The 136,103-nt window shown below is 46.2% G+C and overlaps 1 protein-coding gene and 1 pseudogene across 1 annotated transcript; both read left to right on the forward strand.

Moving 5' to 3' along the window:
- Positions 1-5,060: 5,060 nt before the first annotated feature.
- Positions 5,061-121,637, forward strand: WLS (Wnt ligand secretion mediator). Its single transcript, XM_003767256.2, has 12 exons — positions 5,061-5,166; positions 60,020-60,292; positions 85,100-85,224; positions 90,859-91,020; positions 91,841-91,977; positions 92,725-92,893; positions 94,238-94,335; positions 95,303-95,366; positions 97,418-97,561; positions 99,418-99,501; positions 112,372-112,525; positions 120,814-121,637. The coding sequence occupies exons 1-12, from the start codon at positions 5,061-5,063 to the stop codon at positions 120,921-120,923; spliced, it is 1,626 nt and encodes a 541-aa protein (XP_003767304.1). The 3' UTR covers positions 120,924-121,637.
- On the forward strand, positions 113,657-117,299 carry LOC116423389 (annotated as a pseudogene).
- Positions 121,638-136,103: the final 14,466 nt, after the last annotated feature.

The following is a 136,103-nucleotide window of genomic DNA, read 5'->3' on the forward strand; positions in this document are numbered from 1 at the left end:
CTCATTTTCTACTTGAGGAAACTGAAGCAAACAGGCTTAAGTGATCTTCCCAGGGTCACGTAGCTAAAGGAAAGAGTCTTCCCTGACTCCTTACCTAGCACTCTGTGCTCTCTGGGCCCCCACCCCAGCTGCTTAGAAAGAATGACATATAAAACAAGCTATAGACAGGATACAATGGAGATGTGGAGCATTAAAGTACTAGCAGAGGCTTCAAGTGGCTGTAAGTCCTTCCTACAAGTGACCTGACCGCCAAGACAGGAAAATCAATAGCAAATCTGAGTCCCAGTTTGTCTTAGATCCTGTGGGCTAATGTTTTGGAGTTCTAGTGTCCTAATTACAACTAGTATGTCTATTGCCCTTTAGAGTTTGTCTTGGGTTTATGGTCTTCTTCAATCCTCACAACAACCTGGGGGAAGGGGGAAGGTTTACAGATGGGGATATTGGGGAAGACCCAGGTAAAATGACTGGCTCTAGGTCAACTCCAAATCTAACACTCCATTTATTGAACTCTTTAGTGAACTTCATTCCTAGAAGCAGGTGTTGAGCTTAAGGCTGACAGCTAAAAAAGACAAGAATGCTGAGCTTGAATTCAGAAGAACCAGGTTCAAATTCTGCTGCTGACACTTTAATCAATCAACCAAAAGTATTTATTAAGTACTTGCTGTGTACCTGGGGCATACTACTACTACTACTACCACCACTACTGCTCTTACCATCACCACTATTACTACAACTACCAGCAGCAGCACCACTGTTGTTATCACCACTACTACTTCAACCTGGATAATTATCACCATCACCACTATCATTACACAGCTAGTAGATAGAATATTTTTCATAGCAAGTGTCAGACAATTGTTAGCTGTGTGATCCTGGTCAAGTCATTCAATCTCTCATTGTCTCAAATTCCTTATCTGGAAAATTAGGATAATAATAGCCCCTGCCTCTCTGGGCTGTCATGAGGCTCAACTGAGATAAAGATAAAACTTGGAAACACTTAGCACAGTACCTGGTGGTACTAGGTACAATATAAATGCTATTATTATAATTAGTCACAAAGTTTTACCTGTTTCATAATCCAAATACAAAAATAAGCGCTCCCTCAAGAGTCTATATTCTAAAGGAAGAAACAGCACATCTAAAATATATATATACAAGATACATATAAAGTATATATACATATATACATGAATATGTATGCACATATCTATATACAGATACACTGAAATAAACATATACATATAATATATAGATATTTGTAAATGTATTTGAATACATTTAATGATAAATATTTTTCAAATATTTAAATTCAAATACTTAATCATTAAAATTTTAAACACCAAATCAAATACAAATATTTAAATTTTAAAATTAAGGTGTAAAATAGCAAAATATTTAAAATAAATATAGAATATCTTGCATGTCTATATAAGTATTATGTTACAAGGTAACAATGGCAAAGGCCTCTGGCAGAAGATGTCACTTGATCTGAATCTTGAAGGAAGGGAGGAGGGGATTCCAAGGCACCAGAGCAATCTAGGTGTGAGGGACAGCCAGAATGAAGGAATACAGACAGAATAACTGAACCCTAAAGTATACAGAAGGCTGCAAAGGTAGGAAGGGCTGAAGGGGGGAAGAATACTAAATGTCCAAAGTATTTGATGTTAGAGGAAGCCTGTGATCATGAGCATTTGCTAATCTCTTCAGTAAGAGGGCTTGACTAGAGTCATCCAGACAATGTGAGCTATGAGGACTTGGAGAAAGAAAAAGATGCCACCAACCCAGTAACAGTTGGTGTTTGAATCATTTTTCTACAGCCTAGCAGAGCAGAAATAATGACTGGAGCACACTACTACTACTATTACTACCACTACTACCGCTACTACTACTACTACTACTACTACTACTACTACTATTACTACTACTACTACTACTACTACTACTACTACTACTACTACCACCACCACCACCACTACAGCTCCTTCTATCACCACTATTACTATCACTACTGGAGTTCAAATCCTGCCTTAGCTATTTAGCACCTTCCCTCAGGGCAAGTGAAGTTACTGTCACTCTCTGATCCTCCGGCCTCTCCTCTCTAAAATTAGGAGTTGACCTAAATGATCTGGAAGGCCCATTAGACACAACTGTGTTGTCTCAGGGAATATTTTGCAAGGGTAACTGCTGGTCTCTCCACCCCTCCCCCACTTCTCTATCATGAAGAATACCCCTCTTATTTTACAGATGGGAAAACTGAGGTCCAGCTAATCCAAAGCCATGTTTCCGGTTTGAGGGCATGTCTGGCAGCAAAGACACGTTGTGGAATGGGAAAGGTGAAATGTGATGGAGTCTGGGAGGAAGTGGAATAAAATATTTATGAAGAAACGACTACAACCAGATAAGGATCCCAGGTTATTTCTCTTCATCTGAAAAGTTCATGAGGATCCCTCTCTTCTCTCGGAGTTAAAGCAAAGGGTCAAAAGGAGGGCACTTTTTACAACTCAAACCTGTCTGCCTGGATTTGCAAAATCGCTCGGTCTTAAAACCAAACTCTAACTCAAAGGCATCATTATTATTCAAAATTCCTTGAATGCCAACAGCTTGCTGGGCTGCTCTAAGAAACGAAGAATTGGGAGGCAGACAGCTGCAGAGCACAGAAAGAGTGAGCTGCTCCTCTTTGTGTCTATGAATGCCAGGAAAGTGGAAGGGAGGCACCCTGGTATTGAGGAAAGACGGAGCCAGGTTCCAATCTCAGCTTTCTGACGTGGCCTTGGACAACTCGGACAACTTCCCCGGGCCTCAGTTTCCCGCTCTGTAAAATGGGAGAAGGGTCTTTGAATGTTGGCCTTTGAAATTGCTTCCAGCTCTAGATCTCTCATTATGATCTCCACCAGAATTGCATTAAATAGGCCTCTGGAGTCCTCAGTACTGAGAAGTTGAAAGTAATAATTAGTAATAAGTAGTAATAAATATAAGTCCAATATACTTTCCGGATGAGATCTGAGAGGCTGCCTGCTCTGGTAGATAAAGTACTGATTGGTATTCAAGTCCTCCTTTGGACTTGTTGGGTAAGTAAAAGCTTCTATAGCTGGAAAGAGAAATCACCTAGTCCAGCTCCTTTCTTTTACAGATGAGGAAACTGAGGAAGAGAACTCCAGAATGGATTCCCATAAGATAAGGAGGGAGCTAAAGAGTGCATGAAGCCAGGCAAGAAGAGGGTGAGCTCTTCATCCACCGGCCGGCAAAGTTTTTAGGAAGTATCTACAGGCCTGGGTGAGATTCAGAACATAGACCACAAATGAGGCAGTCTTTGTCCCCCAGGGATTCATATGTGCCCGGGTTTCTCTTACGACAGGTTTTGGTGCAACTATTATGTTGACAGTCCCAGAATGTTGTTTAACTCTGGCTTTTAAATAATTTCCTGGCAACCCTTCTAAGACTTCTGCTGGGCTAGAGGCAGAAAGGGAGTAAGGGCCAGAGAAGTCCCCAGTCTCTGATTGACTATCTCGGAGGCCAGATGGGTGACCAGCTCAACGCAGCACTTCTAAGTGCAGTGGAAGGAGCACCGCAGATCTGGAGGAAATCTCAGCTTTGCCACTCACTACTAGTGATCTGCTTCCCCACTCCAGACCTCATTTGTACAACAAGAGCAGAGAACTAAAAGACATTGAAGGTCATGGCAGCTCAAAGTCTCCGATTCATCAACAAGTATTTATGAATCGATTACTGGGTGCCTCGCACAATGCCAGGCAATATCATCCAGCTGCAGAGAAAAAGAAAAGGCAGTCAGTCAGTGCCCTAAAGGTGTTGCATTTTCTCAGGGTAGACAGCAGGGACATATTTAAGTATGTACAAAGTGATTTGGCCTGAGTTAAGGCCATTGTAGTGGGAGAATCCAGAGACTTTCTCAGTGGGGAAGGTTGAGCTTGAGCTGAGTCTGAAAAGGAAGTGAGGAGGGAATATGTCCTTTAGAGGTGGGAATTTCTGGGAATTTTGAGGAATATGGATGGGTAGGGAGAGGGAAAGAAAAGAGGGGAAAGCATGTCCCTGACATAAGGCTGCTTAAGTGGATTGCAGCATCCTGAGTGCCCCCTAAGCGGAAGGCAGGAGTAGCAGAAGGAACACTACCATACAAGGGTGATGCTGAATGGCTGCACGAATCTCGAACAGGGAGAAGACAAGAGAGGAAGAGGGAGGGAGACAAGAGAGGATGGAAGGAGAGGGTAGTGAGAGGAGAGGAAGACAGAATGAAGGGAGGGGGAAAGAGGAAAAACTGGAGGAGGAAGAGAGAGAAGAGAGTTGAGGGAAAAGGAAGAAAAGAAGAGGTAGGGAGAATACAGAGGGAGAGAGGAGGGAAAGAAAAAGGAAAGGGCGGAAGAGGAAAGAGAGATGGAAGGAGAGACATTGAGAAAGGAGAGAGGTTGTAAAGAAGGAAGGAGAGAAAAGAGGGGGAGTGGAAAGGAGAAGGAGAAAGGAAGGAAAAGAAGCAGAAATAGACAAGAAGGTACTCTGGAAGAGGGAGAAGAAAAGGCACAGTGCGAGAGAGGTAAAGAGAGAGGGGGAGAGAGCAGGAGAAAAGAGGGAGAGGGAAGAGAAAGTGAAGGCAGGAGAGAAAGGACAGAGGAGAAAGGAAAACAGAATTGAGGGAAGACAGGTATGGAGGAAGGAAAGAGATAAGAGGGGAAGAGGAGAGAGAGAGAGAGAGAGAGAGAGAGAGAGAGAGAGAGAGAGAGAGGAGTCATGTGATCCACTTGCCTGCTCCTTTAAAGCGTCCACAGCCCGTGGCAGAGCGAGCTAGCGAGCACAATCACGGCTCTCGGCACAGGGGGAGCCCGACCTCGAGCCGGCTCGTGTGCTTAATCAGTGCAGCCTTCCCCCGGCCCATGCCAGCATTAGTCCCCTGAAGTTTGGCGGCCGCCGAGGAGCCCGGAGGTGCCCGGAGCGTCAAAAGAAGAGGGGCCCGAGGGGAGGGGGCCGCGGAGAAGCCCACCCCTCCCGCACGCGCGGAGCCATCAAGCCCGGGGAGAGAAAGGAGCCGGGGTGGGGGGAAAGGCGGAAATATGGCTGGGGCAATTATAGAGAACATGAGCACCAAGAAGCTCTGCATTGTCGGGGGGATTCTGCTCATTTTCCAAGTCATCGCTTTCCTGGTGGGAGGCTTGATCGGTGAGTACGAGGGGCAAACTTTCCCGGCCCCGCCGCGCTCCGGGGGCGCCCCCGCGCCGGCTCCCCGGGGGCCCGGTCTCCCCGCGTCGCTCCGTCAGTGGCGGGGCTCGCCTCCTCCTCGCTCTCTCCTCCGCTCTTGTTTGGCTGCTAGTTACAGTATCACTGGCTCGCTTCTATGATCTAATTAGTCTGCCCATTGTCGCTAAGAAAGCCCGGCTCCATGGGGCTCCGTGGGGCACATTTCAGTCTAGTGCCTAAGAGAAAGGCAGGGGAAGAAAAGTTTTGGCCTAGTTTCAGTATCTACTTGAAAGAAAGAAGAGGGAAGGGGGGGCGCCCGGAATCCTAAGCATGGCGACGGGGATCGGCCGGGGAAGCGCTCGCCTCCAAACTTGATTTCTTTTTCTTTCCGCTCTCCCTCCTTCGCCCTCCGCTCCCCCCGCCCCCGCCGCCCCCTCCTCCCCTCCGGCTCCGGGAGGGCGACGTGATCCACTTTGGGGAGCGCCCCCGAGCCTGGGAGCTCGGGGGCAGGCAAGAGCCTCCCGGATCCAAAGGGAGGGAGGGGACCGATTGCGGACAGGGGTGCAGCCCGAGGGTCAGGGTGTGCCGCGGGGACCGGGGGGGCTGCGGGTCGGCGCCGGCTGCGCCCCCGCCCCCTAGGCCTGGGACGGGCCCCTGACAGACAACTCGGAGAGGTCACAGCTGGGGGCAGCTTAAGGGGGAGGGGGGAGGGCGGAGGGGGGAATGTGTCCGAGAGGGGGTCCACTTGCTCCCCTCCACTTTCCAGCAAGTCTTCCCCCGTCCGCGATCCCCCAAAGTCCGCTCGGCCCCTCTTCCCGAGCTGGGATCGGGGCTCTGCCCCAACTGGGGGCCCTGACAGCGCCCCCCCGCGGCATTCGCCTCCGGCCCGGCCGGGGGGCCGGCGGGCAGATCCGCGCCGGGAGATCCTCTCCTCCCTCCGGCCCCAGCGCGGGGACTCCTGGAAGCGAAACCAGGCTCGCCGTCCCGGCTTCCTTCCGGGTGCGGGCTGGGCCGGGCCCGGCCGCCCCCTCCCGGCCGGGGTGGGCGTCCCGCCTCGCACGCCCCCCGCGGCCGCCGGGCATCCCCGGGACCCCATCCTCCCCGAACTTCGCAGCGGGCGGGGGCCGGGCGGGGCGCTGCTTCCCGCTCGTTTGCTGAAAGTTTGGCCAGCCGCGGGGCTCCCGGCGCCTCCTCGGACGGGAAGCGCTGGGGGAGGGGAGGGGAGCGCGATTGGAAACTCTGGGTCCCTGGGCCGCGGCCCCGGGGCTCCCCGGAGCCTAGCTCCGAAGCTGTCAGGCGCTCCGGAGGTGCCGGCGCCTCCTGCTCCGTTCGTTTTACAGGCGTAGAAACTGAGGCATAGGCCGAGGATCTCCTCGCCCGAGGGACACACGCAGCGACTAAAGGGGCAGGCTGGGATTCGAACTCGGGGCCCCCCGACTCCGGAGCGGCGATTTTGCCCGACATCCCGCCGCTCCCCGGACTCGGGAGGTCTTCGAGTGTCTCGGTGCCCGGCGGAGCCGGGTTTGGTGCAGACTAATTAGGAGTCTGTCTGGTCCTGCAAACCGCCGCTACATCCGGGCAAATTGTTTGAACAAAGGAGGGGAGGAGGGGGTGGGGGGCGGACGCGCCTCGGCCCGGACGAGGCTGGGGAGCCCTGGGGCCGCGCTGTCCGAAGCCCTGCTCCGGGCCCGGCCCCACGCCCCGGCTTTCGGCCCCGCGGCTGCCGCAGCCCGGCTTCCCAGCGGGCGAGGCTCCCCGCCTTCCCAGCCGCGCCTGGGTTCGGCTTCTCCCCGGCGGGACCCGGGCCGCCGCCGCCGCCGCCGCCGCCGCCGGCGGCTCCCCTGTCTCCCTCCCTGCCTCCCTCCTGGAGGCCGCTGGCCGGGATTCTGCGCCGGTTACAATTACAAGCCTCTCGTCTCCCTTGATGAGCAGTTGCAGCGAGATGCCATCCGATCTTTGTGTGATTTCAGCGGCAGACCGTAATTAAAATTGCTTACACCTTGTGAGCTCGGAATTAAATTGGCCTATTATCCCCGTCTGACCTTCATCCTCTCGGAGGTTTCTGCACAAGCGGAGGCACGGATTAGACGGAGTTTCTCGGGTTCTGTCTCTCTTTCTGTCTCTCTGTTTCTGTCTCTGTCACTGTCTCTCTGTCTCTGTCTCTCCCTCTCCTTCTCCCTCTCCCTGTCTTTCTCACTTTCCCTCCCTTCCTCTTTCTCTCCCTCCCTCCCTTTTTCCCTCCCCTCTTCTCTCCCTCCTTTCTCTCCTCCCCCCCCCCTTTTTCCCTCTCCCTATCTCCCTCTTCCCTCTCCCCCCCTCTCTCTGTATGTGTGTGTGTGTTGAAAACTGATCTCCTCGCCTCTAGGAGTCCATTATCAACTGTTGCAGGTTTGCCGCGGGGTGGTGGAGTAGGGTGAGTACTGCCCCCCTTGCCACATACCAGGATGAAGGTCAGAGCGAGAGCCGGGCCGGAGAGCGGGCCGCTCGCTGGAAAAGGCATTTGGGAGCGAGAATGGCGTGCTTGGCAACAGGAGGGGCCCGGCCCCGTGGGCCTTCCTCTCCCCAGCGAGCTGCTTCACCTTCCCCAGACTGGTTTTTCGTCTGTAGCAATTCCCAGAGTGTGCGAAGGGGAACTGTGTGCAAAGGAACTGTGCCGAGCAGCCCATGAGATCAGACATGGCAAACACGTTCTAAACCTGTCAACTCTTTTTTTTAATATCTAATATATAGTGTGAGTTTATATAGTATACTATATATACTAATATATAGTATCGTTTGTAGTAATATATAGGTTTTTTCAGGTTTGCAAAGCACTTTAAAGCCATATCTCATTTGAACCTCATGACATCCTATAGTTCTTACCGCCATTTTACAGAGGAAGGAAACTGAGGCAGAGATGTTAAGTGACTTGCTTAGAGTCACACAACTACTAAGTGTCTAAGGCTTTAACTCGCGTCAAAAGCCTGGTTCCAAGTCCAGTGAAATAGCCTTCCTGGTCAGCACTTAGCATTAATGCAGGGGGGAACTTCTTTTCTTAGTGGCTTTCCATTTCGGAGCTAGAAAGGGGCTTCGGAGATTGTGTAGCCCAGCCCTTTCATTTTCTAGAAAAGGAAACTGGCCAGTACCTTAGGCTTCCTCCTCCTAGAGGACTTTCCCATCTTGTTTCCTCCTTCTCTTTGCCTCTCTCTCCCTCTCCAATGGTTCTTTTGGAATAGAGGCAGAATAATGTGCAGAGTGCTGGTGGCAGCATGATTTCTGAAAGTCTGGCTGTGGGACCCTGGGTAAGTCCCTTAACCTCACATTGCCCTTAGGCAGCCCCGAAGAATAAAGATTGCAAAGGAAGTGCTGCCCTGCCTTAGAAAATGGGGAGATCTCTGAGGAAATGAAATCCCAAGTCCAGACTTCTTTCTAACCATTTTAAAGAGAAAGCAAATGTGGTAGAAGTTCAGGAGATGCCTTGGACCCAGGAAGACCTTGGGTCAGGTCCTCCATGGCCCATCCTAGACCAGAGCTCTGGGCAACTGTCTTCACTCCGCTGCTTCGGAGGAGCCACCCACCTGCACCGGTGGAGGCCTTTCCATCGTGCTAATGGAGCCCTAAAACTTGGCCCTCTCCTGGAAGATCTTGCATTTATTTTCTATTTCCTTTCTTGTACATCCGCCATTCCCCCTCTTCCCTTAGACTATCAGCCCGCTGAGGGCAGGGATTGCCCCATTCTTTCGTTTTCCCCATCCCCCCGGCCCCTAAGAGGCGGAAGGAGTGGCCAGTTTGTAGACAAAGCAGCTGGGGTGCAGTTTGAGCCTGCTCTTTATCCCATGAGTAAACCTGGGAGGTCCCTTCGTGCCTCTGGGGCTCAGTTTCCTGTAGGGTGAGGTTAGGGGGCTGGGCTAGTGGCTTCTCTTATCTCTGCCTCTGGAATGGCTCAGATCCCCTCTGGGAAGAAGCGGCACATTCACACCCAGATCTTCCTCCACAGCCGAGATTGTTTCCTGCAGGATTCTGCTCTAGAGGGGCCCACCGGGTGGTTCCCTCCCAAGTGGTTCCTGCCCATTGGGCTGAACCAAAGCCCAGAGTGGCGGGCCCTAGCGGTCCGTCCCTTTGGGGGGAGCACGTTGGTGCCTCCCGTTGCCCCCTGGGGGTGGCTGCTATACCCTAAGTGCTTTCCAGCTCCCCGGGAGCCTAAGGAGGTGGGTGAGGGGCGCTTCCACCTTGGGAACCAAAGACATCATTATTAACTTGCCTAAAGCCCGGCTTAGCCTGTGCTTGCAGACATTTTCAGGAAAGAAACAAAGTCAAGTCAGCAGCCTCCCCTCCCCCACGACGATCTAGAATTCCCTTTGAAGTCAGCGGGACTCCTGTCTGGGAGAAGGAAGAGACACGCACTCACGACAGGGGTTTGTAATTAGACAGGACTGGGGGGTGGGGAATATAATTGCACCCCCATACAGAGGGGCTGCAGGTGCCACGGGGCCCAGGCAGGCTCTGGGAATAGCAGGAAGGTTTTAATACTCACCTGCCTTGCGACCCGGCCACTCGGCCCCTGCCCTCGGAAGGCAGGACACGGGGCTGGACTTGGGGAGCAGGAGGCCTTTCGTCAGCTGGGGTCCGGCCTCTGACTGCAGCTGTGGCACCCTGGTCGGATCCTTTTACTTCTCTGAAACCCAGTAAGCGAGCTGCAAGATGGACCTGGTAATAATAATAGCTACGGTGCCCGCCTGTTTCATTTTTTAATAACAATGTCACTTAAAATACTTTACAATCTATCAGTGTCAATGACTAAATGAAGGGGAAACGGAAAGACAAAGCAGGAAGGATTAGATGATAAAGACGAGGAAATGCGCCGGCCTAGAAATTAGGAGACGTAGTTGCGAGTTGGGCAAGTTATTTCTCTGAATCTCAGGTTGTACATATAGAGTGATGAGACCAGAACAGATCCGGAGGTCCTAGCTTGGCTCCCAAATCCATAATTCTAACTTCAGGGCCCTTCTACCACCTTGGGAGTAAGTGGTTACTTGTATAATTTTGCTTTGTGTTGATTTGTATTAGATTGTAAATAATCTCTGTCTCTGTCTCTGTCTCTCTGTCTCTCTCTCTCTCTGTCTCTCTCTCTGTCTCTCTCTGTCTCTCTCTCTCTCTCTCTCTCTCTCTCTCTCTCTCTCTCTCTCTCCTTCTAGTTCTAATGTGAAAGAGCTTGTGTTTCCCTTATCCATATCCATCTTTTTTGGAAAATAATTTAGTCATATCCTTTTGTCTTTGCCCATTGGAGCCTTTTTTCCCCCCTCTGCAGTTGTTAACTGGTATTGATATATGAATTTTTTGGCTCATGGGTTCCTCACAGGTGAGCTTTCAGTTCATTTTAATCAACATTATTTAAGTGCCTATTGTGTGGAAGGTCACTGTGCAAAAGGAACCAAAAGACAGTCCCTCCCTCAAGGAGATTGCAATCAAGGGAGGAAATTACACGCCAGCAAATATAGACAAAATGAACTGTGGACAGGATTAAAAGATCCGGAAGTATTAGGGCTCTAGGGTACTTCCAGTTCATCTCCATACCATGTCACTAGAATAGGATTTCTCTTGCCTTTCCAGCTCTGTTTACTTTGTTGTTTTCCCCATTAGTGGAAAGGTTCTTGAGGACAAGGTCCATTTCCTTTGTCCTCATATTCTCAGGACCTACCATAAGAAACTTTTTTGCTGAGGCAATTGGAGTTAAGTAGCTTGCGCATGGTCACACAGCTAGGAAGTATTAAGTGTCTGAGACCAGATTTGAACTCAGGTTCTCCTGACTTCAGGGCTGGCGCCACCTAGTTGTCCCAGAAACTTTTTAAAATAATATTTTATCCCTTCCTCCCTCCCCCCCCCCCCCCCCATTACATGTCCAGACATTTTTAACATTCATTTTTACAAGATTGAGTTCCAGATTTTTATAATAGACATTTAATAATTGCTTGTCATTTTGTCCCTAAAAACTACTACAAAAAACCTACCTTTCCTTCCAAGAGCCAATGAGGCGATTGACTAGATGGCTTTCGAAGGACTCTTCTTACTCAAACCCCCTTTGTTTTACATGGAATTCTGTGCTTTACAAAGGGTTTTCACTTTAGTCCATCCAATCCTAAAAGCAGTTGGGTGATATAGGCTGATCCCCAATCATTGTGGAGCTTTATTTTAGTTGGTGAGATTTGGGCAAATGAAGGTCACTAAGCTCTAAGAGATGGAAAGTTAGGATTGGAAATTTTGACTCCTCTTCATTGTAGTCTAGCATCCATAGTGTTCCACATCCATGAAGATGACTCAGAGAAATTGTATCAAATACAGAAAAAAATTTTGTGGGAAAAGAGATATCTCTCTTGATTTTTGAGCCTGTTTCCTCTGCTCCAACAAACCAAAGCCTAAAAAAACTACAAGATGCCAGCCAGATGGAACACCACCCAACTTTGACTATTAAAGGGAGGCCTTGACAAATGGAAAAGTCCCATTGATAATGGTCAAACCCATCCTGCATTTCTTAGGCACCTGCTCAATTTGCACTTAATTGAGTTTAAAACTGCACTAAGATTTTTGAGGCCTCCTGTGTGAGATTGTTTGAGGAAGGGAAATTATGACAAACTAGGGAAATCAGGACTTCCTAGAGGAGGTGGCATTTAAACTTCATGGTAAAGACTGCCAGGGGATTCTTTGGTCTGTTACCATATTAAAGGGAAAGCCAAGCAGTTGGGATGGAGTTAGGAAATTACCTTCAATCCCTCCACAAATGAAAACAAAATCCACCTTGATGTTTTTTTTTATTCATTCTGTATACATTTTACAAAGCCGTGCTCTCCCAAATTTATCATTTATCATATTTATATATAAAAATTTATATATATATATATATATACACACACATATATATATATATATATATATAAGTTAATATCAAATTTATCATATCCAAGTGGGAAAGTTGAATTTCTCTTTTTAATCAAATTGCAAAATGTCAATTAGTTTATTCTTGCTAGTGGTGGGATGAAAGGGCAGGCATTATAAATCAGAAGATCTGCGTTCAAATCCTAGCTCTCCGTGATTGCCTGTGGGATGATATTTATCAGTTCCTTTTCTAGGCCTCAGTTTCCCCTTCTGTAAAATAAGAAAGTTCAACTAGACAGGGTCCATTGGTCTATGGTCCATGAATCCTCAAAGACTTTTGGATAGATTTCAGGGAATCTGTGAAATTGATTGGGGATAAAAAAAAAAAAAAAATCCCTCCTTACTTTCACTAACCCTAACTAAATTTGGCACCTTCTTCATTTATGAGAGTAGGCATGGACCTTTATATTCTAAGTGACTCTAGGCTTCACTAGGCTGGCAAAGGAATCCATGACCCACAAGGAGGTTAAGGACTGTTGCATCAAAAGACCATTAATGTCTCTTACTGGTATTTAAATACTATGAGTCCTTCTCTGGGTCACTCACTAGCTTTGCTACCTTAATCAAGGTCACCTAAGCTCTCACAGCCTGACTTTGCTCATCTATAAAATGGGACTAATATTTTTCCTACTTACCCTCAGGGGGATAGTGGTGAAGATCAAATGAGAGCCTGTATGTGAAAATGCTTTGTAAAGCGCAATTAAAAGTCAACTATTTAATTAATGATGTTTGCAGCAGCTGGGTCAGAGGAAGAGTTAATAGGAAGAATCTGGGGCTGTCACTGACAAGAGTAACTTTCTCCCAAAGACATACAGCCAAAGTGCTCTTATTAATAAATTTCTGGGCCTCGGTAGGAATAAATGGGACCACTGGTTTCCAGAACTCATAGAATTATTGACTTTTCAAGCTTAAAGAGAAGTTAAGGGATATCTAGCCTAAAAACTCAAATTTTTATAAAGTCTTGATGACTTTTGTATTTATATCACCTTTGATTTCTAACTATATTCCATCTTCCTCTCTTCTTCATTCCTTGGTACCCTAGAAATAGAGGGAAAGGAAGGAAAGAAACAAACATTTATTAAGTGCCAGCTATGTTCCAGATACCGTCTCCATAACCCTGGGAGATGGATGCTGTTTTGATCCTTATTTTACAATGGAGGAAACTGAGACAGACAGGGCTCAAGGTCACACAACTAAGAAGTGTCTGGGGCTGGATTTGAAATCAGGTGTTTCTGACTCCAAGCTTGGGAGTTCTATCCATCCAGCCATGTTGGCTGCTAGTTGGATCCAATATGCATATCCGTGGACATCTGACGGTGCATTTAATATTCCACACTGGCCAAAAGGGAAAGGAGCTTCATAAGATCCTAGGTCTAGAGCTAATAGGAGCCCCAAGGTAACTAATCCAGTGCCTTCATTTAAAAATTCCTAGGGAAGTTAAGTGGGAAAGATCTCTAACATAGTGAGGACCAGGATTTGAGTCTGGGTCTTTGACTGAGTTGGGAATAATGCTTTTTCCTGGCTCCCACAGTGCCCCATCTGAATTTTGCCTGGGCCAAGATTAGTTGTTATCACTACATTTATTAGATGGGGCCATAATGCCTTTTGAAATTCAGAGAAGTTTGACAGTAACAAACATTTGTTAAGTTCCTACTGTGTGTAGAGGGAAGGAGAAGGGAATAAACATTTATTAAGTGTCTGCTGTGTGTCAGGCATTATGTTAAGTGTTCTACAAATATGATTTCATTTAATTGTATAGAGCGCCTAATGTATTCCCAAGTGCTCTTAGACTACCCCAAGCCCAATGGGTAGAGCCCAAGTTGTTTATTGGGGCCAGCCTGAGTTTAAACCCTGCCTCAGACACTTACTGGTAAACTGGTCACTCATCTCTCAGAGCCTCCATTTTCTTATCTGTAAAACCAGGATTACAAGATGATCATGAACATCAAAAAACACACACATTGAGTGTGTGTGTTTTGCATATGTGTAAACATATACATGTGTGTGCAAATATGTGCCTGAAAGTTTTGATGAAAGTAATTCCTTCTAAAGAGCAGAGGGATTTGAACTCAGGTCTCCAAATTTCTACTTTGTCTAGAATTCTGAGTCTTTTGGAATAAGTTCTGGCCCTCCAAAATAGTCAGAAAGCAGAATCCTATATGGCTGAATGGTTCTTTATGGGTCCTAGACAAGGCATCCCTGTCCTGTCCCAACCAGAATGTTTTGGGAGAGAAGGGGAGGAAGGTAGAACAGCTTTATTTTTCAGCTTAGTACACTAGGCTCTTCAGAGTGGTTATGAATTATAATTTTACCAATGTTAGGTCTCTTTTGCATGAAATTTTCCCAGTTAATTTTGGTAAAAGCATCCAGGGAAAGTAGCCACACAGTCACTGTGTTTCAAAGGCCATTGTAGGGACATTGAGGGACAAAGTAGATAGTTCACCGGGCCTGGAGTCAGGTAGACTCATCTTTCTGAGTTCAAATCTAGCCTCAGACACTTCTTAGCTGTATGACCCTAGACAACTCATTTCATCCTGTTTGCCTCAGACTCAACTGACCTCTGGGGCCCCTTTTGATTCTTATTATGTATTCCTATGGCCTCCCAGAGATTCTATAAATAAAGGGGCTGGGCTAGATGGCCTGAAGTCCTTTACAATCCTAAATAAAGGGATCAGATGTGATATTGTCTGGGGAAGGAGCCCCTCTTCCCTGACCATGCTCACTGAGGAAGGCTAAGTTGTAAAGCAACTTTAAAATAGCTTTCCTATACTTGGCATCTATTCATATGCTCAGGGCCTTTCCCTTGTTTAAGGGGAAGCCCCAGATGTGACCGGATCCAACCTTTGTTGTCCAGGTTTTCATTGAGCCTCTGAGGTGGAGTCTGGAAGGAAGTAAAAAGTGCCAGAACACCTCTCTTTGGAATTGGGCTTTGCCAAGACTAAACCTGGTCTACATCAGCTCAAAGCAGAAGCATCCTGTGTCCTTCTCCCCTTAGTAACATCTTGGGTATCATCTTCTTTTTACAGATAAGGAAACTGAGACCCTGAAAGATAACTCAGTTGACCCAGATTACATAAAGAAAAGTAGTTGAGCTGGACTGTGAACTAAGAACCCCTGACTCCAAATTCAGTTTGTTCTCCATTGTACATATCTATCTGTTAAATTGAGAACAAAGGAGCTATCAGTTCTCCTCTGCACCTGATTGGTGCCTACCTGTCAGTACAATCAGTTCTGACTTAATATCAGCTAGCTACCCTTAACTGACTCCCCTAAGTCTCTGTTATACTTTGGGGGAGGGCGAATTTGAAGGAATTTTAAGAAGGAAAAAGAACCTAGCAGATCTCTGTGTGTGGATGCACACGTGTGTGGATGTATGTGTGTATATGTATGTGTGTGTAGGTGCGAAGGCCCCCCAGCAGCCTGTTATTCATGCCTTATCCTCTGTGCTTTTTAGTCAGACAAGTTTTCCTCTGTCAACTCTACCCAGTTTGGGAATCCAAGGGGATTCCCGAATGCCATCAATTAATTTGTTTTCTTTGGACACTGTGCTGGGGAGAGCTCCCCATCCCTCTGCATTGGGGAACTCACTCTACCTATAAAGGAAGGAGCATTCCTTGGCTACCTTAAAGCTTGTCATTTTCTCTTATGTGGTATTTTTTTAAAAAATGGAGAGGGCCTGTGATTTCATTTGTCGAAGAAGTTCGGGAGAAGGTCTTGCTCTGTAACCTCTTAGTCTTAGAAAGTTTCCTGGCATGGCAGAGACAAAGCAGTTGGTCCAGGTCATCCAGCCAGCCTGTCAGAGGTAGGGTTTGAATCCAAGCCTGTCCTTCACCCATAATGCTAGACTGTTTCACTTGTCTCCTCTCTGAGGAATCCCTAAGGTGGTTTTCAGAAAAGTCCCTTAGTTCTTCTCACACATCTATGAGGAAGGAAAATGAACTTTTAAAAACTGTTTGGATTTTCTTAGTAAAAAAAAAAACTATTAGGAATGATAACATTGATTTGGGCAGGGCAGGAAACCTAGCTTGCCCTCAGCCATGCTGATTTACATGCCGGGCTTCAGGGAAGACTGGCCATCCTTACATTTGGGGTTAGATTTCCATTTTTTAAAGGGAGCTCTCTTTATATTTCTTTTGTTCCTATTAGAGGCAAAGCCAGTTTCCCAGAAATGAATGGAGGGTACATTTGACTTTGAAGTTTTCAAAAGTCTGCCTGAAATGGAGTTCTGGAGCCAACTCCCCCTCCCCCTTTCCTGCTCCATAGATATCGTGTCCAAGCCCAGGCTTTCCATTAACTGTTTCTAGAGATCTCCTGGGTGGAGAAAATCACAATTGGAATGATAATCAGCATCCCAATAGACCTTTTATGTTACCTTTTAATGTTTGCAAAGCATTTTACACAAGTCGTCTTGGATCCTCAGGACCAAGCTGTGAGTTAGAGGTCTCCATTTTCCCCATTTTACAGATGAAGAAACTTTGAGAGGTTCACAGAGCCAGGGAGTAGCTGAGGAATGACTGGCAGCCAGGATTTCCCAGAGCCCCCTCCAAGGGCAGGCTCTCTGGCCACTGTGCCATGCTGCCTCTCCTAGCTACATAGAGCCTAGCTGTGATTTCCTCAAATCCTAGTATTTGAGACCAGAAAAGGACTTTGGGGATCATTTTGTCCAACCTTTCTTTTTACCTGGGAAAAAATGGAGGGAGGCCCAGGTGCCTGAGGATTTATAGGCGGGCTCTCTGGTCCCACCTACTTACTTTACAGATGAGGAAAATAGGGCTCCTCAAAAATTATCAATCTATCAGTATTTATTAAGTCACTACTATGTGACAGGTACTGTGCTGAGCTTTAGGGATTAAAAAAAAAATAATAACATAATCAAGCCCTTCTCTCAAGAGCACACTCATGGCAACATGCCAACAAATAAAAACAAAATGAGTTCTAGCCAAGATAAATCAAAAATAAAGAGGGAAGGCACTGGAATTAAAAGGAAGGCTCCCCATCTTTCTATGTAGGATTTTAATTGGAAAGCAACAAGTGTGGTAGGAAACATATAGGAGTTTCTATGTATATATGTCTGTAGATCCGTGTCCACACAGATATACACCCATATGTAAACATACATAACATTATATAGAATTATATTTCAAGGACTACTAGCAGGTGTGTGATTAGATGGGGCTCCATGTTAGAGGTGATGTGATGCTTAAAATGAGGGAAACTGGGGATTTCAGAGGCAGAAGTGAGGAGGACAGGTGGGCCTTTTGCAGACATGGATGACAGCCAGGACAGGTGAAACTGGAGCCAGGGGGTGAGGTGGGGAGGGGGGGGAACGGAACTGTGTAAGGAGGGAAATGATGTGTAAAAAGACTGGACAGATAGGAAAGAGCCTGGATGTCGAAGAGATTTACAGGTAGACTTTTCCATTTGGCCCAAAAGGCAGGAGCAGGAGCCCCTGAGAGAAGGGGCCAAAAAAGCCAAGTTAAGCTTTATGTCTGGAAATGCTTCCTCGTTAGACATGCCCCAAAGTGGAATGGGCAGTTCCTCCTCCCAGGAGATTTTCCAGCAGTGGTTAATTATAATGGGGGCCCTTTTAGGGCCAACAATGGCTCTTCTAACCCCAAAACTCTGTGATTCCAGAAAAGGGAGGCTAAATATCTTAAAATTAAATTTTATACACCTTCCCTCTGAGACGACTTCCTGTGGGTGTTTGTACTTGGCCATTCGCAGATTGTGTCCCCCATTGCAACGTGAGCTCCTTGGGGCAGGGGCCGTGGCTACCTTCCTTTGTATCTGGCCTTAGCCAGTCCTGATATGGAATGAAGGCCCAATAAATGCTTGGCGCCTGATTGACTTTATCAGCACAAACACAACTCCCCGTCTTCCTCCCCCAATTATCCCAAGAGACATGGTAGTCATTCCAACCCAATCATCTTCCTAGATAGAAAACTTCCAAGTGCTCTGTGTCTGCTGAGAGTAAGGGCCCAGTCGGGATTTCAAAGGAGGGAGCGGCAGCCAGCCGGAGGTCCGGAGTAAACACAAGTGACACTGAATTATTGGGCATTTAGGAAGAGCAGGTGGCAGGGGCACAGATGGGCACCCTGCCTACTCCCCTCCTTGGCTCTGAGGGCCAGCTGGAGACACTGAATGCACCAAGAGAGAAAGGGGAGGACTGCAAACTCAGTTTTTTCTCCCTTAACAGCTTAAGGGAAAAAAGGAACCAAAACACGTGTGGAGGTTCTGATACGTGACAATGACTATGGCAGGTGCCGGGGATGCATCCACATAATTCCACAGTCCCTGCCTTCAAAGAGCTTCCTTCCTTTAAAAAGAAACCGACATTTGGTTGATGTCTTTTATTTTCACAGCAGCAGGGAGGTGGGAATAGCAGAGGGAACAACACGAGATTTGAAGCCAGGGAACCTGAGTGCGAATTCTAAAACTGAGGGAGCTGAACTTGAGATCCTTCCCCAGGATCTAGAGACTCCCCCAGCTAGAATTTTTCCAGTTCTATTAAAAGTACCATTATAGCAGTCACAGAAGGGACTGGGTTCAGTGGAAGTAAAGGTTGTAGTCATTTCACTCTCTCTTGGTCTTGATTAACTCTCACTGTGGCGAGCATGTATCTATGTACTCTGACACAAGCTTTTCACAGATGAGGAAGCGGCTTTACATCCTCATCCTCAGGTCTGAGTAAGGAATCAGTAAATGTTTGATTGATAAACTGAGGCAGACGGAGGTGAAGTGGCTCGTCCAGGATCACACAGCTGGTAAGGCAGGATGGGGACTTTCTGCCAGACTCTAGCTGCCTTCTGAGTAATTCCATCTTTTCCCGACTTCCTCTTTCATCATTTCTTACTGAATCCTATGGTGCCCCTGCACCCCACTTTGTTTGGCTCTCCCCCAGTTGGGGGCACCCACTTTGTTTCCAGTCCTTCTGTACTTCAAAGGAAGGCCTTCATGTCTTTCAGTGACAGCTGACATCGAGGTGGGAGGATGGAATACGCTTCTCTAAAATGAATGTGACTGAGCTCTTGGGCTATTTTGTCCCTGAGTCCCAGTGGATTTGGCTTTAGGAGCATCTCCACGCACCGAGTAGCCGTTCCCCCCAAGTCTCCAGCCAGCGTGGTTAACAGCAGCTTTTCAGCGAGCACGCAGTTGGTAGCAATCTGGCTATTTGGCCAGCAGTGTGGGTTCACCCCACCCAGGGTTTACAGTTTGGGAATCTTGTCTCTGAAGGGCAGCCTCCCATCCTCTGTGGGTGAGGGGCAAAGACAGGTGAGTTGGGGTTCTGTGGGTGGCCAGGACCTAGTGTGGGGAGATGCTTTGTGGGGGTTTTCTGATTGATCCTTTCAGAGCTGGCAGTCACCTGAAAGGGCAGCTTGTTCAAAGGGGACCAAGCCAGAGGGAAGGAATGGCTTGGCTAGAGCATCACAGTTGGCCGAGGAGGGCAGAAGGTCGATTTCTGGTGGCTTTGGCTCCAGAAGTGACACCTCACATTAGGGAGGTGACAGCAAGAGATGGTGAGGGAAAACTAGTAGAGTGGGCATTGTTGGGCAGTGCAAAGACATGGCATGGCACCGGACTTGGGGGCAGATCCCATCTCAAGGGCATGCAGTGATCCCACCCACCCACCCCGCAAGTCACTTGGGTCCTTTGCACCTCAGTTTCCTCATTTGCAAAATGGGGCAGGTTGATGTCAAAGATTCCTTCCCAGCTTTCAGTGCAGGAATTGAGAGGCAAGGGGAGAGAAAAGAAGGCTAAAGTATTTATTAAGTGCTGGTATTGCCAGGCCAAGCCCTTTATAAATATCTCATTTGATCCTGCAAGGGTTCTGAAGCATATGGGGCAGAGAACAGGACAAGCAAAGCTGAAAGCCTGTGTGTTCCACTTTTGCACCCACGGACGCACACCCAGGCACACCCACGCGGAGCTGTTCATGTTCCCAACTGGCAGCCCTCACACTCACATTTCTGTCATCTTGAGAAGTTCACTCTGGTGCAGAAGGCCAATAGGCCTCCCCCTCTGGTGGGAAGGATTCCTGCGGCCCTCAGTCTTGGCAGAGGCCCTGGGAGCTGGTGGAAAAAACCCAAGACATGAAAAGGTTGTGTCGGTTTAGCTCAAGGCCCCCTTGCTTCTTCTCCGAATGGTGGCCTACCTGGGGCCAGTGCCAGAAATCTGAAGTTCCCAGACAGACTTTCCTGCTAGGGGGGTGAGGGGAGGAGAAGGAATTGAAGTCTCCGAGTGGCCAAAGGCAATCATTTTTCTAACTTCCCTTTGATGGGAGGGTTAATGTGAAAGGACCACTATCTAGGTCATGGCAGAGGGGAGCCTGGTGTATTGTTCAACTGGAAATCACATAAACCTTTCTTCTATTCCCTCCTCTTTCCAGTAAACCTTCCAGGGAACTTGGAGGAGACTGAGGTGATTAGATACCCCCCCCCTCCATGTTTTACCTGTTTGTGCCCAAATTTAAGGGCACAATATCCTGGGCCTGTGATTTTTTGGTATAAACATCTGTTAGTGAGGCGCCCTCCCAATGCCAGCCAAGTCACAATGTGCAGAATTGAGGACTTTGAAATGTTAAAAGCCAGAATGTGGCAGGGAAGAGACTTGAACCCAGGACCTTACGGCGCCACAGCATTACACGCTTCTGCCCACTGGGAAATGCCGAAGTACTTTTCAGATAGGCTTCCAAATCGCCATAGTTCTTGTAAAGCTCATGGGAACTAAACAAACTAAAATCTGTTTTTATTTACCGGGGTAAGGCAATTTCGTACTGCTAGTTCCTGAAAAGAACCAATAATAAATGAATCCTCTGATTGATCTCATGGATTTGAATCTTGCTCTGTGAGGTAATGATCATGGAAAAGGCAGTGATTGTTCTAGGCCCATGGAAATAGGCCAGAGGATTCATTATTCGGCCCATCAGGATCTACCAAACTGCTCTTTTCTACAGGGAAGGGTCCGCTTCATGAGGGAGATCCTGACAAGGGGACACAAGTTATCTGTGAGGCTCCAATTCCCTGGGTCTCAGTTTCCTCATCTGTAAAATGAGATAGTGAGTGTGGCAGAAGTGTTAGCTATGGCAAAACTCCACCTCTGACATTCTGTGAAATGTAAACTCTCTCTCTCGAACATCAGAAAAAAATATCGTGAGGGGATTTCTTTAACAAGGATGCACACGCTTGTTCAGCTTGTTCAACTTGGTAAAAGATGTTTCCCTCCAAAGCCAAGAGGAGCCAGCAGAGAGGGACCATCTTTGCTTTACTGAGGAGGAAAGATCTTCAGAGGGGTCGGGGACCCCGCTAAGATGTTCTGCAGCTGGACGGTGGAACAGTTGGGATCAAACCCATGGCTTCTGATTCCTGGTCCCAGGGGCTTTTCTCAGCCTCAGTTGCCTTTCAAATGCTGTTTCCCTTTGCACATGGAGAGAAGCGGTGACTGTGTTAGCCAGCAAAGCTCACCGCCTGCTGCTAATCCTTGGTAATCTAAGGCTCTCACCAGAAGGCAGAGTTAGAGTATTATTTTTTTCTTAAGTTTAGGGCAGGGCAGGGATTTCTTTGGTGTGGGTACCTCCTCTGATGGGACAGTTGGGCACCTGCTTTGTGGTAAAGAGTTGCCCAAGAGGTGTCAGGGCAGAGTAGTGATAATAATAACTGATACTTGCTGGTTACAATATTTTAAGGGGCAGACCCCGGAAAGAAAGATTTTACATTAAAAGGTAAGTCGCTTTGACTTCCTTCTGCCTCAGTTTCCTTATTTGTGAAATGAGGAAACTGAGGCACAGGGGCAATAGTGATCCTTTCCTAATCAGTATCTTTGGATCCTGATACATATTTACCCACAGGATGCTCTGCATGACCTCCATTTTGGGGACAGACCTAGGCCTTCCTTTATCTTCCTCCTGATAGTCAGGATCTTGCCCCTGCTCCTCAGCTGCCATCTCACCTTGGAACTTCCCTCACCCTTGAGGTTATTTTCATCCTGGAATGTCCCCTCCAGCCTCCAATTCTCCCCTCCCTCATCTGGAGGGAACTTCCATGGAATTCTATTGGAGGAAGGATCCAAGCTCCCATTTTTCATCCCCTTAACAGATCTATATCTGAATTTTCAGACCTTGACGCCAATTCTTGTCTCCTACCCCTGCTTCTCCACTTGCCTCTCTCCCCCTTTTCAGCTTCTTTTTGTAGGCTATCTTCCCCTTTGAGGACAAGGTCTCTTTCTTCCTGCTCATATTTCTATTCTTAGGGCTTAGCATACAAAATATGTGGCTCATGGTAAGTGTTTAATAAAGGTTTATGGACTTGCCCTATTTAACAAATGGGGAAACTGAGGCTCAGCTTTCAAATCATTTGGTGAGGCTTATGAAACAAAGCTAGACTTACTTTGGGTTCTCCCAGGAAATTCCCTTCTTTCAAAGGCTAAAACTAGAGGCCTGGTACATTCCAAAAAAAGAAAAAGCAGCCATCCCCCTGGCCTCTGAGCTGGGACTAGAGAAAGGACCCCGACTCCAGAGGCAAAGGACTGCTGCTTATTGAGGATCAGCAAATGCAGGACCTTAAGGAAGTCAGCTCCTTGTGCCTCAGTTTCCTTTTCTGTAAAATAGGAGTCACTGTTGTCGTTGTTAACAACAATCCTTTGAGGAAATAGGAGTATTAGACTATCCCTTTATAAATGAAGAGACTGAGGTTCTGAGAAGTTGTTACTTGCCTGGGACTTGTCTTTGGGTGACAGACCTAGAAAGTGCTCAAAGGCCGGATCACATGGGCTTGGCAAGGAGACAGAGTCTGGACAGCTCAGCTCAGGAGAGCTCGGCCTTTGCAGGGGGAGAGGGAAGCCGGGGGTCACCTGGGGGGAAACGCAGCTCAGGGTCATGGGAATGGGACCCGCCTCGTCAAGCAGCCGCCAACTTGCCCCATGACAAGAAGGCACCGGGAAGAAAGTCATTGTATTCATTATGACATTCTTGAAGTTCTTACAGCTCTATTAACTTTTCTCTATCTTTTTTTAAGCTAATAATAACTCGGATCCCCGCCCCCCCTTCTTTTGTGGGCCTAATTCCTCCGTGAATTCTGTAAAGGGATACACCTAGCTAATCTCTGGTGGGGTGACATAATTATACACATTCAGGCTATTCGGGTGTAGCTTTCAAAATGCACCATGGAATAAGAAACAGGATTCCTTCCTGGCTCTTAGGGTGTGGTGCCTTCCCTTCCTCAGGCTGCAGGGAATATTATAATTTCAAATGGATTTCTTTCTTTCTTTCATTCTTCCTTCCTTCCTTTCTTCCTTCCTTCCTTTCTTCCTTTCTTCCTTTCTTCCTTCCTTCCTTTCTTCCTTTCTTCCTTTCTTCCTTTCTTTCTTTCTTTCCTTCTTTCTTTCCTTCTTTCTTTCCTTCTTTCTTTCCTTCTTTCTTTCCTTCCTTCTTTCCTTCTTTCTTTCCTTCTTTCCTTCTTTCTCTTTTTTTCTTTCTCTCTTTTTCTCTCTGTCCCTTCCTTCCTTCCTTCCTTCCTTCCTTCCTTCCTTCCTTCCTTTCTTTGTTCCTTCCTTCCTTCCTTCCTTTCTTCTTTCCTTCCTTCCTTCCTCCCTTCTTTCTCTCTTTCTCCCTCTTTTCACCTTTCTCCCTTTCTCTCTTCTTCTCTCCTTTTTTCTTTCCTTCTTTTTTCTTTCTTTTCTTCCTTCCTTCCTTCTCTTTCTCTGTCTCTGACTCTCTTTGTCTCTTCTTTCCTTTCTTTTTTTCTTCCTTTCCTTCTTTTTTTCCTTCTCCTCCCCTTCCTCTTTTCCTTTTTTTCTCTACTTCTCTCTTTTTCTCTCCCCACCCCTCCCAAATGCCTTGTTTATCTGGTGTTTTTCCAGGGAATAAGAAGCAGGAGCAGTTGAGTAAGGAAGCTTGGGGGCTGGGGGATGGGTGATGTTCATTCTCAGTTTGGGTGCCATCGTTGCTGTTGGAGGACTCCTGCTTTCCGAGCCCTTCCCAGCTTTCTCTAGGGCTGGCCGGCCCCAGCGAGTCCAGGAATGCCTCAGGAGAGGCAGGTTCACGTCCTCACATTCCAGCCTCGCCAGACTCCGCTCAGCTAGTTGTGGCATGTGGGAAACGGGGCCTGGGTTTGCATGCCTGGGCGGAGGAAGGGGCGTGGGGGCCCTCCGATGGGCGATGTCTGACTTTCGTGTGCAGAAACTTGGAAATACCTTCCCGTCATATTTCAAACCACCTGTGGCTACTTCCAGACAAGGGCTTCGTGGATGGGGAGCTGGGAATCCAGGCAGCCCGGCCGTGTGTGGTTGAGTGGAGAACATTGAACGTTCCAAGCCCTGAACAAATCCTGTGGCTTCTATGGATCTCTGTGTTCTGTCTGTTGAAGGCAAGAGCTGGACTCATTGATGGCCAAGGGGCCTGGCTGCTTTAAATCTCTGTAGTTAATGTGGCTTGCAGAACATCATCCTAAGAAAGAGATCCCACTCCAGTTACCTGGTTAGTGTTTCGTGCCATCCCTGGGAAGGAATGAGTAAAGAGGCAGGCCCTTTATGGTGGGAAGCTGACCCAAGAGAGGGTATGACTGGTAGCACCACAAACCCAGACTGCAAGAGGGCGTCCTCCCCAATGGATATCCAGGCCAAAGTTCTGGTTACTCTGCCCTTGTTGTAGCTCTGCAAGTTGCTCATTTACAACTCCTTGTGCGTTTACAGGTTCCACACCAGGAACACAGTTCTTGACATAAAGGGGCAGCATGTTGTAGGGGAAAGAAACTTGACTGTGCTGTGTGATCTTGGACAAAGTGCTTGTCCCTTCTGGGTTCACAGAGACTCAAACAAGAATGAAACAATGGGACAAGACCATAGTTTATCTGTGCCGTTGTTTGCACTAGATTGTGAGCTTCTGCACAGAATGTTTTTGCCCAGCCCTGGGCCTGGTGCAGAGGACTTGCTTAATCCATATCTACTGATCATCTCCCACTGACCACGTGCCGCTCCCTCCATTTGTATGTCATTAATCAGGTAGAATATAAGTTTTCTGAGGACAAAGGCTGATTGTTTTTGTCTTAAAATCCCAGATAAAGAAACTGAGAATAGCCCATCCTCTTCCCCTTCCCCTCCACTCTGCTACCTTCTCTGTATCAGCCTGTACTTTCTGTTGGACATCCAGGACATTTCTTACCTCCATCCTTGGTTCACCCTTTGCCTTCCTCCTCATCTGTACTCACTTCAGCTTTCATTTTGGGAGCTTCCTCCCATAGGTCAGATCTTTTTTTACAGCAGGTCAACTGAAGAAAATGGGAAGTAGAAAAAAAAAAAAAAAAGATATATAGATATATAAATATATAATTTATTTTAATCTGCTCTCCTCCCAAATCAGTTTCTGTAGGTCACATCACATCCATATGATTTGTTAGAATAGACATTCTCTCAGGACAACAGCAAAGACCCTTCACTAGAAGTATCTGAGTCCAATTCTCACATTTTACAAATGAGTAAACCATGGCCAAGGAAATGGGCTCACATAGGATTTAAGGCATTTTAGGTGGGACTTGAACTCAGCTCTCTATACTCCAAAGGGTCTTTGGAGAAGGGTCTTTCTCCTAAACCAGGGGTCCTCAAACTACGGCCCGCAGGCCAGATGCAGCAGCTGAGGACGATTATCCCCCTCCCCCAGGGCTAAGAAGTTTCTTTATTTAAAGGCCCACAAAACAAAGTTTTTGTTTTTACTATAGTCCGGCCTCCAACAGTCTGAGGGACAGGGAACTGGCCCCCTGTTTAAAAAGTTTGAGGACTCCTGTTAAACCTTACTGTCTCCTACAAAGATTATTTTTTCTTGTATCTAGAAAAGAGTCGTCCTTAGTAAGTATTTGTTGATTAGAATGAACACTGAAAGCACTAAAATTTAAGAGCATCATCCCCTCTCCCCCAAGAGTCCAAGCTTATATGGTAACATATTTGTACATACTAGAGATAATAAATAAAAAAGGTTTATTCCAAACTAAAATGTTACTATTTGCTTATACTTAGTTGTATTTTGCCCACATAGGAAAAACTATAGTAAAATTATAAAACGAAATCTCAAATGTTTTGTCTCAGTTGCTGCAAGTGACCCTCTTTCTTAGTTGTGAGACCGAGTGATTTCAGGTAAGTTATTGACTCTCAGTGAGCCACAAGAGCTTTTCTTCCTCTCCCCATTGCCCTTTTTCTGGCAGGAGGAGGACTTTTGCTTTTGCTTACCTCCCAGGACTATTGCATCAGTTAATCCAATCCTTCTGAGGGTGTGCTTGGAGCTTTTAGAAAACTGGCACTTTGTAAATCAGTGTGGTGGGATTTCAGGGCTGCAGATAAAATTCCTGGCCTGCAACAAATTTACTGACTCAGAGAGATTGGATTTTTAAGCAATGGCTTGGGGTGATTTTTTTTTTCTTCCCTTAACAAAATCAAGATGGATATGATTCAGTTCTTTAGCTGGCCTGGCTAATCAAAATGCTCTGTTCCACTTGGATGTTGCCTTAATTTTTTTAGAGGTTAGTTGGAGGTTGAAGGACACGAGAAGTGTGTGGGCAGCATCCCCCTGCCTTTTGTATATCCCCTGATTTGTAAATTTCTCTAAGGAGATCCTCCTTATACTGACTAGTGGGAGTCAGAATGGAGCCTTGCTTTCTCATCCAATGAGGTGCTTTCTGGTTTGCAGAAAACCATCAGCCCTTCATTGAGCATCTACCTGAGCCATGTCCTGGAGGTAATGTCCAGTGTTCAACCTTCTAACGTTGCACGGGCAGCCACTGTCAGGTGCCAGGTCATGCTGCGGGGCTAGCCCCCACATGGTCTGGCCATCCGTCAGTCTATGAGGCTTTGGCTTTTGCTGCTTCGTGTTTATAGAACTTCAGTGTATGGTACCTTAGACTCATCATCTTTAGGCCACTCTTAGTATTGTAGATCTAGAATTAGAAACAGGTGTGGGCTGAAACCAGCTGATGCTTAAATTTTTCAGTATAAATATTTACACATTAGTAATCCACAAAGGCTGCAGATCAGGACTTCACATATTGTTTGCTTGGTTGTCTAGGCTTAAGAATATGCTGGAGAAAATGGTGCCCATTAAACTTAACTATGGCCTGCTTAGAATTTTTCTTCAGAGAGCTGATTGTTAAATATTTACTAGTGTACCACTAGTTGGAAGTAGATCCTTCGAGTATCTTTCTTTGTAGACATGAAGGAACCAAGGCCCTGAAAAATGAGGTAAATTGTCAGAGTTTATTCAGATATGAAATAGCTCAGCTGGATCAAGCACTTTCTACTATGTAATGTTGCCTTGGCAAAGTATTTCTAAAGATCCTTAGTGTCATCTCCACCTTGGGATGCCCCACACTGTCATTAGAAGACTATTGGTCCCCACTAAGTTCTGGCAGTGTTAACAGAATGGAAGCTTGCTGGGTCTATAACTCAGAGATCAATGGATCAAACGCACCTTCTCCTAGAAGAAAGCAGTGTTTTATGCTGTAAGGAATAGTGTCTATGATCACAGAGGACCTCTGACACAAACCTATGACCTTGAGAAAATCTTTTAGTGCCCCTTCAGTTTCTACATCTGGACTAAATAGTCTGTCAGCTATGAGTCACATGGTTCCCTAACACCTTACTACCTCTGTGATCTTAGACAAATGACTTTACTAGGCCCCCTGAACCCTTGGTTTCCTCCCCTGCAGAATGATGAGGTTAGAGAGGTTCTGGAGAAGATGAGGTTCTGAGATGTCTTCTAGCTCCCAGAATCTGCTCTGATGAACCAGACTAGAGATGGGCAAGCTGCCATGTCTTAACCAATGGTCTTTATGAGTTACTGTAGCCCACTCTGAGCCAGCCTTCCCTTATCAATTCCAAGATAAATCTAACCATGTCACTCCCCCACCCCCACCCCACTGCCACTCTCCAGTGACTTCCTATCAGCTCCAGCATGAAAAAGAAAATCCAGTTTGGTCTTCAAAGCTTTTGGAAGACCTGCCTCCCTCTGCTAAACCTCCTCCCCGCCCCACTGACCACCTGGCTGTTTCTCAGCTGCATTACCCCCCAACTCTGGACATTTTCCCTGGCTGTTCCCTATGCCTGGAGCTCTCTCCATCCTCATTTTGGTTTCCTGGCTTAACTCTGGTGTTTTTTTTTTTTCCAAGTTGTAGCTGAAACCCCACCTTTTCGAAGAAGTCTTTCCCAATTCCTGCCAACACTAGCCAGACCCTTTCCTCTGCTGCTAATCTCCCATTTATCCTGGAGATAGCTCGTTGGACAGAGTTGTTTACATGGGGTTTTCTCCTTAAGACTGGGAGTTCCTTGAGGTCAGAGACTGCCTTGTGTCATTTTTTTTTTTTTTTTTTTTTTTTTTTTTTTGGCACACACAGCCCTCAGCACAGTGCCTGGCACTTAATAAATGTTTATTGACTGACAAAAGGCCTAGGACTTTTGGGCCAGTCTTCCCGAAGCTGCCATCTTCCAGCTTCAGTTCTCAACCTGGGATCTGGGAATTTATAATTGTTAAAAACATTTTGATAATTATATCCCCGAATAGTTGGTTTCTTTGATAATCCTATTTTGTTTTATACATTTAAAAACTATATTGTGAAGAGGGAATGATGAGCTTCCCCTGAGTGCCAAAGGAGGTCACGATCCCCCAAAAGTCAAGGGCCCTGGTACTGGCCAGTGAGGAACATCCATGAAAACCGAGGAGAGATTTTCTCTCAGCTTGAAGCTTTCCTACCAGTGGGATGAGGCCTGTCAGAGCCTGAGGTTTGCTTGACTGCTAGGAGAACCCTAGGGCCATTTTTATCCTCTGATAATGAATGAAGAGGTATTTTAATTTGTATCCAAGGTAGTTTTTTTAAATCTTTTTTTTTTTTTTTGGAATATTTCTAATCATATTTAATTTGACCGAGTGCTTTCCATTTGTGATAAAAAAAAAGACCTGAGTCTGAATTCTCTCTGAGTCATTTATTAGCTGTGTGATACTGGGTAAGTCATCTAAGCTCTCTGGAGCTGGTTTCCTTGTCTGTAAAGGAATAGCCTTAAAGATCTGGGAGGTTTTTTCTCTTCTTCCATGTGGTTCTCTGTTGGTTTCCACTTGGGTTCTTAGCACCAGAGCTCTCTAGGCCTTGTCTGGCTCCCCCCACTCCCCACCCCCATAGTGAGGCTGCCTAAGGACCAAGGATAGAGTCTTGTCCTCATTGTCCTTGACCCCTCCTGCACCTTTGATATGGGTCACTTCCTGTTTCTTGACCCCAATCTTCCCTCACATCTTTTTGAGGATCTCAGCCTTATTCTCACATTGCCTTTTCATATTTTTGCCAGCTTTTTGTTGTCTTATCATTGCCTGACACGTCCCCTCATGTCTGGATTGTGGCAGTAGTTGCTGGGGAAGGAGGAATCTACAGCCTCAGTTTCTCCCTATTCCAGTCCTTCTTCCATTCAGCCTCCAAAGGGATTTTCCTAAAGTGCAATTCTGATCACATCCCTCCCTCCTCAGTAAACTCCAATGGCTCCCTATTGCCTTCAAGATTAGAAAAGGGATTTTCCTAAAGTGTAATTCTGATCACGTCCCTCCCTCCTCAGTAAACTCTAATGTCTCCCTATTGCCTTCCAAATCAGAAAAGGGATTTCCCCAAAGTAGGATTCTGATCTTGTTCTTCTCTCCTCATAAATCCTAGTGGCTCACTATCAAGATCAGATAGCAAAGGCTGTGTCTGACATTCCAAGCCCTTCATAATCCAGCCCTTTCTCTCTTTCCCATCTCTTCAGTCCTTACTCCCCAGCACTTACTCTGATCCAGGGACAAACAGCCCCTCCTTCTCTCAGCTTGGGGATTTTCTCTGGTCATCTCCTGCCTGAAATGTCCTTCCTCCTCTGCTCCAACTCCCCCCTCCCCGGCTTCCTTTCCCTTCCAAATAAAAATTCCACCGAAGATCCCACAGGAAGTCTTCTCGAAATTCCAGCGCCTTCCCCCTGTTAATGACTTCCTATTTATTCTCGTGCCTTGTATATATTTGGTCGATGCTGGGCCCCCCATTAGCTTGCAGGCCTGCCTTTTGCATCACTTGCACTCCAGAGTTTAGCACGATGCTTGGTGCAAAGTCGACAATGACTAAATGTTTATTTTCTACAAAGCTTAAAGTAAGATTTCTTTAGCTGGTATCTAGGAACTTTTAAAATGATCTCTAAATGGCTGGATGGATAGATAGATACAGATAATTACATTTCCACAGAAATGGTACCTTTGTAATCTTGTGGATTTTGATTTCATGAATTTAAAAACATGATTCTGAGAAAGGGTCCAGAGACATCCCCAGATCACTAACGGGGTGCATGGCACGGGAGAGTTTAAGACCCTCTGCTTCAGAGCTCAGCTGTCCCTGTACCCAGACTCTTCTCCCTGGCCTTTCCTTCCCCTCGTTCTTTCCCCTTGGCACCTCCTTTTATCCTCACTCTCTGAACTTTCACTCTGTAGCTCCCTCCCAAACGCCTCCAGATTTGTTGTTGTTGTTGTTGTTGTTGTGCCCGTAGTCATTTTCAGGTCTTTTAACCTCTTGGAAACCTCAGTTTCCTTATCAGTTAAATGGGGATCACAATGTCTGTAGCACCCACTTCTCAGCATGGGGATCAAAAGAGCGAGTGCCTGCCAAACGCTCTGGAAACTTGGACCTGCTCTAGAAATGTCAGCTGCAGTTAGGATTATTATGACTTGTGAGATGCTGTCGCCAAAAATTAATACCTGCAGCCCAAACCTCCGTTGGCAGCCTCCCAACCTGTAGCTCCCAAGCCTACAGGACGAGCACTCTTGGCACCTCAAACTCAGCACTTTGAGGGACCCCGGGGCTTCCTTATTCTGAGTTCTTACTCTTCCTCTCCTCCACAGACTCTTCTGTTTTGATCTCTGAGGCTCTCTCAGCCTCTCCTGAAGTTCTCTTCTCTGTTTTAGAATGGAAGTAGCCTGCGGGCCCAGCCTCCTTTGTAATCCGGCTCAGCCAGGTCTGCCTGCTTCCTAACGGATGATTGATGAAATGCGCCACACCCCATGGCTATGGGTCGACCTCTTTCCTGGAACACTGGCTCTGTTCATCTCTAGCTCTCTAGGAAGCCTTCCCTTGGCCCCTCGGGTGGATGATGCTCTCTCTGGTCACCCCAGCCCAGGAAGCGGGCATTTAGATGCGAACTGGGACTCTTGGGCTTTTCCTTTGTTTGCTGGTTTTTAGTATAGAATGCATTCGATTCACTTTTCCTGAAATCCGCCAGGGAAGGTGCTTCCCTAGACCAGCAAATTAAAGTCACTTTCTCTTTTTCCCCTTAGTTTTCTCTGCTTGTAAAATGACCATCTAATGGTCCCTGACAGAACTATGACCTGTAAGATGAGTCTGGATAGCATCTGAATAGGGTCAGAGGTTCAGAGTTAGAAGGAGGTTAAAGGAGAGGGGATTAGAAATAACGGCAGGTGGTCTCATCTCCAAAAGCACCTAAAACATGGAGACGGTTAGCTGGCAGAGGTCTTTGAGTCTTCTGCACCTAGAACAATGCCTAACACATAGTAGGTGCTTTGTAAATGCATGTTAGATGTGTTAGTTGATTGTTGATTCCAAAGCTGGCTCTCTACCCACTAGTCCCAATTGTCCTTTATCCTCAACACCTACCCTCTTGCCAGCATTTAAAAAAAAATATAAGAAAGGAATGGAACCCTTATTAAGCACCCACTATGTGCCAGGCATTGTGCTGAGTGCCTGACAGGTATTCCATTTGATCTTCAAACAGCCCTGGGAGATTGGCGCTATTTCCTAGAAACTGTAGCTTCCCGGAGCTACTGACGGTCTGAAGCAGGATTTGAATTCTATTCTTTCTGACCCTAAGCCCAAGGTTCTATCTCGTGTCACCTCATTGTCCCTTATGAGAAAAGACAGTAGGATACAGAGATGAGCTTGGTGGGGGCAGGTCTAGTTAAAACTGTTTTTTGATCATTGCATCCATAGTGGCTGGCACAGTCAGGCACAGAATCCAGAAACTGGGATTTCAGTGATTATTCAAGGAATCACATCATCCCCAATATTAGCACCAGGCCAGACAAAGGCGGTGTAGAGAGGGGCTGTCACCGTCCGGTTCCAGAGAGCCAAGATCACATTGGCATTTGGGGGCTGCCACCCCACACTGCTGACTTCTGGGGAGCTTGTGATCCCTGGAGGCCCCTGGATATTTTTCATAACATCGATAAGCATTTAATAAATGATCACTGAACTCAAGTTGGTAGTGACCTTGGTCATTCCGCTCCTTCTACACTTCCCTCTTTAGCTGAAAACAAGAATGGGCTAGAGACAACTCAGAATAGAGCTGATGGTTAACTTTTCAGGGAGACCTCTTAGATCTTGGAAATGGGCAAATGCCAGAAAGATCAGGGCTTGATTTGTTGTTTTGTCTAAACTTCAGAAAATGATGAAGAAAATATTAATGATTTAGACTGATCTTTAAAATGTATATGAGCACATTTTTTAAGAGAGCTGGTTATTAAATTTTGACTACCTTACCCATGGCTGGAAAACCTACTAAGTGTATCACAAAGATCACTGAATTTAGAGGCAATAGATGTGGATTCTAGTCCCAATCAATCCTCTCAATACCTCAGGTTTCTTCATCTCTAAAAGGAGAGACTCGGGCCAAAAATGGCAGCCTCTTGCTTCCTTACAGGGTAATGCTCCCTCTCTGTCTCGGTGCCTTTGAGCTGGCTGCTTTTTGGGTCTAGAATCACCCTCTCTTTACTGGGAAGCTCAAGTCATCTTGTATTATACTATTGAATACATCGATATTTGGTCACACTCTAGATGCTGTGAGTTTGTCCTGGTGTGTTTTGTGTGTCCCCTGTAAGAAAGAAGCTGTTTGGGAGTAGGAATTGACTTCATTCTCAGGCCTAAGCTTTTAATCAACGCTGTGGATTGGCTGACTGAAGACAGATACTTAATGCTTATCCCAATTTTCCTCCCATCCTAGATCATTCCTGAAATTCACCCAACTTTTGTTCTTCTTTCCCTCCCTTCTTTCTTCCCAAGCTTTCTCTGCCATGACTCGTTTAAACATCAGACTATTCGTTTTAGAAATCTCCTTAATTGCTATGAGACTTAATTTGTTCAGGATAATGGTGCGAATGTCTGAGAGCTGGGAATTAAGCCCTCCAAGGTTGTTAATTTAATCAGCGGGCCAAGGTATCCCTGTCCCGACTAATGAAGGAAAGGCAGCCAAATCCTTTGCACAAAGGGCTGGGGTCATTACTGACCACCTAGTCTGAGATGAATGACCCGGCCCTGTTTTATAATGAGTTAATAAAATGTCAGAGCTGGAAGGGACTTTGGGAATCATCTTAGAAGACCCATTTAATTCTGTAGCTTGCAGTAAGCTACCGAATGCATCCCCAAGGCTGTCCAGAGTAAATAGGACAGATCCAGAAATACTTTACGGGGTGGGATGGGGCCCTACTGTGTGCCAGCAGAATCTGGAGAGCCCCTCCAGGGCGTTGTGAACCAGCGTGTGGAACGGACCAGTAAGCTCATAAACGTAGCGGGATAGCTAAGACTACTTCATTTAAGCAAGCACTCCAGCTTTCCTGGGCGAGCCCTTTGAAAGAAAGAAGGACCTCTGTCCCCATGATAAATTAGCTTGTTTATTCCTCTCCTGCTTATTTCTATCCTGCTGTTGGTTAGTGTAATGAAGTAGAAATCCATTGTGCGTGCTCGTTGGGTGGTGATGGCCTGGCACCAAAGGGGGTAATTGAATAGAAAGGCGGAATGCTGTTGGTGCATGGGAGAAGTTAACACCACATGAGGTCACTGGGCTTCAAGCTTCAATCAATGTGGGCACAATGCGGCCCACTCCTTCAAAAGGGTTTGTTTATGGTGCAAGAGGAAGGGTCAGTAGTTAATTTGAAATGCTCTAGGTATGTTTTCCTTCCCCTGAGAAGGTACTGAGGCTGTGTCATGGACGATTGTAAATATCCTCCAGGGAGGGACGGAATGGGGAGAGTGTGCGAGCCCACAGAGACCGGGGGTGTTCTGGCGGGGCTCCCCAAGCCTTCTTTTAAAAAAGGCACATTTGGTACTGAAGACTTTAAAAAAAAAACTTCATTTCTTTTTCCTTTCAGGTTCCTGAGTATTTACTTTGCACGTTGCACCAGATACAGGAATATTTTCTATATCTGTATATTTATATTTTATGTGTATATACTGATGTGTATACACAGACATACAGATATATACTAATGTAGATATGTATACACACTAGGATATACTTTAACATATTTAACATGTATAGGACTGCTCGCCATCTGGGGGAGGGGGTGGAGGGAGAGAGGGGAAAAGTCGGAACAGAATTGAGTGCAAGGAACAATGTTGTAAAAAATTACCCAGGCCTATGTTCTATCCATAAAAAGATATAATAAAAAAGAGATGTATACGCAGATTGATATCGATCTATCAATCTATCGGTTCTTAATTTTGAATCCACGAAACTTGGTTTTTAAAAAATCATTCAATCGCTGCATCCCAACATAATTGGTTTCCTGTGTAACTCCTTGTGTTGTATATCATTCAGGTCAGGCCAACGAGCATGAATGCTCCTGGCGTTGTGTCTGGTGCTGGAATATGTTGAATGACAGGGTGCTGAGAGGGATCCCATGGGATGTCCCACGTAGCAAAAGCACCGATAACTCTCCATCTCTATGTCCCTGGAGGTCAGGGGTTGCCTTTGCTGCTTCTTTCTGTCCCCAGCATTTAAGCCCAGAGCCTGGTGGAAGAGTGTGCTCACAACAAGTGTTTGTTCACAGGAGCCCAGATTTACGGCTGGAGGGGCATCTCGTTCAGCCCGAGAAGGTTAAGGGGCTTGTCTGGGATCTCACAGAAGTGGGATTCAAGATCGAGCCCTTGGATTTGAGGTCTTGTTCTCTCTGTTGCCCTGTGGGTCTCCCCAACCATATGGATCTGGTTGTTGAGTGCCGGAGTGCCTCCATCCCACCCTGCTCAAGGGGCCAGCCCTTAGTCCAAGGCAAAAGAAAAAGAACAGACTTGTTCAGCAGAAATAACTGGCCTCTTCCTGGTATATTCGGTGTCCACGCTCCTGGTTCCTTACCTGGGCCTAACAAGGCAGGGACATGCACTTCTATGGGACAACCCAACTGCCAACTTCTGCCACAAAAGAGAATAAAGGAGGGAGCCCAAAAGGGTAGAGTCTGGAATGCAAATGAACAAATGCTGGATATAGCCCAGAAACTTGGAATAGCTGTTACTGGAAGGCATCCTGGTAAATGTTTAACCACCAGCTCCCCGGAGCTAGGGAGGATGTACGTTGCACACACTTAAGCTTTGTCTGTGTTATTAACATTTTCTCTATCACTTTCTTGAGTCTATAACAATACATCTAGGCCTGATTTGTAGTATTTTGGAGGGGTAAATTCTCACACTAAAAATTTAACAATCAGATGAATTGCTAAATGGGCTGGGTTTTTTTCTATATATTCTGGGGATAGTGTGATGACCGTGAAGTCACCCCTTCAACCCTCCCCCAATGGCCTCATTTATACAGAAGTCTTTCCCCTCCCAAGTCTCCTAATCCTGGAGAGGGCCTGCCTGTTCCCTCTAGGAGATGCTGGTTGCTACCTTTCCTATCCCTGACTCACTTGCTGCTTTGTGACTGCCAAGAACACCGCCCTTTTATAATTACTACCGAGGGCCTTTAAAGGCAGAGGGGGCCGGTCCCTCTGGCTCAGGACAGCAAATATCTGGCTTTTAGCATCTGCTTCTGGAAGGAAGGACACGAAGCTTATGGACAGACGAGCAAAAAGCTTTCTTCCACTGAACAAAAACATCAGGACCTAATCCCTGGGGAGGTGCCCCTTAAATAATACTAGGGGATCCTGGCTAGTCTTCCCCTGAGTCTTACCTTTTTCTGAATACTTCATCCCCATAATATCCCTGTGGGGTAGGAAAGGCAGGACAAGTATTTTATTCCCATTTGGTAGATGAGAAAACTGAGTCATGCGGATGGTAACATGTCTACGGTCAATTCTCTTGCCTCTCGTGCCTGACATACCCTCCAGTTTTTCTCTTTCTGCTCTTGACACCCCCTGATCCCTTTAAGAATCAGCTCAGGTAGCACCTCTTCCCTGAGGCCTTCCCTGATCTGCTCTTCCCCACCTTTAGCATATTTGGCCCTCCAATATTATTTCACGTGTACACATCTGTGACCGTGTTTTCAGCCCAATAAGGTACTAGACCCTTGAAGTTGGGGACTGTTTTTCCTTTATTCTTTGCATATCCCCAGTGTTTTGGCACACAGTAGGTGCTTGCTTTTTTGTCCCCCAGGGCTAGCACATAGCTGATGCTTCATACGTGTTGATTGATCTGACTGAATGGCTGTCTTGGGAGGAGGTCTTTGTTCATCTGATGGAATAGAGTAAGTCACCCAAAGCAGGGAATGTGTCACTTTTGGCTGTGGGTCTCCAATGTCTGACACCTACAATAGAGAAATCTTTTATTAAGCGCCGCCTATGTACCAGGTACTATATTAAGTGTTACAAAGATCAGCAGAAAGAAAAGGCCTGATCCCAAGGAATATTAAGTAGGTGCTTAATAAATGCTCGCCGATCATTTGGAAGTATTTTCCATATGAGTTGAATGACTTATTGTGAACCATGTGCATATAGAGCAAGCCTTTTAAGTGTTGACTATTTGCTGGGTACCAAACTAAGCCCTGGAAACATAGTAAAAAAAATATATTGATAATAACTAGCATTTACATAGGACTTTATAAATATTATTGTATTCAGTTATTCACAACAACCCTAGTAGATAGGTGTTATAATTTTCCCCATTTTACAAATGAGGAAATTGAGGCAGAAAGCAAGTAAGTGACTTGCCTGAAGTCACATGGGTAATAAGTATTTGAATCTGAATTTGAACTCAGGACTGCAAATCTAGTACTCTAATTTTCCCACCTCAGTTTCCTCATCTGTCAAATGGGGTTAATAATAGCACCTACCTTTCAGAGTTGAAATGAGGATGAGATAAGACATTTGTAAAACATTCTGCAGATATTATCTAAATTCGATTCTATTCTTATTATTCTTAATTAGATGGTCTCTGAGGTCCCTTTCCAGATTCCATGATTCCTATTTTCCTGGTGCTACTAATGAAGGTCTCCAACTCCCCCATCTCTTTTTATTACTATAGCTTATTAAGCACCTTCCTAATTAATTCAGAAAGCGCCAGAACTGGGAAGAGACTGGCTCACGACCGTGCCCCAGAGACATGACAACAGCAACAATGATAACTAACATTTATAGAACACTTGCTATGTGCCAGACACTGCGCTCAGCACTTTAGAGTTGCCTCATTTGATCCTTACAACAGTCCTGGGAGGTCGATTTAGCTGTTATTCAATTCCCTTTTTACAAATGAGAAAACTGAGGCAAGTAGAGCTTAAGTAACTTGTTGGGTGTCTACAGCTGGTATACATCCGAGGCATCACATTTGAACTCGGATCTTCTGTCTCCACACCCAGGGCTCTGTGCACTTTGATGTCCCCTCACTGTTGTCTCTAGTCAGAACAAGGAGTGTTTCTTTTTTGTCTTTGTATCTCCAATGTGTCTGGCATATAGTAAGTGTTTAAAATATACTTGTTGATTGACCAGATACTAAGTTATGTGTCCTCCCTATTTTGTGGGTGAGGATACTTTGTCTCAAAGAAGCCAAGACATTTCCAGTGAGATCCGGGCTTCGTACCAACATTTCTCCTTGTGCCTAAGCTCAACTCTCACTTTTTTATACGTCTACATGAGTTTTCAGAGAAGTCTTGGCCAGGTCACGTTCTGGGTATGTCCTGAATAGACACCAGAGATTTCTTTTTATCTGAGAAATGTGGACCACATACAACATTGCTTTCTCAAAAGTAATCCATCTTGTACAGATAACTAACACCATGGCTGCTGGTAGAAATAAATCATTTTCCTGTTGCTAACAAAATTAAAAAAAAAAAAAAGAAGTTGTCATGATAAAGGCTCAATTTCCTTCTTAGGTACTTAAGAGTTATGTGACTCTAGGCAGGCCATATAACTTCTCAACCTTAGTTTTCTTATTTGCAAAAGAAGAGAGTAATAATAGCACTTATTATACCAGGTTGTTATGAGGATCAAATGAGGTAATATTTATATAGTGCTTTGATAATCCAAAAGCACCTATAAATGTTATTATTCCTAATTCCTAAATCATAAATATTACTAATGATGATGGATATAGGGCTTTTAGATTTACAAAGCTCTTTACAAATATTATCACATCAGATCCTCATGGCAATCCTTTGAGGCTTTTAAGAAGTAGAGATTATTGTACCCATTTTACAGATGAATAAACTGAGGCTTAGAAAGTTGGAGTGACTGACTCGCCCAATTATAACATACTTAGTAAGTAGTATAAGGGATATGAATACAGCTCTTTCTGATCCTGGATCTATCATTCCACTTATCATATAATACCACCTATAAAATAAGAGGATTGAGCCAATTTCTTTTTTTGCTTTCTACGAGTATTTATTTGGACTATATCCATTGTAAATAATGCTAATTTATTGTTTTGGATATACACTTTATATCACACGTAAAAATATGCTTTCTATGTCTATGCTTTCTTTTTTTTTTTTTTGAAAAAAAGCTTATTCAAAGGTAATTTATTAGCAAGAAAATTAATATCCTTAAAACTCCTTACTAGATATAATTACACTAGAAAAATAGAGATAGAAGATAAGGTTATGCAATCTTTTCTAACTGTAATATAAGATCAAATTAGAGTTTAACTCAACCCGTGTACCCTGAGAAGCCCAGATGGAGCCAGACAATTTCTAAGTTTCATCTGCATTGAAGCGTCTATGAAGAATTGAGCAAATACTGACCAGATTGCTCCTGCTTTGCTCAGCCCTGCCATGGCAGGAAATCTACGGTAAATGGGCTTGGCGTCGAGTATACTTTCCAGCTGAAGGACAAGGCTTAGGGTTGGGGTGAAGACATAGTTAAAATGGGATAAGGGATGATAAAGGGGCAGAAATCAGAGATCAGGGGAATTGACATGACCTGTTTCTTGTTGGAGGTGGATGAGGGCGGTCATTATGAGTAGGACTGAAAGGATGAAAGGATCTCCAATGTGGGCACCAACCTAAGTGGAAGCATGGAGGCAGGGTCACCCTGAGCCCTGTCTTTACATGACCACTTCCTAATGGGTCTGTATGCAAACACTGTGAAAACTAGTTCAGTGCTCTGATCCAGGGGCCACTAGTATTCTCTGTATTGGGAATATCCCCTGGACTTTGCAGCCACAGCCATGTATTCCTCTCTTCTGGGCCCAGGGATCTTTTTAAAAATGCAGAGCTGTGCATTCAGTTGTGTACAAAGCTTTGTTCCTAATCTCCTTTTTGTCCATCCTGGTTTCAAATAGACTTTTACACAGTGGACAGATTCATCTTCTTTAAAAAACAAAACCAACTCAAAGCAATATACAATAAAACCCCTGTGGGCTGGAGAGAACCCAACACATCCCTCACCTCCTCTAGAGTCTAGAACGCTCCCACGATTTCCTGGGAAAGGGCAATCCATTCCCCTTTGGGCTTGACTAGCCAGGTTAAAATGTGGGATGGGATAGAAGTGACATTAAGGGGACAGACAACAGGGGAATTAGAGTTTCTACCTACTTTCCAACCCTAGGCAAGCTTTCTAGAATCCTTAGGCACTTTCCTCCTTTCCACACACTCAGAATGCAGCCATATTGCCTACATGCTGGTCTTGTTCATGACTCTGCAAGCTGCCCAGTTCCTGAAAGGCTGAGTTCTCCTCTCTCCTACCTCTGGGCTTATGATCCATATTCCCCAGAGGTCTTTCCTGGTCTCTCCAGCTGCAGCTGCTTTCTCTGGGAATGTTTCCATCTTCTTGACATGGACTTGCTTATATAATGTTATTACTTGCGTGTTATTTCTCTCATTAGATTGTGAGCTTTTTGAGGGCAGGGAGCACGAGTTTGATTTTCTTTCCCTTTTCATTGCTTAGCTTGAGTAAGTGAGTGTTTAAAAAGGTTATGGCCTGACTTCCCGGTGCCCCAACTGCGTCCAGTTCTCCAGATGTTCTCTAACTAGAGTCAAACACCGTGGGGCCATTGCCTCCTTCCCTATTCGTGATACTATTCCTCTCTTAATACAGTCGAAGATTACATTACTTTTCCTGCTCTTATAACATGCTGTTGGTTCATATTAAGCTTGTAATACAATAAAACCACAGGGTGTATTTTCAGACTAAAAGCTGTCTAGACATGTCTCCCCCAACTCGTGTTTTGCCAAACAGGCTTTTTGAACTCAGCTGTGGGATCGATCTGGTTGTTGTAAGGAAAGTATTTTGTAAACTTTATACAAATGTGAGGTTGTTAACATGTGAAGTTGGGATTTTCCATCGTTTAAATTGAGATGGGATGTGGTCATGCGTTTTGGGTTCCAACATTTGCCCCCCAAAAGTTGATGTGGACATTGTGCGTCTGTTATGGAGGACGCTCTGGGACAAGCAGAGCACCTCACCTCTCAGCCCACCACCACCTCTAGCTTTAGCTGCTGGCTCGTTTCCTTATTAGTCATCCCTCCGGGTCAAAGGCAATCTAGTTAGTATGCAGAGACATTTTTTCCTAATTGGCTCAGCCACAGCTTGGGCACAATCTGTTATGGACTCTAGGTTCCCTTCTTTCAATCTCTAGCCGAGAATTTATGGGTCTGGACAAAATCATCGTTAATGACCATGTAATTTCTTAGCAGCATCAAATAACGCGAAATACCTCCAGACACTGAAACAAAGTGTGTAGGCAGATGCCGTGGAACATGTTGCCAGGGGCCCCTTCTCCTTTCCAAGCTGGCCAGGGGAGGGAGCATGGGAATTGCTGAAGAAAAGGACTGAGATCTAATTTCCCACTGGAAATTTCCCCATCATTGCCCTATAGCATTGGAGAAGAAAATCATTTCTCTCGGGACTTGGTCTCCATCGCTACAATGGGTTCCAGCCGTGGCTCCACTCACAGCAACTCCTGACATCCATCTTCTCTTCTCTTGCTTCTCTGCTAAAATCTTGCCCCAAGCTCTCGGCCTCCCCAGTGATGACCTAAAGCTTAGGCTCGAGTTTCAAAACCACTGCAATTTCAAAACAAATGGAGCTTTTCTGAATGTGTCTGTTTTCAAGACTTGTCCGCCATCTTGGGAGCTCCAAAGCCTCTGCCTTTCCAGAGAAGTCTTCCTCGGTCTTCCCAGATCTCGGCAACCCAATTTACCGAGTCAGAGTAACAGGTACCTTTGCAGAACTCCACAAGGCACATTTGTTATTATGCCTGGAACCTTTGGTGTTCACTTGGAGGCCATGGTGGGTACTGCTGAGGCTGAAGTCAGCAAAATCTGAGTTCAAATCCTGCCTGAAATTCCTACTAGCACTAGGATCTCTGTGTGCTTCAGCTGATTCCCTGGGGTTAATGGCCAAAGTTCTTATAGGAGCAGAGATCTGAGACTAAAAGGGATCCCAGAGCTAAGTCCATCTCCTTCATTTTTTTTTTAATTATAACGTTTTATTGACAGAGCCCATGCCAGGGTAATTTTTTACATTATCCCTCGCACTCACTTCTGTTCCGACTTTTCCCCTCCCTCCCTCCACCCCCTCCCCCAGATGGCAAGCAGTCCTATACATGTTAAATATGGCACAGTATATCCTAGATACAATCTATGTGTGCAGAACCGAGCAGTTCTCTTGTTGCACAGGAAGAACTGGATTCAGAAGGTAAAAATAACCCGGGAAGAAAAACCAAAATGCAAGTAGTCCAATTCATTTCCCAGTGTTCCTCCTCTGTAACCCCTTCAATTTTAGCAATTAGGAAATAGGTTCGACCAGGTGAAGTGACTTACCAAGGTCACACAAGTCATAAATATCAAGAGTGAGATTTGAACTCGGGTCCTCTGCCTCCAGCACCCAAGGCCAAGCGAGCGCCATGATGTCCATAGAGGAGTTGAGGTCTGTGATGGGGAGGGAATTTTCTGAATTCTACTCTAGTGCTTACGTGAGAAGGAAAGAGATGAAGATTCTTATAATGTAGAAACAGGGAATTGTACTTGTCTTCTGTCTTGTGGATTATGTAGGAAGCCTTCCTGTAAGGATATAGATAGGACCCGGTAACCTCTGACCCCGAGGGGCCCCTGACAATTCTGAGATTCTGTGTCTTCCTTTTGTGGGCAGATTTATTGAAGGCCAGTGACTCACAACCCTCTCTTCCTTTTTGAACTTACTTCCTGTTCCATTATCCTTTGTTGGAATGGAGTCCCACTCTCCCTTTCTGTTTTCATGGTCTAAATGATCTAAAACCCCCTTTGCACTGTTTCAGTGGGTCCCAGTGATCCCCAATAGTGTATGTGGAGGATTAGGTCAGCATCACCCCCAGAAACTTCTTCCCCAAAGAGAAAACCCCACCCTAAAACAGAATCAAGAAACCCCTGCCAGGATGGATTTCTGACTCACAAAGAACCGTGACAGCTCTTATGCAACAGGAATGTTGGAAGCATCTCACACCAGGCTATCTTTCCCTCTGTCTGTCAAGTCTGGGGGAGCCTGCTTGGCCAATAGCTCTCGGGGCTTAGAGTTTTCCCAGATGGAGGCAGGCAACAATAGGCAACTTTAGCCTGAAGCTGGAGTCATTTGATCCTGATTCTCTAACCCAAGGACTGATGGGATTGGTCAGAAGTTTTCTTTTTTTCTTTTCCCCATAAACTTTGCATGGTCTGAAATCGGATGCCTGGTTCCAGGATCGAGAGGCTTTGGCCACTGGAGAATTCCATTTCGAAGCAGAGAATCTGAACCTCAAGCCCATAGATTTCAGGAGGGGGTGGAACTGGATGGAAAAAAAAATTTTTTTTTTTCTGCTAACCTGAGATTAAACATTTAATTGACCAATTTTCTTTTGAAAGCCATGACTCTGACAAGGGTAGGTCTCACCAGACTAAGAAAATGGGACTCCGAGCTCTCCTAGGGAACCTCTCATTCCTTCTGCACCCCTGCCCTCTTGCTTGCCATGGAACTCCTTTCTTTTTCCTTTTGAAATCTTCTCCAGGTGAGGGTTTTTCTCCTTTATTTTTCCATTGACCCAATCATTGTGCCAGGAAGTTGTCTGTTGTTGGATGAATGAAAAGCACTTTCTCTGTACCCAGCACTGGCTGAATCCTGGAATACAAAGACAAATGGGACTGGCATTTACTACCTTCAAGAAGCTTGGTTTTTAGGAGGGGGAGACGGCCCAAGTCTGGGAGTAATGGCCAGGAAAGGATAGAAGTCTGGGTGTGAGAAATCATGGGGATGGTGAGTGGAACCTTACAAGGACCTAGGCAGGATGTACTCCTCCACTTCAGAAGCAGTGGTAGCCTTGGTTTCATGTCATGGTTAGCCTACTGAAGTTCAATTTCACAAGCATTAATTATGTGCCAGCTGTATGCCAGACTCTATTAGGTGACAGAGCCTAGGCAAAGAAGCCTTATCTTGAGCTGTAGCCTGGGGAAGTCCATGGATCCCTTCTTACAACCATGTTTTTAAATGCATAAAATAAATTCATTGATTTTATGAAGGAAACTGAGTGTATTGAAATATCACAATTTTCTTTAATGTTCATGAACTCCTGGACTTCATGGAATAATATGAGAGGAAAGCAGCCTGGATGCTAAAAGAGCTCCAGTTTAGGTCATGGGAAAATCAACTAAGGGAACTACAAAGTTTAGTCTTAGGTCCTAGTTGTGACATCAGACCCGATGGCCTCAGAAGCGTCATCAACTCTAAATGCAAGAACTAGACAGGTGGATAGGTTATAAAAGCCTATTAAATTAAATTAAATTAACTGAAAGCACTGTGTAAATGTCAGCTAATGCTAATGTTATGGGATCTTTTAGTTTAAATAGGGACCCATGTAGAAACATGGGAAGACATTAATATCACACATTGCACGGTTAAGTGATAAATCTGTTAGATTCTTTCCCATTCATTGGGACTGATTTTGAGAACATCTTCCCCTTTTCATCTTTAAAACAAGAGTACTTGAACAGATAGTTTTGGTGGTTAGTCATCCAGCCCTTATTAAACACCGTGTACAGCGCAGCTAGGTTGCGCCATAGTGGATAGAGTGGAGTCAGGAAGACTCATCCTCCTGAGTTCAAATATGGCTTCCAACATTGCCTAGCCAAATGACTTTGGACAAGTCTCTTAGCCCTGCTTGCCTCAGTGTTCTCATCTGTAAAATGAGCTGGAAAAAAATGTCAAACCATTCCAATGTCTTTGCCAAGAGAACCCCAGAGAGAACCTTGGAAACGTCAGACACGATTGAACAACAATAATCATTGCATACAAGCAACAGGTATTTAATAAATGCCTACTCTGTGTTAGGCAACAAACATCTATGGAGCTCGTTGTTTACCTGCCAGGCCTTGTGCTGAATGCTGGGGGTAAAAAGAAAGGCACAAATGGCCCCTGCCTTCCAGGAGCTCACCATCCAATGGGAAGGCGGAGGGAGAGAACAAGGAACCCGTTCCCATAATGCGTAGAAAGTGTTAAGTGGAGAGATATCTTAGAGCAGAAGTTCTAGTAGCTTGGCAAAGCCAGAGAAGCCCAGAAGGGCCGCCTGTAGAGGGGGTGTTTGGGCTGGGACTCGGAGGAAGCCGGTGGGCAGAGATGGGGAAGGAGAGCCTTCCAGGCATGGGAGCCAGCGAGCCAGTGCCCAGGCACAGAAAGGGTAGCAGCTGTAATGTCTTCCCTTCCCCTACTGTTTAGGGACTCATCGATGAAAGCTCCACAAACAGTAGGAGCCCAGCAGCTTAAATTGAAAGCCAGAGAATGCTGGGAGCCGGTTTCTGGTTTTCAGAGTTTGGCAATTATCTCTTGGCAAGAGGGAATTGCTGTCGAGACTTTCACTTAGCCAAGATTCATTTATTCTGAGTCTGTCCTTGTGGAGGGTATTTTTTCTTGTTCTGGTCTTATCCTATTATAAAAAATGTGGAAGAGGTAGCAGGTGGCTTTCTCTCTTTCCTGAAATGAAATCTCTTTGTTGTAGAGAACTCCAAGGGGGTCTTTTGCCAAGATTTGGGATTATTTTCATCATTCAACAAATGTTTATTTAAGTTTTTATTATGTGCAAAGTTCTGGGCTAGGTGGTGTGAGGATAGGCAGATGAATTTAGAGCCAGTCTTTGCTTAATTTTATATAAGATGACTTAAAATAAGATGGACACACTCTGGGCATTTTCCCGTTACCCAGCTCTCCCTGCTCCTACAACCTCTGTTCCCCTTTTTCTCTTCTGTCTCCCTCACTGGGTCTGTGCCTCAGTTCTGCTTTCCACCTCTAGCTCTGAGAATAGCAAACAAACCAACACAGCCCTTCCAGGAAAAAGACTCAAGAATCAGTTGCTCAATATTTTCTGCCTCCCTGATCAAAACACTTTCCCCTGCCAACTTTCTACTATGTATTGACTTCTTCTATTTGAATATAAGTTGCTCAAGGGCAGGAAGGTCTTCCCTCTTGGTATTTAAATCCCCAGCTCACAGAACAATGCTTGGCACTTTATAAGTGTTTATTAAGTTTTTTGTTTTTTGTTTAACACTTATTTAAACATTTCTAGATCTGGAAATCTTTCCAGGTTGCATACATAGTTAGAAACCAAGAAACCTCATGGAAGAGCATGAGGTCATTTATTCTTGATGAATGAGTGTGTGAATAAAGCATTAATTTAGTGCGTAGGATATACCAAGCAGTGTGCTAAGTGCTGGGAATGCAAACAGAAAGACAAAATAAATGGAGGAGACAGTCTTCAGGTGGAAGAGTCTCCGGGTCCTACAGGATATGCGAACAGAGGGGAAGCTAAAGCTTCTTCTTTAATGAATGAAAACAGCTGGCTTGGGACCAAAGGGCAATGGACAGATTCATGATGGGTGCGAGGAAGCCACAGAATGATCCCAGTAATGATCAGGAGCTAGATTCCAAGATATAGAATATGTGGGAGCGGGAGAAGAGGTGGGCTCCTGTTGAGTATTGAGAGTTGGGATGAGGAAGGTTTATCCTGAGAAATGGAGTAGTGTCCATAAATGTTGGAAGACCTGGAGGGAGGTGGGGAGTGACTCCTCTATGGAGATTTTGTACAATGGCAAGATTGAGGACCACATGGGAGAAGGAGCTGGACAGAGCATGGACTGGCCTCTGTATCAGGGGAAGGAACATCCGGGCCAATGAGCTTACAAATGGATTGACAAGTAACCAAGGAATACAGTTGGTCTTTAACCCTGTGCTCAGCCTGGCATTGTGCACACAGCTCAGGGATGGCCAGGAGCCACCTTCTCTTGTCCCTTTCCTACCTGTCTCAGTTAGACCTAGGGAAATAATCTACTGATGAGCATTTATAAGCATTTATATGCATTCCCCTTTTATCAAGAGAGATTTATGTATAAATACAAATTAATTCTTTGTGGGGAGGGATTTACTAGGACCTAGGGGAGTGTGGTTAGGAAAGACCCCATGTAGGAGATAGTATTTGGACTGTGGGAGGAGGGGTGGAGGAGAGGAGAGATTGAAAGAGCTGGAGGGAAGGGGAGACTGAATTCCAGACATGGGGGAAGTGTCTGAAAAGATCCCTACTTGAGAAGGCTTAGAATTGGGGTCATAAGGAAAGGGAGAGAGAGAGAGAGAGAGAGAGAGAGAGAGAGAGAGAGAGAGAGAGAGATTGATTAAGAGACAGACACAGTAGCTGTCTCCTACTGTTGAGAGAATTGTCTTTTGCGGGAGGGAGCAGATGGAGCTTTCTCTACCCATCCCAAGAAGGCAAGAATAGAACATGTTTGGTTCATGTAAGAAAAGAAAATCCTAATGAAGACTATAGACCTATAGAAGGAGTTTCAGGGGCCCCCAGTCTAAGTCATTTTACAGGGAAGAAACTGAGGCACAGACAAGTTCAGTGATTTGCCCGTGATCATACAGGTTGTAAAGTCAAGGGTGTGATTTGGACTCAAAGCTTCCAGATGCAAAGCCCAGGCTCTTTGTCCTCGGGGAGTTTTCCTGGCTTGGGAGGGAGCTAGTGCCCCCACCCCATCACTATTCAGATAGGACTCGCACACCAGCTGGCCAGTGAGAGCCTTTGCCACAGGGGCTCTGTCTGCTATCTTGCTGTTTTGGATCCCCCACTTTTATAGGGAGTTGAACATTTATAGCAGTAGATAAATGGAGTGTATGTAGGCACTTCCAGAGTCAGTTCCCCTGAAGAAGGATGGAGGGGAGGGGAAGGTGTTGGAAGGGGACCAGCCCTGAAGCGCCACTGACAGGAGTCATTGAGTCATTCAGGTAGAGGGGAGAGGCAGCTCCTGGGATCCCCAACCAATCCTGCTTTGAGGGTCCTCAGGACAGGAGCTGGGGCTCCGGGAGCTCCCCATCCTCTCGCTGGTGGCTCCCTCCGGCCTTACTCAGCGTCTGAGATCCAGCCCAAGGTAATAAATTCTAAGATGCCGTAATTCACTTTCCATAGGTGGTCTTGGCAACATCCCCAGCCCTTTGGCTCCAAGCGCTCCTCATCCAACTCTCTGACATGAAGTCAGAATTTCAGGGCCGTAGCACCAAGCCAGAGCTTGCCTTTGCCAGGCTCCTGGGGGGGTTGGGTTGTGCTTTGTTTCACAGATGCAGGTCCCTTACTACTTTTTTTTTTTAATTTAAGAGCATAGGGGAGCCTAGGTTTACTTGTGGTCACATTTTTAGTGATAAAGATCAGAATAAATAAATGATGGGCTACTTAGGAATTAAATGAGGAATGATTTTTTTTCTGAAGCAATTGGGGTTAAGTGACTTGCCCAGGGTCACACAGCTAGGACGTGTTAAGTATCAGAGGCCACATTTGAGGTCAGATCCTTTTGACTTTAAAGTTTATGCTCTATTCACTGCACTATCTAGCTGCCCCAGGAAAAAAAAATCGTAATAATCATCAAATCTGAGCCCATTTTTGTGGGTAGGAAAACTGAGGTCCAAGAATAAATGACTTAGGGGTGCTGGATTTATATTTAGAGTCAGAGATCTGTGTTCAAATCCCACCCTAATAGTAGCTGTTGATTTGGGGCAAGCCACAATCCCATGGGCTTCAAATCTAAAAGGAAAGCCCTTGGATCCTCTCAGCCAATGACTTTCCTGAGATAACTGACACTAAGGAGAGCAAGCAGAGTGGGAAGGTGGAAAGAACACCAGCTGTGGAGATGAGGGGACTGGGCTGCAGTATTGCTTCTGACAGTGGCCTGTGTGACCCCCATCCTGTTAGTAAAGAAGGTAAAGAAGGGATCAGACCTCCCTTCCCCCTTCCCTGAGAGCTCTACCAGCTCTAGGATCTATCCCCTAGACAGGGGGTAGGACTGGTACCCGCTTATCCCACTCCATATCAAGAGTCCTCTCCCCTGCACGGCCTCAGCATTCCTCCTGCTTCGGCTTTACGTCCTTCTTGCCGCCGAGTTACTGTTGAAGGTATTAGTATTGGACTCCGAGCCAGCGCTTGGGCTCCAGGTTTGCCTCTACGCTTGTTAGGGGTGTGATATTGGGGAATCATTTAGTCTAAGACTCAGTTTCCTCACTTGTAAAATGGGGACACTGACTGCTGTGGCACCCACTGGATTCAAGCTGGGGGTTGTGAGGATCAAATGAGAAGGTGTCTGCAGAGTGCTTCCTAAAACTGAAAGTGAGGCCCAAGGGGATTCTGGGCAGCATAGAGCCACATTCGGAGTCAGGTTTGGACCCCAAGTTTTGTCATGTTGGCCAAGGAGTCCTGGGTAAGTGCCTCAGGCAACTTTTTGATACTGTGAAGTTACAGATTAGATTGTGATCTTCACTAGAAAAGGGAAGGGAACAGGCATTCATTAAGCACCTACTATATACCCAGAACTGGGCTAAGTACTCTATAAAGACAGGGTTGTTTAAATGTTCCCCAGACCAATGCCATCACCAGTTCAGTTAGTATCCCTGGCCATTCCTAATGATGATGATGTCATGATAACAGGAAGCAGCTTGGCAGAGGGAGTAGAGAACTTGCTTCCCAGTCAGGAAGTCCTGCCTCTGGTCCATGCTCCCTGGGTGATCTGGGCTTCATCCTTCATGCCCTAAGTGACTGTAAGGGGAGGACAAGAAGTTACTCAGCAGTGGTGAAAGGCATGGCCTCCGTGGGGAGTTCCTGCGACCACTGACATCCCGGTTCTGTCGCTGAAGCAGCCCGCGAGGAGATCCCCACCAGGGCGCAGTCTGGGAAGAAGAGATGAGTCCGTCTTGTGGCCAGGGGGAAAGGGCCAGTCACAGAGATCCCGGGAGCTAGCTCTTCATTCTGCAGACGTGGAGGAACTCCTCTCCTCCACAGTGAATTAGGAGTGTCCCCCTCTCCCAACCAATGTCAGAGAGCTGATGGCCAACAGCATGAGCAGTCACGCACGTACTCTCTCATTCGGGGGAGATCATGAGTGAGCATGTCCATCCAAGAGGCCTGATGGGCCTCCACCAGGCATTTGACAGACTTACCTTTCATTCTATTTTACCAAAACGGGATGGAGGAAATCGGCTACAGCCTTGAACTGTCCTTCGTTTAACAGCTTTGCACAACAGTCTGCGAGACTTTGACTCTGGCTTCTCAGAGCAGTTGGGTTCCAGCCCCTCTCTGTGCCCTGGGACCATAAGCCAAGGGGAGAAAATGCTCCCTGCATGGACAGTGGGTGAATGGCTCCTGCCACATGTTGGGCGATGCTTCTGTTCTCTGGAGCTGTTCCATCACTGGCTAGAGAGCCGATGACATCACAGCGAGCCTTCGACATCACAGGGCTTGGTTTAAGGCCAGCGACCTCTGTTCCATTGTTTGCTTCCATCCTTAAGACTTCGGCGGATGCAATTTCACTGACTTTTCTTCCTGGGAACTCTACTAGCCACAGAAAAAGGTTCAGCAAGGGCTCTTCTGTTTCCTTTCCTCTCTTTTTGGTTTCTGGTGGAAATTTAGGGTTTAGACCCTGATTTAAAAAGAGATACTTGGCTTTCCTGGAGCAAGTAGATCAAAAAGTGAGAATTCCTGGCAAGAATAAGTTCTGTTTTGTTCTTGGAGTCTGATATTATTCAGTATAGCAGGGAATACAAATGATTATTCTCCAAATTACATGTTTCTATATCTTGCTAATAATAATAATTACCATTTCGTTAGCTCTTTTTAAGTACTTCATGTGGGTTTTCTCGTTGGATTTTCACCATCACCTTGGGAGGTAGATGCTATTATTATCTCTATTTTACAGTTGAGGAAACTGAGGCAGCCAGTATCTAAGGCAATTTTCATCAGTCAAATAAGATGCAGTTCTTAAGCACCTACTATGTGCCGGGGCATAGTGCTCAGCATTGGAGATACAAAAGATTGTCCTTACTTTTAAGGGAGCTCACAGTTCAATGAGGAGGCCATATGCAAACAATTAAATACAAACAGAATACCAAAAAAAATCAACAGAGGAAGGCATTGAAGCTCTGAGATGAAGGGATTTTGGAAAAGGCTTCCAGCAGAAGGTGGGATTTCAGCTTGGGGGACGTAGCCAGGGGAATAGTTGGGAGGGAGAGAGGAGGAGGGAGGCATGGGGCCCCGTCAGTGAAGATTTATGGAGTTGGGAAATGAACTTTAACTCAGATCTTCTTGGTTACAAATCCAGAACTCCTTAAAGGGGAGCAAAGCAGACTCAAAGGACAGAACATTACATTTGGGGTTAGAGGACCCACTTTTCTATTTGTAACCTGTAGGATCCTCCTGATAACTCTTAAATTAACGAATGAAAAAAACCACACTTATTAGGTGTCAGGCACCATTCTAAGGGCCTGTGCTATAAATACAAAAATGAGACAGATCTTACTTTCATGGAAGAGGGGTTTGGCAGATTCTCTCCAGAAGCATGGACAGTACTGATTTGCTTACTACGAATGGGAGAATGAATGAAAATAACTTATTAAGTGTACTTCCTTTGTACTGGAGATGGATAAGGAAAATAGTTGTCACTTGGATCATTAGCCTTTCCGTTCTCTCCCTATTTTCTCTGCATCAGCTCATAGGACCAGAGTGTTCGGGCTTGAATAAAATGACTGGAAAATTTAATTCAGTGCTTATTGTGTCCCAAACACTGAGGATATAAATATAAAAGCAAAAAGGGGGACCTCTGTCCCCAAGGAGAGGACATTCTAATGACAATATACATGGGGATGTGGTGATCAGTGAAAAAAAAAAAAGCCAGTCCTTTCCCTCACAGAAGGTACATGTGAAGGTACAGTGTGCAATGTCAGAAATATATGAGTTCTCACTTCCTAGCTGTGGGATCCTGGGCAAGTCATTTAACCCCAAATGCCTCAGAAAAGAAAGAAAGAATGAATGAAAGAAAGAAAGAGAGAGAGAGAATATAAATGAAAGAGAGAGAAAGAGAGAATGAAATAGAAAGAAAGAAAGAAAGAAAGAAAGAAAGAAAGAAAGAAAGAAAGAAAGAAAGAAAGAGAGAGAGAAAGAAAGTTAGTTCTCATTTTGGAACTACACACAGAACACAGGTACTCAGACCTGCCAGTGGGTCTACCCCCAGCAGAATGGCTGGATGAGAGCAATTCGTCCCAAGAACCAAGAAGGTGGCTCAAGCAGGTGCTATGGAGTGTTTGGTCAGAAATCGGAGGGCCGACGTCATCCAGTGCATCCTGGGACATTGCAAGTGGTCCTGACTCTGTCCCGCCCTGGACATCAACGATTGGAAGAGAGAGTGAGGCCGACAGCCACACACAGCTCTGTCTCACTTCAATCCAATTCATGAACAAGTCAGGACAGCCCCCTGTGCTATGATTGGTCCTCTCCAAAACTGAAGGCTGCCCAGCAAGCATAAATTACCTGTTAACTAGTCCACATTCCTTTCCTCTGTAGCCATCAGCAAATAATTCTTGAAAGCTCGGCCCACAACAGGCTTCTTCCATTAATTTTGGGAAAGCCAGTGTTTGATGATTCAGAGTTCAAACAAGAGAAGGGCAGGGGGCTTGGCTCCCTGGGGTGCTCAATCCTGAGGCTGGGGCTGTCTACCACACACCTGGGAGAAGCTGGGGCGGGGCCGGGGGGCTTCTCAGCCTCACCCATGAGCACCAAGCCACCCAGAAGAAGATGTCGGGACCCACAGAGTGCAGGGGTGTTTCTCAAGGTCATGCTCCCAGGGAGTGACCCAGCTAAGATTCAGCCTCGAATCCTCCAACCATAGCTCTCTATTCTTTCTATTCTACAACATTCTTCCCCGGAGGATTCTTGGGATGAGAGGCGTTTTCTCCAAATTCAGAACCTCCACGGCACTTGTGGACCTTAGACACAGCAGCTGCTTCTAGAACTGGGTCTTATCCCAAGTTCCTCGTTTTTCTTAAGTTTGCACCATTTCAGGCTCCTTGGATGGCTTTGTCCTTCTCCATATTTTCTCTTGTGTGTGGTTCTGAGAAGGGATCCAGGGCAGTAATGGCTAAATAGAACCGGATCCCTGTTTCCCGGCTGCCACACACTGCCTTCGAAAATCACAGATTATCCTTAGCTATGTCGTCTTGTGTTCTGCTAAGTGTTTCCCAATGACATTTTCTTTGCTTCTGGCTTTACGCCAGTGACGGCACCTGTGGTCAGAGGGTCTGCCGTGGCCCCTCAGAATCCTTAATTGAGAAGAAATTTCCCCTTTCTAATTTAGTCTTGAGGTGATTCATAATCTCATCAATATGGGTGCTTCCTCCATTGGGATAAGCAATTCAGCAAGCATCTATTAAGCTCCTGCTATGTGCACAAAAGGGTTTTAGCTTTGAATGATGCTGTGAAGAGACTCAGAAATTCAAAGAGGAAAAGGGGCCAGGGAAATAGATCTGTTATTATCCTCCATTTTACAGTGAAGGAAACTGAGGCAAACAAATGGTAAGTGATCTGCCAAGGGCTTCTTGAGGAGGGAGTGCACCAGCACGCTTGCCTTCTGATCAGGGAAAAGAACACAACTGTTGGAGCTTTGGCTCAGGAGAAGTGTTTTGGGATGATCTGCTTTCTGTGTGATCTTGAGGAAACTGAGATTGGAGAAGATGGATGATCTTCCAGTTACTAAAGTGAACGAGTGGGAGCAGCTGCTCCCCGAGGCGCTCTCCACTCCTGAGTCCTATGGGAAGAGAAGGCCGATGAGGAAAGCGCTTAGTCAGACTTTACGTTCTCTCTCAAAGCAGGCTGTTACGTCATTAGTGCCAGTGTGTGTTCTGGGAGGTCCGACCTGGCCAAGTGGGTGAGTGACCTCCTGAGAGGATGCGCCTGGGACTGGCAGGCAGGCATAGGTGGCTGAAAGCTGCCGTGCCTGTATTGATGAAATGGCAGCTCCGCTGAGCGGGGGGCACTGGGGACGCTGCCCGGCTATTCCTAGAAATGCTTCCCTGTCAAAGGCAAGCTGTTTCTGTTCATCACCTGGGCAAACATGTCTAATATTGTTGACCCAACGCCATCCAGCTAGGTCTTAAATACACAAAAGCACAACTCGCTAGCAAAAACAAACAGAGTGAATGCTTGGCCTAGGAGACCCAGATCCCGGCACTTGTTGTACATTCTGCCCCCAGGAGATGAGGAAGCCGTCCCCCAATGGGTGGCAGCACCCCAAGTTCGGCCCTGAGCTTGCATCCTCCCCAACTTCCTTCCCTCCTTTTCCATCCTTCCTTTTTAAATTCAGTTCTTTTAGTTCCAAGAGATGATACCCTTCCTCCTCCTCCCACCTCCCCACCCCCATCTGACAGCCATTAGCTAGGCTTGGATGGATCCTCCAGGGTCTTGAGCCACATTTGTTCCAGGTTTTCCCAATAGGGAAGCTGTGGCAGTTCACTTGCAGTCAGAGGAAGAAGTGGGCTTCCTGGTGGGTTGGGATTTTGTCACTCCTCTCTATGGGAGATCCTCTCTGCTTCCCAAGAAAAGCCAGGAATTCTGTCAAAAGGACCCAGTGCTGGAGAGAAGAGCCGGGATCCTCAGGGTCCCTTGACTTCCCCTTCAGGGTTTTAAAGTTCATGAGATGCTCAGTGAAGTCCCAAGTCATTTGGTGAAATGACAGGATGGAAGGCACAGGTGAGAGAGACAAAGAGAAACAGAGATAGAAACCAACAGAGATAGAGACCGAAAGAGACAGGACAGAGACAGACAGAGAGAGAGATAAGGAGACAGAGAGATGAAAACAGAGAGAGAGAGAGAGAGAGAGAGAGAGAGAGAGAGAGAGAGCAGAGAAACAGGGACAGCAGATACAGAGAGAGTCAGGGAAGGATGTGAAGGCTTTGTCCCTTTTGGCATTTTGAATGGTCTCATTCATCCTCACCATGGAGGCAGGTAGTGTGGCCCAATACAAAGAGCAGCGGTTAGAGGACCTGGATTCAATGTCACTTCCAACACTCTTGGAGTGATCTTGGGGCAGTCCTTTCATTCCCCTGTTTCTCAGTTTAAAAGTAAAAGGACTTGACTAGGTGCCCCTCAGGTTGCTCCCCACTTCTAAATCAATGACTATGAATATGGACGTCCTGGGAGACAAACAATGCTATGATAACTACTAACTCAAAAGCAGCTAAGGAGCATCATAGTGCCCAGATCACTGGACTGGAGTCAGGAAGACCCATGTACCTGAGTTCAAATTCAGCCTCAGACAATACTGGCCGTGTGATCCCGAGCAAGTCACTTCATCCTGTTTGTCTCAGTTTCCTCATCTGCCAAATGGGTTGCAGAAGGAAACAGTAAACCACTCCAGTTTAGAAAACCCCAAAATGAGGTCACGAAGACTCAGTCATAAATGAAACAACTGAACAATCCCAGCAAAATGTAGGAATTCTCCGTGCTTGACTTTACATATGCAGTGTCAAACTCAAATAGAAACAGGAGCCACCAAACAGGATCCCACAGCAAGAGGTATCTGAGGCAGAATTTGGACTCTAGTCTTTCTGACTTCAGACCCAGCGTTCTATCCAAGATGGCACCACCTGCATATCCCTGAATTCCTCATGTTTCAGCAGTATTTCTCAGACCATTCTGAGTCTATAGGCTCCCTCTCTGTCAGGAGGGGACTACCATGTTTCATCATGAATCCTCTGGAATTATGGGGATCCTTGGATTAATTATAGTTCCTAAGTCTTTCAGAGTTGTTTATCTTTATAAAACTCTTGTCGTTGTGTAAGTTGTTTTCCTGGTTCTGTTTCCTTCCCTCTGAATCGGTCCATTCAGTTCTTCCTGAGTTTGTCTATCCAAGATGGCACCACCTGCATATCCCTGAATTCCTCATGTTTCAGCAGTATTTCTCAGACCATTCTGAGTCTATAGGCTCCCTCTCTGTCAGGAGGGGACTACCATGTTTCATCATGAATCCTCTGGAATTATGGGGATCCTTGGATTAATTATAGTTCCTAAGTCTTTCAGAGTTGTTTATCTTTATAAAACTCTTGTCGTTGTATAAGTTGTTTTCCTGGTTCTGTTTCCTTCCCTCTGAATCGGTCCATTCAGTTCTTCCTGAGTTTGTCTGAAACCATCCCCTCCGTTGTCCCTACAGCTCGGATACCGTGATTTATTCAGTCCTTCCCCAGTTGACGGACATTCTCTCAGCTTTCAGTTCTTCGCCATCACCAAAAGAGCTGCTATCAGTATTTGACCAAAGGGGCCCCTGTTTTCTTTCTTTGCTCTCCGGGGCATAGACCTTGTAGTGTTATCATTGGGGCAGCACCCTTTACTATCAAGTCATTTTTCGAAGTCTGATTTAAAGACCTTCAGCACTTCATCCCTGGACTATGGTATTAGCCTTGTGATTGGTCTTCCTGCCCCAAGTCTGCCCCCCTCCAGTCTGTCTTCCTGCTGCCAAATTGATCTTCCTAAAATGCAAAAATCCCATTATGGAACAGCCACTCCCTCTCACTTCCAAGAGCCAATATAAAATCCTCTAATGTTGTTCAAACCCCTTTGCAGCTTGCCCCTCCTACATGTTGCTCATCTCCTACTTCCCTCCCTCTCCATATTCTGTGATCAGGTGACGCTGGCCTTCTTGCCCTTCCCTGCACGAGACCCTCCATGCCCTCCTGGTTTGGTACTTTTCCTCAGTGTCCCATGCTTGGACTGTCCCTCTCCTGTTTCCTCCTCCTGGCTTCCCCGGCTACTTTCAAGTGTTGGCTGAAAATCCCACCTTCTGCAAGTCTTTCTCACTCCTCCAGAAGCAAGGCCCCTTTCTCTTTTGATCACCCCCAATTTATCTTGAATTGATGCCATTTGTATGTAGCTGTTAGCGTGTTGTTTCTGCTCCCCCAAACAGGAGGCACTTTTAAAATGCTTGCTTACTGTTGGTTGGTTGCCTCCACGAAGCTTTCCCTGGTTACTCCAGCTTGCCATCACCCTCCTTTCTCTTGTCCAGACTACTTTGCATCTCTGTGTATTTATCCTCAGGTCTATTTATTTGTGTTCACAACTTGCTGATTAAATATTTGCAATCAATGAATAAGCTGGCATCATGACATTCAGAGAGACTTCTGTGACCTGGGTAAACAAGACAGTGCTTGCTCCATTTTGGACTCCAACTATACTGGAGTTTTATGTCTCACACATAGGAGAATTGGTAGCTTGGGGGCACATAGGGAACCCCCAAATTGGGAGAGATCTTGGACCCACATAATCACAATTTTTGCCTGAGCGAGGATCCTTGTGTGATCAGAGCCAGATAGTTCTTCAGCCTCCATTCAGGGATCCAGAGCACTCCTTCCACTGAGGCACCGTTCCAATGGTGGGGAAGTTTTTCCTGACATAAAGCTCCAATTGAATTCTTTTCAGTTTCCACCCATTGTTCCTGGGTCTTTCCTCTGGGGGCCTGGCAGAAGAAGATCTCTCTCTCTCTCTCTCTCTCTCTCTCTCTCTCTCTCTCTCTCTCTCTCTCTCTCTCTCTCTGTCTCTCTCTCTCTGTCTCTCTCTCTCTGTCTCTCTCTCTTAATTTTTTTTTTTTTTTTGCTGAGGCAACTGGGGTTAAGTGACTTGCCGAGGGTCACACAGGTAGGAGGTTTTAAGTATCTGAGACCTGAGTTCCTCCTGACTTCAGGGCTGGTGCTCTATCCGCTGCTCCACCTATTTCCCTAATATTTCTCTTTTGCACAAGATCCCTTCAGTGGCTTGGAGGAAGATGGCGGAGCCTCCAAATGTCTCCCCAGCAGCAGCTTCTTGAACTGACCCATACGTATATGGCCTTAATTGGACACTTGTCACCATCTTAGTTACTGTCGGCCTGCATGCATGTGCGTCCTTCCCAAAATGCGATCCAGCAGAGCTGAATGCAGGGCTGCACGTGTGGTCTGGGATGGTCACACTGTCTTTCTCCCAATGAAGCTTTCAAGGCTCACATCTCATATGACTGTAACTCACTGAGTCTGCTAAAACCTGCAATTGTCTTTAATACTAACTCTTCCCGAGTCAGATTCATCCCTCAGTCTTGTCCTTGTGAACCAGACTGCAAGACTCTAGTTATCTTAGTTCTGTTGTTATTTTGTGTCTCAAATATTATCCCTATGACCTTGAGAAACTCATTTGACTTTCCTCAGCCTCAGTTTTCCTCATCCACAAAATGGGTGTGATCATAGCACCTATTGCAAAGTCTTCTTGTAAGAACTAAATGAGATAACATGCAAAAAAAAAAAATTGGCAAACCCTAAAACTTTCTATAAGTGCATCCTTTTGTTATTCTTATCACCTTCCTATTCAGTTCATCCTATGCCGCCTCTCAAGACCATTTTTGCCTCTTACATTTGTCAATTGGTCTATTATCTCCAAGGGCTATACCCTTTCTGCTTTTATTAATAACAGTGTTAAGTAACACAGGCCGAGTACAGATGACTGGAAACTTTTATCTGGGGTCATGGGATCATTATCTACAGTGGAATGGACCTTAGAGACCATTGAGTTCAAACCTTGCATTTTAGAGTTGAAGGAATGGCCCAGGGAGGCAGACTCTTGGCCAAGATCATAAGATGTGTGAGAGCTGGGAAATGGACCCGGATCCTTTGCTCCAAAGCCAAGTGCTCTCTTTCCATTGGACCATATATGGCTCGTAGCTTTCTCAGCCATGAAACAAGAGAATTGGGTTCTCGATGCTGAGTTTTTACAAAATTAATAGCTATATTTCAAGGTGATTGATCTTCCTGACCCTATGTATTTTATTTTAAAAACCAAAACATTATTCTGAAAAAGGGTTCACAGGCTCCAGCTGACTGGGGAAGGGCTCCATGACATCCAAAGATGAAGCATCCCCCATTGAGGTGCTCTATCTCCCAGGTCCCAGATCAAGGATCCTCTGATCACAGGAGTTTTTTCTCCTAATGAATGAGATAGAAAATGAAAGATTGCAAAGGAGGTAGCCTTTGTGTCGAGCTATCGAAGCCGCAGACTCGTGTCAAGGGCAGCTTCGACCGGACTCACCTATTGAGTTTGGGATGGTTCTCTGGGCCTGCCCCCTGCATGTGAGCAAGTGCGTCGTGGCCATTTCTGTGGAACAAGAGACTCATTTTTCAGATGAGGTGGAGGACGAGGGGGAGGAGGAGGAGGAGAATAAACACAGAAAGGCCACGTTCGTTTTGGAAGAAGCTTTTAGAGCTCTCAAATATAGAAATCTGTGTGATTACCTGAGCTATAAATGGGACTCAGCTCTGACTTGGCTCTCCCTGCTCATTTCCCTGACCACAAGAAACAGGGGCCACTTTTAATATACTGTTTGGGCTTAATGTTTGTGGATAATTTAGCTGAGTCAGGATAACTGGAGGCTCCGTTGAGTCATGTTTCCAAGAATAAGGCATGCGGCTGATTTAAGAGACAAATGACTTAGGAGAGGCCCCGGTGGATCAAAGGATGAGTGTGGGGGAAGGGAGGCTGGCAGCGGTGGCCATCGAGGCATGGTCTGGCCATTGGGCTGACTTCCCAGGATATGGTAATGGAGGCCTTTAAATAGAGTCTAGGGAGGATGATTGGGATCGGGGAGTCATTTCCTAGTCATTTGTGAACTTTGGCTCTAATCCCTAGTAGCTGGGGGTCACTTATGAAATCATGGAGTGTTTGAGCTGGAGCAAAGCTCTCAAGGAAACTCAACATCCATGTGGTCCATGAGGAATCTAAGGCTGAGGCTATGTGACCTCTCCAAGGTGATACAGCTCATGCTGCGTCTGCTTTGCCTCCACTGACCCTCGGCAAATCCCTTTAGCTCTGAGCCTCAGTTTCCTCACCAGTTAAATAGTGTTCTATTGTACCTACCTCCCAGGGTAGTTATCCATAAAATGCTTTGTGAGTCTTAATAGCTGCGTATATATCAGAATCACCATCATTGTTGTTATTAAAGAGCCTATCCAGTTCATCAACAAGCATTAAGCACCTGCTGTGTGCCAGGCCCTGTTCTAAACCTCGCTGCTCACCTACTAATATATTCCATATAAAACTATGGTCTATAGGGTTGTATTGTCTGGAAGGCAATCTTGAGGAAAGAAGGGCTGAGCAGTGGAAATGGGGCAAAGTAGGATTGGACTTTTAGTTTGAAGGAAACCAGGGGAGCTGAGAGGTAGAAGACAAGAGGCAGGAGGGAGAATTTTGCAAACATGGAGGCCACCTAAGAGGGAGAGATGGATTCTGTGTACAAAAAAATTGGATCTTAGGGGGTGGAGGTGGGACATCAAATCATGAAGGGCTTTGGATGCCAAATGGAAGATCCTATAGGTCTTAGGGGGCCACTGGATTTGAGAGTGTGGAGAGGTACATAGTTAACCCTGCACATTAGAACGGATACTTTGAAACATTCGATCCAATGGTTTTCTTAACCAGAAAACATGTTTTCCTCCTTTCAGCTCCTGGTCCCACCACAGCAGTATCCTACATGTCAGTGAAATGTGTGGATTCCAAGAAAATTCATCACAAATCCAAGTGGTTCATGCCTTGGGGCCCCAACCATTGTGACAAGATCAGGGATTTTGACGAAGCCCCTCCCAGGCAGATTGAAGCCAATGACATCGTGTTTGCTGTCCACGTGCCACTGCCCGCCATGGAGATGAGCCCCTGGTTCCAGTTCATGCTCTTCATCCTCCAGCTGGACATCGCTTTCAAGCTGAACAACCAGATTAGTAAGTCCTGTTCTTCCACGTGCTCAGCGTCAGGGTTGTCTAGGATGTAAGAGGCAGGGCTTGGAAAAGGAGAGAAGGAAAGAAAAGAAAGAGAGGAGAAAGAAAAGGAAAAAGAGAAAGACAGAGAGGGGAGAAACAAACAGACAGAGAGATGGAAAGAGAGAGAGATGGGGTAGAGAAGAAGAGGAAAAGAGGGGGAGGGAGGGAAGGAGGGAGGGAAGAAAAGAAGAGGGGGAAAAAATGATATTAGCCAATCTGATAAATGTGAAGTGGTACCTCAGAGTTATCTTAATTTGCATTTCTCTAATTAATAATAATTTAGAGCATTTCTTTTTGCATGATTGATAGAGAGCTTTGTTTGGAAACTGTTCATATCTTTTGACCATTTATCAATTGGGAAATGACTTATATTCTTATAAATCTTATTGTTCTTTGTGAGCATATGTGTGTGGATATAAGCATATATAATACATATATGTATGAATAAATATGATATATATGTATGCCTAATATACACACATATATACATATATATGCATGTATGAGAAATGAAATTTTTATCATTTTTTCACAATTATGATTGCTATGTATTTCTTTTCATCTGATTTTCCTTGATAATTCCTTAAAATACAGTGTCTGAGCTCTTTTTTAAATTATGGCTTCATATAGTCCAATAATTCTTAAACTGTCTCCCCTCAGTCTCTTTTCTAGGTCAGTTCTTTTTCCAATGAGATATTTCACATTTTCTTCTATTTTTTTTTCATTTTTTGATTTTGTTGATTTGTTTCTTGCTGTTTCGTGGAGTCATTAACTTCTACTTGTCCAATTCTAGTTTTGTGTTTTTTTTCCATTGAGCTTTTGTATCTTCTTTTTTGTTTGGCAAATTCTATTTTGTTTATTATTTTCTTCAGTAATTTGTGTATGTGTGTGTGTGTGTGTGTGTGTGTGTGTGTGTGTATCTATGTGTGCCCCTATATGTATGGGTCCTTAACCCAACTGTTGATATTCTTTTCATGATTTTATCATTCTCATTCATTTTCCCAATGTTTCTGTTGTGTCGCCTATTTATTATTTTTTTTAATTCTTTTTGTGCTCTTCCAGTAGTCCTTTTTTGCCCAAAACTAATTCAGTCAGTCAGTTTTTCTTTCAGACTTTGGATGTAGCTTTTTTGACATTGTTGTTTTTTTGCATTTGTGTTTTGATTTTCTCTGTCAAAATAGTAACTTTCTATTTTTAGGTTGTGTTGTTGTTTGCTCATTTTTCAATCCTATGTATTGATTTGTAACTTTATGTCAAAGTTGTGCTCCAACTTAGAGGGTGCTCCAACTAGGGGGTGGGAAGGACACTGTTCCAAGGCTTATTATTATTTGTGTGTGTGTGTGTGTGTGTGTGTGTGTGCTGATGTTTTCAGTTCTGGGGATTTGTACCTTTCAGTTCTTCCAAGTTGCTATTACCTAAGGAGAACTATGGTCACTGCTCTCTTGACGTGTGATCTGGTTTATGAGTGACCACAGATTCTCTTTCTGCCCTGAAACTGTGATCAGGGTCCTTGTCCCTTGAGGCTGTCCATTCTAGTGTGCTCTGGAATTGTGACCCAGAACTATGGACTGGCAATACAACAGCATCCTCTGCCCCGTGCCAGCAAAGGGTCCCCTCTAATCGCTTTCAGAGCAGTCGTCCAGTTCCCTTACCATCCGTGGGCTGAGAGTTTCAAAGGCCCCCACTGTAGATCCAGGTACCCCCATGGCTTGCTGCTGGCTTGCCTGGGTATAGCCTGACTGGTCTACTCTTTTCACACCAATGAGACAGACCTGTCTTACTGGCCTTCTAAGTGATATTGGGCTGGAAAATTGATGCTTTTTTTTCTGTTAGGTTTGACACTTCAGAATTCATTTTGATGCATTATTTTAGAGTTGTTTGGAGAGGGATTTGGTAGAGCTCAGGTGGAGCGCTGCCAACTTGATTAAGTTAATCAAAAGATTTGTTTAAAGATCATGTGACTGGGGAAGAATGATATCTGACCCACTGTCTCACTCTCATATCTTGCAAGACCAAAAAAGAAAGAAGTAGCAGGCTCATGGGATCATAGATTTAATCCTGGAAGAAACGTTAGTGGCTATAATGTCCAACCCATCATTTTACCAATGAGAAAACAGAGGCCGAGAGGTATTGAATGACTTGACTTGCACAGGGTCACACAGCTGGGAAGCTTCTAAGTCTAGATTCGAAGGTGGGTGTCCCGGGGCCAGCACACACAGCCCCTCCGGGCTTCCTCAGCTGGAGATTGGGGGACTTGCGCATTGTGTGCCAGCGTGAATGCGCTCTATAAATGCCAGCCATGATCATCATTATTTCCTCTTTGGGAGCTTGTGTCACCAACATCAATCCCCCCGCCAGTTGCTTGAGCTTAAACAAGAGCAGGCTGGAAAATGAAAATGCTCGGGTGCTTTTCTGTTGATTTTTGGTAGATCACAGCCCTACCACGGTCAATAGTCTTGAATGGGGGAGGATAAGCAGGTGCAGTGAGGGGGCTACAAAGTGCGGGGCTAGAATTCGCACACAAGCCCCTAACTTCTGGGCCAGCCCTTAGTTACTGTGTTGCCTTTCAAGGCCTTATCTGTTTATACAAAATAACCCCCCGGAGCTCTCCTGTGAACAGAGCCAGTCCACGTCAGAAGCCGGCTTGGCCAGAAGCTGAGAAGAGGCTTTCTCCGGAGCGGGGGTGGGTGGGTGGCCGGGGGTGCTGACTTTCATGTGGGCAGGTTTGCGGTTGGGGGGGGGGGTCCCACCTGGCAGCTTTGTCTGTGGATGCTCAGGCGGCTTTGATTTAGGGTGATGCCGTCTTTTCCTAGCACCTCGCTTTAAGCCAGACCATGGGGGAAGTTTTACAAAACTTCATGGCTCGGTCTTCTCCCAGAGTCCTGCTTGCCAGGGAACCTCAGAGGCAGCAGAGCCACTCCCTTCCTTGGGCCCCAGGGAGTCGTCCCAGTTCTAGTTCCACTAGGAGGACTAGGGTTCATTGGGAGGAGGGAGAGAACCTGGTTCAGAAGTCTGAGGCCTCAGGTTCCAATCCCACTTACTGTACTCCCTCATTATACTTGATCTACTTGCACCTACCTCCTTTCTGCCTCAGTTTCCTCACCTGAGCACTTCCTAGTTCTCAGTGATTCCCAGGTGCCAGGGAGCTTACCAGATGTAAAGAAAACACCAGGGCAGGTCAGTGACACTTAGGCCAGGTATAGGGGAGACAGGGTCAGGGCCAGGAGGTCAGGGCTTGGTGGGTGTCTTCCCTGATGTAAATAATCCCTCCTCACCAGGGGGGTTTGACCTCTTTTTTAAGCCTCAAAATAGGGTTTTCCACCTGGGGAAAATGAACTTACTTTTTAAAACATTTAAAACCTATCTTGCCAGGCAGATTTCAGTACATTTGATTTCCTTTGTAATCTAATGTATTTTATTTTATGCATTTTCAAACACGATTCTGAGAAAGGAGAGCGGAGTTTTCGGCAGGCTGGCTGAGAGGAGGCGGGGTAAGGGGCTCCGGGCCCGGAGAGTGGAGCAGACAGAACATGTGGAGCATGTGGGGAAGACCCAGTCAGAGAACAAGGAGAATGCCCATTCGGCCATCAACCAGTATTTATTAAGCACCTACTGTGTTCCAGGCCCTGTGCTAGGCTCAAGGCTTACTCAAAATGAGCTTGGTTCTAGTGAGGAGACACAAGAAGTCTGTGTGTGTGTGGTGTGTGTGTGTGTGTGTGTGTGTGTGTGTATTCACACACATATAGACACATACAGTATAAATGCAAAATGAACAAATACAAATTTATACCAACTAGTTAAATATAATGTAATTTGGGAGGGAAGGTGGGAACAAGCAATTGGAGGCACAAAGAAGAGCTCCCCAAGGTGTTTTCCCAGTCTTACAAATCCATCCTCCTTATATGTACCTGTATTTTCCAAATTAAAGAAATTTAGACTGGGGGATTTACCCAGAGTCACATCGCTAGTGAGTGTCAGAGGCCAGAATCTCACTGCAGTGGCTGCCGATCCAAGGCTCTCTGTGGGTCCCCGGCCACCTCACAATCCCTCCTTCTCCCACAGTGCCTCTTTCCAGGTCCCTGGTGTGAGTCCCGAGGGAGAGAGTGGACTAGAAGGCTTTGGGGCGGCCGTGGGCGCTCCCATCTGGGCCGGGCCAGGGTTTGGGCCCACTTTGACAGACTTGAGTAGAGGAGTACCTTGGCTGGAGGTCCGCTTCTAAGTTAGACAGACAGACATTAAAGACTCTTCACACTTCATCCTAGACTTCAGGATTAGAAAAAGAAAAATAATCCCAGAAAGCTCAGCTAAGCCGGGGAAGGTTAAATAGAGAGCTGCTCATTGTTCCATCCACTCTGGGATGGATTCTGGCTGCTGCCTTTTGAAAAGGGAGGAGGGAAGGATTGGGGAGGATTGGGGAAGAGTGAAGAAGTCTAGGGAGGCCTGGGGAGGAGAAGGGGAGGACTGGGAATACCTGGGGAAAACTGGGCCGGGGAAAGGGCAGCTCAGGACAGTTCCTGGCAGAGGAAGGAGTAATGTGGCGCTGCTGAGAGCAGCCTGGAGACCTCTGGGAAGACTTCATAAACATAAACCAGATTTTAAAAAATAATATTTACCCTGCCTTGAACTCTTTTCTTTTTCCATTTTAGGACAAAAGTTTCCAAAGTCCCAGCTGTGGTTCAAGGCAAACTCCTTCCAGCTCTTTCAAAGCCAGGAGGCAGTTTCAGCTTTTCAATAGACTGGGAATAATAGGCTTAAAGGGCTGGGGGGGAAACTTCAGCCCAGGAGAGCTTGGCAGATGTTTGGGAGCTGAGTAACTGAGCTTCTACTAGAAGCCCATTAAGGATATAAGGCAGGTCTGCCCCACTTGGGTTGTTTGGAGGATCTGGCCTCCAGACCGTGGCCTCCAAGGAACCCGGTGTGAAAGATCAAAGAGGGAGCCTTTGCTGGGAGCCAGCCAGCCTTGTGTTCCCTGTTTCAAGGTGCCCAGGCTGAAGCTCTGGTAACCACTGGCAGGCGTGTGTGAATGAATGAATGAATGAGAAAACCTTTGTCACCTCATGCACCTTTTCAGTCACTGTGCTGCCAAGACACAGATGGCAGCCAATAAGACGGTCTTGTCCTCAAGGAGCTTTTGCTCTTAAAAGGAAGGAAGGCAACCCATGCTGAGGAACAGAGGGGAGGATCCCTTCCAGGGAGGAGAGTCCTGGGCAGGGGTTAGGGAACCAATGGTACAGGGCCGGCCTTGCCAGGATGCCAGGCTCAGCTGGTTCCTGTTCTTAGCAGCAGAAACGGGAACATGGGGCCAGGCGTGTTCCACGTGGAGGGCCCCATCAGCCGTCCCTGGAGCGACTCGGTCTGTTGTAGCCGAGGCTGGTCGGGAAGGAAGACTGGGGTGCTTGTTCTCCAGTTCCCACGCTGTCAGGATCTCGGATTAGGTCATGGAATCACATCCATTTCTTGTTATGGCAAACCTTGGACAAAGACCTTCAGGAGCAGGCAGAGGCAGGGGACACTGGGGCCTGGGCCGCGTGGGTCCCTCCAGGATGGAGCTGCTTGTGGTTTTATGACTAGGAGGGCTATAATCGCTGGGCCTCTGGGTGGCTTAGTGGGTTGGACTGGGTGCCGTCTAATATTCCAGTTACAGCCCATTCTGGGTCGGTTTGTACAGGGCTTGTTCTCCTGAGTCTTGAAGAACATAGGTGGGAGAACACACAAACATCTCGTATGTGAACATGTGCGTCACAGTGGATGAGGGCTGGGCCTGGAGTCGGCGAGACTCACGTTCCAGAGTTCAAATCCAGCCTCAGACACGTCCTCGCTGTGTCCCTCTGGGTGAGCCCCTTCCCCTTGTTTGTCTCAGTCTCCTCACCTAGAAGATAAACTGGGGAAGGCAACGGTGACCCCACCAGTATCTTTGTTGAGAAAACCCCAACTGGGGTCACAAGGACTGAATCCACTGAACATCAACAGATACATGAAATACTCGCGGATGGATATGAAAGGATGTCTATTTGGGCACATATAACGACATCATGCCCCTGGGGCCACATGCACATGCGTGTAGCCCTCTGAAGTCCACCCCACTCCCAGGGGCCCTTGCGGTGGGAGGAGATGGTGACTCATTGAAATCCTCTTCTGTTCTGGCTTCATCTTCCTCCCCTCCCCCTCTGCCCCACGTCCAGTATTTACAAGTCTATGAGCAGACGGGGCCAATCAGTTTAACCGCTAATTTGAGGAAAAGACAGAGACTGGAAAGGAGGAGAGCAGATTCTGTCTGAGTTTTACCCAGTGGATGATTAACCAGACTGGGGAAGGTCGGGATGGGGGTGTTTGTTTGCTCAGATTCCCGGGATTATCTCTGTTTTGGGGAGGATCTGAGATAAGTCTGGGACTTTTGAATGAGAATAATCCCTTTAGAGCGTGTTTATATTGGCCAGAAGTCTGGGAACCTTTGGGCTGTATTTGCTTTGGGATATAATTATTGATAAGCCTTTTTCATTTGGATAACATCAGTCTCAAGCTTTCCGGATTGGTCCCCGGTGCCTTCCAAATCATTATTAGTCGTTCGCCAGAAAGACTTTCTGAGGGAAAGGAACCAGCGGGGCCGATGGAGTCTTTCAGAAGTCTGGCCAAGATTAGCTAAGTGTCAGGTTCAGTGAGGTTCAGGGCCTGGGGAGTTCCCCATAAAATGGAGGCGCCCTGAGCGAGATTGCAGCTCACCGTCTTTTTCCTTTCTTCCTTTTTCAATGTATTTATGTCACCAGCATTTCATATTTTCCCTTCCATGGTTTTCCACTATTCCCCACATTAGGGGATAATAAAATTTTTAAAAATAATAATAATGCAATAAAAGGACAAGTCTTCTTGGTCCTTAGGCAGGAGATAGATCCTGGGAAGTTAAATAATTGCCCCAAAGTCCCCCAGCTAGTCAGGGACAGGTAACGGGCTGGAGGGAGTCAGAGCAGCCATTGAGACTTTCTCATGAGCCGCTCTCTCTTTTTAGCTTCAGCCACACTGCAGGTCTACCCGGGTTGTAATTTAAAGCTAGAAGGGGCCCTAAAAGTCACCAAGTAAGTCCTTTTGCATTTTGCATGAGGGGAGACTGAGGCTCTTGTGATTAAATGATATACTTAGGGTCACACAGGACCAGGACCACTGGATCTCCCGGGTTCTTTTCCCTGGATCATGCTGTTTCTCATCTGGAAAATGAACTGGGGAAGGAAACAGTGGAAGGAAATCCAACGATTTGTGGATTCAGTGAGATCTCCATGAGGATGAATTGAGTGCTTCAGTTTCTGGGCGTGTTCCATTTATTGGGTGACTGCTGGGTGTTGGGAGATGCCCAGAGACTTTGCCCCGATTCTCTTCCCTGTTCCCCCACACCCTCCGCCCCGTGCCTGTCTTCCAGTGCCTCGGCTTACCTTGTACGTCACACTATCTCCCCATTACCGTGAGCCCGGTAGGGTGAAGGACCCCTTTCTGTGTATCCCCTCCCAGTGGCACATGGTAAGGTCGCCCTCATAAATGGCTGTTATCCAGCCAGTTAATTTGGAAGGCCGTTGTACTGTCCTCCCCTCTGGCCTGGGTTTCAGAGCTGTCTTCTCTGAACAGGGGAACGAGGCACCCCAGAGAGGGCCAGGGGATTGTGCAAGTTCCAGGGCTGGTTGCAGCCAGAGGCCAAATGAGAAGCCGGCCTCCCTCTTCCTCCACTGCCTCCTGCTGTGTCATCCCGGTTATTCTGCAGCGAGGGACTTTGCTGACTTAAATCCACAATGACCACAGAGATGCAAATTTGCATCAAGGTGTTGTGGGACATCAAAGTGCTGGGCTTGGAGTCAAGGAGGCTGGGCTTAAGAGCCTGTAGCTCCCCTCTCCCTCTCCCCAAAGTCCAGTATCTAAGGAGACTGGATGGACAGTAGACCCTGTGCAAGTCACTTGCCACGTCTGCACCTCAGTTTCCTCATGGGCAAAGATGGGGGCAGATTGGTCTTGATGACTTCTAGTCCCCCTCCTGTTCAGTCTGTGCTCCCAGGAGTTTCTGGGAGCTCCAAGAACTCAGGGGCTGGGGGGGACAATTGGAGAAGGAGGGAGAGGGCATTGGGGAACAGAAATGGAACCATGCCCTGCCTCCCCGGAGCAGAGACTGCGCTGCAGTCGGGACCAGAGTTCAGAGTCTGCCCCGTGCTGATCGAGTCAAGTGGTCCTTCATTCTCAAAGAGGATTAAAATGACGTCCCCGTCACCTGGAATTCAGGCGAGGGCTGGTCCAGAGCTTCCTCTTCAGGGCTTTGACTCCTCCTGGGCTGGAATGAGCGCGCACCGGGCTTGTGGCGGTGTCGATTCTGGCCCCACTCACTGGCCCAGACAACAGGTCAGGATGGTATACAGTTGGGGCTTAATGCATGTCTGAATGAGGGAATGAACATTAGGAGAATGTTTGGCGCAGGGCCCAGCAGACGGCAGGGACTCCGTGAATGATGCTGTGGAACGGACTCCTTCCCTTCTCTGGGACAAAAAAGGGACAAAGGCAGGGGGAGGGCGCAGAAGCTTTCTGGGGCCCTTGAGGCAGGAGGGGCTTGGGACTGCAGCACCCCCCCCCCCGCCCTCCCACGGGCAGCAGCTCTCAGGCAGGACTGGGCGGGGCTCGGCTTTGTGGGCGCCCTCCCCAATGGTTAGGCGGCCTTGCATTTGGGACCGAGCGCAGCTTGTTGCCAGCTGGAGTCGCTCCCCACCTGTGCTAGTACCAATGCTGGAACTTCGTTTGGGAGGGGAAGGAGCTCTGAGCAAGGCCGTTCTCCTGCCAATCAGCACAGCTTTCATTATGGTTGGTAAGGGACTTACCCAGGGTCCTGCAGCCTGTATGGGCTCAAGGCAGCACAGGGCTCCAAGCTCCTCTACTGAGGGTCGAGTCTGGAGCTGGGGAGACTCATCCTCGGGACCACAAATCTAGCCTCAGAGACTTACTGCTTGGGTGACCCTGGGCAGGTCATGGAATCTCTTTGCCTCAGTTTCCTCATCTGTAAAATGGGGATAAGACTAGCACCTACCTCCTAGGACTGTTGTGGGGATCAAATGAAACCATAAGTGTAATAAGCCCTAAGCACACAGTAGGAACTATATAAGTGAGTATTCCCTTCCCTACCTCTCCTTATTAAAAGCTGTTTAAATGTCATTTCATCAGCAAAGTTTCTGTGGCTCCAAAATCCCAAGGTTGCTGAGAGTGACTTTCTTAATCCTCCAATATCTAAAGGAGGAACTGGGATTCTCCCGGGTTAAGGGGTCAGCTTTGAGTAAGGGGGTTGTGAGCGCCTGCCTCCTTCTCTCCTCCTTCCCCTTCAGAATGAGCTTTTGAGCCACAAGGACTCTGGGATTTGAGGGACCAAGCAGGGAGGCCCACCCCTATCTCCGGGGAGCCCCAAGGGGCTCATTTCCCGGTTAGGGTATGTATGAGGCTATTTCCTTACCCAGCACACCCCGCAGTGGGAGCATAACAAAGGCCTGGAGAAATCTGCTGCTGCCTTTGATGTGGGAGTAATCTGGGCCCTGAATAATGCAAAGAGACCAGCCCCAGAGCTTATCTGATAATGCATCTGGGGCTTTGTCACCTGCCCTTCCAAAGCCTGGTGGGGGTGGGGGAGGCGCTTTCTACCTCCGGCAGTGTTCCTCTCTTCTCACCTCCGCTGTCACCTAGACAGAGGAGCTGAAACTTTTGCTGCAGTTTTAAATTTTAATAGCTGGCAGAGCATCTCCAGTGCTGGGTTTGGAGTCAAGAAAACCCAGATTCAAGTCCTGCATCAGATACTTATTAATTATATGAGCTAGAGTACTTAATTTGTCCCAGCCTCAGTTTCCTCAGCTGTAAAAGGGACAATTACAATAGCACCGGTTAAAGCACTAGGTCTGGAGTCAGGGAGAACCGGCTTCAGATACCAGCTGTGTGACTCTGAGCAAGTCACTTAACCTCATTTGCTTCAGTTTCCCTAATTGTAAGATGAGATAGAAGAGGAAATGGTAACTACTCCAGTGTCTTTGTTAAGAAAACCCCAAATGGGGTCATGTCAGACACCCCTGAAATAACTGAACAAGCAGAACACCAATATAAAAGCACCTCCTTCCCTGGGTGGCTATATCTAAGGAGGCACTTTCTGCAAAACATTTTGCAAACCATAAAGCATCATCTCATATTGAGTATTATTATTACTACTACACTTACTACTACTACTACTACTACTACTACTACTACTACTACTACTACTACTCTACTTCTACTAGTAGTACTACTATTACTACTGCTGTTGCTGCTACTTACTGCTACTACTACTATTAGTACTGCTATTACTACTACTACTATTGCTATTATTGCTACTACTATTACTACTGCCATTACTGCTATTACTACTGCTACTCCTACTATTAGTACTGCTATTACTAATAATGCTATTACTGCTACTACTAGGAGTACTGCTATTACTACTACTACTACTATACTTCTACTAGTACTGCTATTACTACTGCTATTGCTGCTACTTACTGCTACTACTAGTATTACTATTAGTACTGCTATTACTACTATTGCTATTACTGTTACTAGTACTGCTATTACTACTATTGCTGCTGCTGCTACTACTACTACTATTACTATTACTTTGGGCTCCGTTCTGCCTGAATGGGGACTGAGGGGTTAAATAGAACTCTTCCTTTTTAACTTTGCTTTTCTAAATAACATGAAGTCCGAGAGCAGAAGGTCTTTTCTGATGGTCAGGGGGCCGAGCGTGTCTTGGGCCAGTCTGTGGCCATGAAGGCATGGGTCACTCTGATGTCTCATTTGCCAAGAGTGAAGGGCATTTTTCACCTGAAAGAAGCAAGAGTTAACAGGGCTTAACTCTGGAAGCCACCCCGGTTTGGAACTGGGCCAAGCCCCCCCATTTCTCAGATGAGGCTGCTGCTCACCCATGAAGGACACCTGCCTGCCCAGCCTCCCTCAGGGAGCCAAAGTTTGCCTCCTTTTTTCTTCTCCAGGTTAAACCATTTCAGTGCCTCCCACGGATTCTTCTCGGGTCATTAGGTTGCTGGATCCCTAGACAAGGGACAGCTAGAATATCTGTCTCTGAGTCCAAATGTCAGGGCAGAAGCAGAGGAGGATGGGGGAGGCTCCGCGTCCTCTGTGTCCCAAATGGGCAGAAGGGAGATCCGGGCTCACAGAGGGAGATCTGGGCTCGGGGAGGGAGATCCGGAGTCAGGAAGGGAGATCTGGGCTCAGGGAGGGAGATCCAGGGATCAGGGAGGGAGATTTGGGGCTCAGAGAAGGAGCCACACTGGACATTTCCGCACTGGGCAGATCTCGTTCATGCACCTGAGAGCAGAGTTCTTGGCCGCCTTTTTCTGCTGGTCCGAGTTCTCGGGGCCGATCGTCCCTCCCGGGACACGGTCCGCTTCTTGTTCCCATCTGGAAACCTCCATGCTGGGAACGCATCTTCTCTCTCATTTGTTCAGGCAGTTTGGTGCCGTCAGCTCCTGTGGAGAGCAATCTCGGGTCTCAGTCTGGGTGCAATTATCACCCAAGTCTCGGTGTAAATGACCAAGGAAATAAAGGCCGGCTCCTCAAGCTACCATGGCATGGAGGGAGCCCAGAGCGGGCACTGGGTCACGAGTCAGGGAGCCGGGCATTGGACCCAGAGGTTAAATGGACACCTTACAGATGAGGGATGCAGGGTGTCCTGCCTAAGGGAGAGATGGAGGAAACGGGACACTTCCGACTCCAGAACCAGAGCCAGAACCCTTTCCGCTGCACCGTGCTGGGTAACCAGCGCCAGCTTGCTTTACACACAGCTCCTGGCTTCAGCTCAGAATGAAAAGTGTTTTGAACTGTTCATGTGGATACATATACCCTGGTACAGAAGGGTTTGGGATCAATTGGGGAGCTGGACTGCATTCCCTGGGCTGTTTCTTAATCTTTCCTCATTTTCAGAAGGAGGAGGGAATAGAACCCGATGGACTCTGAGGTTCCTGTTTCCTTGATCCTGTCTTATCTGGTCTTTCTAAGGAGACAAGTGACCTCGGCCTCCCCAGACTGAATCCTGGGCCAGTTAGCGGAGTCGCCACCCCACGTTTTAGTTTAAAGAAAGCTGCATCCCCGAAAGGAGCCGAGTTCTGCAGTGGATCGCGTTTTATCTGATTTCATTTTGTATTTTTAAATGTTAGCTTCTGTTCCTTCCAAGTTGTTGGGTGGGTAGCGAGTGGTGGTGTACTGGAAGGGTATTTTTAGGGTGACATTAAAAAATGGATCACAGACCAGCCCAGGAAGCAGCCATTCTTAGGTGAGTCAATGTATAAATAGCCGAGCTGAGCTTTTGTCAAGTGTAACTGACCTTTCCGCCGGCTCCACTGTCCAACCCCGACTCGGGATGGCCTGGCCAGCCCTGGGCCTCTAGGAAACTGAGGCACAAGAGCTGTGGGCCACATGAGGATAGAAACTCCCATGTCTGCGGATCCAGCAACCTAATGACCCGGGAAGGGTCTGTGGGAGGCACTGAAGTGGTTTAACGTGGAGAAGAAAAAAGGAGGCAAACTTTGGCTCCCTGAGGGAGGCTGGGCAGATCAGGTGTCCTTCATGTGTGACACATGAAGCCTCATATGCAAAATGGGGGGCTTGGACCACCTCCAAACCGGGGTGGCTTCCAGAGTTAAGTTCTGTTAACTCTTGTTTCTTTCAGAAACATGAAGGCCAGGGCCTCTTTGGGTTTTAGCCTTTGCTTCAGAGCAAACACTTTATAAATACTTGCCAGTTGAGTCAGTTTCATCAGAAGGGTTGAATGTTGGGTTCCAGAGAGAAGACAGGAGGGTCCTTTGAGGGAGGGTTGCCATAATACTAGTTATGTCCATTTTCTCCCCATAGTTACAGATAATAATGAGCTGCATTTATATGATGCTTGAAGTTTCCCTGATCTCTTGTCAGGCCCTAGAATGGGCCCTGTTCTCCTGGGGCAGGATTCTGAAGGGAACCCAAGCTCTAGAACTAACACAGGGACTCCCACTTGGAATCCCTGAAGATCTTCCTCATCACTTCTGCCTCTTGGAATCCCCAGCTTCCTTTCCCACTCAGTTCAGATGCAATCTTCTGGGGGACGACTCGTCTGGTCTCCCCAGCTTCTAAGGCCACCTCCTCTGGGTTCATGTTCCCTTCCTCTGTCTGATATGGATCTAATTACTTCCACACTGTATTCTCCCTTCCAAGGCAGGCTCCTGGAGGACGGGGACTCGGCCTTTCTTGGTATTGCCAGCACTTGGTGCAGTGTTTGGTACATAATAAGTGCTTCATAAAAACTTGTGGATTGATTTGTCAGTTTGCCTTCCTCAAGATTGTTTCTAGACTGATTGTCTATAGAACATGGGGGAAAATATTTGAGTAAAAAAGATGGTGCCTTTTTCCCATTCCATAAATGTCTTCTAGCTCTTCTTCCTTCCTTCCTTCCTTCCTTCCTTCTTCCTTCCTTCCTTCCTCCTTCCTTCCTTCCTTCCTTCCTTCCTTCCTTCCTTCCTTCCTTCCTTCCTTCCTTCCTCCCTCCCTCCCCACTTATTTTATTTTATGAATTTAAAAACCTAATTCCAAGAACAGGCCAAAGTGACCATGTCTGTGTGCTGTCATTCCCCCCCCCCCCCGGCCCACTGGCCCATTCCATGTAGCTCTTCCTTCCTCTAAGGGTTTTCTCCGAGGTGAGAGCCTTTCTGAGCCCCCCTTGGACACCAGTGGGCACAGGGACTATCATCCCTCATTTTGTCCATCATCTTCCTCAGTCATGGTTTTCTCTGGTGCTTCCTAAGGAGCCCCTTGCAGTTGCCATTTGCCTCGTATTTTCCCCATCATCCTTTGGGTGCTCTTGTCCAGAGTCTGGGGGAACAGGGTTGGACAGCTGTCCACCACTATAGGAAAACCCTTGTGGTTCAGTAGATGAGGGCTGAATCCTATAGATGGAGGCAGTGGGAAAATCGGAGCAGACTCCACGCTGCTTCTCTCGGAGGCCATCCTCTGCGAGCTGTTCTCGGTCTGGTCGAGGCTGCGCCAGGGACGCCACATACTGGGCAGCGCTCTGGGCAGGCACTCCGGTCCCACGCTCTCCGGGGCCTCACAAGTGGTCCCTCGCCCTCACTCCCACTGGAATGGGATGAATCAGAGTCTGCCCCAGTGAGGTCCGGTGGCCCACACCTGTGGCGAAGGCCCAAGGATGGAGACAGGCGAGTGACTCAGGGAGCTCGGCCCTGCATCCTTGCCCTGTAAAACAAGGCCGGGGTGCAAGCCCATGAGCCGGATTCTCTGTGTGAATCACGCTGGCCGGCCGCCAGCAATAACACAGCTGCCGAAGCAGCCTCGTCACTAGGTGACAGCCCTCTGAAGGGATGTCAGGGAGCTCTGGGGTGACATCTGCCTCCTGGCACAGGCCCCCAAAGGGAAGCCGGCTCAGGGACAGGGAGGGGGTGGGAGAAATTGGTCACTGTCAACAAATAGGCCCTTGTTTCTGTTGAAACCTGAGCCTACTTCCCTCCCTGCAAAGGCTGCTGGGGTCCTGAGTCATTTGGGCCGTGGGGGAACCAAAGCCCTTTTAGGAACAGGGCAGGGGATTTTTTTTTTTGTCTGTGCCCCTTAATGATACGTGATGATTTCAGCAGTAACTTTTGATTGTTTCATCACAGACTAGAGCATAATTAGGGGAGGTGAGAAGAGGAAGGCTGGCTCATCCAAGATCATGGACGTAGATCTGAGAGGGATCCCTAGAGTGTCACTTTCCAGATGAGGAAACTGAGGCTTGCCATTTAGAGACATAAGTGATTGCAAGGTCACACAGCAGCATTTGGACTCATCTCTGACTCCAAGTCCAAAGTCCTGTCCACTGTACTTTCACGCATTAATTGTTCCTGGACTAGAATATATCAACCTTGAGTGGGAAGGAAGCTCAGAGACTATCTGATGCCCTCCCTCTCACTTTACAATTGAGGAAACTGAGGTTCAAGAAATTGTTGATTGGCCCAAGCCCATGTAGGGAGGCAGGACCAGAAGGCAGAATTTGAACTCGGATCCCTTGATTTTAGAGCCAGCATTGTAGGCTGTCATCATCTGCCCGAGTGGCTCTGGTTGGATGGTGTCTAGAGGGAGGCTGACCGGGGGAGACCCAGCCAGGCCTTTCTCCCCCTCTCCCTCCCCACAGCCCAGTGTGCTTTCCCAGAACGAGCCTTACAGGTGGGCAATGCCGGAATTCACATCCCTGACTGGATTGGGTTTGGGGTTTTGGTTTTCTAACCAGATCTTTGATTTTGTCGATTACTGATTCTGGAGGAGAAACCACTTCCCCCCAAACCAGTAACAACAGCAACCAACAATATCACACAGGAACCCACCAGCAAGGATGGGTTTATCGTCTCAAGGTTTGCTGCTGGACCACAGAACCAGGGCCTGGACACAGCCCAGGCCAGCAGCCTTTCCCCCTCTGTGAGCAAAGATGGGCTCAGGGGATCTCTCCGGCATTTTTCTTACATAAACAAAAGCTTTCTGATAAGCCTAGTTCCAACTGTAGTGGCTAGAACATAGTAGGTGCTTAATGCAGGGGATGGGCTAAAGTATGGGGCTCAGAGGGCCATCCCTCTGAGGTTATATTCAGTTTTTCCATCATCTGTCTTATGTGCCCAGTGGTTTGCAAGCTGTTTCCCCAAGTAGGTGGTAGAGCCTTGAGGGCAGAACTGTTTTCACTTTCTTTGTATACCCAAGGCTTAGCCTGGGAGCTGGTACATAGTAGGTGCTTGTGTTTGCTGACTTGATTTCTTCCTTCCTTTTTCCTTTCCTCCCTTCATTCTTCCTTCCCTCCTTCTCTCCCTCTTTCCCTCCCTCCCTTCATTTGTTCCTTCCTTCCTTCCTTCCTTTCTTCCTTTTCTTCCTTTTTTTTCCCTTTCCTTCCTTTTCTTCCCCACTTGCCCACGGGACTCTGGGCCAACCACTGACAAGGTTGGACTAGATAGCATCTTAGATCCGGGATCCTGTGAAATGCTGCTTGACTGGCTGACTAATGGAACCTCGAAGCCTCCCGAGCTCCAGGTTCCAGACATTTGGGGGGAGGAGGGGGGCGCTGCCGAGGAGTGCGCGTCTCCAGCTGTAGGGCGCTCCTAGAAAGCCCTGACCACATGCAGGCATTTCTCCCATTGTAAATCTGTCAGGTGGTGTTGAAAGAAGACAGTCTGGGCCCTCTCTGAACTGGTGCACAGGCTTGAGAAAGGATCTTGCTTCTTTCCCATTACAGCCGGCGACACCCAAGGCCCGGGGCCATCTCAGGAGAGGCTCTGGAACCCAACCTCATTAGGGCGGCCGAGAGCGCCTCCGTGCAGGACCCGACCCGTTGGAGTTTTGTTACTTAATGTTGTCTAATGAAATCCCAGGTCAGAGGGTTTTAGTCAGGGAGGGACGTCGACATTAAGGAGCCCTCTGGCCTTGAGCCCTCGGGAGAGAAGCTGGGGGAGTCCAGACTCTGCCTCTCCCTCCTGAGGTTACCCAAACAAGACCTTGATGAGTCAGGGCTCCCCTTCTGAAGAAGCGATTGGTGCTGGGAGCGAGAATCAGGCTGGGCTGGAGTGAGGACTGGACTTGGCCCCAGCCGTTCAAATTCGGGGCTGCTGGAGGAGGATGGTCTGGGGCAGGTAGAGAGGAGTTAACCAAAGGCCGGGATAAGAATTCCACTGGATGAAGGGCTGCTTGAGGCCCCTCTCTGGCCTCAGTTTACCTGTATCTAAAAGGATACGATTGTAGTAAGTCGTGTTCTTCCAAAGCTCTTTTAATTCTAAATTTTGTGATACTGGTTAAAAAAAAATAAAGAAGGTCAATAAGGGAACAGATTAAGTAGTACTACTACATCCAGAAGTAAATGGACACAGGAGTATAACGTCGCCATCTTGCCAACCTCCGAGCACTTTAGAAATGCGACCTGCAGGTGATGCTGATGATGCTCTATAAACCCAAGATGCAGCAAATTAGAATACAGATACCTCCCACCCTTTTTGGGGAAGACTGACGATCCAGAACATAGTTGAGGGTCTAGGAAGACTTAAGTTTGCCGTGCCAGAGATTCACAGCCAAGGAAGGAAGTACATGGCGCCGTACGGCTTCTGGGGGGCTTTCATTGGTAACCGTTTGGGGCTTTTTTCTGTTATGTCATTTTATATATATATGTATATATATATATATATATATATATATATATATATATATATGTATGTATATATGTATTTAGAGACGTCATTTTTATAGGCAGGAGCTGCTCCTAAGATTGCTTAAGATTTCCCAATCTCTTCTCTGGTGGAAAAGTTTTCTCCTCTTGCCATTAGGTTGGGAGGAGACCTGTTGCTCTGCTGGCCTTACTTTCCCTTCCAGTAAAACGAGAAGGGACAAGAACCGCTCTCTAGGATCAAGGCTTTTAAGAAAAATGGAGCTACGGACCACATGGTTTGGGCGCAGGCTTAAGTTTAGCCCCTGGGCCTAAAGGTGGAGAGGCTTCCATCCCAGGCCCACTCCTGCAGCACGGATCACTGTCCTCTGGAAGCTCAGAGCAGAGGGCTGCTCGTGGAAAGCCGAACGGAAATAGTGGGTGCAAACCACAGCTTCTGCTGCAGCTACCTCTGCCTGGCATCCTGGCTAATTTTCCATCTGAGGACTGTGGCCAGGAGGCAGTTTGGGAAGCAGGGGGCTCCATTCAGGGTCCCCAAAGGCAGCCGGGCTGGCCCCGGGATCCTCTAGCCGTCCTCAGGGAGGGCGGTGATCCCAAGGGAATCGGGAGAGGGCTCCCGTGGGGGGCAGCTTGGTCCAGCACGTCCGCCCACCCCCCGGCAAGTTCCCATTCGTGGTGGATGCGTGACCTCCTTCATCTCCCCGTGGGAAGCCTTGCCCACACAGGATCCTGGGAGTCACGAAACGGCTGGTTTATTATAGTCATGGGTTAGTAATTAAAGTGAAGGTGCCAGCCTATGGGAAAGAGAATGAGTCAAAGGGCCAGGGTTTCTGCCACACGCAAGGCTCCGATCTTTGGCTTAACATGTGGGTGTGGGAGATAGAGGAACGAGGGGGCCGTAGCATGGAGGGAGCTCCTAGAGCTGAACAGGGGCAAGCCCTGTGGGCCTGGGGGCAATAAGGACCACGGAGAACCCTGGAACTGGAAGGGACCCCAGATGTCCTCCACGGAGCCACGGCTTTGTAGGAGTGGAGGCGGATCCATACCCCACAGTTACAAGAGAAATACTCCACAAAGGGGAAGGGGCTGGAATTTCTTAAGAGCTCCCAGTGCGGAAATTTTCCCCACCTCCCAGCTGGCCTCTGACCTCGTAATGAAGTCACGAGAGCCAGAAGAGACTTGGTGACGATCTAGTCCAATTTCATTTAACACACGAGGAAACTGAGGCTCAGGGATAGATGAGGGTTCCTAGTAAGAGCTAGAGTGAACCGAGGTATTCCTGATTCCAAACTCAACACTCACTATCAACTGATGTCCAAACCTGAAGATTCTGGGGGGAATAGAAAGGCAGAGCATTAAACCATCCTGCCATAATCCACAGCTAGTGTCAGAGGTAAGATCTGAACTCACTTCTTGGGGCTTCCAATCCCAGCCCCTTGTGTTCCCCATCGTGTGTCTGCTGGTCCCACTCCTGAAGGACAGACTGAAGCAATTGGTCGGCCCGTGTTAGGGAGAAGGCAGGGTGACAGTGAGCGTCTCCGCAGGGAGCGAGGATGTGAAGAAGGAATACTTGGAACCAGTCGGAGCTAGGAAATGTCAGGCCTTTGCTTCCTTCAGTTGTTCTCTTCTGTGGGGCTCCTGGAGCTGCATGCTGGGAATGGGGAGACTCAGTCATGTGGATCTGGTTTTTTGGTTGGGATATAGATGACAAATGGTGAGGAGAGCTGAAGCATAAAGGCTGAAGCTTAATGGCAGAACTGAAGAGCTGAATACCTGCTTCCTTCCCTACATGCACCAAACTGGAGCCTGTCCTTCGAGGGAGTGACCTGTCACAGAAAGACCAGCGGGGGTTTGGTTTACATGGGATTACCCAGGATAGAAGGTCATTTATAAGCAGGTGACTGAAGATTAGAGATGGAGGACAAAGAGCCCAAGCCCCCATTTTACAGATGGAAAAACCAAGACGGAGAGAGAGTCAATGGACTTTTCTAAGGTCACAGCTCTCTGTGACTCTCCCCATCACTCTCAATTCTGCCCTTTGGGCCCAACTAGAACTGGTCCAGCCTTTCAGACACTTGGAGGCCCTTAGCATGACTCCGCGCATTAAATCATTGTTCTCTTAAGCCTGAGCATCCTCAATCCCTTCAGCTGCCTCCAAATGACTAAAATCATGAGCTGGTTGGAACGCTACAGACCTGCCTGTGGAATCCTGGGCAAAGACTTGGTCTTCTCTTACCTCAGTTTCCTCATCTGTAAAATAGGGGTAATAAAAGCCCCATTTCGCAGGCTGTTGTGAAGATCAAATGAGATGTCATTTGTGAAGCGCTTTGCAAACCGGCCAGTGTAGAGAAAGCGCTTGTCCCAATGGGAGCTATTTGCCCTCTTGGTCTCCCCATCGGACTTTTTGAAGGTTCCTTCTGGCTTAAACATCTGTGTCTGCGTGAGTTTGTTGGTGCTCAGTGAAAACCTGTTTCTCCATCAGTCGGTCAGTCAGCAAGCGTGTATTACGTGCCTTCTTCATGTCATGACTTTCACAGCGTCATTCAGTTGGGTCTGATTCCTGGTGATCCCATTTGAGGTTTTCTTGGCAGAGACATCATTTCCTTCTCCAGCTCGTTTTTATAGATGAGGAAACTGAGGCAAACAGAGCAAAGCGACTTGGCCAGGGTCACACAGCTAATAAGTGTCCAAGGCTGGATTTGAACTCGGGTCTTCCTACTCTGTGCACTGTGGTACCCATGGGTGTCGCATCGGCCACAAGGACAGCAATGAGAGTTCCTGACCTCGGGGAGTTTACATTCTGTGGGGATAAACACGGAGAGGGGCTGGGCGGGGAAGGATCCGCAGTCAGTCTGTGCAGACCTCAGCGGCCGGGAAGCCTGAATTGGCGGCAGGGCAGGGAGGTCAGCGGCCCCAGAGCTTCCAGGGGCGGTTTTCCGGATGCTGAGAGACCGAGGGCTGGCTGAGCCTCGGAGGCCCTTCTGTCCCCTGCGGTCCCCCGGGGCCCACTTGTCTCCCCCTCCTCCCTGGCTCATCTCTGAGCTTCAGCATCCCCCAAGATTCCCACTTTCTCTTAGCACCTGCCCAGGGCCAGGTGGCAGGCCGGGGTCAGGCTGGCTCCCCCTGGTGGCCGGACGGAGTCCCTCCTGCACTCCCGGATGGCTCCCTCCCTGCTTCTGAAGCCGGGAAACATCCCGAGGCCCTCTGGTCCTTCCTGGGACGCTCTCTCTGGAAGCCGGGTCCGCAGCTTTGCCCTACTCTGACTCAGTTTCCCTGCAGACATCCGCCATTTAGCGACCGGTTTCCTCTCGAATGCCCTGAGGGGAATGGATCATTGGGCAGAGAGCCCCAAATGCTCGGTTTGGTTTTCTGTTTGAATTTCCGTCACCATGATGTCTCCTCGGACAACCCTGTCTCCATGGTCATCACTGGGCATGGTGGGGCTTGGATTGGACTGGATTCGGGGCTCAGACAGACCGGGCTCGGCCCTTTCCCCTCCCCCATATTGACCTCCTGGGTGACTGTGAGCAAGTCTTGGCCCCCATTTCTAAAACAGGGATAGTGGGATCCTCTGCATTTGCCACATGAAATGGAACCCAAAATCTTCCTTTACTAAGTGTTTAGAAATAGATACGTTGTATATTATGCAAAACATGCAACCATATCTTATGCTATATATTATATGCGCAAATGTCCCTCTTTAATAATAAGTTTTAAAAATATATATATGTTGTATATTATGCAAAATATGCAACCATATTTTATACTATGTATTATAATATATGCTGTGACATATGTCCTTTAATAAGCATTTTAAAATATATGTTGTATATTATACAAAACATATAACCATATTTTATGCTATATAATATATGCTGCAACATAAGTCCTTTATGATGATGATGATGATATATATTAATGTAGTGCATATTATGTTTTATGCTCTGTATTATACTGTATACTGCAACATACTATATTAATGATATCTAATACATGCTATATTATATGTTAATCTACAAAACAGGACAATATGTTACATATTATGACATATGCCACGATATATTAATATGGTATATGTGCTATAATGTGCTATATTAACATGCAATATGTATCATATCAACATATTAAATATTATGGTATAGATTGATGCAAATAGATAAATATCAAGTGATACAAATAGCACTATTGGACTTGCAAAGTTCCTTATCCGTTCTCTCATTTGCTTCTCACAATAATCCTGTGAGGGATTCGGTCAGCAAGTATTTGGGGAAACATTTACATCGCACCGTACTGTGTATGGGAGACGGTGCTAAGTTCTTATTTGTTCCTCACACAGTCTTGGGGGTAGGTGCTATTATAACCCCAGTTTTATAATTAAGGAAACTGAGGCAGAAGAGGTGAAGTGACATAGCCAGGAAGTGTCTGAGGTCAGATGTGAACTTTCCGGCTCCAGACCCAGTGCTCTATCCACTACACCCCCTACAGCTGCCTCTTGTGATTCTTCCCATTTCATGAGTGAGAAAACTAAGACTGAGAAGGGATATGGCTTCCCCAGAGTCACAGAACTAGTAAGTCTCTGGGGCCACATTCGAACCCAGGCCTTTGAGGTCCAGTTCAGAATTCTATTTGTTCTTCCCCAGCTGCCTCAAATTGGAGTCTTCTGTTGCAGAGGTCACAAAGCTTCAAATGAGATAGGGAAGGGAGGGTTAGGGGCAAGGGCTACCCCTTAGGGTGTCATTGATTTAGGGGACTCTCAGATGAAGTATTGGTGTCTTCTCTTTGACGCAGAGTGCTCAGGACTCACCCAGAGCCCTGAGAGTTCAGAATCTTCACATGTCCCTGGCAGGACTTGAATTCAGTTCTTCCAGGTTCTCAGGTTAGCTCTCTATGTGCTCTGCTGTCCCCAAATGTCTTTTCTTGTGACTCTCCTAGAGGTCAGGGACAGCTTCTTTGTCAAGCACAGACAAAAAGGGCCATCCCTCTCCTCTAGAAGCTTCTCTCTGGCACTTCTATGGAGGATGCACGGGAGCAGGAGAAGTGGGAGTCTCACCACCCCAGGAGGATGCTTGGGACAATAGTCCAAGCAAGATGTCAGGAAGCATGAGTGGAGAGAATGGGACCTTGGGGTCAGAAGGAGAGAATGGAGAATCTTTGGACTCAAGGACTATTTAACTTAAGTATTTCCTGCTCCCTGCTGGAAATGCAAAAAACAAACACATCATAAGTCTTTAATAAATGCTTATTGATGGAGCAGAAAGTACCTAGCACATTATTGGTGCATTTATTAAGCACTGATGGAGCAGAAATACCTACCCACACTATTGGTGCTGTTTAAATGCTTATTGGTGGAGCAGAAAGTACATAGCACACTAGAGGTACTTAATAAATGCTTAATTTTTTTTGTTTGTTTGCTGAGGCAATTGGGGTTAAGTGACTTGCCCAGAGTCACACAGTTAGGAAGCGTTAAGTGTCTGAGGTCACATTTGAACTCAAGTCCTCCTGGTTCAGGACTGGTGCTCTATCCACAGCGCCCCCTAGCTTCCCCAATAAATGCTTATTGATGGGGAAAAAATGAAGTTCTGAATGATTTGTGGAAGTAGTCAATAAGATCGAGTGGAGCAAGGGAAAGAGAAAAATGAAGATGGAAGCATTTATTAAGTGCCTACTATATATTAGCTAGTGTACTGTATATGCCAACACAGAAGTGATACTGACCCTGCTCTCCTGGAGCTTCTATCCCACCAGGACCACTCCAATATTAACAGCCTGGGTTTCCATGAGGATGCTCTTGAGCCCTGAGCGGGAGTTGGCAAACTTGGAGGTGAGCGATGGTGATAATTTCTGCAGCGCTCGCCCGCCAGGTTTATTGTAAGGATCAGATGAGTGGCTAGATGTACAACAAATATTTTCTAAGCTTTAAAGCACTAGGAGTCACTAATAGCAACAAATAACATAAAATGTAATAAACAGTAAAATTAATCGACATAATAACTGTAGTGTTACTATTACGCCTGTTCAAGATAAGATTTGTATACCTTTAGTGCCAAGGTATGAGCTCAGATCCACATGGATGATGTTGGATCAGAGATTCTGAGCTGGAAGGGACTTCTGGGGGCATCTAGCCCAATGCTCTTACTTTACAGATGGGGATAGTTTGACCCAACAATTTAAAGGGACTGTTCTAAGATCACCAAGGAGTGAGCGTCAGAGATGGGATTTGAACCTAAGCCTGTGACTGCAATGCCATGTTTATATGTCACCAGATAGATGCTTCCAGGTCCTCTGGCTTATTTTCCACAGTGTCACATGGTCCTTTCCCAGGATCCCCCAGGGTCCTTTTCTGGACTAGATTGCGCGCTTCTTGAGGCCCCAGATCAAACCCCCTTTTTCCTTGTCCCCTGCTCGGTGTCTCTTGGGAGGAGACAACTCTGAACTGTGGATGGGGCTAACTTGGCCACACTGGAGGATTTTGCTGCGGGAGGGCCTGGAAACACTGCTGGGGAGGGCCCCAATTGCCTCCCTCCGTGGTTACCGGAGATCTCCCATTCAAGTCAGCACAATCCACGGGCAGCATTCTATGGGACTTATGTAGGCGCCTCTCTTTGAACTTGGCCAGCAGAGTATAAAACCCACTGAATGGAAGGATGCGAGGCTCTGAACTGGTGATTTTCAAGGCATTTTATGGGGATTATGTAATGCGAGCCTTTTTAATCCTTTAGGATTTAAGTTTTTTGAAGGACTTTTGCAGAATCATTTCCCTTCCTAGACTTTGAGAAAAGAAGTGAGCCAGGTTGATGATGAAGGGCAGAGAGCTGCCTGAGAATGCCTGGGAAGGCTCTCTGGCCAGGCCTGGCATGGGAGAGCAAAATTATTTCTAGAAGGTGAAGGCGGCAGCCAGCGTGTTTGGTAACATTGGCCGGAAGTACGGGCCAAGCTTTGACATCCAAGAACAAGCACCATTCCTTCCCCCAAGGTGCTCATATTCTATGTAAATAATTGAGCTGTAGAAAAGGTACAGAGTAGGTGGACAGTAATCATAGGGGGAAGGCTTGTACCCGGAACAGATGAGTCAAACATGGCGGCAGGGATTCTGTGGCTGCTCTAGGAAGGCCCGAGGCATTTCCTTCTTTGGGCTAGCATGGAATTCTAGGAAGGTGCTGATTTTCCCCCGTTTCTTCTTTCCTTCCCTTCCCCCTCCTTTCTTTCCTTCTTCCCTTCTCTCCTGTCCTCCCCCCTTCTCTTTCCCTCTCTCTCAACTATACAGGCGGCCCCTCCAATAATTTACCCACAAATAAATGTGAGAACTTCTGAGAGAAGTTGGGGGGTATTCCCACCAGTGAGAGCCGGAGCAGGGTCGGCCCATCTGACTGGACAGTGCAGATCTTCCGGGAATTCCCGGTGCTGTGAATGGCACGTTTCCTCCTTTCTTTGTTCTCCCTTGGACACGTACATTCTCTAACAGCTTGGGGGACCGTTTGTATCTGAGGTGCTCAGCACATAGTAGGCACTTAATAATGTTTATTGTGTTGATTTAAACGATTAAAGATGGTTGGTTTGTTTTGTGGCAGAAGAGAACGCGGAGGTCTCCCTGGATGTCTCCTTGGCTTATCGGGATGACATGTTCACCGAATGGACCGAGATGACCCACGAGAGAGTGCCCCGGAAGCTCAAATGCACTTTCACCTCTCCTAAGGTAGGGTCCGGCAGCGGGGGGAGCGGGGGGTCTCTCTCTTAGTCCCGGATGTGGAGAAGGATGTTCTTGTCTGGGACACAGGGACTGGGGGGCGGCCGGTGCTGGTCAGGCGCATTCGGTAAGCGCCTCCTGCGCTGGAGATCCTGCTGTGTTTGGGAGCAAGTGTCGGTTGGTGTTTTTCGGTCACATCCCACTTGTCATGGCCCTATTTGCTGGCCGGGAGGTTTGAAGCTTCTTTAGCTCATTTCGCAGATGAGGAAACTGAGGCAGCCAGGGTAGGTGACCCGGCTGGCGTCTGAAGCCAGGCGCCGCCCGGCGCTCTCTCCCGCACCACTTCTTAGTTCCGATCCGGGATCCAGCAGCTCGCTGAGCATCTATTAATCCCTCCCCCGGGCGCCGGCCGCGGGCTAAGAGAAAGAGAGAGCCCGGCCCGTCCCTGCTGGCGGATGTGGGAGCCCCGGCGCGGCACCGTCCCGGGAAGGAAGGGGACCCTGCGGCAGGAGGAGGGGAGGGGGCCTGGGGAGGCCAGGGGCCGGGCTTTAAGGTGAGTCTTGCCCGGGGCATTCTGAGGGAAGGGACGGAGGAGTGAGCGCTTTCCAGGCCCAGGGCCGGCCCGAGTGGGGAGCCGCAAGTAAGCCTGGGCAGCGGGGGTGTGGGAGGGGGAAGGGAGGGCTTCGGCTGAGGAAAGGCCCTCGGGTTCGCTCCTAGGGAGCCACGGGAGCTGGAGAAGGGCCGGTCAGCCTCCGCTTTATAGCATCGTTGGCAACCCTCACACCGCGGCCTCCCCACCTTCCTATTATTGCCCCTCCCCTCATCTCATCCCTTCCTCCCATTATTACCCCCTGGCCATGCCCAGGCGCTCCTACTCTTACCCTCAGACCACGCCCACGTTCTCTATTATCATGCCAGGCCCCACCCCTTCCCTCCATTATTATCCTCTGGCCACGCCCATGCTCTCATTACTACCAAGGCCACGCCCACAATCTCCGTGATTACCCCCCAGACCACGCCCTTGTCTCCTATTATTTCCCTCGGACCACGCCCACACCCTATTATTGCCCAGTCTGGAGCCTCCAACTGCTCCTCACTCTCCCAGCTCAGTCTCACAGGCCGCCTCTTGGAAAGGAGTCACGACCCCTGTTCTCTTCTGCCCTAAAAATTATTCCAGCCGTCAGAGGGACGGTGCATAAACTCCGTCCCTCCCCTCCTCCCCAGACTGCGCCAGCTGAAGAGAGCCAGTTGTTAAATGTTCAGTCTGAGCGTCTGTACCTGGGAAATCAACAAACTCTACAACAGGAGCTTGATTTACCATTTTGTAGATTGTCACAATAAAAAGCAACAGAGAAGATGCTATAAGGCAGGTTAACCTTGTGTGCCTTGAATACTTCCCCCTGGAGAGCCGGTTGTTAAACATCGACCAGAGCTCCCTTCTGTCTCTGGAGCACAGACAGAGCTCTTGGTTTGGGCTTTTTAGCAGTGGACCGCGGATTTCTGACGTGCTGAACCCAACCCGATTCAGGGACAATCTCACTCCCCGGTCTGACATCATTTCCCCAGGGCCCCACAGGCTCGGGAGCTGGCTCAGTGACCATCTCCTTGCCGGGGCTGCTGTGGGCCGCTGGGATGGGCAGCCATCGGAAGAGCCCCAGCGGCCGTGAGCCCCGGCCCTTTCCCTTTGGACATAAGGAGCCCAGGCAGAGAGGGGTGGGGAGCCCCTGCAGGGCGGTCAGAACAGGGCCAAGGTCCGGACCCTGATCTGCAGAAGGGGGAATCACAGGGAGGGAATGGGCGCTCCGGGCCAGGGACCAGCCGCCGCTCCCCTTTGCTGGAGCCCTCGGCGCTCGGGCCAGGAAGGGAGAGAATCCTTCTCAGGGAACAGGCCAGGTAATGGGGGCGGGGGCCAGGGGGCCCGGTTGTGGAGCCAGCACGGGCTCTGCCAGCCGCCACGTGAGCCGCCCTTCCAGCTAGTTAAGCCGAGCGGGGCGTGTGTTCTTATGAAAATGACAATTTTAAGTTATAAGAATAGAATAACAGTTTGGGCTCATGCTTTTCAAAAGGCCGTCTCGGTTTCCACAGTGTGTTTGGAGAGGCCCGGGGAGGAGGAGGAGGGAGTTAGCGGAGACTGCTCCTTAATTATCTGTGGGGTCTGCGGCTCCCCTCCGCGCAACCTTCAGACAAGGAAAGGTGTGAAGAAGATGAATCACGGCTCTGTCCCCCGTGACAGCAATTTAAATTTAGTTCTGGGTGTCAGAGCCGCAATCAGAGATGACTTCAGAGCCGGGGGCCCTGGTGGAAGGGCCCCGCCAAGGAAAGAATCAGTCTCCACCACCTGCTGTAGTTTGTCCTAATTAGCCGCTCCATCAGGAGGCCGGGGGAGTGTTCCTTTCCAAATCTGTCAGCGACTCGCTTGGGCAAAATCTAGGTTCCGCTCGGAAATCTCCACTGGATGGTGCGGATTTTCTGGTGGGTCCTGTTGGCCGAGCAGATGGCCCAGTATCTGCCCGAATTGGGGGGAGGAAGAGGGGCTGCACCTGGGATTCAGTCGGGTGGGGAAGTCCCAGGTAGGGAGAGTCCCTCTGCCAAAGCAGGCTGCCGCTTTCTTCATCGTTGGGGGTGGGGTGTCTTACCCAAGGATCTGTGAATCTCATAAAAATATACTTTGACAATTGCATTTTGATGGAATTGTTTTCCTCGTGTTTTGTTTACCGCCTTCAGAGCCATGATTCTGATAGAGGTCTCTAGGATTTATGGGTCTCCCAAGAAGCCTGACACAGAGAGAGAAAACCCCAGGGATGGTTGCCCAAAGCAGGCAGCCATGATACTCTCGAGTGTGTCTGAACCAGGTGCAAGAAACAAAGAAGAATATAGCAACATAGGGGTACTGTTACACTTTAAAGGGAAGGCAGGCGCAGAGATCTCTCTGGATGTCCCTGCGGCTCCCATTCCTGTTGGAATGACATCACTGACTGGGGCGGTTGCTGGATGCAGGACTTGAACCCAGGGTTTTCGGGCTTTCAGACCACTCAATGTTCACACTGTTCCTCCATGAAAATAATGCACTTAGGCAGAAGAAGGGAGTCATTTCCATAGATGCATAACTAAGAGGCCTTAGAGACCAAGTCCTTCCTGCTGGGCTCTGGGGGTGCCCCCCCCAGTTCTGCCCCTCCCCACTGCAGTCCACTTTCTCTTCCTGGGTTCTTTCTCCGCCCTCCTCTTTCTTAGTGCTCCCATCTGACGGCTCCTTCCCAGTCTTCCTCATTGGTTCGTCTGCCATTTTGTCATCCCTAACTATGGGCTTCCAGTGACTTACCTCAATCCCCCTTTCTTCTTCCTCCCCCCACTTGCTCTCAGCATCAGCTCTCTGCAGATTCCCAATCTCCATATCCAGCCTCAGTCTTTCTTCTGCGCTTCAGGCCTGGATCCCAGCTGCCTCACAGACACACGTTATACCGTATGACCCAGAGAGCTCTCAGACTCACCATGTCCAGAACAGGACTCATCTTCCCCCAGTCACTTTCCAGTTTCTAGGAATCTACCACTAGTCTTTCTACTCTTGGTTATAACCGTGGTGTTACATTGGGCATCTCAGACTTTCTCACTCCATTAGCCAATCCCTCACCAAACTTCACTGTTTTTGTCTTCCACAAAACCTCCTGATTCCTCCTCTCCACTCACCATTTTATCTCAAGTATTCACCATATATTGTTGAGATCGTTGCAACGACCTCCCAACTGGCCTCCCTGCCTCCAGCCCATCCTGCCCACTGCTGCCAAAGGAATGTTCTCTAAGGAAGGATCTGACTGTCATTGTAACTGAGCCAAAAAAGTAGGTGCTTTTTATTAAGGACCTACTGTATATAGTCAAAAGTGAACCCCAAGGACTGGGAAGGACCTGGAGTTCATTGAGTTTATCGGGGTTGGGTTGAATGAAGTGGAAGGCTTGGCTAAGGATTTGAGAGGCAGTAACCTGTTAGAGGGTTGGGACATGTCCTGTTTAAATCAGAATTGGGGAGAGACAGTTGGGAAAAATTTATCTGAGTGAAAGCAAGACTTCACGAGAACTAAAACTGTCTAAATTGTCCTGGCCACCTCGGGAAGCAGCGAGCCTCTCCTGGCTGACTTGGTCTTTAAGCAGAGGCTAGATGGCCAATTGTGAGGGTCCAGAATGGTATAGATGCCCTCAGAGATTCTATGCTGTCTCTGCGTGTGCACACACATGCATGTAATAGCATAATAACCTAACTTGACATTAATAGCTATAGAGGATTTATCTATCTTCTATTTTCTAGGTTGGTCTCTTGGCAATTGGGATGGGCAAATCTTCTACATTTGCCATTTATATCTTTAGTTCACCAGGACCCAGCATATAATCGGTGCTTAATAAATGCTTATTATTAGATGGAAATGGATCTGAGCAATATGCATTTTCCATGTCCTTACCTCTTCTCTTTAGAAGATTTCACTGGGCAGCCTTGGTAGAGTTTCAGGGCTCCATATTAACTGATAATCACGGGCTCCTCTAGGACCATTGGGTCGAAGTTTCAGAGCTGAATTTAGGCTCATGCTGTTGGGGCAAACGTCCTAATGATTAGAACTGTCCTATGGTGGAATGAGGTGCTTCTGGAGGTAATGGTCTTTTCGCCTTCATCCCAAGCACTCATCAAGCACAAGTTGGGTGATCATGGATGAGGGTGATAGGATCAGACCTAGGGAAGGATCTCAGAGACCGACACATCTGACCCCCTCATTTTACAGAAAAGGAAACTGAATCTGGGGAGTCTGGGACCTGCCCAAAACCATGGTAGTGGTCAAAGACACACTATTGTAGGAAGGAGCTCTTGGTTAGGTAAGAGTAAAAATGAATGGATCCTGGGCTCCGTTCCAGCGTGGGAGCTCTGTCAATGCCTCTGCAAGAGTTAACAGGGGTTCACCTTGACTGGGAAAGAAGCTGTGGGCCATTAAAGGGGTTTAGAAATGTCTCTGTCACAATGAGATAGGATAAGGTTGGAATAATGCTGAGTTGGTGAATTTAGAAAAATATGGAAAGACTCCAACCTTAGAAAGATGACGTTATCCACCTTCTGAGAAAAAAGGATGAACAACTGCAGTATAACCTTATTTAGATGTATATGAATGTGTATTGCATATATGAATATGATTATAAGCATCTATGTATGTATATATGCATATGTATATACACATATATATATGTGTGTATGTATATATACACAAACATAGACATATATGTATATATTAATATATCCATGCTTACTGTTAAGGAGAAAGAGAGGGAAGAAAGAGTTGAAAAAGAATAAACAAAAAGCGCGAAAAACAAAAGAAAACCAAGAAGGAAATAAAGATGGGCAATTCTGGATCCGTCTTCTATTATTACAAACACTTCCTTGAAATAGAAATTGATTGTTACATATTTTGAATTCTCTCATGTTCTACATGACAATGTTTTTCCTTTTTTCTGCCTTTTAAAAATTTTTCTGTTGTTTTTCTATTTTGTCTTTGTTTAATATATATATATATATATATATATATATATATATATATATATATATATATAAAGGAAATGTGTGTATTTTACCCTCTTCTACCACTGTGATCAACCTCCATCCTTTTCCTCCAGATCCCAGAACATGAAGGCCGTTACTATGAATGTGATGTCCTCCCTTTCATGGAAATTGGGACTGTGGCTCACAAATACTACCTCTTCAATATCCGGCTGCCGGTGAATGAAAAGAAGAAAATCAACGTTGGCATTGGAGAGATCAAGGACATCCGCTTGGTGGTGAGTGCAAATTGGGGACCCATTTTAGGGATCCTGCAAAGTTCCCTGAACTTCCCTGAATACATGTATGTGTTGACAGAGCACTGGCCATTTGACGTAACTAACATAATCCTAGAAAAGTGGGTATAGTGATGGCCGCATCTGGCTTCTTGGGGTAGGGAGCTGGTGGGGCAGTGGGTAAAGCACTGGGCCTAGGGTCAGGGAGACCCAAGGTTTTAGCATTAGGAAGACCTGAATTGGTATTGTTCAGGTGAGACTTTCTTTTCTTTTGTACAAAACCAAACCTTTGTCTTCAGGAAAAGTAAAAGCCGAGTTCCGAGTTCAGAGAGGGACAGCCCCCCCATTAACTCACCTTCTGTTTTGATAAGGGAGCAGAGCCGCCCCAAGCTGCCATTTACTCCCTTCTCCATCGCTAACTTGCTGTTCAGTCTTGGGGGAATCAACCTCTCCAATCCTCCATATGGACCTGGGGGTGAGGACCCTAGCCAACTGTGATTGTGAACCCTACAAGGCTTGACTGCCCAGAAATGGGCTGCCCCCTCTCCCCCTGACTTTTTGCCAGAAGATGGCACTCAGCCCTGATGCCCCAAATTGATTTTGGCCTTTCTCGCCCCCCCCCCCAGTTTATATCACCTCCCCCAACACCTTCCATTTATTATGTATGTGCCACACCTTATATGCACTTTCCTTTTTATGTATTTTGGGTAACCTCGTTAAAGGTGAGGAAGGTCTCGCTTTTGTTTTTGGAACCCTGTTCCTGGCACACAGTAGGTGCTTCATAAAGAAATACGTGCTGTTTGTTTATATGATTTTTCTGTAGGGAATTCATCAAAATGGAGGCTTCACCAAGGTGTGGTTTGCCATGAAAACCTTCCTTACCCCCAGCATCTTCATCATCATGGTGTGGTATTGGCGGCGGATCACGATGATGACACGGCCTCCCGTCCTATTAGAGAAGTGAGTCACGGCTCTCCGTGGCCATGGCAGCCTCCCTCTGTCTCACTCTCTGAACCCTTTGCAAACAGCCTATGAGAGCTCTGACTGGGGGTCTGTGGGGCTGCTCCCAGGGGGAACCTTCTCCTTTCCCTGATTCATGAAGAAGAATCTGATTGGGCCAGGTTGTGGGGAGCCTTGGGTGCTGAGGCAGAAGGAAACATGGCCATAGTGGCCTCCTTCTGTCCCTCTCCCTCCGAGCCCTCTGCAAACAGCCTCAGAGGATCTGACTAGGGGTCCAGGGGGCTATACCCTTCTCCTTTCCCTAATTCATGAAGAAGGGCTTGATGGGGCCAGATTGTGGGGAGCCTTGGGTGCCGAGGCAGAAGGAAACGTGGATTATGTGTCCACCTCAGTTTCCTCTAGCATGAGGCGGGTGGCTGCCATCAGGATCCCCGCCCCAAGCCCCTCAGGCCCCCAGCACCTGCAGGAGGCGGTCAGCACCAAGGGTCCCCCAGCAGGTGCTGCCCAAAGGCCTGGATCCTGGCTCGGGGACCCCCGTCACCTGGTCAGTGCCCAACTGAGGGCAATAGAACCTGAGGCTGGTGGCAACGCTGATGACGACCTCTGACCAAATGCACTTTAAGCATATGAAGGGGTCTATTTCCATCTGAGGTCTTGTCTGGGCTGCCCCTGCCACATCCTGAGGGCCCCTCCAGAGGCCTCTGTGCTCCCCAAAGCCTGATGGCCCCCCAACTCTCTCCTTCGCAGAGTCATCTTCGCCCTGGGCATTTCCATGACGTTCATCAACATCCCGGTGGAGTGGTTTTCCATCGGCTTCGACTGGACCTGGATGCTGCTCTTCGGGGACATCCGACAAGGGATTTTCTACGCCATGCTCCTGTCCTTCTGGATCATCTTTTGCGGCGAGCACATGATGGTGAGAGCGCCGAGCGCAGCGGCCGGTTTCCTGGGCCCTCCTTGTCTATACTGCCAGCCCCTGCCCAGGCCCGATGGCCTGGAGCCAGAAGTCGTCCGTTATTTAGCCCTCGGGTCTAGTGAATGGAAGGAGACTGTGCCCCCCCCCACCATGGGAAGCACTGGGAGAGGGGCCAGCGACCACCTGTGCACCCTGGGGGGTCACTTCCCATCTCCAGACCTCAGTTTCTCTATCTGCAAAATGGAAAACAGATAACAGCTGTCACTTACATTGACTTTCAAGTTAGATATTGTTGTTGTAATCCTCCTACTTTCACAGTAACCGAGGCAGACAAAGGTGAAATGACTTTGTCTCTCTGTGTGTCTCTCTGTCTCTGCCTGGGTCTCTTTCCCTGCCTCTCCTTCCCTTTTTTTTACAACGTCGTAGTCCTTTCAGTCAGAGCAGTGACTTTGTTTGCAGCCCCACTGTTTCACACGTTATGTGATCTGGAGAATGTCCAGTCTTAGGATCAGGAGTCCTGGGCTCCCAGTCTCATCTCTGATTGATCAGTCCCTTGTAGGACCATTGGAAAAATCACTTCACTTCAGAGCCTTAGTTTCCCTGTGGGTAAAAATGAGAATGTCTCTAATGGTACCCAGAGCACTGGGATTTTGTGAAGATCAAATGAGTTAATGAAGAGCACTAAGAAAATAACAGCTAATCATTGGGCTGCTTCTTTTTGCTTTATGGGTGAAGAGGATTATACATCTATTAGCTCATTTAATCCTCCCAACAACCTTGTCAGGAAGGTGCTAGTGTTATCATGATCTCCATTTTACAGATGAAGAAACTGAGGCACAGAGATTAGGAGGTTTGCTCAGGGTCCTATAGCCCAGTCTAGTACCTGAGGCAGAGAGCTTTCTTATTCCAAGTCCTGGGCTCTCTGAGTCCTTCCATACAAGACAAAGTTTATGCAGCAGAAGCCCTCTGATGCCCTTCCCACTGAGAAGCGGACTCCAGGCATTGGTGGGGCCTCCACAGGGTTAGCCCCTTTGGCCCCTCCCCATTCCATCCCCCACTCCATCAGGACCCCAGGAGGGAAGCCCAAGCTGGGATGAAAGAGCGTGTGTTTGGGTAAAAGGGCACGTTTATGAGTGGCCCTCATTCTTCCCCTCTGGGCACCATGCCCGCTTCCCAGCCTGGCCTCCACCTGTGCCCCTGGGCACGCCAGACTTCCCCCTCCTTCTGGAACAGCCAGCTTGCTGCTGAGCTCCTCGTCCCTGAGCACAGAGGAAGCCTTCATCCCTCCTCCTCTTCTGTTCTCCCCCCACCCCCAATCTCACCTCTCACTCTGGTTCTCTTTAGGATCAAAACGAACGGAATCACATTTCTGGCTACTGGAAACAGGTCGGGCCCATTGCCGTGGGCTCCTTCTGCCTCTTCATATTCGACATGTGTGAGCGGTGAGTAAGCCACCCGGCTTCAGTCGGTGATGGCCAGACAAAGCCGCGTGGGCAGCTCACTGACTCTGGGGTTCAAATCCCACCTTTGGGAGACCCCACACAAGTCATAGGGTCCTAGGTCCAGATTTGAATGGGAACTCAGAGTCCAGCCATCCAATCCTCTCAGTTTACAGACCAGGGAAACTGAGATCCAAAGAGATTAAGGGTCTTAGCAGCACAGAATTATAAAGTCACCAGTTTTACAGATAAGGAAACTGAGGCTCACAGCATTCAAGTGACAGATACAGTATTCCACAGGGAGTAGGTGGCAGGTTGGTACTGGAAGCCCACATTCATTCCTTCTATGGTATGATGCGCCACAGTTTCCTCACCTGTAAACCGTGGAACTTGGGCAGGGCGGCTGGTGGACTCTCTGAGCCCTCAGTGGCCACCCTCCATTCTCTTCTGGGGGGGGGGGGATGGGAGGGGAAAGCACGCCCCCAGCTTGGCAGACACCCTTGTTCTCCTGCAGGCATTTCTGGGGCTGGGGATGGTAATAGCACCTACAGAGACAAGAACGGAGTTGGAAAGCCACTGTTGGGAATCTTTGTTTTGTAGTGAGGGGAGAGCTCTCCCCCACCTCGTGTCAGACAGGGCAGACACAGCATCCCCCGTGTGGGGGATCCCAGCCCAATCCTATCCCCCAGACCCTGCGAGCTGCTGGGGCCTCTCCTCCAAACAGCCGCTCTGCTAGACTTCCTTTGCTTTTTGCATTTTCTTCTCTGTTGCCTCTTGTTTCTCCTGGGAGGATATAAGGCCCCGAATAATTGGGCTTTGAAGGAACAATCCCATCTGCTTCCTCCCTCCTGGCTCTCAGAGACATTGCCCCTGTCCTCCAGCCAACATGCCACAAAGCCAAGTAAACATGGAGGGCTTTTCCCTTTGATCTGCCCCGTCACCTGTCTTCTCTGTTTGGGTTTCTTTGCAGAGGGGTGCAGCTGACGAATCCTTTCTACAGCATCTGGACCACAGATGTCGGCACTGAGCTGGCCGTATCCTTCCTCGTCTCGGGGTGGTCCCCTCTCCAGGGATGGCTCGCCGTCTCTCCTGACCCTTCCCCCCAAGGCCAAGGCTGGCTTCCTTCACCCCGGCCAATTTAACGCAAGAGAGCGGGAAAGTAATTAGAAAAATGAACGCCAGCTTTTGAGTCAGAGCTGGACGGGCAGACGACGAATTAGTATCTTGCTTCCATTACAGAAGAGACCCTACGAGGGTTCTCCTTAGCTCCCAGCTGGCCTGAGCGGGCCATTAGGTTCTGGTCGGCCAGGGCAGCCTCCCTGCTTCTCCTCCTGATCTGGGGGTGGGCTTGGGGCAGACTTTGGCTCCTATTGGGATCACTTGAGAGCCTCTTTCTAAAGATACACCCTGAAGTGACCTTGGTGGGCTGGCAGGAGCCCCAGCCAAGCTGCCGCTCCCTCATATTCCAAGGAAGAGATAGCATCAAGGAGATGAGCTTTGCTTGAGGGTCCCAGGTTCTGGGTGGGCTCCCAGACTTCCATCTTCTGTGGGTCTCGGAGAGGAGTTTTGGGGATCTCTTTTAGAATGCTGACTTGGAGCATTTTCTCTTTGGGGGAAGTCATATGGTGAGTGCTTGGAGGAGAAGAGGATTCTTGCTAGAAGTAAAGAGGGGAGCCGGGGAGCCGCCTTGCATGGCGGGGTTACAAGTAACTGCAGCTTGGCTTTTACTGGAACTTTATACCTTCCGGAGAGCCCCCGATTCTAATGCAATTGGGAAATGTTTGACAAAATAAGTAAACTAAGTGCAGGATAGACTCGACAGGTTCATTTGAGGTTTCCTAAGTCCACTTGAATTTTCTCTCTGCCCTACTAGCCTCTCAATGTGTAAAAGAATTGTGTGAATCTGTAGTCTGTGGCTTCCTCTCCCCCTTGTTATCCTTTGGATAGCGTTTTCTCCCATCCTCCCAGCAACCCTCTGGGATGGATGAAATCTTGTGAAATCTCACGCCCATTTTTCTGGTGAGTGTAGCATAAGGAGATTGTCCACCGGGATTTGGAGCTAAAAGAGACACAGGCTTACTGGGCCATGGGATCAAAGATTTATAACTAAAAGGGGCCCTTCAGCACATCTAGCCTAGCCCCTTTACTCAATAAATGAGGAAACCATGTTTCAGAAGGGAATCGACTTGTCTCAGGTCACTTGGAACTTTGGTGCCATGGGAAGGACCCTGGGGTCAAATCCTGGCTCCCTGATTAATTGCCCATGTGACCTTTGGCAAAACACTTGGCCTTTGTTCTGTTAATTATTTCCCATTTATCTTGTCCATGATTTCTTCATATATATTTGTTTGCACATTATCTCCCCCCATTCAATTGTAAGCTCCTTGAAGACAGGAATCTCTTACTGTATCTCCAGAGCTTAGTAAAGTGCCTGGCATATAGTAGGCACTTAATAAATGCTTAAGAGGCTCAATTTGGCCTCTGTGTAATACTGACAAATTGAGTGGGATCTCTGAGCTGTACTTTTTCTTATCTGTAAAATGGGAATAATAATAATAACACTTGAAGTACTTAGCCTCCCAATATCTAGGTGAGACTTCATAAATGTTAATTAGTATTGTTATTGTCATCATCTCTTGTACCGGCTGTATAGCCCTGAGAAAACCATTACCTCCCAGGCAGGTCTCTAAGATTTTAAGTTACCCAAAGGGTGCCAACTTGCCTTGGTGGTGGGTATTTCCTCATGTGGGAGCTCCTCACGCCAATGAATTACACAAAGTCTTCTTCTTGGAGCCCAATTATCCCATGGATGTATCTGTATACGCATCCCACCTGTACGTGTATTGCCTCCCCTGTTAGAATGGGGCTCCTTGAGGGCAGGGAGTATTTTTTTGCCCCCCCCCCTTTTTTTTGTATCCCAACACTTAGCATAATGCCTGGCTGAGTCTCTTTTAATAACAGTAAGAACGATCACAACCATAATGGGTGTCAGTCACGCACGATTTACCTCCTCCTGGGAGAGGCCCGAAGCCGGCCTCCAGTCTCTGCCCTTTTGTCTCCACTTTCCTTTACCCGAAGCTCCCAGATGGCCTTCATCATCGTGGCTGGCATCTGCCTCTGTCTCTACTTCCTGTTCCTGTGCTTCATGGTCTTCCAGGTGTTCCGGAACATCAACGGGAAGCAATCGAGCCTGCCCGCCATGAGCAAGGTTCGCCGGCTGCACTACGAGGTGGGCCGTCCCCGCACCTGGGGTGTCGGGGTGTCGGGGAGAGAGAGCAAAGGAAGCTCTGGGGTCCCGAGGTCTGGAGGCTCCGGCCCCCACATCCAGCGGCACAGCCGATCCCCCCTTCGGGTCTTTGTGCAAGCTCAGAGAACCCTCGGGGATTCCTGAGCCAGTCTCCTTCCACTGGCGATTTCCCACCTCCTGGTTCTCTCCATCATCCGAGAATGGGGAACGTCTCAGGCTGGCTTGTTTCTCAGGGACCCAGCTTTGGAGATACTTGGATGGATTTGCAGCAAGGGTGGGCTTGGGCTAGAGGAAGGACGAGTGGCAGCCAGCGCAGTGAGTGAGGGGGTCTGGAGCGGGTCTCAGCAGCTCTGAAGTGGCCAGCCATGGCCTGGACCAGCAGGGAGACCTCAGGCAGCTGAGGTTGTGGCCCACGGGGAGCACTGCTGGCCATGGAGTTGGGAAGACTGCCTCTCTCACTAGGATTAAGACCTAGGGTGTGAGATAATGCATGTAAAGCACTTTGCAAACCTTGGAGTCTCATAGATGCTAGCTGTTCCCCCCTCTCTGAAAATAAGGATTATCACGGAAGAAATGCAGTGAAACAAAGGGCTTCCTAATTATGTGAATACTACAGATGAGTCTATAGGACATCCTGGCACAGGACTCTGGGAAAGAGCTAGAGGGAGGGAGGTGGCCAAGAGCAGCTGGGGGAGGCAGGAAAGGCTTTATGTAGGAGATGGTACTTTAGCATGTCTTCTTCCTGAAGGGAGAGAGATTCTACGAGGTGAAGATGAGCAGGGAATGCACGGCAGGCCTGGTGGCCACTGCAAAGGCTTGGAGATGGGAGATGATGTGTTAAAGGCAGAGAGAGGGAAGGTCAGTCTGGCTGAAGCCCAGAATGCCAGAGGGGGAGTAATAATGTCCATTAATCCCGGAAAGATAGGTTGGGAGCAGCTTGGGAAAAGTTTTTAAGAAACTACATAGAGGAGTGAATTTTATTCCTGAGGTAATAGGGAGCCACTGGACATTAATGATTGGAGAATCACGTGGGCAGGTCTTTGCTTACAGAAAGTCAATACTTTTCAATAATGGTGCCAGCTGGTTTGGAAATGATAAGTAATAGCATTTATGTAGCACTTGAATAAATGCTTTATTTCATTGGCTGGCACTCTGGGAGTCCGGAGGGAGCATGGTTCAATGGGAAGAGCGCTGAATTTGGAATCAATCAAGCAGTAAACATTTAGTAAGCACCTACTGTGTGCAGGCACCGTGCTGATCACAAGAGCCCACAAATCCAGGTCTTCCTGAATTCCCACCCCCACCCCCACTCCCAGCACCCTAGTCCTCTGAGCTCATGGCAGTGGCCACCATTACAAGTCACCGTAGGTGTGGCCTGATCCTCTTCACAAGTGGGAAGGATTGCAGCCAACCCTGGTGTGCTGGTGGACACGTGCGTTTCTGTCGGCTTGTCGGAGCAGAATTGCATTAGGATGTCAGAGAAGCTCAGGCTTGGATTCTTGGAACCCCTGCAGGGAATCTTAACCAGCTTAGCGGGGAAATTAGCCATGAGACTTGCTATTAATTTGATTTTCTGGCCTCTGGAATCCCTGTTTCGTAGGAGATAAGGACCCAGAAAAATTGGGTTCTGGGAAATGACTGCCTTCTCTCGCTCCACCGAGGGAAACTTAGCTGCGTGATCCTGGCAGCTCAGACCCTTTGTTTGGAGAGTAAGGCTCTGCACATGGCGTTTGTGTGTGTTTGGAAGCTTCCGTGACATTTTCCATAAAAGTATGAAACTTAGTGCTTTGGCTGCCGCTCATGGGGCTGAAAGAGACCTTTGTGCTTCCTCCAAACAGGGCCTGATCTTCCGCTTCAAGTTTCTCATGCTCGTCACCTTAGCTTGTGCGGCCATGACGGTCATCTTCTTCATCGTTAGTCAGGTAAGTCTCCGTCTGCGACCTCTGCCCTGCAGGCAGCTCAGTAGGTGTGATGGTGGAAGGGACTTGGGGCTTAAACCTTGCCCCTGCTCCTAAGTGACTGTGGCTTCATGTAGGAAATAAGGGCAGTGAGTCCGGTGTCCTCTGGGGCCTTCTCTAATTCTAATCCTTTGAGACCAAAACTCAGTAATTCGGAGAAGTCAGGGATCCGGAAACGGAACAGGAATCCTGGATGATAGGCAGCTGCTGCTAATGGGGAGGAACAGAGCAGGATTAAGCTCCCCTCACCACGTTTCTGTTGTGGGAGTCACTCTGTTCATTGCCTTTCCTGGTTCTCCTCACTTCACTTTGCATCAGTTCATGTAACTTTCCCCTTATTTTCCTTATTTCTATAATGCTGTCACGTCCCAGGTTGCCATTTCTTCTACCATTGCCCGACCAATGGGCGTCTGCTCTGTGGCCGATTCGCTCCCCTGCTGGTATTCTTTTGATGTTTAGGAGACCGGGGTTTTCCCAAAAGCAATTCAATGTGCATCCCTCTTATGTACTTAACAGGAAACACTGGGAATCATGGGTATTGATGCTAGTGGTCTGTCCGCCTCCCTAGCAATCAGTGCCACAAGGAAACACTCCTACTTCTCATCCAATTATCTGCATTCAGTAGGTGTTTAATAAGTATTTGTGGAATGAAGGAATGAATGAATGAATGCTGCATCATCCATGTCTGGGAAGGGGAAAAGGTGCCTTCCCAAGGCTTTGTAGGAGGCTCCATGGAATGAACAAGGCAGTTAGCGAACGATTTTGAATCTGACAGAAAGGAGAAGAGTTTGGGAGCTCATTGCCACAGGCTCCTCTTCATAGCTCCGCTTTATCCTTCTGCCATGTTCTTTTGCATATGTTGGTGATGGAGAGATCTTCCTTGAGTACAGACCCGCCCCTGCCGCTCCCCTGCCCAGACACCCTCAGCAGCTTCCTGTTGTCTGGAGGGCAAAATAGACATCCTTCCACTTCCGGGTCTCCATAGCCTGAGTCCAGCTTGGCTGTCCAGCTTTACCAGCTCTTTCTCCTCATCTCTGCTGGTCTTCCCCTGGCTAGTCCCCCTGCCATTGTAACAGACCTTCTCTCCCTCTACCTCCCAGAATTCCTCTCCTCCTTTAACATGCAACTTATATTCCATCTTTTTCCCTGAAGCTTTTCCCTTCTCTCAAACTGCTGGCATCCTCCCCCCATGCTATTCTATTTTATATCCGATGACTTTACATATTTTTATTAACTTTATGTCTCCCCTGTTAGAATATAAAATTCTTCAGAGTAGAGATTATTTTATAGATGGTGCAGACCTGGAGTCAAGAAGATTTGAGTTCAAATGTGATCTCAGATACTTACTAGCTGTGTGACCCTAAGCAAGACTCTTAATCACTGACTGCCTCAGTTTCCTCATCTGTAAAATGCAGTTAAAAAGCCTTTGTCCCCCAAGGTTGTAGTGAGGATCAATGGAATTATATCTGTAAATGGCTTAAGGCAGTGCCTGGACATAGTAGGCACTTAAGAAATACTTGTAATTGTGCCCTTGTTGAGGAAACAATGAAGAGCTGACATTCTGGACCACTGATGGCCAGTGAACACAGGTGGCTGGGCTACACATTTCTCTAACACCTACTATGTGCTAAGGTAGCACTGTAAGTGCTTACACAGGTACAAAGCACTGTGCTAAGTGCTTTTCAAACATGACCTCATTCCATCTTCACAAGAACCCTGGAAGGAAAGTGTTGTTATAATTCCAGGAGATTTTCAAGATGGAGTCTGATTGTGAACCACCGAACTATGTGCCCAGTACCTGGTAGGTAAATGTTGGCCATCGGCCATTACTAAGTCCCCGGGTGTCATATCCACAGAAGGTGCATAGTGGGATTCAGCTCCATTGACTGCTTCCATTGGCACCATTCATGTCCCTAACCCTGGAGAGGCTCGAGATGGGGATACTGAGGCACTAGGAAGTATTTGTCCTGGCCTAGAGCTACTTTTTGTCACTAAATGTTTGTTTACCAAACCTGCCACAGAATACAGGCGAAGGGCCGTGTGGTAAATCGTGAAAGTTTTCACACAGCTCGCAGTGTCAGACATGAGCATGTCCCCAGTGACCTAGATCGCACCAAATCCCTGCTTTTCACATCATGAGTGCTTAGCTCTAGACTCCTGGACTGAGAGATTCATGCTCCTGGACTCTCTAACCCAGGAAAACAGTCTATATCTGCTCTAGTCAAATAAATATCTAAACATTTTTAAGCAACAACAGTAAAAAATAATAATAACAATTCACTTAACTATAACTTTATAGTTTACAGTGTTTTGTTTCCAGTCTACACATTTTTGGGGTTTGTTTTTTGTTCTTGGGGAATGGAATTTCGATAACTATCCTGTGGATTTTTAATGCATTCAAAAACTCTGAAGAGTCTATAAATTTTGCAGGCCACCATGACAGAAAAACGCTTAAGAAGCCTTGACCTCGAGTCACAGGAGCTCAGAAATAGAAGGGATTTCAGAATCCAACTAGTCCAACACTCAGGTGGGGAAACAGGCCCAGAGAGACCAAGCATTTTTCCCAAGATTGTCCAGAGAGTACGTGGCAGAGTCGGGTTTGGACCCAGGTCCAGTCATTAGAAAAGGAGAGAGAAGAGCTCTGGAGCTCTCCTTTTCTTGCCAAGCCCACCCCTTGACCACTTTTCTGACAAATCTGGTCTCTGATCACATCATTAGAGGGTCACTGAGAGCTAAAGGGACCTCCAGGGTCAGCTTATCCATCCATCCATCTCATTTCTCAGGAAAGGGAGGGTAAAGGAGGATACACAGTTTTAGCCTAAAGGAAGATACACAGTTTCGGCCTAAAGGAGGACACGCAGTTTCAGCCTTTGAGTCTCTGGAGCAAAATGTAGCCTCTAGCTCTGGCTTGAACCCTTCCCAAGGTGGCCCCTGTGGGTTTCCCCTGAGCCCCAGAGAGCAGGGAGAGACTGGGACAACCCCTGGAGAAATTGGGGTTTGCCAGAATCTGTGGAGAAAAGATCCCTTCCCACCTGGATGTCAATCTTCCGGAGGAAGTCAGTCTCCCCCATAAGCCTCAGCTTCTCCTTTGGGGGAAGGGGCTCCTCTCCCCCAACACTGAAACAGGACCCCTGCTTCTCTCTCACACAAAGGCTTCTGCTGTTCAGTCTCAATCTCCTCCAAGTTTAATTAGTTGGGCTTTTGGAGCAAAGGCGACTGCAAGGGGCCCGGCTTGTGGGTGAATTTGGAGATTAATCTTACACTGGGCAGGCGGTGTTTTCGGTCCTTAGCCCATCTTTTTCTATCCAGAGTGAGAATTATCCAGGGTGGATTTGGGCTGAAGGAGAAGAGCGGGAGGCCCGTGGCAGATTCCATTAGTTCCTTCCATTCTGCCCGCTGGTTTGTTTCAGGTTTATTTATAGACATCTAAGACATTTTCGGCCATAACGAGATGTCTCCCAGGTAATGTTTTAATAGAGTCATTACAGGATTTTGTGTTCATACCGTTTTCGAGGAGTCTCTCGGTGGTGAGCTCACCTAAAAGAAGGGCCCGTTGAGTAACTTTTTGAAATGGATCCCGGCCCTGAGGAAAAGGAACCTTTCTAAAAAACCTCATTGTGTCCCACTGCTTGCTGGGAGAGCTTGCCCGGGCTTTAAGCTGCATGAAATCGAATTCAAGAGCAATCTTCAAGCCGGATGACCTAGAATGGGGGGCGAGGGAGGGGCTGGAGAATGAAGTGACCTCGAGGGCTTTGTAGTTGGGCTTTTAAAGGCCTGCCATTTTTAAAGACTGCAAGCACAGCAGCCCAGCTCTTCAGGCGGGAGAGATCAGAGAGCATGCTTGTGATGCATGGAGAAGATCAGCGACCTTCGGGATGGGCAGGCCCTGCCAGGCTGCCGTGAAGTTACAGGTCAGATCGCACCGAGGCATATTCCCAAAAGCCTGCACGAGTGCTCTCTGGCGAAGGACCCTTTCCGTAGAAAGAGTTCATCATCTGTAAAATGGGACAGTAATTGCCCCTGCCCACATCATAGGAGCAAATGGGTATTGCCCCTTTGTGTATTAATGCCCTTTGCAAAATTTTAAATGCTGTATAAAACTAACTCCCCCCAAAGTGGGTTTTCTTCTTAGAGAAAACAGTCTATACTTGCTCTAGTCAAATAAACATATGACCATTTTTAAGCAACAATAGTAACAATAATAATAATAATCCATTTAACTATAACTTCATAGTTTATAATATTTTGTTTCCAGTAACCCGGATGATGATGATGATGATGATGATGAAGGTTTTCACTAGAAATATGCAGAGTAAAGTGCACATTTATACATCCTTCTAAGAATCTTAGTGTCTAAATGAATTGCTTCAGTATACTCCTCCTCTTTACCTTTCTCAGCCTCCCTGCCTCGACGTCCCCCCAACTCTGACCCCTCTTCCTCACAGCTGCCTATCATATAGACCTGACCACATTACCCTTCTTGTCCAGTGAGTGCCCGTGGCTCCCTCTCCCTGCTGAGTCCATCTGATTGTTAGTGACCCTGTGAATGGTGGCTCGCCAGGCCATTTTGTCCTCCAGCAGCTCCTGAAGCTCATTTTCATCGTTTCCATGCTTCTTTCTATCCTCTGCCATCCCCCTTTTTCTTCTGCTTCAATCTTTGCCCCAATGAGTCCCATCTTCTCATTATACGGTCAAAGTATTTAAGCTTCCACTTCTATATTTGCCTTTTAGTGACTAGTCTGAATTAACGTCGTTATTCATTTAATAAACATCACTAACTAACGTCTAGAATAGAACAGAAGCCTCTCTCTTTGACTACAACCTTCCCCTTTTCCTACCTTCCAATCCCCTTCCGTGCTCTTTCCTCCAGTCCCCTGTAGTACTTGCTCTCCCCAACACAGAATGTTCTGTCCCCTGGTCTCCAAATCTCCTGCCTCAGGGGCTTTTCTTTGGCTGTGCCCCCAGGCTACCTTGTAGTTTCCTTGAAGACTCAGGTCAAAGATCACCTTGTGTAAAAGGGCTTTCCTGGTGTCCCAGGCTGCTAGAATCTTCTCCAAGATTCCCTTTTAGCTACTCTGTATGTCTCCAGTTATTCTTCCTGAGAGAATGTAAGCCCCTTGAAGCCAGGAACTGTTTTTCCTTTAACTCTCAAGTATAGTACTTGGTATATAGTAAGCACTTAGTAAATGTTTATTGATTGATTGATTGGTACATGAAAAGTGGGACTTGAACTCAAGTCCTCCAAATTTTGAGACTAGCCCTCTCTACTATACCCATACTATTTCTGCCTTTGAGGGGTTTGGTAGAAGAATTATTGTCCCCATTTTATAGAAAAGGAGATTAAGCCCAGAGAGCTTCTGTGATTTGCCCAGGGTCATGTCAACCTAGTCAGAGGCAGATCAGATGGTGCTTGAGAATCAAGGAGAATATCAACTCTTGGAAGGCATAAATTATTTTGGTTTTGTCTTTGAACCCCACAGGCTAAAGAAGTGTCCAGCACATATAGGCTCCTTTTAAAGGAACATCACATGTCTCCTTTTGACAATTAACTTAATTTAATGTTTTTTTCTTAATTATATGTAAACACATTTACATAGTGTTTTTCAAGTTTTTTTTTCAAAACATGCATGGATAATTTTTCAACATTAACCCTTGCAAAGCCTTGTGTTCCAATTTCTCCCCCTCTTCCCTTACCCCTTCCCCTAGATGGCAAGTAGTCCATATGTTAAACATGGTTGAAATATATATATATATATATATATATATAAACATATTTTTACATTTTTAATTGCAGTGTAGTAAAATTTTTAAAATTTAGATTCTGTCCTTCCTCCCACCTCTCTGAGAAGGCAAACAATTTGATTTCGATTGCTCTTATACAGTCGTGCAAAACATTTTCATATTAGCCATGCAGCAAAACAAATCAAAAACCAAAAATCCACCAGAACCGAAAATCATAAAGTAAAAAAAAAAAAAAAAAAAAAAAAAAAAAAAAAAAAGGCACATGAGCTTCTTAATGAAATTGAATTGAACCTAGGCTTTCTGCCTCCAGATCATCCTGAGTGCTTCCACTTTTCAGAGTGTGTGTTTCTGTATAAGGGATCGCAGAGGGCATCACAGGACTTTCAGCTAGAAGAGACCATCTCCTCCACCCTTTTGTTCTGCACAGAAAATTGAAGCTCAGAGTGATAGATGCAGTTCCTTTCACAAGGTCACGCAGGTTGTGAATGAAAGAACTGAGATTTGAACCCTAGTCTTCGGCCTCCAAAACTCACAGAAGGAAAACAGTGATTTCCAAAATTTAATTTTCCTGGGGGAATGCATTAGCCCATCAAAGGTCAATCACCTTATCTTTTTGAAAGTTCAAAGTCAGTGAGACTGACAGGTTGTCATTACTTAGTAGCTTTGATTTTAGGTTATAAACTCAGGACTGTTGTTTTGTTGGTTTTTTATTTTTTAAATCTTTATTCATATCCCCAATGCTTAGCTTAGCATATCCCCCCAGTGCATTATCTGACACATAGTAGGCACTTAATACACATTTACTAGTCAGTAAATTACTTCCTTCTAAGCACAGTACCTGAAATTTTAGAAGCTGTGACCTGGGGAGCTAGAGAGAACTTAGTAGGCAGAGCAGTTCCAGCCATGATTATCTGAAAGGCAGTATGAATAGACTCACATGTGTCTAAAATGTGTAGTAGTATAAAAAGCAAAAGAACCTTGCCATTCATCCACCCTTATCTTCTCCCTCAATTTAAAAATAAGAAACCAAACTGCATTTTTCCCTGGAAAAATATAACTTGATTAAAAGTCATATTTTAATATTGTTTATAATATACTTTTTTATTTATATATATTATGTAAAATATAAAAAATATAAAAAAGTTATATTGATTAAAGTCTAAAGTAGTGACCTATTCCTAATGAAGTAATATAGAACTACAGTCCAAAGCAAGATTATAAAAGGATAACCCTTCAGCCCATGTCGATAGCTCCTTCTTTTTGCATTTGTCTGTTGTTGCTCACTGCTTGTTCTCATACTTGTCCTTTACTTTGAGTCCAGAGCTGCTCTGGTTCCAACTTTATATATGTATGGAACTGCATCTGTATTTGTGTAGTATGAATCATTGTCAAAAAGTATCAATTTGAGACTCAGATGATGTCAAGACCATTCAAATAATTCACATTTGAAGCATCAGAAAAGTGAGAATTATTTCCATTTCTTGTTCCTAATATTTAGGAAAAAACTTCAGAGTTCATCAAAGCCAGCCCCTTCAAATTAATATATATATATATATATATATATATACATTACACAATTTTAAACATATTGATTAGTATATATTTTGCCGAGGCAACTGGGGTTAAGTGACTTGCCCAGGGTTACATAGCTAGGAAGTGTCAAGTGTCTGAGGCCAGATTTGAACTCAGGTCCTCCTGACTTCAGGGCTGGTGCTCTATCAGTGCTCCCCAACTGAGGAAATATTAAAAACCAAACAAGCTCATCGTCTGTGATTCCCCACAGGAGCTCTACCTTGCAACAGTGCCTTTCTCTTCTCGGGGTAGGATGCACAATCTGACTAATGAAACGATGACTAAACTTTAGAGTCCAAATCCCAGCTCCCCCATTCCCCACCCCTATGCGAGCCAGGGAAAGCCATTTGGCTCTTTCTTGATGTGGAAAATAAGGAGTTTGGACCCGATGGAGTCTTTGGTCTCTCCTGGTCCAGGTGAGTCTCCGATTGAGTCAGATATTTAGAACCTCTTTTTAGAGACAAGAAAACTGAAGCAAAGAAGTGAAAAGTGAGCTGCTTAAGGGCCAGAAATCCATCTCCTCCCTGGGAGTGCTGCACGTGACTGCCTCTCGGTCCTCAGTGCCATGTGAAGCAACAGGAAAAGATCAGTTTACTCACTGGCCTTCCTTCCTTCATTCGTTGAACAAGTATTATATGCACACAGTGCTAGGCACTAAGGGTACAGAAACAAATGAAAGAGCCCCTGCCCTCAAGAAAATTGTGTATTCAGAAATATACACAGAAAATTAAATCTAAAATATATACAATCATTCCTGGAAGAAGGGCAGGCAGTAGCTGGTGGCTATGATAGGAAAGGGCTCTTGAATTGAGCTTTGGAGGCAAATAAATCCAACTAAAATCCCACCATCTGCAGGAAGCCTTCCCCAATCCCTCTTAATTCTAGGACCCTCCCTCATTAATCATTTCCTAGTTATCCTGTATAAAGCTTGCTTTTTGTAGATTTGTTGGCTCATTTTAAGACTGTAAGCTTCTTGAGGATGGGGACTAGGTCTTGCCTCTGTGCAGTGCCTGGCACATAGTAGGTGCTTAATAAATAAAAGTTTAATGATTGATTTATTTTTCTGAGATGAGGTAAGGAAGGGATGCATTGCAGGCATAGGGAAGGGTTCATCTAAAGGTGCAGAGAGGTGGGGGAGAGGAGTGTCACGTTGGGGGACCAGGTAGCTAGAGCAGGAGGAGTTTATAGTTTACTCTCTGGGTAAGAGGGAGCCAGCAGAGTTTCTTGAGCTGGGGAATTTGTTCGGAGCTTGTAGTGAGAGACGAAGCAGTTCACCCAGGGTTACACAGCCGGCATGTAGCTAAGCTGGGAATCTGCCAGAGCCCTTGTTCCCTGTAACTTTCTCAATCTCGGTTGTCTCAGCCTTGTAAAAAAAGGGGACTGGGCCCCTTCCAGGGCTCAGCTGGAAGATTTTATAACTTCATGGAGCTGAAGGTCAACAGGGGCAGAATGATCACTTCTCAAGCATGTGGCAGTAGGATTTTTCTAGACTAAAGGCTGCCAAGGAATATTCCAGGTCTGCAAGTCTAGGATTCTGAGGCAAGACTTGAGGAGGGTCCTGGGAAAGCAGGTAGCATGTGGCAGCTGACAAAGATGAAGGGAAAGTGGGCTGGCTTCCTGGAGGAGACCCGTTCTCTCTCGTGATTGAAAATTCTGGTTACCATGAAAGGTCTTCTGAACAGGAGAACGTCAGAGGGACTGACTAGGGTAGGAAGGGCCTTGAGCCATGTCCCCTGGACTTTATTTGATGGAGCTATGGCTGACTGCCATTAGAAGAGGAGATTCAGGGAGGACACAGTCCAAGCCTCAAGGTTAAGGGGCATCCGGTGGAGGAAGAATTAGTCTTGTTCCCTTTGACCTCAGAGGACAGAACCCAGAACAGTGGGTAGAAAATGTAAAGGGGTCACCTTGGGCTTGTCTTAGGGAAAATGCTCTCCTGAGGCCCACTGCCCCAAGTGGAGGAAGTACCTTCCTCTTTGGAGACCTGAATTGAGGATGAATGGCCCTGGTCAGGCAGACATTGATAGTGAGGATTTTTCTTTGTGAATTGGACTAAATCAAGCATCTATGAAGCACCTTTTATATGCCAAGTCCTGTTCTAAGTGAATTAGGCAAAGGGAAGCTTAAAAAGGGAGACAATGTGGACATGGAGCATCCTATCCATTCACACGTGTACGCAGAGTAGTTTGGGGAGAATGGGCACAAGCATCTGGGAGAACCAGGGAGGGCTTCATGGAGAAAGGACTGCTTGAGTTAAGTCTTAAAGGAAGAAAAAAGTTTCTTTCCTCCTTTTTTTTTGCTTGGCAGTTGAGTCAGGGAGGGCTTCGTGGAGAAAGAACTGCATGAGTTGAGTCTTGAAGGAAGAAAAAGGTTTCTTTCCCCTTTATCTTGCTTGGCAGTTAAATTGAGTGACTTGCTTAGGGTCACACAGCTAGAGTGTTAAGTGTCTGAGGCCATTTTGAATTCGGGTCTTCCTGCCTCTGGGGCCAGTGCTCTATCCATTGTGCCATTTAGCTGCTCTAGAAGAAAAACTTTTGAAAGATGGAGAGGAGAGAACACGGCAGCAAAGTTTTGGCACCAGGAGGAGTTTTGCCTGCACCAAGCAGGGAGTTGGCCAGATTGGCTGAAGTGCAGAGGACGTGGAACGCAGCCGTGCGTAAGAAGACCAGAAGCAAGGGGTCGGGCTGTCGAGAACTCTGCTTAGCAAAAAGCATTTGTCCAAAACATCCCAAAAATCTTAGTGCAATTTAATGCTTTAACAACTTACATCTGCACCAAGACTTTTGGGATACGCTTTATTTGGTCCTGAAGGTAAAAGGGACAGACGGTGGAGTTTGGCTGACACGGCTGCTTTTTAAGGAGTGAAATGGTCAGATGTCCACTCTCAGGAGAATCATTTAGACGGTTCTGGGGAGGCTGGACTGGAGTGGGGAAAATCAAGGTGGAGGCCAGTGCAGTCTCTCAGCACAAGGAAAATGAAAGTCTGAAGTTGGGCAATGGTGGAGAGAAGGTGATGTTGCCCCCAAGATTTGTCCAGGTGAAGGGAGGGAGAGAAGAGCCAATGAGGATACCGACCTTCCAAAGCCCAGTGACTGGAAGGACCCGGAGGCTCTTGCTAGAAGTACTTTGGAAGAAAATCATGAGTTCTGTTTTGAACAGATTGAGTTTGAGATACCTCTGGAACATTTGGTTCAAAATACCCACGAGACAGTTGGTGACGCAGATGTGGCGCTCATGGAAGGTAGGGGCAGATCTCCAGCTCCGGGAATCCTCGGGATAGAGATTAATTTTGAGTCCTGGAGGGTCACCGAGGGAGAGCGGATGGAGAGAGAGAACTCTGAGTAGCTGGGGCTTAGTTGGTGGTTTGTGGATGCTGAATGAGCAGAGAGACCCAGAAGGAAAAGGTTGCTTAGTTCCCCAGTCCTGTGATTGTGTCTCTGAAGGGTCAGAGAGTGAGAGGGGAGCACTGTGGGTGTGTGGACCATTTTGACTGTCAGCATGAAGGAAGGGTTGGCCAGTTACTCTGTCTCCAGGAGGCTTCTCTCCCGAATTCCCATCATTCCTTTTACCGAGGAGAGTGCTCGCCCTTATCGCTGCATCCCCTAGAATAATATTTTTAATCCAACAAAAAAATTTAAGTGGCTGCCCTGCACAAAACAAGAGACAGCTCAGTGTCACGGACAACGAGTGGCTCTAAAATCGGCAACACCGGGATTCCTGCCCTGCCTCCGGGTCTCGTACCTTGCTCAGTGCTCTCAGTAGCTCTCTAAGACTAACTTCTCTGGGAGTTGCTTTTGTCAAGTGGCCTGTTATGTTTTATTTTTGACATAATTTTCTTTCCATCTTTGGTTTTTGGACCACCCACATAGCCCCAAGGATCTTACTTCTCATCCTGTCCTAGAGAATAATCCCTTATAGTGATGAAATCAAGTCAACCAGCATTTATTAAGCACCTACTATGCGCCAGGCACTGTGTTGAGGTGGGAAAAACAGAGAGGAAAAGAGAATCTCTTCCCCCAAGAAGTTGATCATCAGTGAGGGAGACAGCATATGAGCAAATGCCCAACTGAGAGATGGGAATTTTTTTTTGAAAATTTATTTTAAACTTTATTTTTTTAAATAACCTTAAAAATTTTCAGTGACACTGACCAAATTGAAAAAGTCCAACATTCTCTGCAATATTTCAGCCTTACTTCTGAAAAAGATAAGAGTAGGATCCCTCCATCTTTTTCTCCGGGCCAAACTTAGTCATTGCATTATGATTATGTAGCATTCAGGTTCTGCATCTCCTGGCGACCGGGGCTTCTTCCTTTGATATTGTGGAGATCGTGTGTCTTGTTGTCCCGGATCTGTGCGCTTCCCTCTGCATCAGTTCATGAAAGTCTTCCGGTACTTCTCTGTGTTCATTGGCTTTTCCCTTGATTAAGATGACCCAGACAGAATTGTTAGCCATCTTTGTTCGCCCTCCTCCTTCATCTGGAGGGCAGTTTGTTACAAGAGATGAACTCCTAGGCTCAGACTGATGTGCAAAAGACTGTTCTTTTCCAAAGAGCTGGAGAGGAAGGCATTTATTATATTTCTGCAGTGTACCAGGCAAGATGGGGGAGATCCAATCCTTTATTCTGTAAGGGCAGAAGGATATTAGGCCCTCAAATGTATGAACAACAATTTAAAATATGATAACCCTGCTGGAGACCAGTGTGGAAGAGGAGTTTATCCCCCAGTGGGGTCACAGATCATGTCATCATGTGGGAAGTGCAAACAGGACTGGGGTCTCTATTCCCATCTGATAGGGAGGGGAACTTCCTGGAGGAAGCCGGCCTCTGTGCTGGCCCTTGAAGGGCGGGGAGGATCTCCCAGAGGTGGAAGCCATGAGCCGAGGCAGAGACAGGAAAGCGGTGATGACTCCCGGCCTGGTTGGGGAGAAGATGGGGAGGCAGAAAATGGCGGAGGATTTGGAGAAGGAAAGGCTGGTTTCCAGTTCTGCCTCGAACACTGGGACAGCCCTGGTCAGTCCCTCTCTGGGCTTTGGTTTTCTCACCTATACAAAGAAGGGCTTGCACTCCAGGTCTCCCCACCCCCCGCCATGTTCATCTTTCTCCTAGAGTTCTGGGGGTAGAAGTAGGATAGGTCTGTGGAGCATTGAATGCCAAAATAAGGAGTCGGGGCTGGTTTTGGAGAGCAGCTAAGGGCTCTTCAGTTGAGACACCTGGGATTTATGTCCCATTTGATGCTAGAAGGTTCTCTTCAAGGGAAGGGCTCATTTCCTTGTGACTGGGTGCTCAGCACTTAGCACAAGACCCATATGCCCCTGAGAACTGCTTCCTGAATTGTACACTATCTCTGTAACATGGTAGGACAGACTGGGAGTCCAGACCCATTTCATGAATGAGGAAACTGGGGCTCAAATGGCTTGCCCCAGAGATAGGGAGGCCGGGGATGGTAGTGGAGTGGTCCCAGGACACAGCAGCCTTTCTTTTGGTCCACTCTGACCACATCCGCTTTTCTCTTCCATGACAGGTGACTGAGGGCCACTGGAAGTGGGGCGGCGTCACGGTCCAGGTGAACAGCGCCTTTTTCACAGGCATCTACGGCATGTGGAACCTCTACGTGTTCGCGCTGATGTTCCTGTACGCGCCATCTCATAAAAACTATGGGGAAGACCCTTCCAATGGTGAGCAGAGCTCTCCTCTGTCCTGGGAAACCCCCAGTGGCCAGAGTGGGGAGATGGGTGGAAAGGGGGGTTTCATGGGGGAGGGGAGGAGGGGAGAAAAGGGGAGAAGGGGTTCTCCCGGTGGCTTCCTGCAGAGGCCCCCTGCCTAGTGGGGCCTCTTTGGGCCCATCCAGAGGATGCAGAGCAGGGTGGGGGTGATAGTGGGAGCCTGGGCGAGTCCCATAACCCCCAGGGCCCGATCCGTAAAGTTAGGGTTTGGAACTTGAGGAATCCCTTTCTTTGTTAAACCTATGATGCAGTAATTTTCCCCCTGAGGCAATTGGGGTTCAGTGACTAGTCCAGGGTCACACAGCTAGGATGTGTTAAGTGTCTAAAGCCAAATTTGAACTCAGGTCCTCCTGACTTCAGGGCTGGTGCTCTACCCACTGCACCACCCAGCTGCCCCTGATCCAGTAATTCTTACAAGAGATGAACTCCTAGTTCAGGCCAATGTTCTTTACCAAAGAGTTGCAGAGGAAGGCATTTATTATATCCCTGCAGTGTACCAGGCAAAAAGGGGGAGATCCAATCCCTGTCCTACTTTTGCTCAAAGGCCCCGCCGTCCCGGGCTGCAGCTGGAAAATTGCGACTTAGCATCCTCAGTCCCCACAAGGTCCCGTTGCTTCGGCCTCCATTTTTCTCTTTCTCCTCCTCCCCACCTGGAGGCGCAAGGCCCACTCTCAGGGCAGGCACCTCCCCCTGGGCACTTACCCGGCTCCCCTGGCAGGTCCCAGGCTTTAGGTGGCCCCCCAGCTGGGGACTCCCCGAGGAGGCCGCCGTTGCTTTTCATTTCTCTCTGCCCAATGCTCTGCGTGACCAGCAACATACCTGGAGCCTGAGGGGATGCACTCAAGTCAATGGTCCAGAGTCCTATAGATGCAGAAAAGATGCTGGGCTGGAGGAGGACGGAGTCGGGGTCAGCCCCGACAGCTCTGGTCCAGGCCCCTCCTCCCGCCTCCTCCTCCCATGGGTCAGACTCGGGTTGCCCGATCCTAGCTGGGCCCCTTCGTGGGGAGCAGCACTGACCTTCTGGACCTCATTTGCCTCTCCTATAAAATGAAAGATAGGAGATGGAAAGACGGGAGATGAGATATGGGAGATGGCCTCTGCATCCCTCTGACCTGGCATTCTAGGATTCTCTCTAATCCCCTTCGGAGGGACAGGGCCTTGGGACCTCGATCCCAGGCAGTGTGGGACAACGGTTAGAGTGCTGCCTTTGGAGACACATTCAAATTTCGCCTGTGTTCTCCTTGCCTGAATGACCTGAAGTGAATCACTTCAGCTTTTTTTGCCCCTCTCTAAAATGAAACAATTGGACTGGGTGACCTCCAAGGCCCCCCCATCTCCAGAACCAGAATCCTCTGGTACAGACTAACCACGACCTTCATCCCCACACTGAACTTCCGGGGCCTCAGTTGGCTCATCTGTGAAACGATGGAACTGACCTGGATACCCTGGGAAGCCCTTTCCAAGTCTAGGTCTGGAAGCCTGTGAAGAGGAGACCTTTTCTTTGAGGTCCAGTGGCTGATTCCTCATGACCAAGGGGTTCTCCTGGCAGAGCTACCGGAGGAGTGGCCATTTCCTTCTCCAGCACATTTTACAGATGAGGAAACTGAGGCAGACAGGATAAGGTGATCTCATAGCTAGAAGCCTCTGATTTAAACTCAGGAATTTGCATCCTCCTGCCTCCAGGCCGGGCTCTCTATCCGCTGCCCCCAACACCTTTTCCTTTCCTCCCTCCCAGAGAGTCCCCTTTACTTTTACATAATATAAAAGTACCAAATGATTTGGGAAGTGCTGGGAAGCAGTGGGGCAATGGGGTGGGCACAGTCAGAAAGGCTTGATCCAGCCTCAGGCCTTTACTCAGAGGTGTGGTCCAGGGCTTAACCTCGGCCTCAGTTTCCTTATCTGTAAAATGGGAACAACAATGGCGCCTACCTCCCAGGGCTATTATGAGGATCAATACCCATAGGAGATGCTGTATGAATGCTTGTCCCTTCCCCTAATGAGCAGAGGCTGGAAGACCTGAGTGTGTAACAAGCCTTAGCTGTGTGACCCTGAGCAAGTCACTTTGCCCTGTCTGCCTCAGTGTCCTCATCTGTCAGATGAAGAGGCTTCCTGGCCAGTGAGGTCCCTTCCAGCCTGAGAGCTATGATCCTCCATCCACCTACAGAGTATCAGTGACCCATCGGATGCTGAAACCCTTCCAAGTTTCCGGAAGCTTTCTTTTTTATTATTATTTTTTCTCCTCGGACTCCGGCAACCCAGACACTAAATTAGTTCTGTCAGCAGCCCGAAGGTCGCTTTCTGGACGGAGCTGTTGACTTTCTAGGCCAGTGAGAGCAGCTTTATCCGGCCCTCTCCCAGCTAATAAGGAGAAGCTGGGATCCCGACAGCCCGGATGGATGTTCCCCAGGGCCTGGGTCCCTGGACCCAGCCTCCCCCCCTTTTGGGGTCTTATCGCTGCCATTCCTCTGTGCATTCTTCCTCTCCCACCCCCTCAGGCCCGGGATTAGCAACGTTTATGCAAAGCCGTGGAAAGAGCCTTGGCTCAGTGGCTCATGCAGGGAGATTAATAACCAACTGGCACTGAGCACCCTCGCTCTGGAAACCTTCTGGCCGACCACCAGGAGTCAGTCCTGCTCCCCTTCCTGCTCCTCTTCCCCTTCTCCTCCTCTGCTCCTTCCCCTCTTTTTCCTTCCTCCATCTCATCCCTGTCTTTTCTTCCTTCAACCCCCCGCTTCTTACTCTCCCTCTTCCTCTTCTTCCTCCCTCCTTCTTTTCTTCTCCTCTTCTCATTCCTCCTCCCCTCCTCCTTCATCCTCTTCTCCCTCCTCCTCCTTCCTTTCCCTTGTCTTCTCCTTCCCTTCTTTCTTTACTCCTTCTCAATCCTCTTCTGCTTCTGCTCCTCCTCTTCTTCTTCTTCTCTACTCACCTTTCCTCCTCTCCTTCTTTCCTTCTCTTTTCCCTCCTCCTTCTTCCTCTTGTTTTCTCCTTCCCTCCTCTTTTCCCCCTTCCTCCTCCTCCTCTTCCTCCTTTTCCCCCTGCTTCTCTCTCCTCCTCCTTCTCTTACTCCTTTTTTTCTCCTTCTCTGCTCATCACTCCTCCTCTTTCTCCTTCCTCCTCTTCTCCCTCTTCCTTCTCTTCTCCTCCCCCTCCTCTTTTCCCTTCCTTTTCCTGTTGGAATCCTAGTGTCAACTCAACTTGAAAGAAGGTGAAAACTCAAGGGCATGTCAGAATCCTAGTGTTAACTCAATGGAATTGATACAATGCTTATTGGTTCACACCTTAGAGCCAATCCTTACAAGGTGATAAGTCGCTAATACTGATAGACAATAATGCTTGTGTTCACACCTTTAGAGAGTTCTTATTAGCAAGAAATATTTAAGTACTCATTGGAGTTCACACGTTTGGGAGATTTCAGGGTTTAATATGAGATATTTGAATTCATACCTCCCTTGAAACTCTTAGGGCCAGACAGCACGCTGGGAGATATCCCACAATCCCACTCTCGGAGAAGCAGCATAAATACAGCTCCAGTGACCCACTCCGAGAGTTTTTTACTTGGGAACATTCCCAGGGGTCAGAGATTCAGCACTCCGGGAGATTGAGAGCCAGAAGCCCTCTTTTGGAAGCAAGAGAGATTCATTGCATCTTCCACTTTGGTGTTGGTTGGAGGCTGAAGAAAGCAGAGGCAGAAGTCAAGGACAGAGCTGCAAGAGCTCTTAGAACCGTTAAGCAGAGAGATAGGCCTCTGAGCTAACCGGGCTATATTGAAGGACACAATAAAAGATCTGAACTTTTATCAGCTGGTTGCAATTTAGGGTGATTATTGATTGTAACTGAAACTAAAGCTGCCTCCAGAAAACCTCCCTGAGAAACCTCTCTCTCAGAGAGAACTATTATTATATTTAAAGAAGAAAAAAACACCACATTTTGGCGCCCAACATGAGGCAAGAATTATAAGAAGAACCAGAGCTGTTTGTGAGAAGGATCCTTCCAGAGTTAAGGAAGAAGAGCCGGTCTGGTCCGAGTGGTAAGAAGTTCAGAAGCAAGCCTCAGTTGGCAAGGTACCTGGGAAATACTGTTGACCTTAGCAGTTTTGACTTCAGAACTGGAAAGATGATGCCTAGTAAATTACAGAAAAATAAAAAGAGACTACAGAATGATCCTCACAATCAAAATAAGGGTAAACCAGATTTGAATACGACATTGCCAATTACACAGACAGCATCTATTTTCAAACAACCTGTAACTAAAGTCACGAACCATCCTAGTAATAAAGTAAAATCAGATCCTCAACGAATGAATGAACAACCACATCAGCTTTTCTGGGAGAAGAGGCTACAAGGACTTAGTGCATCAGATGTAACAGAACAAATTATAAAATCTATGGAACTTCCAAAAGGTCTTCAAGGGGTTGGCCCAGGTAATAATGACGAGACACTTTTATCGGCTGTTGCCAGCGTTTTGCACACCAGCTCTGCACCAATAACAGGGCAAATCTCTGCTGCTGTGGGGAAAAAAACCTGTTGTTTGGCTTAATACATCTCAACCATTTGCAAAACCTTTATTGGTACAGATGAAGATATTAGAAAACAGGAAGAACGAGTACAACAGGTGCATAAGAAATTGGAAGAGGTACTTATGGCAGACATCTTATCACAAGCTGCTGATACAGAAGAGATGGATATTGAAATGGACAGTGGAGATGAAGCATAAGAATATGATCAGGAATCATTGGATTTCTAACACAAGATGAGACTGTTTCAAGTTCTTCAAAACAAAGGAGAAGATTTAAGAAACATCTGACACTGAAAGAGCATGGCTGACAATGAGACTGTTAAAAGAACTTTTAAAATCTTCATGAATCATTGGATTTCCTAACACAAAATGAGACTCTTTCGGTTCTTGAAAACCAATAAGAATCATTGGATTTCCTTGAGATGAAAAATTGTTGATGAGACTATTGCAGTACTTCAGGGCTTACAGGAATTATTGGATTCCTGGCACATGATCTAATGGAAAATGGATTCCTTTGGGACTATTTTTAGGACTTATGGACATGTATAATTCTGTATGTCGATTCATGTTATGAAAAATTATTTACTTCAAAGCTTACAGGAATTAAGAATTATTATTTTAAAGAACAAGAACACCCACATTCTCCCTCCCTTCTCATCTTCTTCCATGTTTCCCTTTTGTCCTTGCTTTCTTTATTCTGCTTCCTTTCTCCCTTTCTTCTCTTCTCCCTTCCTTCTCCCTCCCTTCTCATCTTCCTCCATGTTTCCCTTTTGTCCTTGCTTTCTTTACCCTGCTTCTCTTCTCCTCTCCCTTCCTCTTCTCCCTTCCTTCTCCCTCCCTCCTCTTCACCTTCCTCCATGTTTCCCTTTTGTCCCTGCTTTCTTTACTCTGCTTTTCTTTCAAAGTTAGTCCTGGCTTTGGCTTTTCTCCTTCTTCTGAGCCAAGACATAAAATCTCTTTCTCCCTAATATCTCTGGACAATTCCACTGTATCTTAACATCTGCCAGGTAACATTTGACGTACGTTAGCTAATGAGATCCTCCCAACTCCAGGGACTGGATGCCATTTTTGCCCTCCCTTTACAGATGAGGAAACTGATGGTTTTAGGAGTTGTCCCTTGTCCAGGGTCATACAGCCAGGAAGTAGCTGTGGCAGATTTAGAACTCAGTTCTTCCTGCCTCTGTGTCCAGCACTCTCCCTGACACTGGGCTCTCTTGATGGGAATACTTCCTCCACATGTTTGCCCCCTTAAGAGAAGGCTTAGCCAAGGACTGGCAGATCCTCAAGGGGTCCATGGATCGATTTCAGCAGGTCCATGATCTTGGGTGAAGGCTGACATTTCTATTTTCACTAACCTCTACTAGAAATATTCATTTCCTCCAATTATTCTGAGAAGGTTCCGAGAAGGGCTTCCTCCAGAGGTTTGCCCAGCTGCCCCAAAGGGCCACTGATAGAACCCCTGACCCAGTAGGATCCAGCCTGCGGTGACTGAAGGAGAGGGCAGTCTGTCCTAGGGAGGCCTCCCAAAAAACGATTTGTCTTGCTCATGGGTGACCTTGGTGCAGGTGACTCTGCACTTGGAGGCAGGCCTCCAGGAGGCCCGGGCTTGCCACCTGCCTTGGGCATTTAACAGCTGTGGGACTGCTTCCCTTACATCATCTGCAGGATGAGGGGTGGACCCACATGATGTAAGATTCCAGCGCTATACCAATGACTCCAGGAGATCCAGAAGAAGGAGGCTCACTGGACCTTTGTCCTGGATCTGGCCCATTTCAGAAGGGCCCAATTCAAGTACACACAGTTCAGGATAAGAATAAAGGACCAAGGGCAAGCTATTGTTTTCCTCCACTCCTTTCTGCCCACCCCATTTCCCCATTCTGAATCTACTATCAATTTCCCAAAATTGGGCTAAAGATATTTTCGGTGACCCTAAAAAACTGGGCCCAGTACCTTCAACCCAAGAAACATCTGTTGAGCATTTTGGTGCAGCAGCAGGTCTGACAGCTTGTAGGAGCTTTTTTGTGATATCATCGTATTAGAAACATAAAAGATCCCCATCAATTGGGGAAAGGCTGAACAAAGTGTGATACAAACATATGCTGGATATGAGCATGGCAAATACCAGGGAGATGGAACTATCTATATGAACGGATGCAGAGAGAAGTCATCCGAGCCAAAGAGCAGTGTCAAAACCAATGCAAACAGAAAGAACAGCCACAAAAAGATTTAAAAATGAATGCTGCAAAAATTATAATGAATATTCTGAAAGAAGAGACCTTCCCCCCTCCTCACTCCTTTGCAGAACTGGGAGTCCTAGAGTTTTCTTCATTGCCCAGACAGGATATCCCTAAAGTCTTTGGGAATCCTCTGTGTTTTCATACTTTTTCAATGCATTGATCAGTTATTCAGATAGTTTCTTTTTCTTTTGAAAAAATAAAAATATTAAATTTAGAAAATTAAAAAAAATACTATTTGTTAAATGGGATTGTTCTCTGGGGAGATCAGAAGCAACGCTGGGAGAAATTATAGTGATGCTATTAAATCAATACATTGGAATATAAAATTACCTTCTTCAGGGTCTATTTTGCATGGCTCCAATAGCAGACAGAGTAATAGGAATGAAAAAGACTTTGTGTTGTTCACTCATGCTTTTATGATTACTTTTTTCTTGGTCTCAATATTTTAAAAGTTTTTTTTCCCATGTAGTTTTCAGATTATTAGTATTTAGCATCTACTAAAAAACAGTTTTTAAATTTGTAAGGATCGGTGCTGTTTCTGTGCAGTTGTTTATCATGGTTTTTATCTATGAGGACTCTCCAGTTCTAGAAAAAAAATCTTTTATTCAATTTTCAAGGCTATTTTAGGGTCTCTTAGTAATGCAGGACTGTATCTGTTTATGAAGAATAAGGAGCTTGTAGGGTATCATTTCACCTGCTACTTATTTTTGTAAATAATCAGTAGCTGTTAACTTCTGCATCTTGAACTGTTTCCTTGCAGTGTCTCAAAAGAAACATAAGATACAAAACTTTAGAGGTATCTTTACTTCAAATGTTCACATGGACTATTAATAGCTGATCTAGGGTAGAGCCTTCCAGGCTTGAATTGAGCTCATCAGCTCCAACATAGTGATGGCATTTTTTGGTCCTTTTTGAAAATAAAGGACAACTAACCGACTAATGGTTTCCCCCTAAAAATCTGTTACTGGTTGATGTGTCCAGGCTCCTCAAGGTTGACCTCTGTGCAATTTCTGGTAGCAATGCCCTTGTCTTGTATTAGCATTTTAACACCCAATTGGCCATAACTCATTCATTTGTTTGACGTTTCTTTGTTGACACTTGGTTGGTTGAGTTCATATGGATGTAACCCGGGGGGTCCTCGGTTTGAACATTAGCTACTTCATAGGCTCCATCTGGCAGTAATCCAATATTGGTTGTGTTGGGTAAATCCGGTGATGTGTGTCTACGCTCAGGCTTAAATATTGCTTTCTGAAACGGTGTCTTTTTTGTTCCATAAATCTTTGTGTGACCTTTTAGTCTGTTGACCATGTGCTTGGAGAACGTCGATTTGTCCCCCTTTTCTTTTTAATGAGTAAGGGTGTTATTCTTTTGATGGTGCCTCAGAACGAAGGATAATTTTAAAAGTCTGTATTTTATGAGATTTCCTTTTGCGATTCCTTATAATCATTATGTCCTGCCCTGCGTCTAACTCCTATCCCTGTGTTTCAGGTGATCTGGGCCTTCACAGTGCGGAAGAACTGCAGCTCACGACCACCATCACACACGTGGACGGACCGACCGAGATCTACAAGCTGACTCGCAAAGAGGCTCAGGAGTAGAGGCCTGGACTCCCGGCTCTCGGGACGGACAGGAAACCATCCCCATGTGGGCAGGGAGCGCTTCGGAGAGGGATGAATTTACAAAAGCAGCCTTGCGCTTCTCCTGGCGCCGGGGTCTCTGGGCATGGCGGCACGGACACTTGTAAACTTTCCTTCGTATGGTAGCTGGGGGGGTGGGGGGGACGAGAAGGCGCGTCATGTATAATGATCAAAGCTCTAGTGTGACCCGTTCTGTGACTGTCGATGACTCGTAACATCTGTAGTGGGTGGTTAGAAAACCTCACGTGTTGGGGCCATTCTTGCTAGGGAATGGTCTGGGCTAGATGGGAACCACGCCAAGTGGATATTTGAACCTTGTTTCTGTTCTAGGTAATAGGATGATGTTAAATATCCTTTGAACTCCATGCTAGGCTGATTTCATAGGCCTTTTACTCCTAGACCAAGACCATGTCTGTTTTTCTATTTATAGCCTCAGTAGCCTATTCAGTTAATATTTATGTTGTCAATAAATCCATGTCCCTCATTGGGTATAGCCTAGTGTAATGTAACACATCGTGGAGGCAATCCACAGACACAAGCAGTGTTGCAGCTTTAAAACCAAATCATGTGTATCCAGTACTAACCAGTCTTGTATGGTGTAGATATTTTTTTATTTTTGCTAAACTACTCAAGTAGAGTTTATGGTATTAAATGGCCTTTGGGTCTGAAAAGTCATTGAGCTGTGTTGTTTTTTATTCTTGCTTAGGTTATGGGAATTCCACCCTTCCTCCCTCCCCGTACATAGTTATCATAAATTTAAGCGATAGAAGATATTGTAGAAGCCGTGGAGTTCCTACTGTTTCATTTTTACAGATGAGGAAACTGAGTTAGATTAAATGACTTTCCTAGGATCTAGAAAGTCAATGAAACAGGGCTTGAAACTCTATTGAGGCACCTAGGTAGTATAGTGGTTAGAGCGAAAGGGGAAAGGGGGTAGAATACCAGTAAGACCTGAGTTTGAATTTTGCCTCAAATGCTTATCAGTTGTGTGACCCTGGGAAGGTCAGTTAGCCCTGTTTGCCTCAGTTTCCTTATCTGTCAAATGAGCCGGAAGAAGAAATGGCAAATCACTTCAGTATCTCTGCCAAGAAAACCCCACATGGGATCACAAAGAGTCAGACACACCTAAACGACAGCAACAGTTCTGCTGGTTCTGCTTCTAAGCATGGGCCCCAAGAAGGCTCCCCTCCCTTTATCTGAATGCCTCCTATTTGTTTCTTAAGTGCAGACATGGCATTCCTGTGCCACAATTTATTTAGCCATTCTCCAGGCAATGGGCACCCACTCTGCTCTCAGTTTTTTGCTTCCACAAAAAGAGCTGCTACAAACAAACTTGGAGAGGCAGCCCTTCAAGAAGGGCTTAGAGGGCTGGCTGAAGCGTCAGGAGATTCTGACACAATTTGGGCTGACTCTGATTAAGGATCTAGACGCCTTCTCACAATCGGAGTACACAGGATTACAAAGAAAATCAAAGGTAGTTTTTTTTTTTCCCATCCAAGTTCACAGCCCCCGTCTCAACACCCTTTCCACACACACAAACCCTCTAATCTATCCCTAAATCCCTGTGAATCCAGTATAAGAATCCCGGCTCTAAAACCAAATTATAAAGGGTTCCCTCCCTGCCCCAGTGGAGGGAGTTTCCTCACCTGGATATTTTATAATAGTGAAATCACGGGTCTGGGTCTCCCCACCCATCTGTTCTCCTCACAAAAAAGCCGTATTCTGTATCTAGGCTGTTTTATTTAACTTCACAGAACATGCTCGTATTTGTCTATTTTCTTCCCTTATATGGGGACATTAAAGAAGCTCTGTTACAAATAAATCATTTGCCGCAGAGCAGAGAATGGGGGAGGGCTGGACCACCTCCATCAAGCATTGATTTCTAGGAGACGGGGATATGGCCTGAGATCCTCCCGTCGGGGCGGGGAGCTGCTCCGTCCAGATGACAGCAGCACTTGTGAGGGGAGATTGGCCGTGGCCTAGCTTCCGCAGCCAGCCTTTCCCCAGCCCTCCCTCTTCCAGAAGCCTGCTTAACTGTTCTTTCCGCTGCCCTTTGATGTTCGACCCAGTGACCAGCTCCCCGGAGTCTGCCCCTGGCCTATGTGTGGTCACCGAGTTAGCTCCTGAGGCCTGGGGGATGAGGCTGTTTCATCCGGCCACTGAGCTCAGAGGGGTGGTTAGGGCCGCAGAGGCTAAAAAAGGAAGCAGCCGTGGGAGGGAAGCTTTGGCTTTTTTCTCCAACAAGTACCCAGAGTCCTTTGCCCACTTCTGCTGGATGGCTGGCTGAATCCCGCTTGCCTTCCTAACTTGTTACAGAGCTGAACTTGCCATGTGATAATCCTGAACCCGAGGATGCAGTAGGTGTGAGTCCTACACGTTTCAAAGGAAAGCTTGAGAGGCAGCTCACTGGTGAGTGGGAATCTAGGAAACCAGCCATCTCCAAACACAGACAGGAAAGGCGGAGCGGGGTTGTGCACGGGGTGATGTATTTGCAATGAGGATGACCTGGATTTTAGTCCTAGACACGCTAACTGGGTCACCTTGAGTCTCAGCCTCAGTTTCCCCCTCTATAAAATGAAAATGTTGGAATGACCTCTAAATGTCCTGGGAGAATGGTCCAATCTCTTCTTTCAAACATTAAGAGCAGGGATGAAAATCTCCCCTCATCCCTCACTATTCACAGCCATAAACATAAAACTTAGGGAGGAGCTAATTATAGGTCACACACAAATAAAAACTCACTTAATTTAATTTGATTTGTTAAGAACAAAAGACAAGCAGCCAGAAGAAAAAGTTGACAATTTTTTCTACCATCTGTATCCTTATCTGCCCCACTTTGAGAGTCTCGTGTTCAGTTCTGGCCACCATAGCTTAGGAAGAATAGAGAGAAACCTGCATCCAGCCAGAGAACAACCAGAATAGCCACAAGCCTAGAATCCTGGTCAGGTAAGGAGGAAGTGAAGGAACTAGGAATGTTTAGACTGGAGAAGGAGCTTGGGAGAGGGATGTCCAATGAGGCTAAGGCTAGCCTGTGAAGAACCGTAAAAACCAAAAAGAGGAGTTTATTTTTTATCCTAGAAGCAATAAGAAGTCACTAAAGTTCAGAGAGAGTGATATGATCAGAGAGGTTTGTGAAGATAAAAACTTTGGCAACAATTAGATATGAGGGGATGGTGAAGAATAATCCTCCCAGCATTTCAGACTTAGAACCAGAATCTTCACTCTCTTTCGCCCTCCATACATTTGCCAAGGCCTGTCAATTTCAGCTCTACATTTCTTGCAAAATTCACTTTTGCAACATCTCTTGCAGGTTTCACCTCTGCAATTCATCTTGTAGATTTCATTTCTACAGCATTTTTGTAGATTTCACCTTTGCAACATCTCTTGTAGATTTCACCTCTGCAAGATGTTTTGTAGGCTTCATTTCTGCAGCATTTTTGTAGATTTCACCTGTGCAACATCTCTTGTACATTTCACCTCTGCAAGATGTTTTGTAGGCTTCATTTCTGCAGCATTTTTGTAGATTTCACCTGTGCAACATCTCTTGTACATTTCACCTCTGCAAGATGTTTTGTAGGCTTCATTTCTGCGGCATTTTTGTAGATTTCCCCTGTGCAACATCTCTTGTAGATTTCACCTCTGCAGCATCTTTGTAGATTTCACCTCCGGAACATCATTTTAATATCCATTTCCTCCTCTGACATTGCCCCCAATCTGGTGCAGGCCCTCATCCCCTGAGGCCTAGGTTATTGCAATAGTTGCTGGCTGGTCGTCCAGTTTCAGTCCCTTCTCATTTTATTCAGTCACTAAAATGATTTTCCTAAAGTGCAGGTCCAATCATCACACACACACACACACACACACACACACACACACACACACACACATTAAACTTCAATGGCTCTTTCGTTATTGCTTCCAGGATCAGGAACTTAGGGTTTTCTTTTTTTTTACTCTATACTCAGGAGTATTTCTACTACACCAAAGTTGAGTGTTGGACTTGCAAACAGGGAGAACTGGTCTCAAATTCTGTCTCTAACTCTTACTACTTGGGGCAGATATTTTAATTGCAGTGTGCCCTTGATAATTCTCTACTAAAGAAATGATGGATTGTGATTTGTGTTGGAGAAGAGAATGCTCACTCCGGACCTGCCCTTTTCCAGAAAAAATCATGACTCCTTTATCTAGCTCATAGATCTAGAGTTGGAAGAAATCTCAGAGGTCATTTAGTAATAGGACCATCGATCTGGGGTAAGAAGGAACTTTGGAGATGATCTAATTCAACCTTCTCATTTTGCATCTAACTCCCCAAAGACCAGCCAATCAACAAGAATCCATAAAATGCCTATTATATGGCAGGTTCTTTGCAAAAGAATGGAAATACAAAGAAATTTAAAAAAATTTAATGTAAAAATTACTTAAACTGACTTGCCCAATGGCCCACAGGTAACACATGAAGGATTGGATTAAAATCCAGATATTCGGACTCTAAATATGAAGCTTTTCCTTTGGACCATTAATCCTTAATTAAACTAAAAAAAATGGATTTGAATTTTTTTTTTTTAATTCAGGATAGGAAAATAAGCATCTCACATACAAGCTACAGGCATCCCTTGTCTCAGAATAAGGCTTATCCCATCTAACTCCTCTGAAATGCTCGGACATTTTGCCTAACACTTAAGTCATTCAGGTAATAGAATCATACGGCTAGAAGGAATATTGACTAGGATTCCATCAGGCTTCAGCTTAAGGACACCAGTAGCATTGCTCACTCTGGCCAGACACCTCATCCCAGCCAGTCTTACATAGACTCATTGTTCTTGCTTCTTTAGAGTGAGGGGGAGTCTGGCTCCCTCTAGTGCTGATTCAACCCTCTGCAGTTTCACAGAGTTCGCCCAATCCCTTTTCCACATGACAAACCCTGCAAATATTGGAACACTACTCTTCTGTTCTTTCTTTGGTCTTTCTCTCTTTTTCTTTTTTTTTTTTTAAGTTTTAAACATGGTGAGTTTCTTTGCATTTTACAGGACATAATCTTCACACTTTCCGCTCTGTTCCTCCTGTCACATTCTCACTTCAATATCCTTTCAAACTGTGGTGGCTCCGAGTGAACACTGTACTCCTGATGTACTCCAAGCATCTAGAGATTGAGCAGGATTGTTATGGTCTCTGCTTTGGGCTCTGTGCCCAAAAGAAAATTCTTTCTCTATATCTGTCTCTGTTTTCCTCTTTCTACCCTCCTCCTTTTTCTCTTCTTTCTCTTCTTCTTTTTCTATTTTTAGTCAAATAATGCAGTTGACCCAGACTGAGATTGCAGTAAACTAAAATATCATCTTTTTCACATAATATTATCTAGATATGTCTCTAGATATCCAGCTATGTCTCCACAATCATATACATTTTGCAATTAATTCTTTGAACCTTTTTGTAGGACTTGCCATTTGTTCTGATTAAATATAATTTTTTCCCATAATTCTCCTTCAATCTACAGGGATTTTCTTCCCATAATTCTCCTTCAGTCTACATCATTGCCTAGAGACTCAGTGGAGTCCTTCAAGCACTGTTGATTTCATTGGTATAATGAGAAAATCCACCATTTTTTGCCTTGATTATTGATTATCCTCTTTTTCAAAGAGGGCCAAAACGATATCACTATGTTAAAATCAAGTTATAGTATATCCAAGTGTGGCCGATCAGACCAATACAAGCTCAGAATGCTCTGCCACAGATCGGACACATTTAGGGCACAAATAATCCATATGAACATTTGGCACAGCTTCTCTAATTTTGCATAAGCAGACAACTTGGGGGACACCTTTTTGGCCCCTTCCTCATACATGGAGGTGAGTAGCATGATCCTTAAAAAGCTTCCCAGACACCCAGTGGGCTGCCAAATCCCACTGCTGTTTCCATTGAGAAGATGATCCTATGGCCTGGGCTGCCTGTGTGCAGGGCTATAACTGCAGCTCCCAGTGTGTCTGTACCTGTTGCTTCATCACTTGCCTATGGCCACAGGGCTTTGGGATAGGAAGAAATGGTAAAATGGTGTGATGGTGCCTTTTGATTCATGGGTAAATTAGATTTAAGTGAGGTAAAGTTGTATCAAGTCATCAGCCTCACTCTTCCAGAGCCACCATTGTCCAGTGGCAGGACAGAGTCAATACAACTGATGATGAATCGAGATGCAGTGGATGACTTTGGTGTCTTCCATGTCTAACCAAACTCTAAGCACTTTCCAGCACCCACTTCTCCTGCCTTCATGGCCGTTGGAACAAACTATTCTCATCTACTCATTCCACCAGGAGGAGTCTTTACGTGACCGGGGAAGACAACCCCCCCCAACTCACCAAAGGTTTGAGACCTTTTGATGACCCTCAACCCTCAGCCTTCAAGGGGTGCCATGATCAAAGGATGTTCCATCATGCAATCGGAATTGTGATAAATATGTACTGCATGGTCAGCCTTTGAGAACTCAATGTCAATGAAGAACTCTTATGAAGCTTATTTCATTACCAAAATAAGCTTTTATTTTTTTAAAAAAGGCTTAACAAAATAACAGCTTACATTCCCATGGTACTTTAAGGCTTGTCAAACACCAGGCATCTCATTTTAGTCTGCCTAGAAATCATAGCTATAAAGCTAAGAAGAATCTCAGAGGCTATGTAGTGCAATCGCTTCCTTATTATACCCATTTAACAGATGAAACTAAGACTCATAGGTATTAATTAACTTGCTTATAGTCACACAGTTAAGAGGTAAAAAGGCAAAATTCTAACCTATGTCATTCCTGAGTCAGTTCAGTACTTTCCAGAACTAGGAATCTTTAATGTCTTCTAGTGTTGGGACTCCCTTGGTGGTCAGTCTAATAAAGCCCAGGATTCCTTAGAAAAATGCTTTAAAAGAAATAAAGTATAATACATGAGGTTGCAGAAAAACCAATTACATTGAAATAGAATTTAAAAATATACATTAGATGACTTTAAAAGCCTCTTTGGGCTTTTAATATATGCACTATATGGGGGAATGTTGGTAAATGTTTAACTAGTGGCTCTTTGTGTGGGGAGATGACATATGACACATTTTTAAGCTTAACCTGCATAATACATCTTCCTAATCACCTTCTTAAGTCCAGAAAATCAGCAAAACAACAAATCAAGTCCTAATGTATATGATACATTTTTAAGGTTAACCTGTATTATACAGATCATCTTAATCACTTTCTTAAGTCCAGAAAATCAGCAAAACAACAGTCCTAATGTATATGGCATGTTTTTAAGGTTAACCCGTATTATACAGATCTTCTTAATAACCTTCTTAAGTCCGGAAAATCAGCAAAACAACAAATCAAGTCCTAATGTATATGACACACTTTAAGGTTAACCTGTATTATACAGATCTTCTTAGTCACCTTCTTAAGTCCAGAAAAAAAGTGAAGTCCTAATTGTTTTTTTTTCCTTTCTGAATTATAAATGCTGATGCTGAAAATTTGACAATTGGTCTGAGACCCATTTGGAGCTGACTCTCCTATCCTTGATCCTATGATTACTACAGACATCAGTGAATCCTCAGGATACCTAAGGAGATCTTGTACTTGTCATTTCCCTTTTGGGCTTCCTTCAGAATTCTCTTCTCTAATACAGGTAAATAGGTGGTACAGTAGAAAGAAGCTGGACCTGAAGTCAAGATGACCAAAGTTCATTTCCAGGCTCAGACACTTACTACTTGGGTGACTATGAATCAGGTCTCAGTTTCTTCACCTGTAAAATGAGACTAATAAGAGCACCTGCCTCTTGGTGTTTTTCTGCAGATCAAATCAGACAGTCTAGTTATAGTCCTCTACAATCCCTAAGATGCTATATAAATGCCACTTATTATTATTAGAGTATTAGCTCAGGATTTGCTTCTGTAGCTTCTGTAATGATTCTATGAATTCCAGAGAGCAAGTTTCTCCTTAGTATAGATTATGTGGAAATCAGACACTCCTAAGACCCAGGAGTTAATCAGCATTGGAGGCTACATAACAAACACAAAGTGATTTCACAAGTCTGGGAGAGGAGATTTCACCGGATTGTGAAGAGCAGAAGGGTCTCATGGAGAAGGGGCATTTGAGCCAAGTTTGAAGAACAATAGATGATACAGTAGAGTCAGAAGACCTGAGTTCAAATCCAGCCTCAGACATATGCTAATTGTGAACCTGGACAAATCATTTCACTCTGTTTGCCTCAGTTTCCTCATCTGTAAAGTGACCTGGAGAAGGAAACAAAGTATTTTAGTAACTTTGCCAAGAGAACCCCCAACAGCTCATGAAGAGTCAGATATGGCAAGGTTAGGGGAGGCAGTGAGGAGGGTCCGATGCAGACATGGAGGACGGCCTGTGCTGTATGTGAGGAGCAACAAGATGGCTTGCTTAGACTCTAGAGCTTGGGAAAGAGAATAATCTATCAGGGATGTTATTGGCTTTGAGGGATGGCTAGTTACAGTTCGGTCCTCCAACTGAGACACTGGTTTTTGCAAAGCTCTCTGCTGCGCTCTGCTGGCAGGAGTGGGGAGCACTCCCTGGATCAATAACAAAGATGGCCTTAGACTTCCAAGACCCATCCTGGTGCCTCTGGCATCCCGGGGTCCTCCTCAGAGAAGGTGTGTGTCCAAGAGAGCTCCTGACCATGGCAGGGCGCATCCCGGCATCTCCCTGGCACATAGCCTTGTTATCCAGCCAATGGATTATAAACTTTCTCAATTGCCATCCAGAGGCAGTGAGGCATCTGGGAAATAATCATCAAGCTCGGGGTTTATTGTTTTCAAGTTATTAAATTCATTTACATTCAGACATCCTCACCATTATCTTGTGGAGTAGATTCCTGGATATGATCTTAAATGTACAAATGAGGAAACCAAGGTATAATGGAAGGGACTTGCCCATGGTGAGAACAAGTGTCCGAAGTGATGCTTCCCTTTCCCTTGCCTCATCCTACACGGGATTTGGAGTGGGGAGGCCCAAGTTCGGGGATCTGCTTCTGCTGCCTCCTGACTGTGTGATAAGAAACAGCATCTCTCCAGGCCTCGGTAAAATGGAGCGACTGGACCATGAGACTGATAATAGATTGTATGCTAAAGGTGACAAAACCTTTTGCTCACAAGCCCACAAGGTAGGGAAAGTGTTTATTTATCTCAACTGATCCTCATTCACAGATCAGGAAAGTGAGACTGTGAGAGATGGTATGGTTCTATGGGGACTAAAGGCTAGGACCGGGATTAGGTCGAACTTCTTTTTTGATGGCAGAACCAGGTCTCAGCTCTTTCCCCTCTTTGCTGTCCTACCTTTCCAGTGCTCAGATCCTTTCCAGCTTTAAATTCTATGCACTCATTAATTAAACACACTCTCTGGACAAAACATTACATTAGGTGCCAGGGATAGACAGAAAAAAATAACAGGGAATCCCTGCTATTAAGGACCTCATAAAGGGTTGGGATGGGGAATGGAGCTATAACATGTATATATACATGCATGTATGTATTCATGCATAAATATATGTATGCAATATGTATATATGGTATAAATATGTGTGTATCTATCTCTCCATATAGCCAACCTACCTATCCATACATCTGTCTTTTTATCCATATCGATGTCTATTCATTCATCCATCCATCCATTTATCAGCTACCTGCCAACTATCCATCTGTACATCTCTCTGTATCTATATGTATATATCCATTCATTCATTTATCTATCCACCTGCCTATAGTTATACATCTCTCTCTCCATCTACCTATCTATTCACCGATCCACCCATCTGTTCATCTATGTATATCTATATCTACCTATCTATCCATCTTCTATATCATTGATTCCATCTTCTATATCATTGATCTATCCACCTATTTCTCTATCTATCCAGTTTTCTATCCATCCATCCATCCATCTATCTATCCACCCATCTATCTGTCCATCTATCAGTCTAAAACGAGTCCTGTGGTAAGAACAAGGACAAGATCTTCCCACATGATCTCAGGCTAGTTATTCCAAAGATTTGGATTTGGATTTGGAGCCGGAAGTCCGGGGGCCATAACCTACCATAATATTCAACATCACCTATTTAAGACTAAGTTTTAGAATAGTTTGTATTGATAGAGGAATTTTCTTCACCAGAAACTACTTATGCTCATGAAATCACAGCTCTGGATCTAGATACATATATCTGTATTTATAAAGAGAAAATCAGGTGTGATAAAATTTCCTAATGAATTTGTTTTAGTATATATGGAACATAAACATGTGTGGATGTAGTATATATAACATTTGGTGACTAAGCAAGTCATTTTCCCTTTTTTATTAAAGCTTTTTCTTTTCAAAACACATGCATAGATAATTTTCAACATTCACCCCTGCAAAACCCTGTGTTCCAAATTTTCCCTCCCTTCCCCTACTCCCTCCTCTAAATAGCAATATATGTTAAACATGTACAATTCTTCTATTTCTACAATTATGCTGCACAAGAAAAATCAGACCAAAAAGGGAAAAAAATGAGAAAGAAAATAAAAAGGTGAAAATACTATGTTGTGAACCACACGCAGTCCCCACAGTCCCCTTTCTGAATGCAGAGGGCTCTCCCCATCACAAGGCCATTAGAACTGGCCTGAATCATCTCATTGTTGAAAAGAACAATGTCCATCAGAAGTGATCATCATATAGTCTTGCTGTTGCCATTTATAATGATCTCTTGGTTCTCAGTTCCTGTAAGTCTCTCCAGGTATCTCTGAAATCCTCCTGCTGACCATTTCTAACAGAACAATAATATTCTATAACATTTCATTTACCATAACTTGCTCAGCCATTCTCCAGCTGATGGGCATCCACTCTGTTTCCAGTTTCTTGTCACGAGAAAAAGGGCTGCCACAAACATTTTTGCACATGTGGGGCCCTTTCCCTCTTTTAAGATCTCTTTGGGATACAGACTCAGTAGAGACACAACTGGATCAAAGAGTATGCAAGTCATTTAACCTCTGAAGGTTTTAGGTGTAAGATAAGGTCTCCCAGGTAAATTAGAACATAAATGCAGATGCTGTATCAAGTTCTAGATCAGGGGTCTTTAACCTTTCCTTCCTCCCAGCCCCTTCTGGTGATCAGTCTGTCTACTGAAGCCTCTTGACCACTTCTCAGGAAGAGGTTTTTAAAGGTACAAAAACAAAATACATAGCATTACAGAAGAAGCCAATTAAATTGAAATGCACTTATTCAGTTCTAAATGTATGATCCTATGATCCTGTAAGTAAGGCAAAGTGTCCTGAGAAATCTGAGAGAAGAGAGAGACTTTTCCATTTGGGAAACTGTGAATCCTGGCTTTGTCGCTCTCTTCCTCCCTATCACTTCACTGAAGGCACAGCGTCAGCACCATTAAAAGAAGGAGATCTGTTGGGCACTCTCTAAGATCCTTTCAACTCAAAATCTACCATCGTATAGTCCCCCAAATCAATGAGAGCCCAAGCTCCTGGTTTATGTGATTATTACTGTATTCCTGGTGTTGAGAATATAAAAGGTAAATGAATAAGATTACACCTTCTGATGTTCTTTAAACCTCAGTTAACATCCTACCTTCTATAGGAGGCTTTCCTTAACGCAAGTCTTCCTTCTGAGGATTGTGTTTGAGACCAGTGGCTTTCTGTTTTCTCCCCCATTTAGAGCGTCAGCTTCTTTAGGACCTTTCTTTGAATTAGCAGCCCTTAACCCAGCATCTGGCACATAGTAGGAACTTAATGTATATTTGCTGACTGACAAGAAACAATGTTACATGAAAGTTTCATTTTTTTAAACTCAAATTCTGAGAATAGAACCTAGAGAGACAGCAAATTCCAGCAGCAAAATGAGTTGGATTTAACTAAAGGGAAGGGTTTGCCAAGGAGCTAAATACCATTAGCTCCTGGGTCTACTCAAGCTTTATCTAGAGAATACAATAACCAAAACCCAGGACTGTAACTAAGGTAAAGTGATCTTGGTGTTGACCTAGATTACTAGAATTTAGAAGTTTCCTTCTTCTTCTCCGCCTCTACTTCCTCAGTCTCAGAGTGGTTTGTCATTTCCTTCTCTAGCTCATTTTACAGGTAAGAAAACTGAGGCACGCGGGGTGAAGTGACCTGCCCAGGGTCACACAGCTAGTTAGTATCTGAAGCTGGATTTGAACTCAGGTCTCTTTGATTCAATGGTTGGGTATTCTATTTACTGCACCATAGTCTGCCAACCTTTCCAAGGAGCAATAGATACAGAAAAGGTTAAAAGGCCCTGCTGTAGAATATCCTCTGAGGATTTTGCTCATAGATACATGTATATCACCCACACTCATGGATACATATATACCACCCACACTCATATATATGTTAAGGAACAGGTCAATTCTCTGAGAGCTTGCACAGCTGTGGATCATAGCATCTGAAGGAGCTGCAGGGCACTCTTCCTGACACAGGTGTTGCAGATTGGGAATGAGATAAATTGGAGACAGAGGGAAGAGGAGAGAGGTCAGAGAACAGCAACAGCCTCTCAGTCTCCTTGTATCATCCTCTCACAGAGGAGAGCCATGGTGGGTTGGATCTCCAGCAGCCACTGTCAGGTGACTCCTGTGTATTCTCTCCCATCTATTCCAACATATATACTATACACACATAGATACATATATGTCATCCATTCATATATAACCACACTCAGAGATACATATATACCACAAATTGATATATACATAGATATCACACACTCATAGATACATATATACCCTCCCACCCACATATGTACATATAGATCATCCATTCACACTCATAGATACATATATACCCACACTCAGAGATACATATATACCACAAATTCATATATACATAGATACCATACACTCATATATACATATATACCATAGACTCATAGATCATATATACCACCCACACTCATAGATACATATATACCACAAACTCATATGTATATATAGACATCCACACTCATATATACATATATATCATCTATCCACTCTCATATATACATATATATCATCTATCCACTCTCATATATACATATATATCACAAACTCATAGATAAATATAAACCACACTCATGTGTACATATATATCACACACTCGTAGATACATATATATCATCCATCCACACTCATAGATACATATATACCACCACACTCATGTATACATATATATCACACACTCATAGATACATATATTCCATCCACAATTATAGATACATCTATACTATACTACCACACTGATATACATATATACCACACATTCATAGATACATATATACCACACAAAGGCATAGATACATTGATCATATATACATAAATACCACATACTCATATATACATATATGCCATAGACTCATAGATCATATATACCACCCCACTCACAGATACATATATACCACAAACTCATATGTATATATAGACATCCACACTCATAGATACATATATATCATCTATCCACTCTCATACACACACACACACACACACACACATATATATATATATATATATATATATATCACAAACTCATAGATAAATATAAACTACACTCATGTGTACATATATATCACACACTCGTAGGTACATATATGCCATACACTCATAGATACATATATATCATCCATCCACACTCATAGATACATATATATCATCCATCCACACTCATAGATACATATATCTATCATAGATACAACCACAAACTCTTAGATACATAAATACCACAAACTCATAGATACATATATACCCCACATTCATAGATACATATATACCACCCACTGGCATAGATACATATATGCCACACAAACTCTTAGATACATATATACCACATACAGGCATAGATACATTTATACCATAAACTCTTAGATACATATATACCACCCACACTCATAGATACATATATCATACACTCATAGATACATATATATCACACACTCACAGATACATATATATCACACATTCATATGTACATATATACCACCCACAATTGTATATAAAAATATACCACCAACATTCATAGTTATATACATTCTATCCACACTCATAGATACATATATATCACACTGTCATAGATACCTATATACCACAAACTCATAGATACATATATACCCCACATATATTGCTACATATATACCACCCATAGGCATAGACACATATATACCACAAACTCTTAGATACATATATACCACCCACTCACAGATACATATATAATACACACTCATAAATACATATATATCACACACTCATATGTACATATATACCATTCACACTCATAGATGCACATATATCACATACTCAAAGATACATATATACCACAAACTAATAAATACATATATATTGTTGGTATGTGGGGCTATATGAGTATGTAGGGTATATATATATGTGTGTGTATGGACATATGTAAGTGTAGAAATGTGTGTGTGTGTGATGCAGCTAAATGAGTGTGTGAAATATGTGTGTATGAGTGTGTTGTATATATGTATATATGAATAGGGGTGATATATGTGTGTATGTATGCATGCATGTATATGCATACATGAGTGTGTGGTATTTATGTGTATATGCGTTTATGATATATATGAGTGTGTGATATATGTGCATATGAGTGTGGGTGATATATATGTATCTATGAGTGTGTGTATATATATGTATATATGAGTGTGTGATATAGATGTATCTATAATGTGGATGGAAGGTATATATGTATATATGAGTGTGGGTGGTATATATGTATATGAGCAAGGGTGGAATATGAGTATCTATGAGTTTGTAGTATATATGTATCTATGAGTATGGATGGTATATATGATCTATGAGTGTATGGTATATATGTATATGTGAGTGTGTGTGTCTATGTATCTATGAATTTGTGGTATAAATATATACATCAGTTTGTGGAATAGATGTATCTACGAGTTGTGAGTATATATGTATCTACAAGTGTCTATGGATGGTATATATGTGTGTGTATGTATGTATGTATAGGTGTGTGTGTGTATGAGTGTGGGGGTATCTGTATTTATGAGTGTGTGGCATATGTGTGTATGAGTGTCTGATATATATATATATATATATATATATATATATATATATATATATATATATATGTACATATGAGTGTGTGGTATATATG

This window comes from Sarcophilus harrisii, chromosome 4, assembly GCF_902635505.1.
Source record: "Sarcophilus harrisii chromosome 4, mSarHar1.11, whole genome shotgun sequence".
Lineage (NCBI taxonomy): Eukaryota > Metazoa > Chordata > Mammalia > Dasyuromorphia > Dasyuridae > Sarcophilus > Sarcophilus harrisii.

Bases quoted from the DNA above. Each gene is read 5' to 3' on its own strand.
- WLS (XM_003767256.2), top strand. From the start codon at position 5,061: ATGGCTGGGGCAATTATAGAGAACATGAGCACCAAGAAGCTCTGCATT. The intron at 5,167-60,019 runs GTGAGTACGAGG...TCCTCCTTTCAG, and splicing joins CCTGGTGGGAGGCTTGATCG to CTCCTGGTCCCACCACAGCA. The intron at 97,562-99,417 runs GTGGGCCGTCCC...TCCTCCAAACAG, and splicing joins TTCGCCGGCTGCACTACGAG to GGCCTGATCTTCCGCTTCAA.